The 120115-nt window shown below is 32.4% G+C and overlaps 19 protein-coding genes and 1 long non-coding RNA gene across 25 annotated transcripts; 10 read left to right on the top strand and 10 right to left on the bottom strand.

The window, feature by feature from the left end:
• The first annotated feature begins 7846 nt into the window (after window positions 1–7846).
• On the top strand, window positions 7847–14830 carry LOC101261107 (proline-rich receptor-like protein kinase PERK15). 2 transcript variants are annotated; one of them, XM_004235615.5, is made up of 8 exons: window positions 7847–8679; window positions 9796–10332; window positions 11486–11572; window positions 11683–11753; window positions 12655–12731; window positions 12903–13050; window positions 13190–13351; window positions 14240–14830. In XM_004235615.5, exons 1-8 carry the CDS (start codon window positions 8313–8315, stop codon window positions 14534–14536), a joined length of 1746 nt encoding a protein of 581 aa, XP_004235663.1. In that variant the 5' UTR covers window positions 7847–8312; the 3' UTR covers window positions 14537–14830. The 2 variants fall into 2 exon arrangements, with proteins under 2 accessions (XP_004235663.1, XP_004235662.1); XM_004235614.5 differs by having other exon boundaries at window positions 11471–11572.
• A 1036-nt stretch (window positions 14831–15866) lies between these two features.
• On the top strand, window positions 15867–19987 carry LOC101261599 (ras-related protein Rab7). Its single transcript, XM_004235616.4, has 7 exons — window positions 15867–16084; window positions 16699–16725; window positions 16825–16924; window positions 18661–18807; window positions 18893–18973; window positions 19095–19237; window positions 19734–19987. Exons 1-7 carry the CDS (start codon window positions 16032–16034, stop codon window positions 19798–19800), a joined length of 618 nt encoding a protein of 205 aa, XP_004235664.1. The 5' UTR covers window positions 15867–16031; the 3' UTR covers window positions 19801–19987.
• Window positions 19988–20327: 340 nt separating this feature from the next.
• LOC101261900 (uncharacterized) lies at window positions 20328–21596 on the top strand. The gene has a single exon (XM_004235617.5). It carries the CDS (start codon window positions 20937–20939, stop codon window positions 21435–21437), a length of 501 nt encoding a protein of 166 aa, XP_004235665.1. The 5' UTR covers window positions 20328–20936; the 3' UTR covers window positions 21438–21596.
• A 1655-nt stretch (window positions 21597–23251) lies between these two features.
• On the top strand, window positions 23252–27266 carry LOC101262796 (sulfite exporter TauE/SafE family protein 3). The gene is made up of 13 exons (XM_010320239.4): window positions 23252–23485; window positions 23611–23904; window positions 24467–24626; window positions 24880–25080; window positions 25153–25217; window positions 25312–25339; window positions 25420–25508; window positions 25665–25751; window positions 25847–25897; window positions 26171–26392; window positions 26519–26612; window positions 26763–26903; window positions 27006–27266. The coding sequence occupies exons 2-13, from the start codon at window positions 23680–23682 to the stop codon at window positions 27089–27091; spliced, it is 1449 nt and encodes a 482-aa protein (XP_010318541.1). The 5' UTR covers window positions 23252–23485; window positions 23611–23679; the 3' UTR covers window positions 27092–27266.
• A 198-nt stretch (window positions 27267–27464) lies between these two features.
• LOC101262499 (protein disulfide isomerase-like 1-6) lies at window positions 27465–33715 on the bottom strand. Its single transcript, XM_004235619.5, has 12 exons — window positions 32932–33715; window positions 32565–32694; window positions 31454–31619; window positions 31046–31164; window positions 30358–30438; window positions 30186–30275; window positions 30023–30094; window positions 29869–29937; window positions 29221–29301; window positions 28878–29012; window positions 27972–28025; window positions 27465–27883 (listed from the first exon to the last, which is right to left on the bottom strand). Exons 1-12 carry the CDS (start codon window positions 33453–33455, stop codon window positions 27788–27790), a joined length of 1617 nt encoding a protein of 538 aa, XP_004235667.1. The 5' UTR covers window positions 33456–33715; the 3' UTR covers window positions 27465–27787.
• A 1231-nt stretch (window positions 33716–34946) lies between these two features.
• LOC101263095 (uncharacterized) lies at window positions 34947–37997 on the bottom strand. Its single transcript, XM_004235621.5, has 3 exons — window positions 37201–37997; window positions 36101–36286; window positions 34947–35425 (listed from the first exon to the last, which is right to left on the bottom strand). Exons 1-3 carry the CDS (start codon window positions 37663–37665, stop codon window positions 35144–35146), a joined length of 933 nt encoding a protein of 310 aa, XP_004235669.1. The 5' UTR covers window positions 37666–37997; the 3' UTR covers window positions 34947–35143.
• A 2481-nt stretch (window positions 37998–40478) lies between these two features.
• Window positions 40479–51395, bottom strand: LOC101262195 (conserved oligomeric Golgi complex subunit 1). Its single transcript, XM_004235618.5, has 6 exons — window positions 48507–51395; window positions 46260–46454; window positions 43787–44067; window positions 42579–42758; window positions 42152–42329; window positions 40479–40935 (listed from the first exon to the last, which is right to left on the bottom strand). The coding sequence occupies exons 1-6, from the start codon at window positions 50754–50756 to the stop codon at window positions 40798–40800; spliced, it is 3222 nt and encodes a 1073-aa protein (XP_004235666.1). The 5' UTR covers window positions 50757–51395; the 3' UTR covers window positions 40479–40797.
• A 3373-nt stretch (window positions 51396–54768) lies between these two features.
• Window positions 54769–55844, top strand: LOC109119892 (dynein light chain 1, cytoplasmic). The gene is made up of 2 exons (XM_019213177.3): window positions 54769–55055; window positions 55522–55844. The coding sequence occupies exons 1-2, from the start codon at window positions 54918–54920 to the stop codon at window positions 55666–55668; spliced, it is 285 nt and encodes a 94-aa protein (XP_019068722.1). The 5' UTR covers window positions 54769–54917; the 3' UTR covers window positions 55669–55844.
• A 273-nt stretch (window positions 55845–56117) lies between these two features.
• Window positions 56118–58926, bottom strand: LOC138347376 (glyoxylate/hydroxypyruvate/pyruvate reductase 2KGR-like). The gene is made up of 2 exons (XM_069295649.1): window positions 58129–58926; window positions 56118–56959 (listed from the first exon to the last, which is right to left on the bottom strand). Exons 1-2 carry the CDS (start codon window positions 58543–58545, stop codon window positions 56441–56443), a joined length of 936 nt encoding a protein of 311 aa, XP_069151750.1. The 5' UTR covers window positions 58546–58926; the 3' UTR covers window positions 56118–56440.
• Window positions 58927–59078: 152 nt separating this feature from the next.
• On the bottom strand, window positions 59079–64533 carry LOC101263391 (hydroxyphenylpyruvate reductase). 2 transcript variants are annotated; one of them, XM_069295648.1, is made up of 3 exons: window positions 62751–64533; window positions 61096–61656; window positions 59079–59733 (listed from the first exon to the last, which is right to left on the bottom strand). In XM_069295648.1, the coding sequence occupies exons 2-3, from the start codon at window positions 61516–61518 to the stop codon at window positions 59215–59217; spliced, it is 942 nt and encodes a 313-aa protein (XP_069151749.1). In that variant the 5' UTR covers window positions 61519–61656; window positions 62751–64533; the 3' UTR covers window positions 59079–59214. The 2 variants fall into 2 exon arrangements, with proteins under 2 accessions (XP_069151749.1, XP_010318542.3); XM_010320240.4 differs by lacking the exon at window positions 61096–61656 and having other exon boundaries at window positions 62751–63303.
• Window positions 64534–64987: 454 nt separating this feature from the next.
• Window positions 64988–67663, top strand: KPP (pollen-specific kinase partner protein). Its single transcript, NM_001247230.1, has 7 exons — window positions 64988–65150; window positions 65704–65820; window positions 65906–66060; window positions 66163–66237; window positions 66372–66632; window positions 66714–67034; window positions 67247–67663. Exons 1-7 carry the CDS (start codon window positions 64988–64990, stop codon window positions 67661–67663), a joined length of 1509 nt encoding a protein of 502 aa, NP_001234159.1.
• A 545-nt stretch (window positions 67664–68208) lies between these two features.
• LOC101264609 (photosystem I reaction center subunit VI-1, chloroplastic) lies at window positions 68209–69956 on the bottom strand. Its single transcript, XM_004235626.5, has 3 exons — window positions 69616–69956; window positions 68822–68948; window positions 68209–68522 (listed from the first exon to the last, which is right to left on the bottom strand). The coding sequence occupies exons 1-3, from the start codon at window positions 69744–69746 to the stop codon at window positions 68343–68345; spliced, it is 438 nt and encodes a 145-aa protein (XP_004235674.1). The 5' UTR covers window positions 69747–69956; the 3' UTR covers window positions 68209–68342.
• Window positions 69957–71019: 1063 nt separating this feature from the next.
• Window positions 71020–72473, top strand: LOC101264910 (small ribosomal subunit protein uS17c). The gene is made up of 2 exons (XM_004235627.5): window positions 71020–71534; window positions 72023–72473. The coding sequence occupies exon 1, from the start codon at window positions 71072–71074 to the stop codon at window positions 71531–71533; it is 462 nt and encodes a 153-aa protein (XP_004235675.1). The 5' UTR covers window positions 71020–71071; the 3' UTR covers window position 71534; window positions 72023–72473.
• Window positions 72474–73551: 1078 nt separating this feature from the next.
• LOC101265216 (homeobox-leucine zipper protein GLABRA 2) lies at window positions 73552–79980 on the bottom strand. Its single transcript, XM_004235628.5, has 11 exons — window positions 79526–79980; window positions 79038–79336; window positions 78523–78640; window positions 77944–78141; window positions 76841–77230; window positions 76080–76187; window positions 75641–75850; window positions 74773–74947; window positions 74411–74685; window positions 74228–74314; window positions 73552–74142 (listed from the first exon to the last, which is right to left on the bottom strand). The coding sequence occupies exons 1-11, from the start codon at window positions 79607–79609 to the stop codon at window positions 73759–73761; spliced, it is 2328 nt and encodes a 775-aa protein (XP_004235676.1). The 5' UTR covers window positions 79610–79980; the 3' UTR covers window positions 73552–73758.
• A 6769-nt stretch (window positions 79981–86749) lies between these two features.
• Window positions 86750–89384, top strand: LOC101265523 (cytochrome c-type biogenesis CcmH-like mitochondrial protein). 2 transcript variants are annotated; one of them, XM_004235629.5, is made up of 4 exons: window positions 86750–86818; window positions 87201–87393; window positions 88695–88826; window positions 88913–89384. In XM_004235629.5, exons 2-4 carry the CDS (start codon window positions 87250–87252, stop codon window positions 89111–89113), a joined length of 477 nt encoding a protein of 158 aa, XP_004235677.1. In that variant the 5' UTR covers window positions 86750–86818; window positions 87201–87249; the 3' UTR covers window positions 89114–89384. The 2 variants fall into 2 exon arrangements, with proteins under 2 accessions (XP_004235677.1, XP_004235678.1); XM_004235630.5 differs by having other exon boundaries at window positions 86812–86859.
• Window positions 89385–89696: 312 nt separating this feature from the next.
• On the top strand, window positions 89697–90963 carry LOC101260330 (protein PLANT CADMIUM RESISTANCE 8-like). The gene is made up of 4 exons (XM_004236354.5): window positions 89697–90014; window positions 90203–90274; window positions 90361–90573; window positions 90717–90963. Exons 1-4 carry the CDS (start codon window positions 89864–89866, stop codon window positions 90797–90799), a joined length of 519 nt encoding a protein of 172 aa, XP_004236402.1. The 5' UTR covers window positions 89697–89863; the 3' UTR covers window positions 90800–90963.
• A 1931-nt stretch (window positions 90964–92894) lies between these two features.
• On the top strand, window positions 92895–100655 carry LOC104646541 (uncharacterized). Of its 3 annotated transcripts, XR_011220252.1 has the most exons (8): window positions 92895–93038; window positions 93761–93826; window positions 94138–94284; window positions 94372–95816; window positions 97147–97327; window positions 98689–98901; window positions 99002–99177; window positions 100464–100655. It is a non-coding gene; the product is annotated as an uncharacterized lncRNA (long non-coding RNA). The 3 variants fall into 3 exon arrangements; XR_011220253.1 differs by lacking the exon at window positions 100464–100655 and having other exon boundaries at window positions 94138–94241; window positions 94372–95812; window positions 99002–99365; XR_011220251.1 differs by lacking the exon at window positions 100464–100655 and having other exon boundaries at window positions 99002–99365.
• LOC101266205 (protein NRT1/ PTR FAMILY 1.2) lies at window positions 94239–96760 on the bottom strand. The gene is given in 4 exon segments (XM_004235632.5): window positions 94239–95539; window positions 95541–95782; window positions 96110–96327; window positions 96402–96760. Coding segments are annotated over 4 exon segments (1782 nt in total). The 5' UTR covers window positions 96547–96760; the 3' UTR covers window positions 94239–94362.
• Window positions 97474–102845, bottom strand: LOC112940035 (protein NRT1/ PTR FAMILY 1.2). Its single transcript, XM_026030210.2, has 3 exons — window positions 101688–102845; window positions 101392–101609; window positions 97474–99143 (listed from the first exon to the last, which is right to left on the bottom strand). The coding sequence occupies exons 1-3, from the start codon at window positions 101791–101793 to the stop codon at window positions 97722–97724; spliced, it is 1746 nt and encodes a 581-aa protein (XP_025885995.1). The 5' UTR covers window positions 101794–102845; the 3' UTR covers window positions 97474–97721.
• A 12166-nt stretch (window positions 102846–115011) lies between these two features.
• Window positions 115012–117771, bottom strand: LOC101267100 (protein NRT1/ PTR FAMILY 1.2). The gene is made up of 3 exons (XM_004235635.5): window positions 117414–117771; window positions 117120–117337; window positions 115012–116592 (listed from the first exon to the last, which is right to left on the bottom strand). The coding sequence occupies exons 1-3, from the start codon at window positions 117529–117531 to the stop codon at window positions 115117–115119; spliced, it is 1812 nt and encodes a 603-aa protein (XP_004235683.1). The 5' UTR covers window positions 117532–117771; the 3' UTR covers window positions 115012–115116.
• Window positions 117772–120115: the final 2344 nt, after the last annotated feature.

Genomic DNA, 120115 nt, shown 5'->3' with positions numbered 1-120115 from the left:
GTCGGTCAAAAAAGATAGGAAATTACTTATAAAATAAGCTTAGGGATAATAGGACCTTAGTATAGCATAAACGTGTCTCTAAAATTTTGGACATAAATTGAAAGGTACTTGTGTATTTTCATTAATATTAATACTAATACTGCTAATTGATAAGTAGTTATGATCTTAATTTATATGATAGTTTTCAAAATTGATGATCACTTTTCTTTAGGAGGAAATTGCTCCAGTTAGAGCCTATTTGATCATGCGATATAAAATTATGAGATAAAGTTAAAATTTTGTTTGGAAATATAATTTAGAGTTTTTGTGTTGTATATTTTTCTAATGAACATAAGAATCTCATAAGTGGTAAAATTATTAAAGTATTTTTGGTAATTTATTCAATTTTTATCAAATAAATAAAAAATTATACAATTACATAGTAAATATTACAAAGCTATCACGGTCAGTCTTGTTCACTAAATATAGATGAAAATTTATTATTCTTTACTAAACATTAAAGTAATAGCAATAAATTTGATGAACATAAATGATAAAGTAGAAATTGATTTGAAGTAATAATAAATTTTTATATTGGTGAGAATAATTTTTTTTTAAAAGTAATGATATAATTATAAATTTTATTTACATATGCAACAAATGACTAGTAGATTTAAATGTGGACTTGTTTTAAACAAAATATAAATTTGTGGATGAAATTTTTGTATTTTTAAAAAATCTCGAATTATGACCTTTTTGGAAAATATAGAATTTTATCTCATGATATAAAATCAGAATGAAACCGCATGTTCAAATGTTAATTTCATCTCACGATTTCATATCATAATATGATATCGCATGACCAAACGCCTACTTAATTTTAATTTCAAGTTCTCAAAAGTCATACTTTAAAGAGAACGCAACTAGCTTTAAGATCATTAAAATCAGTTTAAAAAGCACTTTCCTAGACATGCACTTATTTAATTTTCTTCTCCTTAATTTATACGATACGATTCAAAATTTAAGAGTCAAATTTCATTCTTCTTAATTATGCATTTTGACATACAATATATTTCTAAAAAATAATTTAGACAATTAGAAAGTAACTTGCAAGTAATATATATATATCATAAGAATTGATAATTTAAAATGTATAAAAGACGAACAAATAATTAATTGTTTGCCCCCAAAAATGTACAATTCAATTTGTACGTAAGGTATAAAAGACGTGGGGATTCAACTGATCAAGATAACGAAATGAACAAGTAAAGTTGTAAACAAAAATAAGGTGAAGACTAAGGGTGTGTTTGGTACGAAAAATGTTTTCCTGCAAAATATTTTTATGAAAAAAATAAATGAATTTTTTGACTTATTTTTTATTATTTGTTGGTGAGTAGATTTTTTTTAAAAATATAGTTTTTAGTGTTTAATTTATGGATGAAAAGTAATTTTAAGAAAATATCTTTTGATTTTAGTAGAGAGGAGAAAATAATTATTGAATTGAAATTGAATTCTTTTTGAAAAAAAAACTTCTTCTTTTTTTCGGGTTGTAACGATTCAAAAAAAAAAGAGAATTATGTAAATAAGAATAAATAGGTATTTAAGGGCATAATTGTCCTTTCACGTTTTAAATGAATAAATAAATAAATAAATAAAACAGATTTGTATTTATTTATTTTAATGTTATTTGACTAATTCTTGAATTAGTCTCCTAATCCAATTAGCCCCCTCTCTCTCACGCTTCTTAACTCCCTCTCTCACGTTCTCCATCTTCCTCACATTATTTCTGCCAGAATATCAACAATTTTCATGCTTGAAGAACTCACAAAAAAATTTTAAGCAAAAGAAAAAGTAATCAAAACGTCAAGGCTAAGAGAGGTTTGTTGAGTGAGGTGTACGTTGAAGTGAATTGGGAGTGGTTTGGAGGAGTTTTCCGGGCAGCAACATTTAAAGTTTGAACATCGATTAAGGTATGGGTTTCCTTCTCTCTTGGATCCTTTCCCAAGAGTTTCCTTACGATTCAAACTATTCATCTCGAAACTAAGGTTGTTCCCCCGTTGCATGTCCCTGTCACTAGCTCCCTATGATCTTAGGTTGGGTATTCTTGTTGATAGAATTTAGGTATACTTGTTTGTGGTGATAATCTCGTTTCGAATATGTGTTCATGATGATGTGATTATATTTTATGTTTTTCGAAAAATATGAATGTAAATATGTATGTATTTGTGCAAGATTTTGATCATGACTTTGAGTTTTTCTTTAGCATGTCAATAGATTTGAGATTACTCGTGTTTTATGTGCAATTAGAGGCTCTTAAAATCGTAATATTCGTAATATTCACATGGTTGAAAGGCTATAAATTCTAGTCACAATAAATGATCAAATCATCCCCCTAAATTTGTCTTAAGAACATTAATGAATGTATAAGAAAAAAATGCTAAATTAACCCGTAAAAAGGATGTGAAAAATTATGGAGTAGTGCCCCAGAATCTGGAAATAAGTTTTAGACACATTCTGGAAAATTTGAGCAAAAAACGAATTAAAAAAAAATAGGTGAGGTCTTCAGGGATCGAACCCGAGACCTCACCAACACATGCCTTGATAAAATAATTAAAAAGGAGTGTTGAAGACGGGGCTCGAAATGGGGGCTGGGACTGGCGAAATTCGCATGGAAAAAGAATGGAGCAGGGGGGATTCGAAATCGGGTACTGGGAGAGGAAGAAAAAAAAAAAAAAAAAGATGCTGGGGGCGGGAATCGAACCCCCGACCCCCAGTTCGCGAAAAAGGGAAAAGAAATGGGACTGAAGGGAATCGAACACGCGACCTGGGGAAAAGAGGGGAAGGGAATTAATTCAGTAAATTAAATGGGAGGCGTGGGATTCGAACCCACGACCTCCAAGTGCGCGCGAGAGAGGGAAAAATGGGAAGAAATAAAACGTGAGGCGTGGGAATCGAACCCACGACCTCAAGGACTGTAGCAGTGTATAAAAAAAAAATATGAGGGACTGTGGGGGTTCGAACCCACCACCTCACAGTCTCCTCTTCAGCGAAAATGAGAGGAAAAATAAGGGGGCTGTGGGGGTTCGAACCCACAACCTCCCTATTCAAGTGAATTTAATTAAAAATAATAATAATAGTAAATTAAAATTCTAATTAAAGTTGGAAAATTAATTCTCTTATGTAAACATTGAGATTTAATTTAGAATTTTAATTAAAAATAGAATATTAATTCTTTTATGTAAATATTGAGATTTAAATTGGAATTCTAATTAAATTAGAAAATTATTCTTTCATGTAAATGATTGAAATCTAATTTAGAATTCTAATTAAAATAGAAAATTTATTATTTCACGAAAATGTTGAGACTTAACTTAGAGTTCTAAATTTATGAATATTAGAACAAAAATCAATGAAAAATATAAATGATATCCAAATAATTCAAAATTTGGGTTCTCGTGTCCAAACCTCCGTATTGATACATAAGTCATACGTGAGTGAAATATTCAAGAATAATGTCATCTACTTAGATAAAAAATCAAAGATCCTGACATATATACAAGATACATAAGTCTTGTAATACATAATCTCAGAAAAACAAGAATTCACTTAACGAACTATAAATGAAGCCTCATGGCTTGTATGTATAGATGTATAAGTTTAACATACGTTCAAGAATAAGTGAACCTAAGATATACGTAATGAAATAAAGAATGTGGTGACAATCATGATGTGAGGTTAATGCATATGATGAGAGCAATCTTAAATGAGCTTAAGAAAATGTTACCGATACATACTCACCAATGAGAGTGTAAGATAATGAAGAGACCAGTCTCTATGAATACTCTAATAAAAATATTGAGTTTAAAACACTTAATACTAATGATGAGATGAGAAATCATCTATTGAGCTATGATGTCTTCATACTAGAAGCAAACTTCTATGATGTATGAGTTGCATGTAATGGAACTTTATACCGAGCACCGATAGACTAGCTATGAGTGGTGATGCCTTCTTTCGGGAAGGGCGGAGGTTCACGTAATTCTCATGAGATGAGACTGTCCGGCTTGCCGGGTATGGGTCTCCACACATCTCCTAGTCTTTGAACCTATATTGCCACTATAGGGATCTGGCGGGGTTAAATTCCCATATACGCTAGCATGTTATTTGAATCGCTTTGGCCGGTGATTCCACCTCTTTTCGGTGTGGGGAAGACACTGGATTTCATGATGCTCACATGATCTATGTCGGTTAAAGTTAAAGTTCCCAATGAATGAATGAGGCCAGCCTCAAATGAATCATATAAAGAAATGAATGATACCGAAGGTGTTAGGATAGGATAATCAAGAGGTGAGCTAGATTAGGTAATGACATTAGGTCATTCCTGATCATTGCACAACAAACCCGATGAAAGTCTTAAACTACATCCTAGGTATAGCTGGTGTTCGCACTGGCCTATGAATGAATTGAAATGAAATACGAATGAATGAGTGAAGCAGACTCTGTGTTTGCTAAAGAAGGCTCCCTAGTTGAGGTCCCATATGTTGAGCCCTCATTTTGGAAAGTCTTAAAGTTAAGTCTATGATAATAAGGTCTCATGGTATACGAATGAATAATATGAGAGAAAGTATGTGTTATATGTTATGTGCTATATGAATATGTTATGTTTTGTGTGCCATACGATAATTATAATGATGCATGTCACTCTCATGGCATAACTTTCCCAATCTCAATTTGGCAAGTCCACTGACTTGACTTCCAAAAATCATGTTGTTAGGAAAGAGCTATTCTTTCTCATGTATGTCCCTGGTGTGTACTTGCATATACCCATACTTAGTACAAGTGTGTACTAATTCCATACGAACATTTACTTTTAGGTGCAGGCACAGGTGGACGCTAGAGCTACAGGTTCGTTGTTGCAGCTATCCGGACGTCAGTATTCATCCGGAGTTTGGTAGGTCCTCATGCTTTCGAGGATGCTACTGTTTTACAATCTAGCGTAGTTTTAGAGTTGAGCTAGTGGAGCATGTTCCACTAGCGTTTCTTTCCTGTTTTGGTTCAAACTTTGTATTGGTGCTATTGTGGCCGACATACAATTAATACTTAATGAATTATTACTTTCAGTTGCTTCTCTCTTAAATGTTAGATGGTTGATGATGAACGATTACGAAAAGTTAAGAATGTTCAGCAATTATGATTAAAGAATCAAAAATTTCAAATTTTCCGCTAAAATTAATCTATGTAAAGTAAGAATGACGTAAGCAGGCTTGTCTGCGACCTCTGAGAGGTCAACGATGCCGGTCTCGTCTGGGGTCTAGATTCCGGTCGTGACACGGGTAGGCATGGCGTGGAATGAAAAAATAAAATTTTATAGGTGAAAATATGTTTTAAAAGCAAACTTCATTTTTTTGGGAGGAGGGAAAGGGGTGATAGGAGTGCTGGCGGGTTTGAGGGTAAAAAATAAAAATTAAAAATTGAAAGTATTTGTTTAAAAACAAACTTCAATTTTATTTGGAGGGGAGGATGTACGGATGAAGGTGAGATAAATAAATAAAAATTGAAGTTGAAAATAATTTTTTAAAAATAAATTTAAATTGTTTTTTTCGTGGGGGTGGGGTGGGACTGGGGCTGGTAAGGGGATTATGAAAACAAATTATAATTCATATTTTTTTTTGGGGGGGAATGGGGTAAAAGATAAAAATAAAATGAAGATGAAAATATCTTTAAAGTGTAAACTTTAAATTTATTATCTTGACAAAAAAATTGTAAATATGAAATTTGAAGAGAATTTTGGATAATATTTTTCTTGTTTTTACAAAATAAAGTATTTTTTAAAAAATTTGAGAAAAATGAATTGATTTGAAAAATATTTTATCAAATCAAATATAAGAAAATTGAAAAATATTTTCCTCATATCAAACACATACTAAATAATAAATTTTTAAAAATCCATCAATTATAACTATGTATTGGCTTAATTTCAATGATATATATTTGATGAAGCCATTCATGAACAAGCGTAATGAATATCAAAATTGACAAATATATAAAGACATTGATAAATGACCCCGTCTTCTTCTCATAAATATATCAAACGGCACACATTAAATCTTTTGATCCTATCACAAAATATAAGCACAATGCCCAAAAGCCTTTAACAATGTTTTTTAAATCCATAATTACTTTTGAATTAACAAACATATTAAGAAAATAATAATTGATATGGTGAGTTTATCATTTTACTCTTATTAATTACGAAGTAGATAAATTTAATATTTTAGATTTTCAAGAAGTTTTACATATTTCAAAATAATCAATTGAGAGTATAATAACTAATTTTTTTTTTATCCTTTTTTAATTTATCAAAATGGACAATTAAGAAAAGAACATGTGGACAAGTAATTAGGAACAAAAAAAGTATTAAATAAACATCTCAATGGTATTAAATAGTTTTTATTACATGCTTCATTTGTCCCTAATTACTTGTTCACATTTTTTTAATTGTTCCTAATTATTTGTACATTTTACAAATCAAAAAAGGATATTTTTTTTACTTACTATACTCTCAATTAATTACTTTGAAAAAAATTGAAGTTTTTGCTTTAAAAATATTAAATTTTTAATTCATCAACTTCATAATTAATAAGATTAAATTGATAAACCCACTATATCAATTATTGATTTCTCAATATATATATATCAATTTGAAAGTAGACAAGTAATTAGGGACACATGAAATATTAACTATTTAGACTCAATATAAATTGTTGTAGCGATGCTTGATAATTAAAATTTGTATTATAAATATTAAGATATTAAACAACACCTGAATAATTAGACTTAAAATATTTATAAAATGAAACATGTGCCTGGGAAAATGAAAAAAAAAGAAGTTGCACCCTGCAAAATTACAAGAGAATAAAAGGCTACAGATATCTTCTTGGTGAAGGTTCATGGTCGTTCACCAACTCGACAGAAACCAAGAAGCCTTCTAAAGGCAACTGTAATCTACTACTATCAATAAAAACTCAATTTGTTAGGAAAAGAACCATTTCGTATATACAATGGTAAATAATTTTCATATTGTTAATTTTTTTTAACTTGTTATGTAACCAAGATTATGTTTTATAATAACTATAAATTATAACATGTTTAGTGCGTATTAAGGGTTTAGAGAAGTAGTATGTACACAATCTTATTTTTATATATTCAAAACAAATGGTGTGAATATAATCTTATCTTTACTTTTGGAATAAAAACAGATCATTTTAACTTTAGCTGAAATTGCTGCTATTATATAAAACCCTTACAATATTTAATAGTGTATTTTAAAGGTATGTATATATTCACGTGGATATATTACTATTTATAATTATGCAGTATCTTTTATATCTACGTGAACACATATAAACCTTTAAAATATATGATTACAGTGTAAGGGATAAAAACTTATTTTCAAAATTTAATATTATTATTAATATTTAAATATATTTCAAACATAATTTACCTAGTCCGATTCTTATTCGCGTTTGTGAGTATTGTGCGAGAACAAATACATATTCAGAGGATAACACCAATGAATTTCATATAAAAAAAAAAGTACACAAAGGACAAGGACGAATAAAACAGTATCAATAAAGTGACAACATGTAACACTAAAATTAAAAGAATAAAACTGTATAATAATAATAATTATTATAAAAAAAATAGATAAACATGTAATGTGTTTATGGTAAAATTTTGAAACTTACAATTATTTCACAGGAGTATGTAAAAGCCGTATAAAACTTATGTGAAAGCTAAACAAAAGCTCTAATCACATGCCGTAATCACGCGCGGGGATCTATTTTCCTATTTGAATATATTTTTTTCTTGATTCTACCTTTTTTATTTTCTTTTTCAGCGATAATTCTTGCATCGTCATTTATCTAAAGACCCCAAACAACATGCTTCAAAGTATTTGTTATCAAAGACAAGTCATATGTGGCATCAGAAAATTTCTAAACAAAATATACGCACAACTTTAAAATATAATCGATTTAAGGCTAAAAACGATGATAATTTGTCCACGTATTTTAATAAAGGCAGGTGCTCTATATTGTGCAAGTTGGCTAAAGGTCACCACTACGACGTCGTTTCATTCAACATTTTCCTTTTCTGCATCTTCTTCACTGTTTCACGTTTCTCCGTTGTGTCTTAAACCTGTTTGTCTTGGTGCTCTTTCAACTGTCCACTCTGATTCTTCACGCCACTCAAAAAAAACCTAGAGAATTTCAAGATCTTGGTTTTAAACTGCTGAAAAACACTAGTCTTAAAGAAAAAAGTGAACTCCGGTAATGTCTACTGGGCTCCCCGGAGTGCCGTTGGTTCCGCCGTTGCCGTTTCCTCCGGCGGATAATGCAACTACTCCAACATCTCCGGTGAACCCAAGTACTACTCCTCCGTCTCCAGATGTTGCTAGTCAGCCTTCTCCGGCGACCTTGTTAAATCCGCCGCCCTCATCGATTAATGGAAGCTCTCCCACGAGTGCTCCGTCGAATGGGTCATCGAATAGTACAACTTTAGTAGCACTTGGAGTTGGAATTGGGATTGGAGGAGCACTTGTGCTTATATGTGTGTGCATTTTTGCACTTTGGTATAAGAGGAGAAAAAGGCGTCTTGGGCTAAATGGTTTTGGTCATGATCCATCACAAGCTCCCAAAGGTGAAATCTTTGTGATTATTTCTTCTTATATTGGATTTTGATGACCATTTGGGCTTAGTTTATTTTTTTTCCTTTTATTGCAATTTTAAATAGTTGAGTTGGTGTTCAATACAGATTTAATAAAGTGTTCTTGCATCCTCACTGTTCCTTAATTTTCCTTATCATTTATTGGGGTCATTTGGGTCTGAAGTCATGTTGAATAATTTAATTCTAGTCTGATCGTAAGCAAGTAGTATTTTTTTAATGATTTGTTTGCTGAATTGAATATAAATTTGGATTTTAGTTGTTGGCACCTTTGAGTATTTGTTCCCTAGCGTCTATTTTAAAACAGAGATTCTGTTTCATATGATTTTAAAATTTTGAATTTGTAGTCATACTTGTAACACGTTATGTTGCTATGCACCTTACAGACCTTACTGATATGATATTGTCATGTTCTTCGGTGTATCAGTGACCCCAAATGGAGCTCCTTGTTTTATTACTTATTACAGTTGGTATTTTAATTTTTCAGCCATGTCCTTGGTTGGTTAGTGATAATGAGATCTTTTGAATTTTGTCCTTCTTATCCAAGGAACTATCAATTAAGTGAACTGGTTTTGTGTTATTTTATTGAGTTGATGATTATTAAGAACAGAACGAAGATTCAAGCGTCAGTCCATCAAATTTCTGATTCTCTTGGGGAAATTAGTAGTAGTGGCGGTGAGGGGGATATTTTGTGTTCCAATGGCCTCAGAAGAAGCACTTCAGATTTAAAATTATTGCATTTCAGCTTTACCACATTATTTTGCTGTTAAATAGTACTCTTTAACGAATTAGTATATCCAGAAGTAACAGCGTGGAAGTAAGTAATTGAAGCTAAAAAACTAAAAGTGCTAAATTGCTTGGCGGCGTTGTTCTCTTATATACAGTATCAATTGCAGTTGAAACTTGGCTTTCTTCCTTTGGGGATTGTTTGTGTGTAGTTGCCTTTTCCTTTGGGGAGGAGGGGCCACAATTATTTTTGTTTAAAAATTTATGATATACACACACACACACATGATGACCTTCTACTGTTATTATTACTATTAGATCATCATTATAAGCATCATCATTTACATAATATGGTTTCATGCTCAGATAATTTGTTTGGTGGTCAACATCATCACTGGCAACAAAATGCTCCTCCCTCAACAGAAAACATGGTGAGGATTCCAATAAATCCCTCCCCTCCACCATCCATTACATCAGTTCCACAAGTAACTGCAGCAGATGGATGTACTCCTTCACTGCCACCTTCCACTGGCAGTAACTTGAGTACTGACAAACCTTTTCTACAAACAACCCCTGATTCCAGCTCGAGTTTCTCGAGAACTACATTCACCTATCAAGAATTAGCATTTGCTACTGATTATTTCTCTGTTTCCAACCTCCTTGGTCAAGGTGGTTTTGGATATGTATACAAGGGAGTATTCCGTGATGGGAAGGAGGTTGCCATTAAGCAACTTAAAGCTGGAAGTGGGCAGGGGGAGCGTGAATTTCAAGCAGAGGTGGAGATTATTAGCCACGTTCATCACAAGCATCTTGTTTCATTGGTTGGACACTGCATTTCAGGGGTGCAGCGGCTGTTAGTTTATGAATTTGTCCCAAACAAAACTTTGGAGTTCCACTTGCATGGTAAGTTCTCAGAGTATTTAGATAGTTTGTCTTCTGCAATTTGGCATAGACTGCTTTCAGCTGTCATGCTTGCTTTTATTAGAGCCGAGAGCTTCCTCGCAATCATTTAATGGTGCAGAAGTTGTCCTCACCATATGATCTAAATTTAAGCTTAATTAGAAGGGGATTTAAAGGGTAAGGGGCTTGGGTGTTCATATTCATTGATTTTCCTGTCTTATTCAGTATTCAAAGATTTTCTTGCTTTTATTTAGTATTTTAAACTTTTTTCCTGAAGCAGAAGAGTTACGTACCACATGATTTAAAATTGAATTCACAAAAAGGACAAAACTTTCTTGCTGATGTTCAGGTGTTACAAATGACCAAATTATGATGTGTGTAAAAGAGCACTAATCATTTAGTTTGTTCAAAGGAAGGGAGTTGAAGGGTAAGGGGTACACACTCTTTCTCCATTCCCAATGAGGTTGTGTGCCCCCTTTTTTTAGATTACCAAGGATATACATTGATTTCCTTGCCTTGTGGGAAATTTTGTGCGGTGCACTTCTTTGTGCCCCTTTACCCAAACTATGTTTTCTAAAGGAGAAAGAGAAGAATGGAAAAAAGGTTGCTTCCTAATGTTCTTCAAATTGACATGTGAGTTGAAGAAGAAATTGGCATATTCACACTAACAGTCCAGTTCCAAAGCTACAACAAACAAGTCTAACTTTGTCATACCAATTCCTTCGAGTTTTAGCCTTTTGTTAAATTTATTTTGTTATTTTTTGAATGAGACTTGTGAAGTATATATTCCAAATCAGTCTGTTTCTTTCCTTCCCAATTCCTTGTTTTCCTCTATTATGTTTTAGACACAGTTCCTGGTTAGGTATCTCTTATTGTTGAGCTTAATCGTCATTTGATCTTTTTAGAAATCCCTAGAGAAGTCAGAGAGAAACTGCAATTTTCTTGTTCTTTCCAAGTGTGAGTTCTAAGTAACTAGTAATCTTGATGCATTATTATACCCTTGGTTGTCTATCTGGCCATGGCTGTTGCCCGATAGTTGAATGTTTTCTTTATCATGAATTGTTGACTATGTTAATTTTTACCTTTTTAATATTCAGACATTGATACTTCTTTTACCTGACATTATAATACAAATAAAAAGGAGACATAACTGCAGGCAAGGAGCATCCCCCACTAAGCTGGGAAACTAGGATGAGAGTTACTTTATGTTCTGCAAGAGGATTGGCATATCTGCATGAAGAATGTATGTTCATGAGTGGCAGAATTCTACTAATTAATATTACCTTTCTTGTTTAAGTCGGCAGAATTCATGATTTTGCATTTGAATATGTTGAAATTCGTCTGTCTTGGCAGGTCATCCCAAGATCATACATCGCGATATCAAGGCCTCCAATATTCTTCTTGATGACAATTTTGATGCAAAGGTAAAATGGACAATTCTGCATCTCTGTGTGTATAGTGTGTGCATCAATCTGCAGTTGTTTTCTTAATGTTTCTGGTAAAGCATGCCCTTTTCATTTTCCACTATCATCTACTTTAGAAAGCAAGAGCTTTATATATGTGGAGAATGACCGGGCTACTTATAATAGACACCCCTACAATAATAGAAGATACAGTTTGGGGGTTTGGTGACGATTATTCCTTTTCTAACTGCATGAATGCCTAAGGCAACTGTGTCCTTAAATCCTTAATGCAATTTTATCCTGCCAGGGGGCAATCAAGGCTGAGCTTTTTCTTTCCTTCGTTTACCTTGGAACTTCGATTGACAACAGTGAAATAAGTCAATAACTGCCAAAGTTACCAAGGTCAAAAAAGATAAACAGTGAAATAACTGCCGTCAAGCTTTGTTTATTATAATTACAGTAAGATGAATTATTAATGATAGACTGATAGACATCATATTCATATATGAGTTGACAGCTTCAAAAACCTGGCATATGGTTCTCTTTTTGAAACCTCAACGTTTTAATTGGGTACATTATTAAGCAAGAATTACGGCATTTGACACCAAACGTTGGTGGGACCTGATATGAAGTGGAAAGTATCTGACTATCTTCTATGGATTTGTTTTCTCAACCTAAAGTAAGAAACAGAAACAAGCGTGCTTGCTCTTTTTTCCTTCAAATTCTTTGGACTTGTATTTTCTGAATTTATTTTTAGTAAGTTGTAATGATTTTCGAAAACCCAGGCCATCAAATATGATCTGAATTTCTGTAATCTTGTGTGGCTGCTGCTGCGGTTTAGTGCTGGCTGAATGAACACCTCTTTTTTTTCTTCTTTTACATATAAGTTGATTGCTAGATGCATTTGTTATTTGTGATCCAGGTTGCTGATTTTGGGCTTGCAAGGTTGAATTATGACTCTGATACTCACGTCTCCACACGAGTAATGGGAACTTTTGGGTAATACTCTTTTATCATGTATTGAAGACGTTTCTTTTTCCATCCTCATGCAGTATTATTCTGCAGTTGCTATAGCACATTGAATCAATATTTAATCCCAATACATTTACGTTTTATGTTTATCTTTGAGCTCTCCATATTTTTTCTTTCACTAACTTCTACCTTTTGCAGGTACTTAGCTCCTGAGTATGCTCTTACGGGGAAGCTTACTGAAAAGTCTGACGTCTTCTCTTTTGGAGTCATGCTTTTGGAGATTATAACTGGAAGACGGCCGATTGATAAAGCTCAACCCTACCTTGACGATAACATTGTTGATTGGGTAAGTTGTTTTTGTAAGTGATGCAATAATCTAGGACAACTGGATGTGGTTGAGATTTTCATGTGCATGTGCATATCATTCTTTGTATGTAAACCCCCCCCCCCCCCCGAAAAAACTAACACTTCTCTCATTGAATTAGGCGAGGCCTTTGCTTACCCAGGCTCTGGATGATGGCAACTTTGATACTCTGGCTGATCCAAGATTGGACAAGAATTATGACTTGACTGAAATGACCAGAATGGTCACTTGTGCTGCTGTGTGTGTGCGCCATCTAGCACGTCGCAGGCCTCGTATGAGTCAGGTACCTTCTAATTGTAAAACCTCTATTTTATACATACACTGTAGCTGCATGACTACCTTTAGATTTGCATGTGGAAAGGAACTGTCTGAACTTAGAAGTAAGGTTAAATTCCTCTTGTGACAAAAGGTTGTAATGATTTATATTCGAGTCTTTTTGCTTCTTTTCTGCCCGAAATAGTTTTTAGTTGTACCCCTCTGACACCTAAACTGGTGTCTGATACTTGTCGCCTAAAGAACATTTTTTGTTCTATTAAACACACACTCTACCAATTGCTACTACGTGTGACACAGTGCCAGGTGCCTCTATTTGTTTCCTTGCACAATTAGCATCTCAAAATGTAGATTACTTATTACAAGGAGGTTATAGCGCATATTTGTAAATTTACTTTTTTTCCTAGTCTAGGTCCTTTAGGAATATTCCTCAAATACTCCAAACCTTGTTCTTTATAAATTCTCGGACAACACTATGTCACATTGTGTTCTTTATGGGTACTAATAATTACAGCAAGTCTACAAGAGATTCCTTGAGAATGTCTCCTTGAGTTTCAGATGTTAAAACAAGAAAGCAATTTATCATTTCTCTTGACACTACTTGGAAAGAAAGCAAAATACCCCCTTTTAGTAACATACTCACCTTTTAACTGTCCATACAAATGGAATTTACAACTTGTTGAGTGCTGCTTCATCTTGCGTTAGCTCAACGGAAACTGGACTATACAATTGAAAATTTGAAATAACTTGGATATATAATCACCTCTCTCAATCCCAAGGTGGTTACTCTATATTTGAGGATTGAGGAAGCATCTGAAATATTATACCAATTCTATATTTACTGTCAAAGAATACTTGTCTTGGCTTAATATTAAGTGTTGGAACTTTTCTTATGCAGATTGTCAGAGCTTTAGAAGGAAATTTGCCGTTGGATGAGTTAAATGGACTTAGACCTGGACATAGTGGTATACATGAATCTTACGGAAGCTCGGATTTTGATGCTGTTCAGTACAAAGAAGACCTTAAGAAATTTAGAAAGATGGCTCTGGAAAGCCAGGCACATAATTCTAGTGAATGCAGCGGGCCTACCAGTGAATTTGGCCCCCATCCTTCCGGTTCAAGTAGTGAAGGCCTAAGAACAACTCAAGGCACACGTTCTAGTGTTGAAGGTCATCGAGAAATTAGAATAGACTAGAAGAAGACAACTAGGAAGCAGAAAACAGTGATTTTTTTTTTCGAACGAAAGGGTGCAAATGTAATGAACTCTTCTCAGAAATTGTTGGATTTGGTAGTGTGTTTAGAGAATTGTGTGAATTTGGCATACCTTTCATATGCCACTCATCTTTGTAATTATCAATTGATCTAGGTGCTGTTGCAGATTTTGTATTGTTCCCATATCCAGTTCCTCTAAAGTTACATGTAAAGAAAGGATTATCAAAAGCATTATATGAAGCCATGAAGTTGGCTATATTTTTTTTTATCCTTGAAACTGGTTATTACTTGCCACACCGCGTTGACATGTCATGTTTAATATGTGTGTGAAAATACATGTCTTACATCTATTGATTTGATGTAAATACAGTTGCTCGGGGCTGTGAGTCCATTAAAACACAGCGAGCTCAACTTTTACAATATTTCATGGTGAAATATAAAATGAAATAGTTAGCTTGGTTTCATGTTGTTTTGACCAAATCTTTGTTGTAGCATGTAATGTTTGGACTTCAAATTGATGCCTAGAGTGACAGTGGAATACAGGTAATCAAATTTCAAATAACGTGATTGTCATTATATTTGTTGACACAATGATGTCACCCAATTCCTTTTTGGAATTAATAATATATATCATTGGGTCATCTAATTTATTAAAAATAGCTGAAGGTGCACTCTACATATACACTCCATATCAGAAGTGAGCCATCAGAGGATCAAAAAGACACTGGAAGGAAATTCGATGGGTCTGATTAAGAAAAAAGAGAAGTTTTGGGGTCTAATTAGCCTTAGGTGGAAGTTCTGTGTAAGCACAAAATACGAACAAAGAGGAATATCCTATTTACAAGCACAATCCTCGCTGCAATAAAAATGTGACGGTTGAGTATATACAAATTATAATTCCTCCATCCATTTTTTCCTATCTACGATTCTCTTACTTCTCCAATTTTATAACTCAAAAAGTAATTTATTAGTTAGATATCATTATATACTATCTACTTATAATTATGAATGTTCATTAATTCCAAAATTATTTATGCTATCATCTATATAAATAAATTATCAATAGGATAGCTCCATTAGGTATATAGCGTTATATCAGTCTACTTATTAATTATGAATATTAATTAATTTCAAAATTATTTATTCATCATTTATATAATATAAATCATCGATAAGATAACTAATCTCAATCCATAAAATAATTTTTGTGCATCTCATATCCATATCAAACAATTCTCTAGTTTCTTAAATATACTTATAATTAATTATTATTATTATTATAATATAAAAATAATTATTAAGGTGGGCATTTTAGCCACTGGTAAAATTTGCATTTTTTTCTTAACTAATTACGCAAGCAAAAGAATTTGTGTCCACCCAACCCCTCCCTCGAAAGTTGATCGTACCAAAACGAAATTCAATTCAATATCACTGCTCTTTATTGGACTTTTAAGCTTTTCTGGTTTCAAAAAAAAATTATGGCTTCTCGAAGGCGGATGCTGCTCAAGGTCATAATCCTTGGCGATAGTGGGTTAGTATTTCCTAATTTCTCATCTAATTATTCCGATCTCATCGGTTTCTTTGCCAATGTAATGGTTGTTTCATGCAATTTTGTTGTTTTGGTTGCCGCAATCTAAGTTGCATAGTTTGATTTGGTTTCATTCTATTTCGTCTCAAATCGGAGAGCTTCAGATTGATGGTGACGTTTTATAGCAGCTGAATTTGCCTTTTTAGTCTTTCTATTCCCTATTGATTCTATAACCGATGAGAAATTGAAACGAATTGACTGTAGTATGAGCGTTAAGGTGAATCTAAGGAAAATATATTGTGAAATAGTGATTCATTTTGGTTTCATATATAGATAGGGTGTAGGTTGAAAATTGTTTGTTGAAAATTGTAATTTTATATTAAAAAAGAACAATTTTGATATAATGGCTTGCACTTGTTAGTTTTTTCCTTTAATTTTTATTCCTGTTTGAACTTTCTTAGTATACCTCTTGATGAAGCCTTAAATTATTTGTGTTCTGTAAATTCATGAGTTGATTCTGATGGGTCATGTGTCTTCATTTTAAATGTCTACGTGTTGTTGTACACAGCTTTATCGCGTAATGTGTGTTACTAACTCACCTTTTGATCCATTTGTAGGGTGGGAAAGACATCTCTGATGAACCAGTACTTTCAGATTCCTCTCTGTTAAATTTAAAGTAAATAATTTTCTTCTCCATTTTGGGTTTCTTCTTACTGCGTACTCTTCTTCCATACTTACTTTAGGTATGTGAATCGCAAGTTTAGCAACCAATACAAGGCCACAATTGGAGCTGATTTCTTGACAAAAGAAGTTCAGTTTGAGGATAGGTTGTACACATTACAGGTTAGTTTCAAGACTCAGAAGCATATGACGAAAGTTATTCTCAGTCCTCTTTTGTTCCATGAAATTGCTCTGTCCATTGTTACTTGCCCCTTAACACTTGTTTCAGATAGCAAATGTAATTAATACAACTTTGATTTCTAATATCAATCACGTGTCAAGATGTAATGACATTGCAGTAGAGTATGCCTATGAGAAGTTTCTGTAGGGTTTATTGCAGAAAGCTTTCCCCAAGACATGGTTTTGACATGCTCAGTCACATACTTTCTCTTGCCCCCTTCTAGACTGACCATTTTTTCTGCAATTTAATATTTTTACTATCAAGCAACAATGTGGAGGTTCTTCTTAGTAAGCTTTTTACTTCTAAGAAGTAGTTTGCTACAGAGTATCTTTTTGCTTGCCAGTTAAATATCCGTTTTGTGTAAGAAAAAGAAAACAAGTATGCTTAAATCCCAAGAAAGTTGTGGTTATATGAATCCTCATTGACCATGTTGCTCCATTTAAACCCACCTTAGACTTTTCTGTAATAATCGATTATATGATCTATTGCTCATAGGATACTGTTATTGTGGATGAAATGAGAGAAAGTTGTTTGAGATGGTTTGATCATGCCATGCATTGACCTACAGGTGCAACAGTCTGTAGATGTCCAACTTGTTTGAGATTTGGGGGTAGTTATAATTTTTATAGGATATTGTTGTTTGCATATACGATGTCCACTAATTTTATTTGACGAGTTTGATTTGATATCCTTAGATGTTCTTGCCACATTTTCTGTAGTTTCTTACTTCTAAACGGGGTGTAGTTATTATTGTTATTGGATATTGTTGTTTGCATACACAATGTTTGATAATTTTATTTTACGGGTTTGATTCAAATATCCTTGGATCTCCTTGCCACATTTTCCATAACTTCTTAAGTCCAAATTCTACAATTTGCCTTTCTTAGTTTCGTATTTCAGGACTTGTAAACTGTTTCCAGGAGATGGTAAAAGCTCTTCTACTTTATCCTCAACCTGAATTGGGGAGTTATAGACTTAGAATGAAATGCCTCAAAAATTGAGTAGAACTTTTAATCTCATAAGTCATAACAGGATTTTGGAGGCTGTTGGCTAGCTAATGTGCTAATAAACTGGCATATGAATAGGTGGGGTTCTTATAACATCTTTTCTATGACACTACCATCATATACAGTGTAGACTACTCTTGATTTCTTTTATTTATTTTATCCCACATTTCTCTTCACATACATATTACACCAGTAGCAGAGGCTTTGCTATAAAATCATTGAGTTGAGATAGATGCATTAGTTCAAAAATAAAACCAACCTACTGTTCTTGGTGCACCTATTTGTCTTTTTACCGCATCTAATATCATAGGTGAGTCTGAAATCTAGCTGTGTATTTGATCTGCAAGCTGCAACCGTAGACAAGTTTAATGCACATATTCGTCAAAGCCGATATAATTTTCTTGCAGTCCTATACTCCTTTTAGCTTTCTCAAAAAATGTTTCTCTTTCTCTTGTAGTCTAGTGGAAATTATAGCTGTCTCCAATTAATGATTTCTTCAAATATAATGGAAGCTAGCATTCTAACTTCATGTTATTAGGTTAATTTGAATTTATTGCCTGTAACATGTTGGAATATTGTGCTTTAGGATATGGCTAGAAATCCTGGATACTTTTCCAGAGTTGCTTGACCTAATTACTTATAATCTACTGGACTTATTGTGTTTGCCTTAGATATGGGATACAGCTGGGCAGGAAAGGTTCCAAAGCCTTGGCGTGGCTTTCTACCGTGGAGCAGATTGTTGTGTTCTAGTGTATGATGTGAATGTCATGAAGTCATTTGAGAACCTTAACAACTGGAGAGAAGAATTTCTGATCCAGGTAGTATAGAGTTATAAATTTGTAATTTGCTTGCAAGCTTTGATGTGTAGAAGTGATTTCTGAAGTTTTTTTCCTTAATGTTCAGGCCAGCCCATCTGATCCTGAGAACTTCCCATTTGTTGTATTGGGGAATAAGATAGATGTTGATGGTGGCAATAGTCGAGTGGTAAATTAATCTCTCTGGATTATTCTTCCTCACATCAGTAATTCTTTTACTGAATTTGGTTTCTTTGGATGGATGAAAATGAGATCATTGGTTTCATAAGATTGGTTTCTGTGGATTGCAGGTGTCTGAGAAGAAAGCCAAGGCATGGTGTGCCTCCAAGGGGATACCCTACTTTGAGACCTCTGCAAAAGAGGGATTCAATGTGGATGCTGCATTCCAGTGTATAGCTAAAAATGCTCTGAAAAATGAACCTGAAGAAGAAATGTGAGTACCTCTTCCAAACAGGATAGTATCTTTATTTTGAACCTTAGTTGGTTCCTAAAGGCCTGTGCTTATGGCTGGGAAAAAGAGAAATAGCTTGTTGTCTTAGAAGTAGAAGTGTGTGAAGAACTATTTTGAAGGAGTCAGTCAATGTCTTACTCATGAAAAAACCATCTTCTAGGCGAGGGATGATTTCAGAAAACTAATTAGCCTTGATCTTGATAGGTAGATTTTGATGAAGATAAGTTAAATCAACGACCTTGAAAATTATTTCTGCTGTTCCGATTTGATTGTTCTATTTCACATTCAGAGGGTAATTTGACGAAATTAGTTGTGAAGTTTGAAATACCTTACCATGCCTTTATAATTTAAAACTAAAAAGTTCAAAAATCATTTGAGAGGCACAATGAAATTGCCAATCTTTTTTTATGTCAACATTTAGGATCCCCTTAAAGATTTTTGTTGATGTTAATTGCTCCTCTTCATCTTAACCTTGTAGATATCTTCCCGATACTATTGATGTTGCTGGAGGAAATCAACCAAGATCAACAGGATGTGAATGTTGAAGATGATCTAATGATTTATTTACTACAAGACAGTTAAACTCTCTGTATTTGATTTTAGATTCCGGATTCTTCTCTTGGGAAGTGTAATTATGATGTTGCACCTTAATTTTTTTTTCCTCCATGGATACTTATTGATGTTTCAGACTCTATAATGATTCATGATAATGTACTATTCATGATCCATACACTTGACCTGTTTTCACTCGACTCATTTTTTACTCGCTCATATTAGACTGTATGCTGTATGAATGGGCTGTAAATTAGCTTTTGAACTCTGACGTTTTGTCCTTTTGTCTTTCTGGCTACCCAAACGAACACTAGTAGTTTCCAAAGTCATGAAGCTTACCCAACTTCAACAATTTTTGCTTATATTGAGAAATGATAAGCCTTTTGTTCTTTCTGGAGTAATGCGTTGTTCTGTAAAAGTCTTAAATAATTTACCTTGTCTAAAAAAGTCTGTTCAGGAAAGTATTGATGATAAACGCATAGAAAATTAATTTGTTAGGAGAAGTGATGTGATGTGTTGTTTTATAAGAGTCTTACATGATTTATCTGATCTATAAAAGTTTGTTCAGCAAAGTGTTGATGATAAACACATAGAAAACTAATTTGTTACGAGAAGTACAAAAAGTAGCATTCATAATTGTTAATCACTAATCCTGTCTTTGAGACGTTATTCCAATCAATAATTTTGTAAACGTTATCCATGAACTTTCTAGACACAAACTATTCTTAACTAAAAGTAAAAAAGTGGAGTTGCCAAAGGCCTAAAACTAATCATTTTAGACAAATGTTAGACCCCCAAAGGTATTTCTTAGCTAATCACAAATAAGCAAACTTTATTGTAATTGAAATAATCCCATATTATGCGAAAGCTAATAATTATACTCTTAAGGGTGACAAGTCGAACTGTGTCCTCAATATCTTTTCATCGAAATATTACTTCTATTCAGGCTGCGGGTTTCACGAGATATTCGGGTCTTTCTCGGACTCTAAACCGACATAATAATGTCGGTTTGAAATTCGCTAAATACAAATGTCCACGTTTCGTTTACCTCACAAATCACAACCGATTCTATTTAGGGTTTCCAAATCAAGGCTTTTTCCTCTAGTGAATTATTATTATTAGCTGAACAATGGAGTTAACAAAGGAATCGGAAAGTTTGCTCGACAAAATCCGACCACCGCTTCTCGAAGATGCAGGTCTCGAAGATTGTGCTCTACCACCGGAATTAATCAAAGAGGCATTTTTCAAAGCTGCCACCGCCGTACGATCTATGATTCCGCTAACGGATGACGAATTCGAAGGCCAGTGTGTGAAAACTCCTTCGCCAATCGAGGATTCTACTAAGGATGCTCTTGTAGGAATGACGGAGGGTATTGACAACATTCCCGGAAAATGTGTTACGGAGAAGGGCGGCGGCGGTGAAGTGCCGGAAGTAACGAGCGACGTGGTGGCTGACAATAAGGATCCGGAAGAGGGCGGTGACTTGGTGGGTGGATCGTCTCTTCCGGAAGGAGGTCAATCTTGTGTGGATGGGCTGCAGGGTTTGGAGATTGGAGACAAAGGGGGAAAAATTAAGAAAAAGGAAGAGGAAGAAAGTGAGAAGCCAACTCTGGTTGAAGGTTTTGTATGAGCAATTCTAGTTTTGCTGCATATCTTGTAAATTTCTTTGAATTATTATTGTACGAGTACTAAAACATTGTCTATTTGAAGTTTAACTGATGTGATTGGTGTAGTCAGATTTTTAGTTCTATGTTCTTTTTTCAAAGATATTTTGATTTTTACACCTTAAGATATTCAGAAATATCATTTTTTTTTCTTTTCAATTTACAAATCATCGAATTTATTTCCACTATAGATAGATGTGGCAGCTGAGACATTAAAGTTTGGCATTAAATAAAAGAAGTCGTTTCTATAAACTGAATTTGGAGTAAAGGTCAGATGCCATGATTCAGTTTGTTGGGTTTGTAACATGTGACTCTTTAATGTTCACTAGTAGGCAAAACTATCACACCACATCAAATTGGTCAATTAAAGGAGATCTTATTGATGAATTTAACAGTACTATCATTATATTTAAACGAATATACCCATTTGTACTATAAATATTTAGCCCATTTTAATAAAAAATGTGGTATTATCTATGTTTAAATTGGTCTCGACTGGTAGACCAAATTTTATCACATTAAAGAGATTTTTAGTAAACTAGTTAAAAAGATTTAGATAAGAAAAAGTTCATGTAGAAAAAAGAGATCGAACTTGTTATTGTGTAGCGTCTACGAGCCTCCTGCATTGATATCATCTCTTTTTTACCGATCGAACTGGCTTGTCAACCGTCCTGGAACTCACACAACACAATGTAAACATCATCATAAATGAAAACTAAGACAGATATCATAAATGAGAAGTAAACATAATCTTGACCCCCTAGCACGAATTTATGTATACTGTGGCAATTGTAACATACATATGCATCTTTTCAATAACAAAAGAATTAAGCTAAGGTTACTCTGATTATCAATCTACGATAGTCAGTGTCAATTCTTGTTTGTCCAATGAAGTAGGAAAATGATGGAACACGTTATTTTATTAAATTAATTATAGCGACTCATTCATATGTGTTGCAACCACACAAGTAAGATATCAAGTCACACATGGAAATTAAATAGTGAAGATGGGCCATATGAATCTTGTCGAGTTGGATTTAACTGATGCAAATTGTTGACTTTATATCACAACGTAAACGTATAACAGTGACCTATGCCCCGATTCCCAACTTTATAAACTCTAATCTAATAATTCAAAATTCTTTACTATCTAATGTACTGTTGAATTTTTTAACTTTTTTTCCCCCTCCAAATGTGTATTACTACAACTGAGCAACATTACAGATACAAAGAGTTAATGGGAGTAGTAATTAGTGATGACATTACATAAATGTACAAGGAATGACTTTTTATTGCTACACTATGTCACATCTTCTTATCTAACATATACCTAAATCATTGCTAACCCAACCCTACATCTACGTTCAAAATTATTAGAGTACTATTACTATGTCAGGTTCTAAATGATAACAATAAACTCAATTATGTGAGTGTATGATGAATTTCTACATATAAGTTTATGTCTGTATCAATCAAAAGATAATTAATAGTAAAAAGAACTTTTGAGGAAAACGCCGAGAGAAAAAGAGGGAGATAAAGGTAGGATACAAAAAGTATATTCAAATTTCTTTTACTTTTCGTATAAGACTAAAACTAATAATTTTATAATATTTGTAAGTAGATATTAAATTTAACTAGCTTTTTATTTATTCGAGAGTTTTCTTAAGTGTCATTTAATACATGGAATAAAGATTTAATTAGTTTAAAGCTTATTTATTTCATTATTTATAGTATCATAATGAATAATTAAATTTGTATAGCTAACCTTATTCCTTCGTATTAAATTATCGTTCATAAAATTTCTTTCTGACTCGCGAGATAAAAGAAAGGAGTCAATTTCAACTTCTAGCATTTAACTTGGCGTGACAGTCATCAGCTGTTAACAATGAAAGACAACTATGGTCAAGTCAAGTGCGAGAAAAATAATGAAAGGCAGAGTCAAAAATGCCATTAAAGAGCTGAAGCAAGCTGATTTCAAACGTTTTCAAATAGCAAAAGTGTACCTTCAGTTGTTGTGCGACTTGCGAATACCTATCTCCTCTATATTAATCTTTTCAACTCTCAACTCATAAAGTTGCTTTTTTTTTTTTTTGTATTTACTTTTGTAATTCTTGTTTCCAATTTGAGCTTATTTTCCAGGTTTCTGTCTTGATCAATATTTATTATTGTCTATCTTAGAAGAGTGAAAAGGTGGGGACTCAGAAATTGATGGCTAAAACTGGATTTAAATTGGAGGGTTTGAGAAAATTTACAGTTGCTGTGAGTGGTTTGGTTTTTCTAGCTTTAGCTATTGTTGTGTCTGGGAAGCAAGTTCCATATGAGACCACTTTGAGCAACAATGGAACAACTCATAGCTATGAGTCAAGTTACTTATTTGATCTGTTCAATATTCTTTGGAGAAAGAGTGAGATTAATTACCACCATGTTTGGCCTGTAAGTTCAAATTCTTACCTATACAACAGTTTTTTACTATTTATGGCATATTTATGATATCAAATGATAGCTGATTTGATGATTCATAGATGGATCCAAAGTTTAAACATGAAAAGTTCGAATTTTAAAGTTTTTTAGCACCTTACTTATTGTAGTTCTCAAATTATGGCTTCAATTTCTTTTTTTACCTTTGACTAATTCGACGAGCTAACTGCCAACTCCCACAAGCATCATGTTCAGGTATCTCTATCCACCAAGGCTAGTTTGAACCAGGTACCTCATTGTTCTCGACGCACCTCATTGACCACTAGACCACACCATTGGGTGCAATTCAAAACTAAAAGGAGTACTTATTAAACTCTTACGAGATTTTTTGCATATACATCCATGTTTTGTGTCGGAAATGGGTTTAGTTGAACCAATAATGCATAAGTGGCACCACCTCTGTGATGATTGACTGGCTTAAAAGTTGTTATTTTTTTTTTTTTGGCTGTTTGAGTTTTGGGCAAGATGTTGATGTAATGAAGTGGATGTTGTCAATGAAGAGTTTTACGCAATGCAGGAACCGGAATTTGGGTGGAGGCTGATTGTTGGTTCAGTAATTGGATTCTTTGGTGCTGCTTTTGGGAGTGTAGGAGGTGTCGGGGGAGGGGGTATCTTTGTCCCCGTGCTTACTTTGATTATTGGATTTGATCCAAAAACATCAACTGCAATATCAAAATGTAAGAGTTCATTTATAATCTTATTAGTTTCACACACATTTGTATTTGAAACTTGATTTTAAGTGGTCAAACTTCTCGTTTGATATACTCCTAAGTGCTTGCAAATATTGTGTCTTTAAGTAGCTCGAGTCTTTGTTGTGGCCTTCTGAGAGGACTCCCAAAATTTCCTTTATCCTTATGTATTTCCTAGAATAAACACATTTTGCAACATCATTATCTCCATGCTTTACGCCATTCTTTGCTTTTCTCGAAGGTATGATCACTGGTGCAGCGTGTGCAACTGTCTACTACTGTCTTAAGCTGAGGCATCCATCACTTGACCTGCCCATCATTGATTATGATCTAGCTCTTCTTTTCCAACCAATGTTGTTATTGGGGATCAGTGTTGGTGTTGTACTAAACGTACTTTTTGCTGAGTGGATGGTTACAATCTTATTGATCATTCTTTTCTTAGGTAACTGCTATTTTCAGCTACAATTTTGTCTGTTTTGTCAGTATGTATTCTGATTGGTTGTGGGACTCTTAGCTGCATCAACCAAGGCATTCTTCAAGGGCGTCGAGACATGGAGGAAAGAAACTATTATTAAAAAGGTTGTCTCTTGGTCCTTTCTGTGATTGTAGAGAACAAGACAAGAATGTCTTTTAGTATATACTCGTAATACATCTATATTTCTTTCGTGTCCAGGAAGCAGCTAGGTGCTTGACATCTAATGGTGAGTGCCGATATTCTCTATCTTCTACACCTCAACAGGGATATTTGAAAATCTGTGTAATATTCTAAAACTGAAATCAGATGCTGGTGTTGAAGAAGTTGCGTACAAGCTTATACCTGGAGGTCCAAAAAATGATTCTACTTTTTCAAATGAGGTTTATAAAAAGGAGGTACTTAATACTCTCCGTGTCACAAATTATTTCACACACTAAACTTTTCTGTCCATCGCAATCTACTCTACTCCTTATAAACAATATCCTAGTTTATATTTTTTCCTGAATTTGGATGAGACATTTCTTCAATGCTGATTTCTTGAGCTACTCCAGGTCTCAATATTTGACAATATGTACTGGAAGGATACTGCCAGACTTATTGCTGTCTGGATCATAATCCTATTTCTACATGTCTCCAAGGTTCATGGTTTTGTTACTTTTACATGTTGATGATTACATTCTGTGCTTTCATGCAATATTACCTTACTGATTTGGAGAGCCTTTCTTATATACAGAATTATGCCCCAACTTGCTCCACGGCATATTGGACCTTAAGCCTCTTGCAGGTAGTTAATTGTTATTTAGATGTAAACGGAACTGTTTCTCAGAGTAAGTAATTCGCCCCTCCTTCTCATTCACATGCAAATCCCATCATCTTATCAATGTCACTCGACAGAGAAGAATTAAATTATAAGTTATGTGATCTAAGCTTATGTGGTTATAAATTGATAATTTGTAACTGACCCCTGCTTTCTGGTCGTGTCGAATGAGCCAAATCTTCACTTAAAAAGAGAATTTTGACTAACAAAGTTAAAATTTCTGTTTATCCTACATTTCAGCTCCCCATCGCTGTTGGAGCTTCTGCATATGAAGCTGTTTGTTTGTACAAGGGATCAAGGATGATTCTTTCGAGTGGAGAAGCATTAATCTCATGGAAAGTGCATCAGTTGATTCTTTACTGTTGCTGCGGCATTTTGGCTGGTATAGTTGGTGGCCTACTAGGTCTTGGCGGTGGATTCATTTTGGGTCCATTGTTTCTGGAGCTAGGGATTCCTCCTCAGGTGCATTTCATCTTTTTTAATTCCTTTAGTTCCCTCTGATTGAAGAGAAAGTAGTATCTTTGACTTCCTAAATCAAAGAGTTGGTAATTTCTCAAAGAGGGACTCACACAGCTAGTATAAATGCAGGTATCAAGTGCTACTGCTGCTTTTGTGATGATATTTTCCTCCTCCATGTCCGTCATACAATATTACTTGCTAGGACGTTTTCCAGTTCCATATGGTAAGAACGAATGCTTTGAAGTTACCTTCATAGATAGGTGGTATTCGAGCAATTACATTCTAAGCTCGTAGTAATGATCGATAATGAAGAAACCTGGGAATCCGTTTACTTGCTTGCTAACCTGCTTTATTTTCTCTGGATATGTTTCAGCACTGTATTTTATTGCCGTGGCCAGTATTGCAGCTTTAGTAGGACAGCATGTTGTACGAAGAATAATTAGCATAGTTGGTAGAGCATCTGTGATTATCTTCATTTTGGCCCTCACAATCTTTGTGAGCGCAATATCATTAGGCAAGTTTCTTTATATTTTCACTCAGTTTTTTTTTTTTGTGTAAGTGGAAGAAGCATTCACTACTTTTGATCATTTGCTCATTCATCTGCTAATATCTGCAGGTGGATTTGGCATAGCAGACACGATTAAAAAGATCGAGGAAGGACAACAGATGGGGTTTGATAATATATGTGCATATAATCCTTAGGAAAAAAATTTGAATTCATTTCATGTATTCTGTCATTATGATTGTCAGCTTCAGGAAATCAACTTAGGCATTATAAATGTAAATTGTATTTGATGCGTACACAACTTAAAATCGATTGTTCACATTGACGGAGCCAATTTGCAGTAATGCAGTATTTGTAAATGCTTGTCTATGATTGATGAAGGCTCTCAACTGCTAACCAAAGATATCGATTTCTTGACACACAGCTTCCCTATTTATTTCTCTGCGATGTGAATTTGGATTTGTTAGGTAAGTGGGTTACAAAGGAAACAAACAAGTGAAACTACCCCAAACATGTGCGATGCATTGATGGGATTGATATCTTTAATTCCAAAACACATGCAAACTTAACTTGTTATTCAACTCAAAGTTGATTGAGCACTAGATATAAGCATCAACATGTGATGTAATCCCAACTTTTTAAATTATACAATATGCTCCAAATACTTGTAGTAGTAGTATACTATGTATTCAAATTCAGGTTATGGCTGGGGTTACAGAAATGTTCGTGTCAATACAGTTAATTTTGTAGATGATACTACTAGTTTACTCAACTGTGGACCTCTATCTCAACTCTCTGAAATATCTACTCATATAACCGGCAGGTATCATATATATGATGTATAATTCTCCTCGTCTTCAAACAATTAGCTTCCCCCTGCATGAAACTGTTTCCTATAGTTCATCTCTAATTTCACGACTGTGTTCTTTCAAATTCTTGTTGATGAGAGCAGCCAATTCCTTTGTGCTTGATTTTGTAGGAAGTGGTATCTACATAAGAAAATTCAACATGGAAACCCATTAAAAAGGGAGCAAGGAAAATAGAAAGTATCAAATTGTATTAATCATTATAACTTACTGGATTAGTCTTGTCATCTGCTAAGTAGAAGAGAAGAGTTGGATAATCATCAACCTGGATGTTGGTAAGAGCAAATTCAATATTAATAACTATCAGAATCTTAAGATACTACTATACATCTCCCATCATAAGCATAAAAATGGGATACTCTCTTTGCGGTTTATGCTAGACAAGATATAGCACAAATAAATAATGATAGAACTGGTGCGAGACTATTTCAAGGTACAAATAATGTAACAGAGTTCAATTAGGCACATCTGTTGTTGGCTACGAGGAGAATCCATGCAGTGGACACAAAAAGAGTCTAGAAGCTTCTGAACTTATGTTAAGGAACTTCTAACAGAGGAGACTGGTTCCTGCCCCTTATCTGGATCTCTTAGGTGAATTTCTAAAGATGATGTTGTGTGTCAAAAACATAATCCAGAGTCAAATAATCTGAAGATATTGATCTCAGGTGTTTGATAAAAGCACATATCTGGCGAAAAACACCTCATTACCAGAATTGTGTATCACAGAACATCCGTCGAGTTTTTTGTTAGTGGTGGATGAAAAGGTTTGTAATTTGACATCCCTTTCTGGGAATTGTCTATTGATTCCTTCCTCTGAACTCAATCCACTTCTCCAAGGAGGAAAACTCGACCTTATGTCATATATCTATAAGGATGCTAAACAGAGTCGTTACTTAATGCATATTCTGCATAATGTTGGTTTGAGATGAATTTAAATGGAGAATCATGAATAGTGAAGATTCATTTAGATGACCCTAACTTGTTCGGGACCGAGGCCTAATTGTTGGTAACTTACTTTCTGGTCAAATATTCCGACAGGAAGTTATTCATCAAAGCATTAAGGATCTGAGCACTATATCAAGTTAAATCAAAAGAGTAAAGTTTTTTGTATCTTCACCTGTAATTTCGGATGTTCATTTAGGGAAGCATCTATCCTTGCAAAGATCAAGTTATCCAAACCTTTGAAATGCTTGGCCAACTTCTCCATTTGCTTGCTTGTGGTTTCACAAGTTATGCACCATGGTGTGTATATCTTCAGAACATGAGTAAAGATACATTATTATGAAACTGTAAGCCTTACGCAGAACATATATTGTGAGTTCCTCAACAAAGGAAAAAATATGTAATTTTTCTTCCTCCGCATTTAATTCATATACCAAATGCTCAAGTACACTAACAAAAACTTGAGAAAATGAGATTGAAGTTTCAAAAGTGTCTGATCTGTGTAAAACAAGACAAACCTCTAGAAGAATGTTTTCGGGACTGTTCAGGATCAATTCATCAAAGGTCTTACCAACAACTGTCAGAATGCTCATGTTCTTCTGCAATTACAGAGCAAAGGTACTTAAGATTTAATACAACTTCCTTGTATAAGCATAATTATATCAAATTTACAACTTTCTTGTATAACATAACTATATAAAATTTTCCTCGGCTAATGTCAAGCAAAAAGGATCAGATCAAAAAACATAAGCTGCATCTGTAGTAGAAATTATGAGACAAGCACAGAACTTGATCAATCAACATATCAAAATCTTCTGGGGCAGAGATGACACAGACCACAATGTATGTTATGGCACTAAAGGAAGTTCCAGAGCATGTAGATAAATTGATGCTACAGCAGAAATTCTGATCAGAACTAGTAAAGCTTGTGCTCAGACAACATATATACTGTAACACAAGAAGCTTGTTGAGATACTATTACGAGTATGATGTGATACGCTCTCTGTAAACCCAGAGAATCTTTCTGTCAGTTATTAGGGAAATTACCAGATCGTTATGCCAGATACAAGTAACTTAAATTAGGCAAGCTAAAGACCTGCAAATAATGTTTTCCTAATTGCCAAAACATAAACTGACATCATGAGAATTATTGTTAAAAGAATTACGTTATCAGGAATTGGCTGTGATTTGTAGTATGGTGACACAGTTCCACTCAGAAGACCTGAACAAAATTCCTGCAGAAATCAATCCGCACTGTGAATTTCAAATCATAATTTGAAGAAACTTAGAAAGATAATGCAATTAGAGAAATATTGATACTTCTATGCTTGTTGGCGTGGTATCTGACTCCAACAAGTACTTCAAGCTGCTACTGTAGTTGAAAGATACTACCTGTGCATCCACATAAAGGAAGGGTTATCTGAGCAAAACTTAATAAATATCTAATATCGAGAAGTTGAAAAATACTTCATGAAAAACTAACCACAGAGTCTTTTGATTCTTCTAGACCAACCATACTTAGGAAGGGCTTTGCAAGATTTTCCTCTCTAATATCTACAAATATGAACATTATCTGCAATTGAAAGGCAGATGTCAACTACACGAATCGGAAAGGAAGAAAAATCTGCTTCACTAGATCCAGACAAGAGAGAAACCTTTGATTTGAACTTTCTTGCAACGTCTTGCAAAGGTTCAACAAGTTTCTTGAAGTCATCAGTCTCAGCAATTATCAACACCTTTATGACATTGAAACATAGGGTAAAAATCCAACAATTATCACACATTAGTAGTGATTGCAGTCTGCTTAAAAAATGCAAGAACTAGATATACATTGCAGTGTGTTGGCTGGAGAGATGAGAATTTCTCGTAAAAGTGTTTGTTACAAACTCTATATCCAACAGCAAAAACTTATTAAACAACTATAGATGCTCAGAATTGTAACGAACTTCGTTAATAGTCTCCTCTTCTTATTGTAGGTGTTTTAACATATATTTGTGAAAGTAAAATGTCCACGCAAGAAAAAATAACGAAGAAATTATCGGTGTTATAGCTGACCTTCTGCTTCTCATGGATAAAATTGCTAACTCTATACCAGCCCAAAGATGACAGTGATAAAATCAACACTTGGATATAAAAGTGTTTCCACAAATATCAAAGACTAACATTGTTTCAATAATACATGAGAACAACCTTTGTTTTCTTCACCTTTCTTTCTTAGAGAAATGCAAGTCTTTGTATTATGAAATACTAAGAAGTGCATGAGCATATGAATTACAATTGAATGAAGATGTGAAATATTTTGGGAGAAGATATAAAGTACAATGAGTCAGGCACAAAAGTTACCTGAAGTTTGTTTATGTTGGAGTAAACTTTAGCAGCGTTAAGTTCAGTCAGTACTGTAGTTAAGGGGAACTTGTTATCATCCAAAAACTGCAAGATACCATCTGTACTGAAGATTCCTTCTGCAAACCACATCAATGATGAGAATAGTGACATGCTATTGAGCAATGCAATGCTACTGACAAAATCAAGTCTAGATTAAAGATAACAGCAATGTTCCTAGAGATCAGGGAATAAAATAGCCATTTAATCTTTCAAAACTTTTAGCCATCCAATGAATAAGCAGTTGTACATTTAACTGCTCAGCTGCACGCATAGTCAGGAACAACCATCTATCATGATAGAATAGTAATGCTTGAGCAAGGAAGTGGTGTAAAATGTAACTCTGGAATCAAAAAATAGGAAACCTACCATATTCAGTGTATTTCTCTGGCTCACTTTTAACTAGACCAAGGAAAAGACTGGTTGGCTTAAAATCAGGGTAAAGGTGCTTGGCGGTTTCTGCATTGTTAGTTTCCACAAACTGAATTTCGTTGTCCATTTCGGCTGCTTTTGTAAAAGCATCATAATCGGGTCCCTGTATGATTATAAATGCATGTTAGAAGCAAATTCCACAAACTATTTTGTTCGGTAGCCTAATTATATTTTGGTGAGCTGAGGAAAATCCGACTAAAACAGGAAGTAAACACCAAAAATCTCCTTATTATAGTGTATGCATTATATAAGCAGAAAATTAAATGTACGGGATGATTCCATCATTAACCAAACCATGTGTGGATAAACTTGAGTTGAACAAACAAATAACACTGAACTTCACTAGATGTTGTCCCCTGGTGCATCACAGGCAGTTACAAGAAAAGAAATAAAATGTGTAAAGGTGAAAACTAAAGCAATACCATTTACTAACTTCAATCAGAAGAAATGAAGTAGCAACTTGACTCTTATGAGATGAAAGATGCATAAACAGAATCAACTTTTAGGTGAAAAATAAAAAAATAAACAGCATATAGCAATAGCTACAAGGAAAAAGCAGCTAGAAATATCTTTCCTAGTATTAAACCTTTATTTTTGTTTCAGATCAAAGAGAACTTAGTTGGTACCAGTTCAGAAACTTTTTTTTTGAGACAGAGTAATTTAGAAACTTATATGTCAAAAGTAAAGAGTAACTGTAACATTTTGATGGTATGCAGTCTTTGAGAACCCCTAATTTGCTTTAATTAAAATTTATTTGATTTTGGAATAAATTTTGATCCCGTGTATAGAGGAACGAAAAAGATGTTTCATATGGCTGAACCCAACTAACCTGGCATTGAGAATTGATTGATCAAACCTAGTGCTCACTTTATTAAGATTAGAAGTCCCTAGTGTGTTAACATACTTCTTTTAAAAATTAGAAGATATTATATGTTCTTGATTTCAATTTTATATGAATAAACGAATTGCACAAGTTCTCTAATTCCTATACTGATAAAAAAAATGATATGTATCAACTGAATGCCAAATGAGACGAAAGGTAAAATACCTCAAATTTCTCAAACAGACCAACCACAAAGATGGAATGCTTCTTGAGAAAGTGTCTTGCCTCAGCATCTGAGCTAATTCTAACAATAGGTACACCTGTCTTCTTCCTTGCCCAGATAACAAGTTCTTCCCTGATTGATATGCGGACCACAGATGTAAATTAAAAAATTCGATGTACATATGAAAGCACAACATAAAGAGCTACACAAGGCTGTGCCCCTAATTTTATTTATGTTCTAGCTTAGTTTACTACTCCCCAATTCCCAATTTATGTGACATTTTTAGTTTAACAAGAGTCAATTTGACTAATCTTTGAAACGAAATTGGATTAGATCAAATCAAAATTTAGATATTTAAAAATTGCTTACGCGGAGAATCCACCAGTGTAAGGTTGAGAAGTGCCATTGACAAACAGAAGCAAAGTCGGGAACCCTCTGATCTCGAGAGTAGAAGCAACTTTAGGGTATCTTTCAGCATCAATCTTCGCCATCAAGAGCGGACTCCCCAATTCTTTGAGAGCAGTTGCAGCCTCAGCAAATTTCGGCATTAACTCCGCACTCCTGGCGCACCACGGGGTGTAACCCAGAACCAAAACATACTCATTTCCATCAATTGCCCTCTTAGTATTGTCATTGTTAAGCTCAAGTACTATTCTTTGAGCCTTACTTACAAACTCAGCTTCAGATGGTTTCTCATGATGCCCCCCTTGCGGTTTTTGCTGCAAATCATCTTCTTCATCCAATGCCATGAGTTCTTCCAAACCTTCCATGTCATCACCCTCTTCATCATCTAAGTCAAGCTCAGAAGAAATTGACGGAGCCAAAAAGCTGAACAAGAGAAGAAGGATTAAGGTAAAAAGGATGAATCTTGAAGTGGGTTTTGGAGTAAACATGATAAAGCTCGAGTGTAAAGATCAATTCTTGTTGGGATTTCTAGTTTTTATACTGAAAAATGGGTGAAAATTTGATTGGGATCTATGAAGATGTAAAGTGAAGTGAAAAGGGTGAGAGGCACATCGCTGAAGAAGATTGACAAGAGTCTATATATTAAGTTGAACGTCAATTGCGCCACATTTTAATGCTATCATTTTAATTTTTTTTAGCCTAATGTCGGTTCTTGCATTAGGAGGATTAATTTAGATTTTTATTGCCTAAGATTTATTTAAAGGATATTTATTTATATAATAACGTTAATTGACTTTGATTCCGGAATAGTTTACCTTTTCTTGTTTTTGCTACATAGTCAAATACACTATATTCACTTCATTTCTTTTTAATTATCATAATTTTTTAAAATTAATCGATAGAAATCAATTAATATTTTAAGATAAATTATATTGATAAAAAAAACTTGTAATTTTTGATAACTATGAAAAAAGTTTACAGTAAAGTACTTTCTATATAATTTTCAAATATTTAAAATTTTATTTTTAAACATATAACGAACGCAATCTAATTTAACTTAAAAAATTATTAAATTGATTTTTGAAAATCGAAAAAAAACAACTTCAAAGAATGGAGGGAGTACTTTCTTTTGTAGTTCCATATATTTTTTATTTTTTCTTCCTAAATTATTACTAAATATTTTATCGAAACAAAACTTTAACTATTATTATTTTTCTTATCTAGAATATCATTATTGTTTAGATGGAAACTCTAAACAATGAATAATTAAAGTGTGTTTTAACCAAAAAAAATTTAGTGATTTAGGTGGGGATCCTATTAGACACGTTTTCGATTGAAACCTTGTGTATATTTAAGCCTCAAAATCGATGCTTTTTAGTTAAAGCTCAATAAATTCAATCTATTCAACCATACTTTAATAGTAGTTTAATGTTATCATTTGACCAACGGTATCAATCGGCAACGTAACAGTTGAAGAAATGTAAATATTGGAAAATTTAAGCTTTACATTATGGTTAATATCGGCATTAGGAATTAGGAAATATTGTAACTAAGTAAATTATGACGATATATAATTGCTCATAAAAGAAGGTTCTTTTTGTAGTTGCACAAAAAGTTGAACCTATAAAACGCTAATTGCATTTTCAATTCCTTAATTAGTACAGTTTCCATTAGTTAGTACATCTTCTGATTTAAGCCAATAAAATGTCTTAAAATCCCGTTCCCGTTTAATAGAAACTTGGGAATTGTAGATTAATAATGATGAAAATCCTACCGATAAAGGAGAGGCATGATCATTGTCTCTCGATTCCCGATCCATCTTCCCTGGCCTCCCGAACACACTCTTAATACGAAGGAGGATGCTCCCTTCCTCCCAAACTCTTATATAGACGATAGGTAAATAGATTCTTCGTAATACAATTATCATTCATAAACCCAAACTTACATATGTACACCAATTCAACTTGCAGCCAACAATGTTCTTTTGAGGGAAATGCTATTTTATTCGAATGATATATAGTGTTCTCAAAATTGTACTTACTTTGCTAATAAAAAGAGAGAAATTTTACACAAGCTTGTCACACCCAAAGTGAAAAATGAACATTGCTAAGAAGAGAATTTTACAGAAAGTTGTCTGCACACAAACTGAAAATTGAAGCGAACGATCATATCTTCTTCAGGTATAAACACAAGAATTCTTCTTGAACTTGATGGGTTTTGTGCTAGTAGAGTCGATGACTAAATTACATGAGATTTCCTTTTTGTGCTTTGTTCTGACTAATTTCCCCACCACATCTCCGCGCGACTTGATTTCAAACTCCAACTTTAATGGAACTTTAAAACCACCGTTGGTTGCTGCATCAAGACTTGATCCAGCTCCATACAAGGGAACCTTTGTCGCTTCTATGCTCACTAACTCAGTACGCCTACTCTTCCTTGGTTGAAAATATTTTCTTAGCTGCAAAACCAAAGAAAATTTAGAATATGAAGGTATGAAGACCTGCAATAGGTCAAGTTTTACTTATCGATGTTGTTTCACCGTTTTCTCAACATTGGTGACACTTCCCACCATGAATTTGGCAACTCGTACATCATACAGAGAGGTCATTTGGCAACTCGCAGATCATACAGAGAGGGTGTCGCGTTGAGCCCTCTAAAAACATAAGATGTCAAACCCCCCAGACTTGGCAAGTTAGACTTGGCATATATACATTGACAGGTCATTTTGAGCATAATTGACTCAATTTGGACTGCAGAAGGTAGCCCTAATTGACTTGTAAAATAACTTATCAAAACATTAAGAATTAAGTTTGTGCTTGTTTATGATTAAAAAAACTTCTATATATTTGGTAATTACACAAAATTATAAAAAGAACAAATACCCAAATGAAAATGATTTTTGAGTTGGTTACAATCCTTTATTTAGCCCAATCTGACTCATCCATCTTTATCCAGCCAATATTGGGGAAGTCTATTAGCCAACCTATTATTCACTCAGTCTGTTTTAACTTGCCTAAATTAGTCCAAACCGTCCATCTAACACTCTGTTAGAACAATTCTTGCTAATTGAAAAGGCAGAGCAACAAGAGAGATATCCTAACCGATAAATGAAAGAAATATGTAATGAGATTACCTGACCGCTAGCAACAACGATGTCTGAATAGATGAGATTGATGGGGGTGGAGGTAACATGAATGCCATAGAACGTAGCAGGATTGTACACGCTTATTCTTAACGATGCATTCACTGTCATCATCTTCGTTACAACTCCAGTGAAGTCCGAACCTTCACCGACGTAGAAGTTATTCACGACCATACTCTGTAAAGAACCACAAAGAAAAAGTTGGTCAACTAGCTAGAACTATGAACCAAAGGCTTTCTGGCTTTTAACCCTTCTTTCGCAGTCCCCACTCGCAGCTCTTGACCAAAAATTAACATCACGAGGAGAAAGAGTGCTTATCGGTGACTTGCTATTGAAATATAACCATGTCAATTTTGGATTTCGCTGCTACTAATTTATGATGAGGTAGAACCCACTAGACCCATTCTCGATACTATCAATAGGATCAAAATTATAACAAGTCATGCACACATACCAAGTTCAATAAAGAAGTGTCATGATAGATGGAATTGGATGTTGTATCAGGATAACTTAGTTCCATTAGAAGCATGAAATCACACAGGAATTTCACACAATAGATTCAATCCTTATTTCAATATTGTAACTCCACCCTGTATGAACTACCTTTGCCGTAACTTATGTGACACATTTGAAATTTCAAGATTCAAACTTCTAAACTATGATCAAACAAAACTCTGACCATGATCAAACAGGATCTTCAGTTTTTTGTAATAAAATTTATATATTTGAAAACTACGTATCAGAGAAAAACACTGCCTCTGGAGTTCGAAATTCCAACAGAGCCACCTGATTGAAACGGAAGGGGCAGTTGTTTATTTCAATAAAGTTAGTAATATTTTGTTTAGTGCTGAAAAAAGTCATATCTATTACCAATGCGCAATAAAAGCCAAAACACCATCATAACTGCAGACAGAATTAGCCTCTTGCCCAGAAGCTAACATATTCTACCTATGTCTCATAATTTGGAGTACTAACACAAAATTCAGAATTTTCATTCTACTAGAGTATAAGTTTTTGCCAAAAATCCTATTACCAATTTTTTAGAATCAATAAACTCAAAATTCTGAATTCGCAAAAAGAAAAAAACATACCCTGACAGTAATCTCAGCTTTGAAAGGACGTCCAGCGCCCCAAATGATGAGGCAAAAGATGGAAAACAAAACAACAAACCCCAAAAGAGCAAGCAAAGCCTGACACCGCCGAGTTAATCCCTTTTCCTCATCAAATTCATCATACTTGCCTTCTTCCAAAATTACATTACATTCCGGCCACCCTTTATCGTTCCTTTTCCGGCCATTTTTCCTGCCGGAAGACGACCTAAATATCCCGGAAAATCGACTAGCCGACGAATTCCTCGAGTGCCGCCCAAATGAAGGATGCGAAGGAGATTCCATTGGACTATTGAAACTCGGCGTCGGCTGCATGGATGCTGATTTATCCCCATCCTGTGAGTCCCTTGAAGGACTCTGTACATAGTAAACTGGCCGTTTTGGTGACCTCGACGGCGACGACGGTGCTAAACTTGTTATATCTGACTCTGATTTTGTGTGCAACATTTTTTCAAAATTCTACAACTGAATTACAGTAGAATTCTGAACAGTCTGACACAAAACTACCCAGAAAAATTCTTCGAATATTTTATGGAATTGTTCGTAAATTCAAAAATCCCATGAACTGTGTGTTTTGTATGAATTGCATGGGATTTTTATTTTATTAATTTGCAGAAATCTTTTGTAGAGAAACAGAGCAGTAGTATGAGGAAGAAGAGTGAATGAAGCATATAAGAGACAAGTAGAAGGAGGAGGTTCGGAAGTTGCCCGAAGCTGAACCTGATTCCGAGCCTAATCAACAAGGTTGGTTCGGAAATGAGTGTCGGCAGCTACTTGTCACTGTCGAACAAAATGGAACTAATTTTGGTAATAATAAACTCATAAAAATTCTTTATAAAATAAAATAAAAATTATTGCGTTGATTAATTAGAGTATAATTTAAATAGTTAAAATAATGGCTTTTATGAAGTTTTTATATTGTGTATTTCTTGATTTTTGGATAAACAAGTCGTATAATTAGATAAAAGTAATAATTTAGAAAGGAAAAAGAGTATGATAACCCCCTCAACTTTGTCATTTGGAGCTAATATACTCCTAGTTATAAAAGTAGTTCATACATGCCCTTACCGTTATACAAACGACTCACATAAAATGGCTCACATATACCATTCATTTAACGAATTTTAAAAAATTAGTATTAAATTTATATTTATTTCTTCTAAATTTTTTTAAAAAAATTATTTAGGGGTATATATGATTCTTCTATCAAAGTTCAAGGTATATTCTAATTTTTTTCATACATAAAATATTTTTTGACTTCTTTTATTATGATTATTTGAATTTCTTATTCTTAATTTGTTTTTTCTTTCATTCCTTAGTTTAAAGAATAAAAAATTGAACTATTTTTTTGTGTGTATTGTAATTTAATTTGGTATTCGAAGAAAAAAATTGATCATCTACAATAAGTTTTACAAGAATATTAGTGAAACATAAATAAATTTAATTATCAAAATAATAATTATAAAATAGTCATTGAAACAAAAAAAGTTTAAAAAAAATATGTTTGACTAGGATTAGATTATATTTTTTAGAAAAAAATAATAAAAATTTAGATTAAAATTATTATTATTTTCATTTCCGTTTGAGAAAAAGGGTATATGTGAGCCATTTGTTTACAAGCAGGGTATATATGAGCCACTTTCATAACAAGGGGTATATCAGCTCTAAATGACAAAGTCGAGGGGTATATTAGACCGTTTTCCTATTTAGAAAATTCTATAAGTTAAGTATGAGGAAAGTAAACTATCGCACTTATCATTATAAAAAAATCTCCAGTTCAAATATAACAAATTTTGATATAAGAAAAAATAAAATTAAAAAAATCGTATAACTAAAAGAACATTTATAGAATAATTAAATTTTCCTAACTTTACCCACCTTAATTATTTCCTCAAATCCCAACTACCTCACACTAAATATTAGACAGATACTAAAACAAAACATTAATTGATTAATTGTGTAGCATGTTTCTCTCTTCTAAAGAATCAGTTTTTAGTATCTAATGTAATTGTTATCTCATTTCATTAATACCATCTTTTGGTGCAACTAATTCATTAAAAAGATGGGGTTTTGATTAATACTTTTGGATTTTAGACAAGCTACCTAATTTAGATTCTTTAATTTATCAGACTTTCTTCACTAACTACTGCCCTACTCTGATAGTTCTCTAACTAATTTTTTAAAGAAAATTCAAATCAGAAAAGCAAGAAAATGCCAGCTATTTAATGACTGTTATTTGATATATTTGCATTCCCGTAAAAGATAATGTCGTGTGTTTAATTTCTTCTTGTATAGAATAAGCACAATACTACTCAAACAGTATCTTTTTTGTTCAGTTAGTGGTAGGGTCTGACTGAATAAGAAATATTAATGTAATAGAACAACTTTATTTTGTACTTTATTGTAATAGAATGATATTTGCGTTGAGCTCTTAATTTAAATTAATATTGTGCAAGGCCTATTATTAGATAAAGAAAAAAATATGTTCTTTTTTATTCTTTAAAGTTTGAACCCTAGACTTCTATTACGGACATAGACGAATTATATTCATCCCAAATCAATCATGGCAGTGCCTCTTTTGATTGTAGTTACACCGTAACTTGTAGCATAACAAAAAAATGAAATTCTTTCGATTGCAATGTCAAGTGGCATGGAGAATATTTATAAAGGCACTAACTTTTCTTATTATTACTATTATTATAGTAGAATTAGAACCCAAAGAATAAAACTAGACACTAATGAAGAATCATCAGTTCAGTTCACTGTCAACGTATGAGTAATGTATACATATCGTTTTCAAATTATTATTACATGTGAATTCATATATTTGAGCCTATTCAGCTACATACGAAATAAATTGACTCCTCAACCATTGCTTTAACTTAAACAGTGAAATGATTAGGGATTAACTCCACAATGAAAATCACACCAAAAATTTCAAGGATAAAGACTGTCATATTTATTTATTTTGATGATGAGTGACAGAGAATTGGACAATAACAGGGAGAAAGCAGTTGGTTTATGGAAAATGTGGGTCATTAATTTATTATATTGAACTGCTCTGTGTGGGGGATACAATCGAAATATGACATTTCCATGGGCCAAGTCACTGAATCACATTTGACCGACACAATTATACATTACAACACTTGGGAAAAAAACAATATTACTGACCTGCGTCACATACATTCATATACTTGTTGTGCCTTGTACTTTCACCTACTTCAACACAGCTAATTTGCATAAGTGGATGGGAAATGTAACTAAAAGAGTAACATCATTTTACACATTACTGAAACATCTTTTCGTTTATCCTCTTTTGTACAAGTAGATTAAGCTCATCGACAGCTGGTTCCAATCAATATCATAAATTACAGAGTAAAATTCCCTTATACGTGACTGCAAAAAATAAGATAAGTAACGATACTTTCCTCTCAAAAATGAATATCCATCTCCTAATGTTCAACATCCCTACATTCTTGATCTTTACTAAATTATCTTTCTGTATCCGGCAAAAGCAACTATTGTCAACTTCAACGTTGTTGTTTTGAATAAAGCTCGTTAAAAGTTTCTCAACAGTTACTCTGATCTGGCAGTTGTGAAGAAGGAATGGAAGCCAGAAGCTTGAACGGGTAATATGTCACCAAACCTGCCAACTTGCCCATCAGTTAGTATTGATCCCAGTTTCAGCGTGCTCTCGCCAAATTTGCTGCCAACCTGGATATTGTAGGTAATAAAAATCAGGCTTACATGAGGAAAACAACTTATTTAGTCAAATCAATAATTCAGTCCATGATTCACAATTTAAAATAACAGCTCCAGTAACTGAAAGTGCACGCTCTGAATGACAAAGACCTGAACTTTGTTTGTGATAAGGAGCTACAATATTAGACTCACCTTATTTGAAGTAGCCTTTACATTCTCATCATAAACTAGAAGATGCTTTGGTAGCAAAGAGTGTTGAAAATGAGGAAAAGCAAACAAGACATGTAGGCTCTAGCCTTTAAGAATCATGGAGAAATTGTTTTAAAAAAACCAAAAAAAAGCAAAACAACTCTCAAATCAATTTCTCCCTATTTTATGTATTTACTTTTAGTAAGAAAGTGGACAGTTCAAAACAAGAGACTGGTTGATCATTCTATAATGCATCTTTTTAAGAAGCTTTGTCCTCTCCTTCGAATCGATTAATAAGAAAAATACCTTTATGAGAACAGGATTTAAGTTGGAAGATGTAAGAGAGAGAGAGAGGGAAAAAAAGGTTGGGGGGGGGAGGGGGGCCACTGGTAATTTAATCTTGTTGATTGTATTTACAAAATGAATATTCTGTTGATATAGAATTCAAAGTAAAAAGGTAACATCCTTTTATATTTATGGGTGGTAGTTCCTCTTTTTAGTTTTGTTGGGAGTTATTCAGGACCCCAACTTGAAGGACAAACAGAACGCAATCTATTTTACATGTTATTTTTTACCACATGAAAGTAGACATTCTTCCAGTACAAAAAATTACATCATCAATTTAATGAAAGTTTCTATTCACCTAATTTGCCAACGTTACAAAGTAAATTAATAAGAAAACATAAAACACATATTACAAAATTCCAAAAACTGAGGTGTGAGACAAGCTTCAGGTCTATTCACAAGATTATCACAAGGAACAGGTCAATATGCAATTTTGAGCGGTAACATATCGTACATAAAACTAAAGGACAGTTAACAAATCAAGATCCACAAAATAAGACGAAAAAAATATTTTTCTTTTTCTGCACGGTTTTGTTTATCCCTATGTATCTTTAGCTCTCAAAAATATTATGGAAAAGTCACCTCTTTTGGTTAATAGAGAGAAAAAAAAAAGAGTGCATGGAACTGCATGCATAAAATAGGATTAAAAAGAAGGAAGGCTCTACAGAAACTAAGCAAAGAGGAAATGATTTACCTGCATAAATGATTTCAAAAACGGCGATGTTATCCCGGAACTAGAATTTTCATCAATATCAACCTTTCGAGACAGTTCATCATTTGTGTAACTTTTCCAGGGACCTCTAGATGAAACATCATTGATAGATGCTGAGATTGATGCCTTGGTTGTCCCCCTTGAAGACAATGCTGGGGCACTAAATTACAAATATAAAAATTACACATTGCATCAAAGGATACATGACAAATGGTAGTAACTTATTACACATAGGGAACATTAAAGAAGATGACTTTCAGAGAACAAAATGTAATATCCAACATAAAATATCATCCCTTTATCTCGATAATCAAGGAGGGAAAATCCTGGTAGAGGGGAATGAGTACCACAAACTGAACAGAAAATGAATTGAACAGTGTAGTTTAGAGAATTTAAATAAAATATCAACCTGATTGGGAGATATTTGAAGCGAGGTACTGCAGAGCAGCGCATGATGTTGGACTCTGAATTGGTTGGCAGTTTCTGTGCAGTATCTGTATACATCCGATTAAGCTGTACAAAGAACCCAAGGAGGACAGCATGCCTCAGGTATGACTGCCTCTCATTCTCCCAAAGATATGGCTCATAACTGGAAAGAAATCAGCCAAAGTGTCAACCAACTAGATTAAGAAGACACAATACGTCAATTTACTATTCACCTAATGGCACTCTGCCTCCACCAAAAGAGGCAACAGAATCTGAGTAAAACCAATAGAATGTAATTTCAGATATCCTTAGCAACAAAGTGTGCAGTTAAAGATGCAAAGGCAGATGAAGCAGTTGATAAATGACATTCTAATAATATGCTCCTTCAGCCATTTTGCTGCCCAACTTGATGAATAAAAATTAGAAAAGTATTCACATCAGTCCATGAGTTTTGCAACAATTACTACTCAAGGGTATGGACCTACAGTATGAAGTAGACAGTTCTCAGACAACAAACCATCTTTACATAGCATTAACCAAAGAAGTTCCATTATAACAGTACAAGCTCTTTTAAAATCCTGTTGCATCAGAAACGTACCAGCTATAACTGAATGCAAGCAATGCATGTGAAATTTTTGTTGAGTGATCATATTTGGTAGAACTTTTAATTTGGGATTAGCAGTCCGGAATTATTAACACCACAATTCTAGTATTATTTTTGTACCATTCGCTATGTGGATAACAATCCCGAGATTACAAACCCAGAATACAACAACAAAATGACATTTGCCTTTCTCCAAAGTCTTTTAGAAAAATCAAGGTTAATATTAGAAATAAAAGTTTGTCCAAGTTTATCTTCCTTTTTTTTTAGAAGGAAGTGATTTTATCAAGTTTATCTACTTTAAGCCACACACATGTTTCCTATTATACCCGGTATAACATCCCATTTTTTATCCAATAATCTTATACCCACTAAATAACCCCGTCATTATTTGATGTACTTGTATTCTACTTTGATCTTTTTAAAAATACTTCATCATTTCCTTTTGTGTAGGGTGAATTAACTAACTAATAATCATGCCTAATCAAAAAACTCTCATTAAATGGAAAACAGGAAGGTAAAGTACAAAATTAAATTTCTATAGCGGCATGAATATTTTCATCAAGTTTATCTGGTTTGGAAAAGCTTACGTGAGCCAATCAATAGGATCCAGTCCTTGTGCAAAGCTACTTATCAACCCATTGACACGCTCTTCGGAGACTGACTTGTTTAGTTGTACATCCTGCTTTCTTCTAAAAGGATGCTTTACCTTAGGCATTTTCAATGACTCTTCATTTGCACTACAATCACCACCAGAGAGGATATCTGAAGCGAATCTTAGATCCAATAGAACTTGCAACACCCCTTTCTCTGAAACTCGAGATCCCTGGGATTCTTGACTGGTAAGGAAGTCTCCATATATATGAATCATCTATCAATATTTGACAGTCATCAGCATACAGAAGCATCAATTGTTATAAAGAGTAAGAACAATAAATTAGCTCTCTCAAAGCAAAACAAATACAAGGACCTTCTAAAATAGAAAGACAAATAAAATAAAATTGTAGCTGAGAATGAGAACATTTTTGACGAATTGTACAAAGAACTTCACAGACTTGTCTAGCAAACAGTAGGCAACACAGTTATCAGCTAACAAGGATTTATGTCATTTGAATGATTTTGACAATTGCGAAATAACCAAGTGGTAAGATCCCCCAACTGTAATCATAATATTGGGTATCTGACTCACCAGGGGATTAAAGTTGGAAAACCACTGTTATGCTCCAGGATAGCAGTTTTTTGGTGGATTCTACCATATTAGAGAAATGTCTTTGGTCTCTATGACAGAATCACTGGAGTGGTCAGTGAAGCAGTTTGAGGTTCTTATCGCAAAAGGTAGACACTACACATAATGAGGTAAAACAACAGCAAAGTTGACACAATCTATGTGCAAACATAGAAGAAACTTCTCATTCTCTTTAGTTTACAATGTACAAGATGATTCTTGGGCTAATTATAATATGAAAAGCAATCAATCCTATTCTTATAAGGTAAGTAAATATTCTATAATTAAATACAAACTACCCTAGAGTATCTAAAGAATAATCTATAAGATTTTCTTTGTTCAATTAAAATGAATTAAATGTAAGATGTATATGAATCTGGACACATATACACTTTACATTCTAACATAGCCTCTCAAACTCAAAGTAGGGAAACCAACTTGTATTCACTAATTTTAAAAACATAGACCACAAAATATTGTTGGTATAATGCAGAATCACCAAAAAAGATGATGTTTCTTCCTCCAGGAAGTCACTAATAACTACTTCCTTTTTCATTTATATGCATATCTCCCCCCCCCCCCCCCAACCCCCACTTTTTTTTAACACATTTGTGGTGTCCGGGCCAGCTTGCGCGCACCTTGATTGATTCTATGTGATACCTCCCACCTTCAACAGCAACATATGTGAGGTAACTCTTCTACCAAGGCAAGAACATATGGAAAGAAATCATCAAGTGTTTTTGTCTCTGTATATTTCTTTTTATCATATATTTATTTATTAATTTTTCAGCAGACCTCATATTCTTCAAAACTAGTGATTGATTCCTAACTACGGAATTGTGTAAAGCCTTTTAGCTGATCTACAAAAAAGTCTTACAGACCAATAACTGTTCAACCAGATTTCAAAGAGACAACCAAAAGACTGAGTTGTTAGGTGTGCCCAACCATTTTTTTGATAAGGTGATGTGCCCAACTTTAAATGATGTATCTTTAAATAAGAAATCATGTTCCTGACTGTTTGATAGGGTAATATGGCTATAACAATAAAACTTTATAACTAGTTCAAGCTTTGAAGACCAAATATTCAGTAAATTCGTCAGGAAAAGAAAATCAGATATGCAAGAAAAACTTGAGTAAACATATTGGTTTCTTCCTTTTTCTCTAAAAAGGCTCTAGAGAGCAACGTCAAAACAGGCAACACATTATGAGGTCAGCAATTAAAATCTTAGTTGCACGGACTCTTCACTTTTGATGCCGCACCCGTCTGAGATTCTTCAAAAATACACTACCATTGGCATTTTTGAAGAGTCCGAGCAATATAGACTAAAATAATTTAGTAGAAATTCAAAAAAGCTGATGATTAAATAAATAGCACACATCATTTCCAAAAATATAGAGAAGTAAACAAAATCTTTACGAATTGAATAAGATCACCAATGCTGGTGATTCATACTTCCAGGTTATTAATAAAAAGAGAGAAATGTATCATGAGCCAAATTCAAATATTAACAATAACAATCTCTAAAAAGATTTAGCAAAGCACTGAGAAATCAGCAACAGGAAATGAAAGAATGGTTAGTAAGAAATTAGCCTTGCATAAGACAAGCAAGAAATCAAATTCACAGGAAGTTTCAGACAAACAGTGGGGACATTTCGACGAGGGACCTTTTGGGGTCCATTAGATTACAGCAGAAACTAAATCTGGAAAATGGCATAGCATACTTTCTTGCTTTTCATACCTTCGCACAACTATGGAAGATGATCCATGATAAGATAACAAGTAATATTTCTCATAAACATTGAAAATTGAAGAAAAGAAAGGTATACTCTTTCAATACCTTATCTAACAGTCTTGAGGCAAAGTTTTTCAGAATAGGCTTATCAAGCACATGTCCACCTACTCGCTGAATTTCTTCGCAGGCTTGAAACAGAAAAGAGGTTATGTACAAAGAAGGCATAGAAGGAAGCAATATCTTCATCTCTGACTCGCCTTCATTTGACTGATCTTGCTTAACAACAGTCTCCTCCCAGCCCTGACGACAAGTTAAGATGAAGAAGCTTGATTAACCAACTTATAGCAATCAATTATCAATTAAGATGAGATACAAACTTGATAAACTAATTTAGAGTAACTAAAGAAGAAGGGGATGAAGCTTGTATTGCATATTATCTGAACATGAATGACTTGTAACGGTTCACTTTCCAATAAGCAGTATAATTTTTAATCATGGCGTAAAAGACTGCAGAAAGAGGACTGTGTAAACCAGAAAAAAAGACATGTATACAGACAACTTTACATTCACATCAAGGATAAGCAAGAAAAAGACCTGGTGTCTTACATCCCCCCTGCATGACAAAGCACCCGCTCTACCCAAAACCTGTAGAAAAATCAAAGCCTTGTTTTTGTTTTTTTGGATTAAGCGTGCTTTCTTTTCTTTTTTCCTTTTCCTACAAGAATAGTGCCTGTGACAACTTGCCTGCACCCTTGACCAATCCATCGGCTTCCTCTCAGCCAACACAAATATCACATTCTTCTACCCACCAAGACTTGCAGATGGAAAGAAACCAACTAATCTATTTTTGTTTTTGTGTAGGCAAGTTCAGAGTAACGAATCTTCTAATGTTACTTTATAGACAAAGTACTAGACAACAACAAGCAAAAAAACTGTCATTCTCTCTTGGAGATAAATTTAATGTCAAATCAATCCAAAAATTAAACTGAATTTACAAACAGCATTACACCTGACAGAAGGATTGGGTGTCTTTATAGAGAATCATGTTTTGATGTCGATTCTCTACTTTTTGGTACTCCTATTGTATACGGGAGTTTTCATTCCCATTATTAATAACCATTTACCTTATCACAAAAATAAGGTAGTGAACACTCCCTGACTTTGTGATAGTTGATGGGTTTTTTTCTTTCCCTGATGAATTTGTGAGACATAATTTATATGCAGCATAAGAAGTCATACAAAATTAATTGAGAATCGCCTATTGTTTTTAAAGGAAATCAAGAATTGCATCAGTAGATGTATAAGGCATGCTAGTTTATATAACTTTAGTGATATCCTGACTAGATTGAAAAAAATAACTATTTTACCAAACTATAAACTAAGTAACCTCTTAGGAAGAAAACACCAAACAAGTGTTCCTATACCATAACTAGAAGAAACCTAAGGCTTGTCTTTTTCCAGTTTCGTAGAGAGGAGGATGGTGAGCTCTCAGCAGAAGAAGTGCACAAACCAAAACCTGATAAGAGAGTATCCATTCTTAGAAATAACAAGTTATTCCATATTATCGGCAACGAGATTGGAGGATGATTTTGTTCTGTTTCATTTTGTGCAACTTACTACTTCTTTTTGGATGATCCTCTTTTGAGAAAAACTGATCAAGTTACTGTTTCTGGAAAAAAAAAAGGCTGGTCTTTTTCTAGCATTGCCCTCAAAAATAGAGAGGGTCCTTGCAAAAATTTAAGAGGATTCTAAACTATGGGGCTGCTCTATTTTTTATTAAAAAAAATTATGACAAGGGAAACCCACAGCCGCAAGGTAAAATCTCCACTCCTATGCAATAGCTCGCAAACCACATAGAGAGGTAACCCACAAAGTCCACTGCAACGAACTCGACCCAGAAGGCAAATCCCTTACTTTCCCTGGCAAGGGGTTTCAAACTTGAGATCTCCAGCATGGAAGTCTCAAGCCCAAACGACTGCGCCACCCCGAAGGATAGGGCTGCTCTCTATTTAACATTTCCTAATCTAAAATTTAATTAATTAACTACCCCTGGTATTAAACTATGGGATCTCAGCTAAACTAATCCTCTATATCCATTCCAGTCTATTTGGGCCCATTGATTCATAATAAAACTTATCAGCAGAAAATTATATAAAATCCACGATTAGAAGAAGTGATTTTCAAGTTACTTGGATAACAAGTGCTGCAAAGTAATTACCAGGGCCACTGAAAGAAGTGACTTATATAATACAGGTATTATTAACAAACAACTAAAGGAAGCATAAGAATAAACATGACATGTGAAGTCCTTCAGGAAAACCCAACCAGAACAGTTTTAAGAATAGCACTTACTCTCAAGGTTATTGTTGCCAACAATGCATCATCCTGTTTGAGATTTTGGGATAAGATTACTGAAAGTTCATCAGAAACCCAAGATATCCACATATTATAAGCTCTGATGCAAAGATCTTGCGTCATTTTACTTAGCTCTTCAAGCTGTGGGCTTGAACTGTCATCCACTCCGAACAAAGCAGCAGAAGCCAATGAACTTTGTCTTCTGGGTGAATCAAACATTGTATTTCCAGGACCATCAGAGGTTGGGGAGTCAACAGATGGCATAGAGTACCTTACAAGAGTTGGGGCCTTAAGTGAGCCAGCCCCTCTAGTTTCACTCAACCATGACCTTGGTGACCCAAGTATGACAGGAATGTGTCTGGAATGCTTCTGGAATGCAAACAAAAGCCGCCCTATAAATATTGACCGCTCAACAAGTATAGCTGGCGATGGCACTGACTCGTCCATTGAGTTTTTGTTTTGAAGGTTATCAGATAAAGCATCCAACTCACTCTTCAGTTCCATTAGTATAGCTGACATACTTTGGTAACATTTATTTTGTAAATATGGGGCCAGATCTTTCAGTCTCAAGGATGCCTTGGGAGACTCCAGGAAGCTTAGCAGGTCTTTTAGAACACTCTCACAGCAGCTGTCCACAGCATCTCTAATCCTGCTGACTTCATCCCCGAAGTATGCATTGAGACAACTCCGAAAATCGTTCTCCTCGGGCTGCTGTGACTTGGCACCAGGAATGGTGGTAACTTTTTTACCATTTGGTTCCATGAACCAAACACCTCCACCATTCAAAGATCTATTCAAGTATGCCTGAAAACTGACCTGCTCACCAGGAGTTCCTGAGATGGCCCGTGCTGACGCTACAACATCAACCAATCCACTCAACTCATCAAATCCTTTATCAATAATTGCTTTCATCCTTCTAATAAAAGCATCTTCGAACATCTCATCCCACAGGTCCGAATCACCACCCAAGACAAGCTCACGTGTTCTCTTCCATGGCAACTCAATTTCAGACCCAAAAACACTCTTAAGCCACTCCAAACTCCCTTCTAATACCTTCTTATTTTCCATAGTTTCCCGCACCAATGTCTCAGCAGATGCAAGCTCTTTTCCACAGTTGATAACATCGATCAAGTATTTGCCATTGATCTTGTTCATTATTTCCTTGCCACAATTCCTCAACCAATCAGAACATGCCTTCGAAACAAAATCCCTATCCAACATTACCATAAGTGATTCCAGATCATCTCTAAATGAGTTCCACAACCTCACTTCCTCATCCGGATTAGGTATTCCACCAAACAATTGAGAGGCAGGAGGTGAACCCAATACAGTCTTATAAAACAAAGGCATATCATTTAGCACTTGTAAGAATAATTCTCCTACTTGACCCACAGTAACTTGAATAATCTTTAATGCCTCACAATAAACTAAAATCACATCGGAGCTAGTAGCATTAACACTGGAACATGCATTTAGTTTCTGAGAAATACATAATTTACGCGAATCAAGGAACAATGTCAGAACCTGTTTGGGATCAAGCTCATCAATGACAGCAACTGCAGCTAAAGCATCCGCATAAGCTTTTATCCCGAGGCCAAGTGCTTGATCCAACAATCTCTCTCTGCTTCTCTGCGAGATCTGAAATTTAAAACTCTCCACAATTTGCCATTGATGCTGAAGCAACGGAAATTTGGACAGTACACTTTTGTAATCCTTATTTCTATGCAAACTATGGTGAACGTGTTTAGCACGGGCGTAGCGGGCAGAAGATTCTAAAAACATTGATTCATCGAGACAACCCCAGATATTCTCCGGCGTATCAACAAGATACTTAACCCTACATGCAATTCCGTAAATCCGAGCTTTTGCAGGGTCAGAAGAAACAACGGACTTAGGGGATTCAGCAACGGTGGAAGAGAGAGAATGAATAATGCCGTAGTGTATCGCGGCTATATTGGCAGAAATTGACTCACATGATGATTTCATTAGAACAATGGAATCAGCGGAATCGATGAGATCTCGATAACGATTTCCGACGAGTTGCCGAAGCTCTTCGCTCTTGTCCTGGATCTGTTTCCTGGTGGCCGCTTCCACATTTCGAATTTCAGCAATTGGCTTTGTACGGAAGAGTAATTCAGCATCTTGGTTTCTTACGCCGCCGGCGGATACTGCGACGGGGGTAGAGGTAAGGCGGTTTTGATCGGCGGGTAGTGTCGGTGATGGGGATTTGGGTGTCACTACCCTCATTTTGTCGCCGGCAACAGAGAGGAGATTTCACAGTTGAGGTGACAGTAGAGATACTAGAGATGAAAGGATGTTTTCATGGAAGAAATTGTAAAGCACTGAATAACTTCCATTTTTCGTCAAGGATGGTGTAGTATGACTTGAGTAGCGGGTACATACCAGCTATACGGAGTTCAGCGAAAACACGGGGCGGGTCAATCCAATTTCACAAAGCGGGGCGGGTTAGTTTTTTAGTGGGTTGCATTGTATAGGTTGATTAAGTAGGCATTTTGGATGCAATAACATATTATGATATGGAATTGTGAGATTGAATCAATTAATTCATAAGTTTCTATTTTGTCTTGCATTATATTTGATTTGGATATTGAACTTGAAATCTCCCCAAAATTCTGAGTTCGATCCAAGGAAAATGATGGATGTTCAACATTCAATGTATATCTCTTGTGAATCTCTTCGATAGACATTGGACATCCATTGTTTAAACCAAATATGTATATGAATTATGAACTGCTGTGAAAAAGTAGTTTGAAAAAAATTATCAAAAATGGATAGAATGAGAAGAGTGTTTGACTATAGCTTCAAACACGACGAGGACGTGCTGGAAATATTTGAAATTTGAAATCAAATTTGGAGAGAAGATTTGAGAGAAATTGAAGAAAATATGACAAGAAATTATATAAAAGGAAGAGAAAAGAACAAAACGTCTATTTTATTTAATTTTTAAAAAAAATTATACAAATTAGTGGGGCCTGAAATAGCAAAGTGACCGAGATATTGCTTATTAAAGGAAATAACTGAAACGATAGTTACTTCATTTAATTTAAATTATTAGTTTGTCATTCTCTACAATTATCCCTATTGTATCTACTAACCATTTGTTTCATATGCAAATAAAATTTATAGTAACATTAATATTTTTTAAAATTTATTATTCTTACTAACATAAAATTTATTAATCCCTTCATTTCAAATTAATTGAATTGTCGAAGCATTTTTTATTTTTTAAATTAACTTAATTGTTCAATTTTCGCGACTATCTTTAGAATGTTCTTTCAATTTTACCCCTTCATTAGTTATTATTGGAATTTTATTAATTAATTTTTTAGTTATTTTGATCATAAATTTGATAATAATTAATAAGGGTGGAAATGAAAAGTTATGCTTAATTTGTGTCTTAATCTTCTTTTCTTAAAGGGTATATATGATACACATCAACAATTCAATTAATTTGAAATGGAGGGAGTATTACTTTAAAGTTAGTGAATATAAATGATAGAGTAGAAATTGATTTGGTGAATATAAATAAGAACAAGGGGAGTATTACTATTTTAATTTCGGAAAGGATCTAAAATATCATGTAAGTATTGAAAATGGTACAAAATTACCCTTCATCCACTGATTGACTCCAAAATACCATTTTCACCCACCTATTGACTCCAAAATACCTCTATCATCCACCTTTGTGTTCAAAATTGACCATTTATTTAATGGTTCCAGATTTAAACTATTTAAATATTTTTAAAAATACTTGCCCTTCAATTATTGAATATAATGTAATTTATTAATATCATTTATAAACCAACTCAGTACCCACCCATTATGAAGCCCCACCAATTAATAAACCATTTTTAATATCAAAATCGCCTAAACATACTAAACACGATGAAATTACCGATTCCTGAAAATGACATTCAAAATTATTTGAGTCCAAATTGAAACCCCAATTAAATTTAGGTTGAGCCACTTATTTAGTAGGACACTCTCAATATGATTATGTTTCAAGCTTGAATTAGAAATTTATGATTAAAGATAAAGAAGTAACACCTCTCGAATTAATTCATTCACTTTTTTAATATAGTTTTGTAAATATTTATTATTTGTTTTAAATATTAAAACTTTAATGTATATTTTTTTTTAAAAAAAAGTTGATTGAGGACTTGAACGTATGATAATGTACTTCTACAGACATTTTCACCTCAAATTTTTAAAAATACTCATTGCTAGTAACTTTTCTGTTGTGCATTAGTAATGGTGCGGGTTTATTAATAGGGTGTGATTTAATTAGTAAAGGGTGGATAGTAGATTGGTTAATAAATTATATTAATAAGTGAAATTATAACAAGTAGTTGAGCTTCGTGTATTAAAAATATATTTAAATAATTTAAATTTAAATTTGTTAAATAAGTGGTTAATTTTGGACTCAAATATGAATGACAAGGGTATTTTGAAGGCAATAGGTGGATAGAAGGTAATTTTGTACCATTTTTAATACTTCAATGGTATTTTAGGCACTTCTCCGTTTTAATTTTTCACAATAGAAAAAACGTCTCTTTCGGCTATATATGAAAATGCTTAAAGCAATTTAATATGAAAACATACAAAATTGGTGATTTTTATTTGATAATCACTACTTTCAGCATGTTTAATTTTAACACGAAATTAATATACTAAAAACATATAATTATACACAAGTGAAGCAAGACATGAATCATCATAATATTGACAAACAAGTGAAAATTGTCATAATTTGTACAATATAATATAATTATTTACAAAAATATCAAAAAATGATAAAAATATTTATAATTTATGAACATTAAATATTTGTTTGTCATGATTTGATTTCTCATCCCGTAATCTTATTTTCTATTTGATCTTCCCTTACTCTAAATTTTGGAAAAATAATATAAAAAAACAATAAACAGTAAGAGAAAAAAAAGTTTCGTCTTGGCATAAAATAAGATACAATGCACTAGGCATTTGACAGATTGGGTTCTCTTAACTTTCTTCTTTTATGGGTAAATAAAGATTAGCATTGAAACAAATTAAATTTAATACTTCTTGCAATATTTGCCTAATTTAAAATAGAGTTGACAAACGCAGGACAAATTGAATAGTTCTCTTTAACAGAAGAAGGTGACTTAAATTAGCCCAAAAAAATAAAAAATTATTTGGTGTGGGAATATTGTAAGTTTGAAAGGATAAGTTTTACTTTTACCAAAGCTGAAACGTAAAACTAAAGAATTACAGTGATTGATTTAAATTGCTACTATAAAATAAGTATTATCAAGTTGAATAACTATCTCAAGTGTGTTAAAAATAAAATTAATATAACGCTTATAAATCATAACGTGGTATAATTTAATTTTTTCTAAAGAGATACTTCTATTGTTTAAATTAAAGCTCCAACTTTTTATTTTATTTTATTACAATCATATTTTAAAATCTTGTAACCGCATAATATAGGATTTTTTTTTTTAAAAAAAAGTGATGATCCGATCAGCAAATAACGAAAAAGATATGTAAATCTCGATTAAGTTAGAAGTTAGTAATATATTTTGGTTCAAATAGTTGATCATGAAATTTTTTAATTTGATATTCAATTATTTTTTTATATTTTTTAAAAGCTGACTTTCCACGTATGAAATTTCAAAAAATTTCTAAAGAAAAATATATCCAAATACAATTACAAATTTTAAAATTTTAAACTTCTAACTCTAAAACATCAAAGACGGAATAAGAGATAAAGTATTGTCCTTATTACCAACATGATTGTGGTGCAATGACAATTCTATTTTGAATAAACTCTGAGTTAAGTATTGTCCTTATTACTAACATGATTGTGGTGCAGTGATAAGTCTATTTTAAATAAATTCTGAGTTAAGCATTACCCTTATTAGCAACATAATTGTGGTGCAGTGACAAATCTATTTTGAATAAACTCTGAGTGTAAAAAAATAGTTATTGATAGCACCACATGTAATACTATAATATTTAATCTAAATTTAATCGAGACTTGGATAAAAATTTTCGAAAAATGTTTGTCCTTATCAGCTTTTATCATTATCCAAGTAGGGCATGACAAAGAGAGAAAATTCAAAAAATAGAACAAGGTTAAAATGTGCTTTAGGTGAGCAAGGAAGAAGACACGATGGTATGTGTCAGCACCAAGATGCTTATAAAATATAGTCACCATTACAAACATTTGCTGAAAAAAGGGGATTTGGAAAATCATTTCTAGTGTACCTGTCGTTCGACTTTTCTTATTCTTGCTTAGAGAAAGAGAAACGGGAAGATTCATTCTTTTCATATCTTAATTTTGAACTTTTGAACAACAAAAATTGAGTATAAATTAGGATCTTCTACTTCAGATCAATAGACAAAATGTTAGAAGGAAAAGGTGTAATTGAAGATACAGATATGCCTGTGAAGATGCAGATCCAGGCTATGCGTTGGGCTTCTCAAGCTTTGGATGTTTATGATGTTTTGGACTACAGATCCATTGCTGCTCATATTAAGAAGGTAAATCTGTGCGTCTTTGAATTGAATTATTTGTTTAAATTATATCATACACCTTCCAGTCCAGGCAGGGTGTTGATTGTTCTACATTCATTGAGAGAATGAGTTGTTCTCCTCGATAGCGATAAGATTTGCATACTCTCTGCCTTGTCCAGACCACGGGTATTTCACCGGATTTGTTGTTGTTGTTACTATTTTATCACATCATGAGTTAGTTTTTAGAATTGAATTAGGTCAAAATGTACATTTTCTTAGTATGCAAATGTTATGACTGCAATTCATTAATACATTTGGTATCAAAAAGAATTTTTACGTGCATACGATACAACTAAGTGGGACAATCACACAGATTGAGACGTGAATGTAAAGCAATGTGTGGAAAATGGTTGAAAGATATTATGAGTAGTAATAAAATTTTCGAGTTTTCATTCATTTTTTTTTATGTAAGTTTATGGTTGTATATATGCAGGAGTTTGACAAGAAATATGGGGGTGGCTGGCAGTGTGTGGTGGGATCAAAATTTGGATGTTTCTTCACTCATACTAAAGGAACATTTATCTATTTCACCTTGGAGACTCTTAACTTCCTCATCTTCAAAGGAGCCACTTCTACTTGATGAGCTTTTGATTGTGAAAACAGGACTTGTAATTACTCTTTAGCTTAAAGTTTTCATTGTTATGACTTGTGGAAATATGTAAATTTTTTGGCCAATTTCCGCATAGCAAACTAGTAGTTTATATTGCACAAGTTAAATGAGAGACGAATATGGGCATATCTTGCTTCCCTATCAAAGAGCTTTCTCAATACATAAAAAGGAGAAATTTTTGAATCCTTAAAGAAAACAGACAGAATCTGTCAATTCTTGGAGTGAAAAGTTAGATTTCTGAAATATGAACTACTCTGGTTATATTCTTTCATGATGGTGTCTAGATCAACTCGTACGTACACACAGCGGCCAATTGGCATGATTAAGGTTCATTTATATTTTCCTCTTGAGGTGTTAGCAAGGACATCCATCTGCGGTGGATCCAAACCTGCTCTTTCTGAGAATCTGAAAGCAACAGGTACAAGGGCTCAAGTTTCACATTACCTTAAACCAGTGTGAGTACAAAACAATATATACGTATCAACCTTTAGCTAGCTGACTCGAGTGGTCCAAGCAACATAGATTCACCACATACTTAGCATGTTACAAAAGGATGAGTATGAAAGTAGAAGAAACAACGATGACAAAGTCTGAGATCATTTTTCTTTATAACCAAAATTATCCAAGTCTTTGCAGTAGGATCAAAGCTCAAAAGGAGGGAGGCAACACGACTACATGAGGATTTCCCGAGGAGTCACCCATCCTAGTACTCCCACGATCATCAGACATTTACCAGAAGATCTCAAAGAACGGGTGTTAGTAATGGTTTGTTCGAAAAGTATGCCTCCAAGTTTGCAATGACGAGGTCAGCCATTTCCCTCCGAGTCTCCACAGTGCCTGCTGCAGTATGAGGTGATAGTACAACATTATCAAGACTAGCTAGTTGCGTAGGCACTTCTGGTTCATGTTCAAGACCATCAAGCCCTGCTCCTCCCAGCCTGCCTTCTGCAAGAGCAGATACCAGCTCAGGTTCATCAATATGAGAACCCCTTGCAATGTTGATAACAATTCCATTTGGACCCAATGCATCTATCACTTCACGGTTGATAATGTGATGAGTTTCATCAGTCAAGGCACAAGCAACGACAAGGATCTGGCAATTGGAGGCCAAGTCGATAACGTGTGAATAATAAGTGTACGTTGACTCAGGTTTTTGTGTACGCGAATGGTAACTGATTGGACATCCAAAAGCTTCAGCTCTCTTGGCAATTGCTGAACCAATCCTCCCTAAGCCTACAATGCCTACTGATTTGCCGCTAAACTGAAATAAAAATGAAGAGCAAACCAAAATAAGATAGGTTCAAAATACACAAGTGTTAGAACGAGAAAGATTTTGCTAATTGACATATAGAGGAACAGATAAAAGAAACAAGTTGCATGACGTGTTCCTTACGACCGAATCCGACTTGAATAAGAGAATGTTAATCAGGCGAATCAGAAGTTATAAAACTGTGGAAGTATTGCTTTTTCGACAAGCAACAAGTACAGAAAATTTCCTTTTATAAAGAAGTTCACAAGCAAGGTAGTTTTCTTAATCAAATAGAAGTCCTATATGAGATAGGAAATCTACACGAAGAACGATTTAGCGACCAATAAAGTTTTTTTTTATTAACTTAAGGAAAACAGCTTCGTTATTTAATTAAGGAAAATTGCGTGGAAGGTTTTCTCTATCCTCCTACGTGAAAACTTCGAGTTGGACAAAACTTTGAGGGATTTAATCTATAAATAGGATGATAGTTTCGCTGGAGAAAATTACGAACTTGCATAGAGAGAATATCAAAACACGATCAAGAGTATTGAGAGAGTTTTAAGAGTTACTTGGGAGTGTTGCTAGTTTGTGAGGAAAAAGTTGTAAGATTGTAATTAAGAGTTTTTATTACAATCGAGTGTGTAGGATTCTTCTAACAAATTTGAGAAATTTGACGGATGGTAGACACTTAAACTTGGGATTTTTGTCTTGGGTAGCTAGGAATTAGAGTTCATAATTTCTTAGCTAGGAATTAAAGTTTATAATTCTTTAAGTTATATAGGGTTGTAATCTTTTGTTGAGGTTCAAATCCTACAGAGGTGTAGATCATGGTTTTTATCGCGATAAAATATTGTATCGTTATTTTATTTGCTTTACAAAACGTAATTGCTGTAATCTGCAAAGAAACAGATAGAACATACTTGTTTCTTAAGCAAAATTTGAGGGTCAAAATTCCAACAACAAGACCATCATGACAAGCAGGTACTGTTCCTTGGGCTCAATATATAGCAAAAGGCCAGCTTTAAGTAAGGGGAGGTCAAAAACACGTTTTGTTATACGAAACATCCAAATTTTAACTGTCTATAACACCTCAAGAGTCATTCAGACCAGCAATGTGAAGTATAATTTTGAGTTACCATCAAAATTAGAGAGATAAGTTGGACCTAAGGCTAAAAATGTACCTTAGCGGTCAAATTGAAATCCTTTTCCTGCCAAATCCCATTCCTGACGAAGCGATCAGCTACACAAATCCTCCTCAAAGTTGCGATTGCGAGTAAAATAGCCATGTCTGCAACATCGTCGGTGGGACCATTGGGAGTGGAGGTGACCCTAATCCCTCTCTCTTTGCACTTCACCAAATCAATCTTGTCAAGCCCAGAACTGTGACTCGATACAATTTCCAATCTGGGGAGCGAGTCGATCAAAGCAGAGTTGGCTCCCTGGACTCCATTCCCCACCACAGCTCGAATGATGTCGGAGTGCAGTTTGAGAGATTCAGATGGAATTTCCCAGTATTTGAAGAGGGTGAAACGTTTCGCTAGCTCTTGTTGGATGTAATTGGACAATGGACGCATCAGTAATACCCCTATCTCATCCATTTCTGCTTACCACCACAAAAGAGATCTCGCAAATTTGTAAATGTACTCCGACCAGAAGAACTCTCTTTGAAAAAGTTCGGTTTTTTTGGAATATAATAGATTTTTTTTCCTAACGCAAGTATAGAATAAGGGTGGTGTTGTCTAAAATCTTTGTTCTCCCCTCATTGAATTTTTCAGTAAAGATCTTAGGGCTAACAGAAAGGATTTACTTATAAAGTTTAGCTACAAATATAAGAAAGGGAGGTCGTGCTCCTAACACAACATATAGTGCAAATGGCACGAAAGTTGGGGGAGTTCACAACCAAGTTCTAGTCTATTATTTCCATTTCCTAACAATTTGATGACTTCCAGAAAGTTTGAATGAAAAAATTGAAATATTCAAAGCAAGCGTCAAATCTTCAATACTGCCAGTTTGATCATGAATTCTCTACTGAGATCTCCCATTAAACAGTCACTGTTGTTATTGTTAAAGTATTAATTACGTTAAGGAGATATAAGATGGAAAATAGTCGGATACAAACAGTGACAGCAAGTTGAAATACTCAAACAATCATGAAATATTTGGTCGAAAGTTCAGGAGACAATGTACTCCTACATGAAGTGAGAACCTAGTTGCTGCAGAAAATTTAAGGTCTAAACAATCATAATTATTTGCAGCCATTCATATACTTAAACCACTGGAGTTAACAGCGGTTTGTTCAGAAAGTGAGCTTCTAAGTTCCCAAGGACGAGGTCGGCCATGGCCTTGCGTGTTTCCTCTGTGCCACTGCCTACATGAGGCAATAAGACCACATTCTCAAGGCCAAAAAGCTGCTCTGGTACTTCAGGCTCATTCTCAAACACATCAAGGCCAGCACCCCCTAATCGGCCTTCAAGAAGAGCAGATACAAGCTCTTTTTCATCAACATGAGGACCACGGCCAATGTTAATCAGAATTCCCTTTGATCCCAAAGCTTCCATGACCTCACGGTTGACAATATGACGAGTCTCAGGAGTCAGTGCACATGCCACAACCAGAATCTGGCAATTGGAAGCCAACTCAACTACACTTGGATAATACTTATAATTTGTATTTGGCTTTTCTGATCTCGTGTAGTAACTAATTGGACAGCCAAAAGCCTCCGCTCTCTTAGCAATTGCCAATCCAATCCTTCCCAATCCTATAATACCCACTGATTTGCCACTAAACTGCAAAAGAGATGCAAAGCAATCAGGTAAAGATTAAAATACATCCCAGTGGTAAAAAGTTCATACAATTTAGCCAAATACAACAACATAACCAATGTAACCCACAATGAGGTGTCCGGGGCAAAATAATAAATTAGAAATTTATGGGTTCAGCCTTAAGAATATGATTGAATCTCTCATAAATGCATCATCCGATGAACAATACGGTCGCATTTCTCTCAGTTCATTTACCAGCTATAACCAGAGTGTTACTGCAGAAAAAGGCTCCAAAAAGTTCTATTAAGATCAACTAGCAATTTCTAGTATGGTGGCCATAGCTTCTCACAACTAATGTGGAACCACCTCCAAGATAATTACTTACAACCAAGATGGTGATATAAGATGATTTACAGTTTCATCCTAAGGATACTGAAGTTCTCCGCTAGCCAAAGACTTACTGGTATTAATATCAATTTTCCAAATGAAAAATTGCTTTAATTTGCTGCATGTAAACACAGCAATACAATAATTAGAAGTACATCAAGCTGAAAAACAATATGCAACAATAATAGGCTATTATGGAATAGCTCTTCTAAAATGACCACAAGTTATGGACAACTGTTGAGCTCATCTAAAACATCGAGCAACTCAAGGATATACATATTGCCACAGATGTGTTATTGAAGCAAAGAAGCTTTTTAGACATAGCAGTGAATGATCAAATAGTTACAAAGGATAAAGGTCAATATTAAACGACAGGTTCTGAGATATAACAGGAAAGACCAGATCACAGATAATGAGAGAATTTACAGCAAAAACTCAACAACCTATCTTTTACTCAGCATTCATAAGCATTCTTCGAAATTTTCATGTCAAGAACAAAGTGACAACTGACAATATAAAAGCTATGAGATCCAGGTAATCACTAAATACTTTACTGGCCTCAAAGCTATGAAATCCAGGTAATCACTAAATACTTCACTGGCCTCAAGCACATTAATATTTCATTAATAAAAAAAATAAGATGCCTTGAAAATTGACATAGGTCAGAGTCTATAACCTTACTTGGCACAACTCAATTCTACATAGGAACCAATACTGTTGAATTTACCATAAATGCTGTTGAATTTACTTCTACAGTAAAGATTACATCATCTCCTTTATATAAGGAGAGTAGGAAAAGTAACAAGACTTGATTTCCGGGCCACAAGCATATATTTTGGTCTCTTTATGGCTAAACTTTCCATTTTTTTGCTTCAGGCAGCAAATCATCGAAATTTCAATTACCTGTGCCTTTCTCATAGGCATCAGAGTATAAGATTTGGATGGACAAGTGATAGCGGCAAAAAATGAACAAAAAAAAAGGATTGAAAATTGGCGAACCTTAGAAGTCAACTTGAAATCACCGCTCTTCCACAGCCCTTTCCTAACATGTCGATCGCATTCGCAAATCCTCCTGAGGACGGCCAACATCAACCCTATAGCCAAATCAGCCACGTCCTCAGTCAAAACATCGGGAGTATTAGTAACCCTAATCCCCTTCTCTTTACACTTGTTCAAATCAATCTTATCTAAACCAACACTGAAACTCGAAACAATCTCGAGCTTAGGGAGGGAATTGATGAGCTCAGCGTCAGCGCCGGCGAATGCGTTGCCGACGACAGCACGGATGGAATCAGCGTGCTGACTGAGGAATTCATTCTTCTGCGGAACATTCCAGAATCGGAAGAGCTTGAATCGCTTATCTAGCTCTTGTTCTAGGTAAGATGACATAGGACAGGCCATCAATACTCCGATGCTTTCCATTTTTCTTCTTATTTTTGTGTGTTAAGAGTGACACTAGTGGACTCTCTATATTTTGCTATGAGGAGTAGATCACTTGCGCAAGATGTGTGGTAGCAATGCATGGTATTGTTGGTGCAGGCCAATGGATCCGCCCGTAACCTGGGTTCGGGCCGGGCAAAATTAAAATTGCTACGTAAGGAATTAGAACTTATCATTCATCAGAATATATTAATATTATATTTGAAATCTTTAAATTTCGAATGATATTTTTAATAATTTTATCGTAGCAAATAGATTTTTTTTTTCTACATCTAAGAATGTAGTCCAATGGCACTTGGTATTGTTGCCAATGCATCTGCCCTCACAACCTTCGTTTGGGCTTAACCAAAATTAAAATGAAATTAATTGCTAGATAAGAGATTCAAAGTCATGATTATTCGGTAGAATATCATCATGGTGTACCTCGAGTCTTTAAATCTTGAGTAATATTTCTATTTTTTTTTTACTATAGCTGATAAAAAAAAATTTATCTAAAGAATGTAGTACAATGATCAATAAAATAGAATTCAAATCTGGAAGAGCTCTCAAATTTTATTTCTTTGTTCAATCTTTTCTAGCATCAAGGAATAGAATTATTCAATATGTATGTTAATGATTGTGGTAAATTAAATTTTTTTATCAAGTATATCTAAAGTTTAATACACGTCTTAATATCACACGCTAAATGTACTTTATTATTGATTAAATTAAATATTCCTCTATTCCAATTTATGAATACATATCAGTTTTTGAGATTTAAATAAATCTATTTTTGACCATAAATTTTTTATACATATCTTAACATCACAACCTAAATGTACTTTATTACTGATTAAATTAAATATTCCTCTATTCCAAAATTTATGAACACATTTTCAGATTTAAACACATTTATTTTTTATCATAAATTTTTTATATTTTTTAAAAATATTTTATTATTGTGAATTATAATATTCCTTAAATAGTTACAAATAAATAAATTTTATTTTTAAAAATTTAAAAAAATTATCAATTAAACTTAAATTATTTGACGCTTAAAAAATAAAATATATTAAGTAAATGTCAGTATAAATGTAAGGTAGGCAGTCTGGTACACATTTAGGTCCATATTATAGGGTCTAAAAATAGTCCAACACATATAATACGTACGTCAAGGCTGGACCAGATAGAAATTTGGCCCGAAAATCTTAAAGAAAAAGGCAGAAGAGATTGACCTTGGACGTCAACATGAAATCACCGTTCTTCCAAAGGCCATTCTTAACATAGCTATCACATTGGCAAATCCTCCTCAAAACTGCCAAAATCAAAGCAACTCCAGTATCTGCAGCGTCATCTGTGATCAAATCTGGGCAATAAGCGACTTTGATTCCCTTTTCCTTGCAAAGCCCCAAATCGATCTTGTCCAGTCCTACACTGTAACTTGATACGATTTCAAGCTTCGGTAATGCTCCGATTAACTCTGCATTAGCTCCGATTGTTGCGTTTCCGACGACTCCTCTGATGGAATCTGAATGCAACTTCAAAAAGTGGCTTTTTTGGTTTTCGGGGAATTTCCAGAGCCGGAGAAAGTTAAAGCGCTTGTCTAGCTCTTGTTCAAGGTATGGTGACATTGGGCATGTCATTAACACTCCTATAGATTCCATTTCTCGTGCTTGTGTTTGGAACTTGGCGATTTTCAGAGAGTGTATCCCTCACTTCTCTTAAATCTCACTACTAGTGTTGGTAGGTGAGAGTTCATAAAGAATACTTTCAAAAACAAATTGAAATATTAAATTAAAAATACGTAAAATATATTAAAATATCTTAAATATGTCATAGAAAAATCCAAAGTCCTATCTAAGATTTCGAAGTCGTGGCTGCAATATTATAAAAAAAAAGGTTGATCTATTATATTACATTTACGTTTTTACCATTGAAAACGTAAAAATATTTAAATTATAGGTCTAAAATTAATTTTGATATATATATATATTGAATTAATTAAAATGTCAAAAGTGCTATTAATTGCCACTAAGAAAAGTAAAACAAGATTATAAAATTCAAATTTCTAAGCCTGCGGAGAGAGGTGCACCCAATTATAATTACATTGTGTAACATTCTGAGTGTGGGTTCAATAGTTTTTAAAAGATATAACATTACTATATATGATTTCGAGATGGGACCATGAGTTTAGGTGAACCCATTTAGTTTTTTAGATGTCTCTAGAAAAACCTATTGACCAGTGGCGTAGCCACATAGTGGTTAAGGTGTCCAATTGGACACCCTTCGTTGAAAAAAAAAAGTATATGTACAAGTAAAATGATATTCAAAATGGTTAAATAACATATTTTAAATATTCTTAACATAACAAGTGACTATTTCTGAACACCCTTTATGAAATACTTGATTCCGTCATTACTACTGACTATCAAAATATTCGGAATTTAGAGAAAATTATCAAAATTCATTAATATATTTTAAACGAATTAAAAAAGAAAAAAGTAATACACAACTAGAATGTTGCTTGCAAATTACATAATATTGCTTAATGTAAGAAGTTTTATGTAGATCTTAAATAATCTAACCTTTAACATTATTTAGTTTAGTGAATAGAAGTTAAAACACTTTAATCATCCTTCATAAGATTGAGCTATTGTTTTCCCAGAAGCAAGTCGTGCGAAGCAATTATGTTGGTTAAAGTAAAAGGCCATTCACCAACTTAGAGAGAATAAAACTTTTTTTATCAACTTCCTATTTGAATTGAAGAAGAAAAAGAAGTCATTTTTAAATTTAAAATAAAAAAATACAGATAATGTACAAGTACACATTTTTTTTCTTTAATTTTGCAGCAGATTTGCCAAAATATTTGACCTTATCGTGATTCTTATTTCTGGCAAGGGAAGGCCTCCCACTAATATTCACCCCTCCTGTGGTTGTACCTTAACTATTATTAAATTTTAACTTTAGTCACTATAATATCCGATTAAGTATATTCATTAAAATATTTAATTTTTATCCTTTTACTTATAAATATTTAAAATTATTAACCGTCTCAAAATTTAATACCATGCACATTTGAGGTAATATACTTGTAAAAAATTAGTGTCGATACCAAAATTACACATTCTAAAAATAGTGTAGAGCCGAAAGTTTACAATTCTATTTAATTGAAATTTTAAAAATTTAGAAGAGAAATGACCTGTCTTCATCCTTCATTGTAGAAAAAAACATGCACCCCACGTTCTCTCAACCATTCACAAAAACAGAGAGCCTAACATCAAAGACTCCTCCTCATTCTCCATCAACAAAAACAACAAACAAAACTTGCCTCTTTTTTTCTCTTCCCATCTGCGCCTGCTGAACCCCTCTGTCCATTTTGTTCATCATCTCCATATCATATTTTCTGTTTTATGGTCTCGAAGTTCGTCATTATATTATTTGTTATTTATTTATTTTGCTTGAATCAGCCATTATGGTTCGAGCAGTAGAGGAAGAGAAATTAGAGATTCCTGCTGTTGAACCTCAAAATAGTAATGGGTGGAAACTTACCCGTAAAGAGACCATCAAGGCACGTAATATTAATAAAGCAGACGATTCAGCCTCTGCTATCGTCAAAGAGAACAGCCCACCTTCAGGCAAGTCATTATCTTCATCTCTTTGAAACATTTTATCTTTAAATGTGAAAAAACTTAAAAGCTAAGTTTTCAAAGGAATTTGGATAACATCGTTTCGTTCCGGTTTCAACTTGATAAAAAAAAAAGTTATAATTTTGAAAATTAGCAAAAACATTCAATTTTATCTTCCCATGACAAAAAGAAATTGTTGTGCTTTTATTTTTGCCATTAATGACAAAGTTCGCATTTTCACTAAGGTGATATAAAGTACAAAGAAACAAACACAAGAGGAAGCCAAGGAAATTCAATATATGTTATATGAAAAGAAAAAGAATTGCTTGTATATATGATGTAATTTTTTTAGCAAAAGAGGTTCAGACAGACCCCTTGCTTCCTTTAGGTTCACCTTGCTTGCAAGGCTATATAGACATGACAGAATATATTGCCAGATTTGGGGTTTATTGGAGTTCTTTTTTTTTAGCTGAAATGATTTTGAATGGATTTCTATTATCATGTATTGTTGTTTTTAGTCTTCTTTTTTGTTGACGAACGAGCTCTTGTAATTGATACTCAGATATGGAGCTGATGAAGGAAAAATTTGCCAAGTTGCTCCTTGGTGAGGATATGTCTGGCGGAGGAAAGGGTGTTTCATCAGCATTGGCGCTATCAAATGCAATTACAAACCTTGCAGGTATCTGAATTTTTTTCTACAGAGATCATTTGAAGGTTTCATTGTTTTGACTTGTGATTGTTTTGTTTCTTTTCACAAAACACAGCTTCAGCGTTTGGGGAACAGAAGAGATTAGAACCCATGCAACCAGAGACTAAAGCCAAGTGGAGAAAAGAAATTGATTGGCTTTTATCTGTTACAGATTATATTGTTGAATTTGTTGCTTCTAAACAAAAATCAAAAGACGGAACAATTATGGAGGTATACATACATCTGTCTCTAACTCGAAATTCCTCTTCACATCTGTCATTTATATTAATATAAAACAAACTAACAAAAGCATCAAATGCTTAATTTTTTCAGATTATGGTGACAAAGCAGAGAACTGATCTTCAAATGAACATTCCCGCATTGCGTAAGCTAGATACAATGCTTCTGGTAGGGAGAAAACTTCTTTTCTTTCTTTGCATTGCTTTTCATTTCTCTGTGTTTTTTTTTTTGGTTAGCTTATGTCATTTTAAATAATGCAGTTTACTCTTAATTATGCTTATGTTTGGTTTTACAACAAACAGGATTGTTTAGATAGTTTTAAAGACCAAACAGAAATCTGTTATACATCCAAAGATGATGAAGGTAAAACTGCCAGGAAAGATGATAAATGGTGGATACCTACCCCTAAGGTTCCTCCTAATGGTTTGTCCGATACTACTAGGAAATGGCTGCAATTTCAGAAAGATTCGGTGAACCAAGTTCATAAAGCAGCCCTCGCCATAAATGCTCAAGTTCTTACAGAGATGGAGGTTCCTGAAAATTATATAGAATCCTTACCCAAGGTACAAGAAAGTTTTGAAATCTAGAATTTCATCAGTTTAGCTAACCGGAAGCTTATGATACTCTTTTGTGTGTGTGTTCAGAATGGGAGAGCGAGCCTTGGAGACTCGATATACAGGAGCATCACGGATGAATACTTTGATCCGGATTACTTCCTTTCAACTATGGACTTGTCCTCTGAACATAAAATTCTAGACCTCAAGAACAGAATTGAAGCTTCCGTAGTTATTTGGAGAAGAAAGATGACAGCAAAAGATGGGAAGTCAACCTGGAGTTCAGCCGTTAGTATGGAGAAAAGAGAATTATTTGAAGACAGAGCAGAAACTATCCTTCTTATTCTTAAGCATCGGTTCCCTGGAATTCCTCAATCATCACTAGACATAAGCAAAATTCAGTACAACAGAGTAAGAAGGCCCCGTGTTGATTATCTTTCCATTTTACTGATGTAAATTTACAAAATGCTTCAGAACATCCATATGTTTTTTCTTGCTTCGCAACTTTGTTTCATTGCTTCTTCTATGATTACGTAATGACTTCACAGAAGGATTCAACCTGATAGAAAAACCAGTTCTTGGACTTCAGAAGATCATAATCTATTATCTTTTTCATCTTACAGGATATCGGGCAAGCCATTTTAGAAAGCTATTCAAGAATAATTGAAAGTAGGGCATTCACAGTCATGTCGCGAATTGAAGATGTAATGCAGGCAGATGATCTGGCCCACGATCCTTCAAATGCAGAAGTAAAGAGGTTTCCAATGGGAGATTCATTGGGAGTATCAGATGGAATGTTTAATGATAAGGAAGAAGTAGAGAAGCTTAGTTCTGCAGAAACACCTAATTCAATGACACTGCTGGATTTCATGGGTTGGGGAGAAGGAGATGAAGACACGGAGAAAGATACGAAGGAAGAAATCCGATCAAAAGAAAGTGATGCAAAGCTTCTAAGCAAACCTCCAAATATAGTTACTAACAAGAGAGTTTCTTACCTAGAGAATTTAACTGGTTCCAGAAGTCCAACAGCACGCCACTAAATGACTTCACAGCAGAATATAATGATTGAATTATCAGAGGCAAGGACTGAGTGGACAGAGTTTCATCAGATTAAGAAAGCTCAGCGTCAAGTGTACATATCGAGATGAATCAAACCAATGTAGGATTTCACTAAAGTCATTCCTTTTGTAAGTAGGGATAAGTTAGTAGACCTAATGGGTCTGTGGCAGTTCTTTAAACGGTTTACTCAGTACACGTTGTCGCTTTGTTGTTGAACAACACTGAGAATTGCTGACCTTATAACTTTTATAACCTCTGGTTTTTCAGATCTATTAATAAATATGATCTGTAGTTTATATGTGGTCTATCCGATTTGCAGTTTAGAAGCGAACTTTCCACCTTGTTGGTAAGGTTCAATTCCCTATCTAGTAATCCCCTCCCACATTTCCCCTTCAAACTAAATTACTATCATCTTAATTCCCTTTAATTCAACTGAAGAAAGTATAGGTGAGAATATATAAACAAATACTAATAGTTATCTCAATTATCTGAGTAGAGTGTAGACTATCAGAAGGCATCAACCAAGTAAGAAAGCAAATGCTACAAATTCACCATAAGATATAAAATTGTAGTAATGGGAAGTCTTCAATTATACTTACACAAACTGGGGGCACATACATCAATTACAAATTGAAAGTTGAGAATTGAGTCGAAAAGCAATTAGATCTTGCCACGTGGCCCGAGCTTAGGTGGAAGTTGTGGACCTTTCTTGATTGGTAGGATATCCCCTGATGCTGTGGAACTGAAGTAGGCGAGGGTAGAGCCACCTCCCAATATCAAGAATTTGAGCAACAGACCTCTCTTGGTGAATGGAGCAGCAAATGTCTCAAAAAACTTGCTCTACAAAACACAAAACAACAGGCAACACGTTTACTAATCAGTATGTGCAGCCTCATTAGAACAGTACACTTGATTGTTTCACATTCATTAGATCATAATTTTGAAGTGCACTGTTCCCAAAGGTTATGGAAATCATCGATATTAGTACGTTATCTTATGGCACTCCAACTGTTTTCCCAAACAGGTTATGAAAAATGTCAACTGAAGTACCAAACACTGATACATCGAACTTACAAAACGGATCAAAAGCTGTGTATTACATGAGTTATTCATCAACTATGCAGACAAAAATAAAGTACCTGAAGAGAGTTGTATGGTGAAGGTGCATCTGATCCATACAAGTCCCACTGGCCAGTTGTGTTGCCCAAATCCTCCAAATCAAAGTATACACTCTTGTCACCATATTTGGCAACTACAGAACAAGCCCTATTATACAAACATGTAATTAGTCTCATCACAGCTTATGCATATAAGCAATAAATACATCCAGCATCATTCAACCCCCTTTTCAGTGCCTATATGAACAGAGTAACTTAAATCTTTTTACCTTCTTCTTTTGTTAGATCAACTAAATTAAACTCCAAACCAACATAACTAACAAAGACATTCACTCTGAACTTCTTACTTTATCTAGATTCTACTATGATTGTGTTTTACTTTGAAAAAGTTTTCTTGATGAGAAAGATTTTTTCTTTTTTTTTGTAATGACGATAACATAAATGAGCCAAACTTTTAATAGATGACATAGATGAGTCATTTCTAATAGTTTTATAGCATATTTGAGCCTTTTTCCTTTCATAAAAACTTACGTTTTCACTAATGGCTTAAGCTTTTAGACGATGTGAGAATGGAACCAGCTCTAAAGCTGCGAATAAGCTATAAAGATTGTGGTTTTGAAACTCATAAACTAATAATCGTGACTCCGCCTCTAGTTAAGTCACGCCATCATCCACTATCAAATGCTACTATGTTCGGCTCAGAAAAAAGAGATAGACCACACACGAGTAGACGTATTAGAGATATAATTAAGTAAATTGAAGTGTAATTATCGATTGGAAATCACAATTAAGTAAAGAAGGCATGACTTTATTACCTGAATTTAGTGCGGTTAAAATTGAGACGAGATGATTTGAGATGAAGCTTAGTTCCAGTGATTGAACTTCCAGCTAGGCCCTTGATGTTGGTAGTTGGCTGCACTGCAGCAAGGGTTGCCAAAGATGCCATGGCTTTTCACTTCAACAAACTAAACAGAAACTACTACTTTCAGACTTCAAATTTTGGGCTGGCAATTGGCACAAATGTCGATACGTTTCGGTTTTTGATCTTTTTGGGTGGATCCAAACAGGACATATGGCAAATTGGGTATCTTTCTAGATATTAAAATTCCACTAGTATGGGGACACGTGTCGTAGACTGGATAAGCCTATCCTTTGTGGTTTTTTAAAAAAACGTTCAGTAGGTTATTATACCATTAAATAGATATTAATATGATAGTATTTGATTGAATATGAAATTTAAATTAAAAAAATACGGAATTTAAAACAATTTAAGCATTAGAAAGTTATATATATTCGTGTTTTCCTATTGTTGAAATATGTCTCGGATAAAAGCATGCTACAATTGAATACTTAAAAAAATTACTATCAATAAAATTTCACTCGATATCTTAAGACGTGGACAATGATTTCAGATTGTTAAGACTTGATTATTCCCCAATAGAGATAAGATTTGTTTTTACCTTTTACAAATCCTACTTATAAAATTTATTTATTTATTATTATTTATATAAAATAATTTTAAAATTTAAATGTCCTTTCTTCGCTTTAGTATAATTTTTCTTATACGAAAGAAATTCAACAAGTTGGGTAGAGACTACTGGCTGGAGTCTTGTTGAATACTCAGTAAGATCACCTAGAGGATCGACTCACATGCTCTCTACATCAATATGCTTATAAACATCTTAAACCATGAAAATTCAGTAGTTCAAATATAACAAAAAAAAGAAAAGGAAATCTTATACTATGAAAATTCAATAGTTCAAATGTAATAAAATAAAAGAATATCTTATAAGAAGGGAATTCAACTGCATCTCTGGATTGGTCTTTTTAATAATTGTACTCATCATCTCAATTTACGTGATACTATTTAATCAGAAATAAAAATTTAAGAAATTAAATTTTTTTTATTATATTTATTAAATTGTATTCCTTAAAGTTATGTACTAAGTTTCAGTTGACTTTCCTTCAAAATAATATGTTAAGTGAAACCCAACAAAAATAAAATGGAAATGATGTCATTAAATAGTTGTTAAAATAAGAAAAGAAAATATATCTCATAGAGGGGGTAAGCATGAGATATTCATAATATGTGAGGATGCAAGTGTTTGATCTTATAATATAGAGGATGTATTTGAAATTGAATCATACTGTAGGGGTATCAAATGTAATTAACCTAACATTTTAAAGGCAATTAAAAAAAAAAATCAAGAAAAAGGGTATATATCTATATCCTTCCTCTTTCCCTCATCTCTTTTGTGTTATCCTCACACAATGTCTGTAACTTCTCCTCTTCTCTCTCAATTCAAATCCCTCACCATTTCCACCCCTTTTCTCCATGGCTCCTCTTCTCTTTCTCGTCTCTCCACACCCTCATCCTCTATCACTTCCCAAAAACCTTCTCCACCTGCTTTCCTGCCTCCAATTCGAGCCATGAGATCAATGCAAGGCAGAGTCGTCTGCTCCACAAACGACAAAACCGTTTCTGTGGAAGTTACTCGTCTTGCTCCTCACCCAAAGTACAAACGTAGGGTTAGGAAGAAGAAGAAGTACCAAGCTCATGACCCATTGAACCAATTTCAAGTTGGGGATTATGTTCAGCTTGAAAAGAGTAGGCCCATTAGTAAGACCAAGACCTTCGTTGCTATACCTGTACCACCGAGGAACCAGACCAAGGTTAAGGAGGAAGAGAATCAGGAACTTGGGCTTCCGCTTGAATCTCTGCAGACGAGTTAGAGTGAGAGCTTTCTTTTGTACTGTTCAGTTTCTTTTTGTTTGTCTGTTGGTTTCTGTTATGTTTTCATGATAATCATGTATTTTTAATTGACTGATTTTTAGATGATAATGAGTTTATTACTAGATTTCAATGGTGATTGTTGCTTTTGTAGTTGTTGCTAATTTTATCCTCTTTTATCTGTGAACCTCGAATTCTACTTTATTAGACCTGACCCGGAATTAAACTATATTATTTATACATGGTTAAAATAAGTTTATATGTATATATATATATGGTAGATGTCGAACCCCTTCGACTACCTATTTCTACGGATTTTGAACCTCCTCAATGAAATCATGGCTCTGTCTCTGATTATTGAACCATATCGTAGTGAGTTATTAATGTAGCTGAAGTGTTCTTTGTGGATTTCAAATTTCAGAGATTCAAAGACAAAAACTTTGAATTAGCTTCCCTTGGGAAACTTAGAATTTTGCTTCTTCATTTTACAGGCAGTGTATTGGAGTTCTAACTAAATAGTTGAATGTGTGCATAATTCTTGCGATTCATGTGGATTAGTGAACAAGATCAATTGAGGAAATTAGTGACTTTTTGATGGTGCAAGAATATCAGAACTTGATGGTCATGTACTGGTCCAGTTTTAGGTATAACAGAAGTTCAACTTCGATTAGTCAGCTTGCAATGTCATTTTCTGCTTCTGTATTGATTGGGATTTGGGACTATAAAAATGTACAAATGAATTGCTTGACCAACGTTGTTAACACATATCATGCCACTAAGAGATAATATTAGTGATAATTATCTGAAAATGTGTCTTCTGAAGGTTGCTTTGTCCTTTTGATTTTTCCCTGGCTGCAAGAATGAACCATATGAAACCTAAGATGTATAATCCATGATAACATTTTCATATTTTCTTCTTGTAATTGGAAAATATTATTCATAGATTGGGTGGTTGCCTTTATCTTGGCGGAGAGACTGGCATTGAGACAGTGTCTTTGTTTTGCCAAGAAATTTGTATTAATGGTATGCTATGTGTTTTACTTGAGTATAATTATCTTCGGAACATTAATTTTCCAGCTCTTGGATAGAAGGTTAGTCTATGATCATAAGAGACAATATGCTCTAGGCAACAATTTATCATAATGATTGATTTATGTAGATTAGGATATTTTGATCAAGTTTTTGCTCTAGCGCAGTCAAGAAGCTTTGCTACTTTAGCTAGATCTTTTATCAGATTCATATGCGTAAATGCTGTTCATCTTTGCACCCGTGAGAGATAATTTTTTTCCTCTTTTCACCGTCAATGCCTTAGCAACAAGCAAAGAGGAAGCTGCATCAATGGGCATATCATCATTTGACTCTCATATTTTGAACCTGGATAAGGGGATGCATCATACACACTATCTGCATATATCATTTAAGAGGCAACAAACATTCGATGAAGCTTAAGTTACTCCTGTGTACTTAACATCTTTTTTCTAAAAGAACTTGACATGCCTGAGATTTGTTTGAAAGCCCTGAACTCTAGTGATGAAAAAAAAAAACCATTCCTTAAGAATGCACCTCAAAAATCCCCTTTTCGGTCCAGATTTAAAGCGCAAACCTGGTATTCCATATTTTGAATTACAGAAAAATGGGTAAATCTGTCCTTTTTGTCCACCTTGTAGCTTCACTGCCTGATTTAAGCATAAAAGTTGTTTGTTTATAATTTGTTGACGTTTTAGTACTTTCTCGATATGCTTTATTTGGCAAAATGTTGTAGGTGCTCTTCATTTCTTATATCCAGTTTGATATAACTTGGTTGATTCTAAGTGCAGCCTCTCTACCCCAAAAAGGTAGGGGTAAGGTCTGCATATATCCTACCCTTCCTAGACCCGACTAGTGGTATTGCATTGGGTACGTGATTGTTGGTTGATTCTAAGCCATTACGAGAAAAGGAGGGAGTGGGGGATGTGAACACGTTAATCTTTAAATTCACTGCACATAGAACATAAAGCATGAAGAAGAGAAGGAAAGAAAATTAACATGAGAGTAGGAAAATTCTTATAGTATGTAAACTTTTGTGTTTGAACGAGTTTCCTTTACTATCTGGATGGGAGGGGAATTACAATAACGGGGTAAGAACGCGTTGTTCCTGAATCCTTTTCATCAGTCTATTCAGATGAAAAGGATGGAGGAAAACTATATAATCTGTATAATGAAATTAGCATCTCTCTACCTAGAAGAACTAATATCCATTGTCACATTGGAATCTTGTCTTGATTTTGTGCAACGTACACGACAAAAGGTTGTTGATGGATTCTACCGACTCCTTAGAAAGTTTTGCTGTTGTAGAATTGCTAGTTAGAATCTGAAAAGCAACTGTTAGCAAGGATCCTCCTTCTGAACTTCTGTCCTCTGGTCTAGAAGTGATAACAAAAGGCCTCGACTCTAGACCATCAGGGAGGATCGAGAATCCCGAAGGTAACGCAGCAATATTACTAGAGTCACAACCTGTTATAACAGATTGCATGCCTGCAATGTCCACTGGGGCATAAACCACTGCGGATTCATAAGCATTGGTGCTTGTATCTTGAAGGATCCACATGTTGTTTTCTCTTAATTTCACTGCCTGAATAGAATTCACAGTTCCAAACATTCAATCACAAAGAAGGATTGAGAGGTAAACCAAAACGTTTTCTCTGAGAGGTACTTACTTGGATTGAGACTGCATTTCCTTTGTCTTGACCTTTTGCTAAATTTGCAACGGATTGCACTGGACCTCCATTAGACATGACATCCCACTTCGATAAGAAAACATTAAGAATGTCAAAATCTCAAAGGTATCTCAGATGGTAGAAACTACAAATGTAATTGAAGAGCTGATTGAACTTACTAACCTCATGGCGATGGTTTTCATCTTTCAAGAAATCAAAGAGGACGTTGCGAGAGACAGGCAACCAAATGGAAGAAGCAGCACAGAGAATAAGGCCTTGGGGTTCACCAGGATCAGTTAAGTTCCTCCTAGAGATCACCCTAATATCCTCTTGGCCAGTTTTGCTAGGGATCTTGTTCCATGTATTATAACTAGAAGCTCCAAGTACGCGGTAGAAACCCCTAGTCATTCTTTGTGCCAATGTTAGTATACTTTTTCTACCAGCAAGCGTGGCAACACCTGATTCGTTTACACAGTTTCCAAAGTTCGTCATGAAAATCGAGCTAATATTCAACGTGGAAAAGAAGAAGTGTGTTGATAAATTACCAGTAGTGTCCTTGGTAGGAATGTTGGTTGCCATGAAGAAGAGGAGGCGCTCACATTGCTGCTGAAGAGTAGCCATCCAGCGCCTTGCGCCAAAAGCTTGGCCGCTGTTGACAGTTACACGGTACAGAGAGTCCACTATGTTTTTTTGGCACTCCAAGTGTTCCACCCACGTCACCTGAACATGACAACGTTCAACTTCTATGCATGGATAGTGTGAAAAATAATAACTAGAGGTAATATTAGCATCTACATTCTACACTGTCCTTATTTTATATTTATGCATAGCACAACCCAACTATTTTCTCATTTTTTTGGGCTATTTGTTTTATGTTCATCCAATCTGCCAAAATGGTTATATTAAAGTTTCTCACAGTGAGTAACTTTAGAGCATTGTGTATAGAAAATATAGAATATACTGCAACCACCAAGTATAATACATCCGTTATTATAATTTTATGCGTCTTTTTTTCATTTTCACATTTTATATTTAATTTCATTATCTTGGGTGACTTGTTTAAAAATTAAGACTACAAGATTTAAAGATGATATTTTATACTAACATTAAGTTTAGAATTACAAACTCAAAAAGAATTTCTTTATTTTTGTACGCTTCATGCTTAATCAAACTATAAACACAAAAAATAAAACTAAAAAAAAATTCATCTCGGTATAACATGACATATATAAGTTGTAAAAATCACCAACTTAAGATCCAAAGACCATAGAAAAAAAAAGTCTTTTTTAATATAAGAATATAGTCGAAAATAAGTAGAAGTGAATTTCTAAAGTTATACTTATTTCAGGGCAAATATTATTTTTGGACAAAAGGAGAATATAACTAATAATTAGGGTTTAGAAAGAAAGAGACCTTGCAATGTGCATTGGATTGTTCTTGTAGAATGCATCCTGAGGGTAATTTTCTGCATTTAAGGAGAGAAGCGTCAATGCTGGCTTCAACTTTGTCGACAGAAACATCCACAATCCCCCACTGTGCTGCACTCATTTGTTTGCAATATCTCACAAAATACACTTCTCTCGTCCCCACTACTGGCGTTAACATCTGCACCTCTGCAAACATCTTTACCCCAAAAAATATGTCACATTTAAGAACAAACTGACAAAATCATTTATTATCGTCCTTCCACAAAACTCTTTTTTTTTTCTTTAATAGAAGCGGATTCAAAATTTTAAATTTCAATTAAGGTTCTGAGTGATACTTAACCCCAAAATATTTTTAAGAAGATGTTTTTTTATTTGATACATATAGTCATAATTAAAAAAAAACGAAATAATATAAGGTAACTTACTAGCTGAATTGCGCCATCCCAGCTGTTAGCACCTTCAGTACCATTGCAGATCACGTCTACTGTTGCTGCCTTTGAAATCATCGATGGGAACATTTCTCTCCATTGATTCTGAAGCAATTACAAAATAAATTTAACGTTTACCCAATTTAATACCTTTTTATTAATCTATATTTTCTATGTAAGTGCTAACCCTAGAATTAGAAAAAGATAATATTAATGATCACAATTTAAAAAATATATTGTTCATACATAATTTTTAATTGGGGGTGGATGTGCAGGTTTGTTTAAATTTATAACTCTCAATTCAATAAAAATATATATGTGTATATATATGTAGAAACTTACTATTACAAATTTAACAAATATTAAAATTAAATCAATAATTTTAATGTTATAGTGACTCAATCCTAAATATCTTAAAAATTGAACCCTGTAAATCCATCTTTGTTGATAATATGTATTATTGTGAACATTACATATAATGCTTTTTTTTTTATGGGGAGTTACTCGTAGACATTTTTCAGGTGACTTGGATAGTTTAAATTTTATTTACATTGTTGGTTTCTATATTTACAAAAAAAAAAAAAAGAATTGTTTCGGTCAGAATGATCAAATTATATTTAATCTTGTTAATTTCCACTTTTATGAGTCTTTTACTTTTGTTCCGATGTAAGCCCTCAACCCTAAAATTATGTCGATACACGATGAGTATATAAAAATTAAATTCACGATCATTCAATAAGGATAATTGGATAACTTACTACGTCCATGAAAGTCTGAACAAGTCGAGGGAGCTCCATGAATACAATTCCTGTGTCTCTGGAAGCTTCAATACCCATTATTTTAGATTTTACGTCCCCAGATTTGTCTATAGGAGGAAACTCCTTGGTGTATTCGTCATAATTAAGTATTTCTCTTCCAGTTTCAAAGCTTTTAATCCACAGTGGTTCACCACTAGTAGCCATCTTTTGAAGTTGTTCCATTGCTTGATTAACGATGTGCATAATTCTTGGTTTTTCAAGCCCAAAAATGCCTGTGTAAAAATCTAAAGCGCTTTTATTTTCTTCATCATTTCCTCCTGAACATGAAGATGAACTATTTGGTGATGTCCCTATTTGGTATTTTCCCAATGCTGCCCTAAGCTTTTCAACCTGCATTGATAAAATTAGAACCATCATGTTTAATCGGTTCAATTTGTTTGTTTAGATATTGACTTTAAGCAAAGCATAAGAAAATAATTAAAACTTTTAATTTAAAGAGTTGTAATTTGCCTTGTATTTGCTTAATCAGAAAATTAACCTTGAATTTTATGATTTTAAACATATGTCACGTAAAAATTCAAAATTAAAGAATTTTCAAATAATAAAATAAACATTCTCGTTGAAACGAATTAGAAAGAATAGCAACTCAAAGAAAATTAAAAGGATGGAAATACATATTGAAAAGTGTAACTAGCTCATGCAAGTTGTTATGATATCAAAAAAATATTTAAATTCAAATCTTATTGTCACTTAAAAAGTTAAAAAGATTTTTTTTTTAAAAAAAATTGTTTGTGTTTAGCATTCAAATAAAAACTTGGCCCAATGCCATGTACCTCGAAGTTACTTTTTTTGAAATATATATAGGTTTGTTAATAATTTTTAGCACACACTTTTTAAATAAATAAATAATAGATTTAACCCTTTTTATAGTTAAAAAAAATAAGCTAGATGTCTTGAAACGCGTTAAACTTGTTGATGAAATGGAAATTGATTGACACAATTTGACATAAACATCAATTTTGTATATATATAATGTGATATAATTAAAATTTTAAAAATTAAATAATTTAATTATGATCGTAAATTCTGAATGTTAAAATTACCTCAGCCCTAAGTCTGGCGTTTTCGATTCGCAATTGTTGTTCTTCAGCAGGAAGAGTAGGAGCATTATTGGTAGAGCTAGCAAATCCACAATTAGGACAAGAAGGATTCTTTGAATTTCCCCTTAATCCCTTATTTTCTTCACGAAGCTTTTCAATTTCAGCTTTTAATAATGAATTTTCATGGCGTTCCTGTATTGCCTGCAAAAATTAATTTAATATTTTGAATAATTAAAATAACAAAACCTGACAAGACTTGACTCAGGACAAAAATTACATTGTCCCTGGGGTGTACGTACGGTCTGTGAGCATTTATAATCATATCCTATAAAGATTCACTACTTCGATCCTCACTATTTCACTATTTATTTTTATAAAGTTGTATTATGCACTCTCTCGTTACACATTATTTGACATGTGTTAATCTAGCACACCCTAAAAAAGTTCAAATAGAATGATTGTAGATTTTATTGTATTTTTAATAAAATAATTTTTCATGATTAATAAATCAAAATAAATTTAAAAAATTCCTATCAAAGTCAAAAACTATTAACTAAATCAAAATAAAAATGACTGCGGTACCTTTATTTGGGTTCGCCGATTTTGAAACCAGAATTTGACTTGCCTTGGATGAAGACCTAATTGCTTGCTGAGCTGCTGCCTTTGCTTCTCATCTGGATGTGGTGACTCTTTGAATAAACTGTCAAATAAAATATTTTAAATTATCTCATAATTGTTCTCCTATGAAAATAAATTCAGAACTCAATCATTAATTTATACCATGCATGTTTTAATTCATTAATTCATCGCATAATCCTCTATGCATGCATCTATTTTGATCTGATAACTTATTCCTCATAAAAGATATCATTTTCTTGTGTTTTATTCTACTTTCATATATTCAGACATAACTTCTCAAAAAATAATTAAAAAAACACAACTGATTCCAGCTAACAGCTCATTATTCATTTGTATATGAATGTTAATCTAATTATTTTGAGTAAATTAATATGATAGAAGAATTGTAATGAAGCGTTTAATTTCTAGCGGTGAATTAAGACAAAAAAAATAGTTAGAGGAGTTGTATGGAAATTTACGCTTCCATTTCTCTGATTTGTTGAACAGTGTGTCTGTGATATTTCTTCTGTTTCTTCTTCTTACTGTTGTTGTTTGGATCTTCTTCGTCTTCGTTGCAAGTATCATCATGCTCCAAATCATCATCTGAACCACGTGATCTCATTGGTTCTGAATTCTCACTACTAATCTCAACCGTCGACGTTTCTTCTCTCGGCCGAACTCCTCTGCTCCCCGCCGCACTTCCTTCCTCAACTTCCTCCGTCGTTTCCATATTTCCGGCACTACTCCCTGCTCCGACGCCATCTCGGAAAATTCCGGCCTTCAAAAATTCAAATCAATCGAAAACACATGTTCTCAGAACCGAAAATTGAAATCGATCAATTTTTCTTTTGCATATATAACAAATGATGAATCTCTTCGTATAAAATTCTAGTCTACTGCAACACATATTATTTTGATTAAAACTTTGAAGAGCGATTTCATGAACAAAACGGAAATTAAAACTTACGAGACTCAAAGAGAGTGCTGGAGAGGGGAAAAAATCCTTGGTCTCATGAGGAGGAGGATTATTTGACATGTCAACAACGCCCATGACAGTAGTGATTATCCTGTTAAAGGAATTTGGATTATGGTTAAAAGAGATTCATCAGAGACATAAATATAAGATGAATGTTGATTTTTAATTTTTTTTCTCTGAGTTTATTGAGTGTAGGACTGTGTGTATTGGAGAAGAAAGAGAGATAAAGTGTGGGGTGTAGATGAATTAAAGGATATAAAACAAACTAAGAGGGGAGGGGGAGGGGGGAGAGCTGGTAGGAGTTGACTGTTAGATACGTGATTTTGCTCTTCAACTACTAGTAACTTTTTATTATTAGACTACATTTAAATTTTATTAATTTAAATTCATATTTAAGAAGAAAAAAAATTCATATACTTAGCTTGATTAAGAATAAAATATTATTTATTTGTCACGAATTAAAATTGGTTATTGGTTTAAGCATAATTAATGTTTCCCCAACAATTAGTGTGAACTGCTACACAAAAATTCAACAGTAATATCTGCTAGTTTAATTGAATTGTCTTTACGCAGAAAATGGGTAACTTAACATCAATGAACAAGATTGTTGGGTAACATAAATTATAATGAGGGAAATGAACGGTTACTTAAATATTTTCTAATTTAATTTTCTTTTTCTTTATCATTTTTAACAAATTTAGGAATTTTTTTAATTATATTCCTAATTTATTAATATTGAATTAATTATAAAAATATATAATGAATAAATATGTTTAAGACTCAATTAATCAATACGATGAAATATAAAAATTTATTATATTAATTATTATTTCTTTAAGATAAAATTTGACAAATAAAAAAAAACTATTTACTACAAAGTTTGTTTTCATGTGCACTAAAACCATAATCTTGTTCATGATTGTCCACTTGTAATTAATTCAAATGTAAATGCGGTGCTAGCTAGGTGGGAGTAGGGGTGTTCAGAAAATGTAATTAATTGTGATTTGTGAATCTCCCATTAATTTAACATTAACGCCAAGTTGGAGACCATTAATTTTTTTAATTGTTTTGGTTCCAAAATTATGTGTTCAAATAATTTATTGCAATTCTTTTTTAAATGTCTTTTTAAAAAAAAATATTCATTTTTTGATAATTTAAATTATCATAAATAGCATTACTCTATAAATTGACCAAACGTCACATACCGAGTATATAACTAATTTCTAAAATAATTTTGCAAGTCATACAAGGGGAGTGGGGGTGGGGTTGAAATTACTTATTTATAAGAATAATTACTCCAATGAAGGCAATTTTTATTAATTAAGTTATAATTTATATGTAGCCTCATAAGGCAGAAGAAAACCATAGTCATTAGGAGTTGCTTGGGATGAGTTAATTGAACTCATAATATTTAGGTGAATATACAGGGTTTTAAAAAGGGGGTTTATTAATATAGGGTGTTAAAACGGGGGTTAAAAATCAAACTAAAAATTGTCGAATTATAAATCGGGTCAAATTAGGAAAAAGAAATCAACTAATGGTTCTATTAGAGAGAAAAATTAATTATACTTTGCTTGGTTTGATTTTAATTAAAAAAGGTTAATATTTAATTTTTAAATATTTCTTATATTTTTTTTATAACTTTCAGTATCTTTTAACATACCATTTTAAGTTTTTGGAACTTAGAATATTTCATAGTCCAATTAAATTTATTGTCCATAGACATTAGTAACTTTCATAAGGCTCAAATCAAAATCAAATCAATACCGATACTAACAAAGAAAGAGATTTTCATTGTCAGTCTCCTATTCATTTATTTATTGAATTTTAGATTTTCTAAAAGGAAAAATTCAAATACCAATCTAATCGATTCTATAGATATTTGGGCTAGAGTTGACAAATAAACAAAACCAACAATATACTTTATTAGTACTTAGATGGAGAAATAAGTAAGCAAGACTTTCTAAAAATTAATGCAACACTAAGAAATGACAATAACATTGAATATTTATTCTTTATTTTACATTGTTTTAGACATTTAAAATTCATGACCTAATTTAATTTTTCTACAATGTTTAATCATGTAAAAAATACACCATAGACTTATATAAAAATGATTTAGTACTCTTAAATTATGATCATTTTCATTATGACTAATTAATTGCAATATTTATGTAATGTGATTTTATTATTATTATTTGTTGAATATTTATTTTACACCCATGAATTTTCATATGCATATCTTTTTGAACCTATGAAGAGTTATTGAGTTGGTGGCTACGCAAATTTTAACCTGAAAATATGAACAAGAAGTGGCTAATAGCTCAAGAAGTAAAGTATGTACGTATGAAAGTTCCAATCAATGGGTCCTCACTCATAAATCACATTAATGGACACGTGACCTAGCTAGGAGATCACTTGTTTGTTGTCTTTCATAATTTCTCACCAAAAGTCATATCAATATATATTATTACTAAGTTTTACTGTTCTAAGTCGTGATAAGATAAATAAATTTTTTTAATTTTTAACTTAAAAATTTAAGTTCGTATCTTAAAATAGAGAAGTCTTAATAGTGGATCCTTCTCTCATTGTATTTTGCAAATTTAAATCAATTAGGACTTCATCACAATATCAAACATGATATAAGACATTTAAAAAGTAGGTTAATGATTTATTTTTTTATTGTCATTGCTATTTGGAATTTATTTACACAATAATATAGATTTGAATCTGAATGTATTCAACGTATATAAAAGAGGAATTGTATTCATATCACTATCGAACGATGGATATTTATATGGTTGATAAATTATTATCTGTATCCTAATTATTTGTACAATCAAACCGACATTAGTATTTAGTGGTACTCTTTTGTCACCTTTTAATAACCTATATAAATACTAGGGTACAAAATCAATTTTTTAAATTTCTAAGTCAATAGCTAAAATTATTGTAGTACAGTTTCTAAAATTCGTTTCAACTTGCTTTGATTAATTAGTCCTATTTGTACTGTACGAAATGTATTTAAATCCCAAATCATTTGAATGTACATCTTAAGTTTATTTGATTGAAATAGTGGACACTTAAATTCTTAAAGCAAAAAAGCCTATTATTTAAACTTAGAATATGAAAAATAACAATATATTCAAGAGTCCGGAGCCTAAAGGGTACAAAATATTAAAAAAAAAATTAAAACGGTATAAAAAATTTTATATTAACCAAAATGGTAAAATCGCTGCAGAGGCAGCGATTTTGCTTTTTCCGGTGGGGTAAGTCGCTGTTGGTGCAACGATTTTACCGTTTTGGTTGATATAAAATTTTATATACCGTTTTATAATTTTTGTTAATATTTTGTACCCTTTAGGTTCCGAACTCATATATTCAAAGTAATATTATAAATGAGTCAGGAAAGGGTGTAAGATATTCCAACCTTATGTAAAAGTTTGTGGTTCAACGAGGGGTAGAGCTCGCTCTAGCAACGTTTTTTCAGCAGCAAGCTACGATCTAACAATTTTCTTACCTAGGTTAGGGCGAAAACTTTAAAATCCAAATGTTTGCTAGGGTTCCTTTCCTTTTAGACGGGTTGTTTCATTGTAAACATTTCTCTAATAATAAAATAAACTCAATAAGAATAATATATTCAAAGTAAATTCATAAGCAGGATCCAAACATAGACGGAGTCAGAATTTTCGACAAGAGGTTCAAAATAAGAAGAAATAGACTTACGAAATAACTGAAGGGGGTTCGACATCTACTATATATACCTAAAAAAGTTATTTAAACCATATAAAAATAATATAATTTTTCGCCAAAGGAGGTTCGGATGAACCCCCTAAACATAGTGTGGCTCCGCCACTGGATCCAAACCTTATGTTTACCTTTGTGGTATAAAGAGACTTACGATAGGGCTCGTGTCCAAAGTGTAGTCAGAACAACATTAAAAATAAAAATAACGACAACAAAATAATAAAATAAACAAAATAAATAAACCAATATATATAATAGTAAAACTTAAAAAGAATAATATCAAGTCAAATTGACATCGAAAAAACACACTCAAGATTCTCTTTGATATGTCGGCACAACCACCTTTGCATGTTAGTAACCGATTAATGTGCATGATTTTATTTTAACTCATGACGTTGCTGGTGGTACGTTATTGCCAAATTTGTCATTGTCCAAAGGTTCAATTCAATGTCGTATCCAAAAAATTTCTAATAATCTTTCAAGATTCCTTAATTTTTCAAGATTTTCTTAAAACTTTATTCCAATTTTGACCGTGTGATATATGAAAGTAATAAATAATTGTATTTAGGGGTCGGAGCGAAAATGTTGTATTGAATTCAACTAGAATTGATTATATGATTTTTTAAATTCATAAATTCATAATTACAATTTCACATTTAGTAATGATTTTCAGGCTAGCTATAATATAACTTAATTAATTTTACGAAATATTTATTACCTCTAATTTATGACCCACGGTATTTAAAGAGTTAGGTAAAAAAATTTCCTATGTATAAAGTTGATTTTTCACCGACATGAAAATGATTGCAATGAAGAATGAAAATAAAAATTATTAAACCTTGTAATTAGGTGCTTAAATTAACTTTATGTTTTTGTTCCTTTGTGTTTTATGGGACTAGGTCGGTTTATGTACATTTGATTGTTGGTTTGCTTTAGTTTCAAGTGTCAATCCAAGTATCATGGTTTTTTACTTTCTTGTGAATCAAGGTTTTGGAGTCTTTTGGAGCCTTTTCTAAGAATAAATGATCAATAAAGGGTATTCTTTTTTGTCTTTTCATATTGAAGTCTGACTAAAAATTTGAATTTATATTGAAAAATTTTATATTGAGAATAAAACATTTCCTAACAAAGGCACTCCAGACTAAAGAGACTCGAGCCTGAAATTTTTAATTAAAGATAAAATAGTACTTACCACTTAACCACAATAATAGTTAGTAGCGTTATTATTATTTTTCGGTTAATGCAAGAAACATCATAAAGTTGTAAATTAATGATGATACTAAGAAATTGGAATGGAAAATCTTTCTACATACCTTATCATGGATTGCAAATCATTATTCTCTTTGCTTTGAGTAAGGATTAAATGCTACCAATTTGCATCAAACTAACATCTCCTGTCCCAGACACATAAGATATATACATTTCTTTTCATAATGATAAATGGAATACAAATATTAATTATTATCTTTTTACAAAAAAGTACTTTAATGAAAATGTCCATTTAATTTGGTAATACCTAAAGGATTATTAGAAGCGTTGCTCTTTTTAATTTGCGAATGCAAATTACTTAGGATCTCAAGATGTATATTATGCATCACACAGTCTTTAACCTACGTCATGTGAGCCTGTTAGGAGAATTATTCTTTTAACTACGAGCCTTTTTGTATTTTATGCAATGCAATTATTATTTATCGAATTATTCATTTCAAAAACATAAATTCAAAGATTTAATTGAGAATAGAGAAATTTCAATTATCATATCGCACATTTAAGTGGTATGTATGACTCATTCATACAATATATATGGTACTTTCTTTGGAGGATGGAGATCTAATATTTATCATCCATTTGTGTTCTATAGATTTTTAACCTATGAGTTCTAAATCATAATTCTATTGGTTTTTAAATAAATTATGTGCATATGTTAAATGAAATGAATATAAAATTTAAGTTAAAATTACTGAAAACTCGTAGCTACTGCACTATAACTCCACATGTTTGTTTACCACACACAGGTGGAAAGTATAAGTAAAGAGAAAAGAGGTGCATTTATGAAGAATATATATATATATACATGCAATATATATTGATTATTGACTTAGGGAGGAAGGTTGGTTGAGGAAAAAAAGTAGATGGGGGAAAAAGAGTGGGGAATGTTAGTTTTGGAAGACAGGTGAAAAGTAACTATCAAAAAATAATAATGTTGAAGAGAAATAAAGGCACTAAAGCTGATAATAATGAAACAAAAATAAAGTGTAAGAAAACAAAAGGTCTCATGATATTGTTGGTTTGTGGAGTCTAAGACAAGAGAGATATTAAAGATAATAGCTAGGGCCCCAAAGGGCAAAACACACACACACACTATATATATATATATAAAGAGACTTTATTTTAATGTGGCCATTGCTTGTAAAATCACCTTATTGTGTTTTGACAAATTCAATGCCTATTTTAATTTTTAGATTTTCCCACCTCTATTTGTCTCTTCTCCCTTATTGAACTGTCCCCGATTATTATTATTATTATTTTTTTACGTATATTTCATGTTTGGTATTTATACCATAAAATTTAATTAAATTTGATTCACATAAAAAGTAATACACTTTATTTTATACTTTAAAGCTTGAACACAAAGCTTTAATGAAAAATGTAAAAATACTTATAATTTTAGTACGACTTTTATCGCTTACTTGTACACATATAGAATATTTTCTTTCTCTTCTTGATACATAGGACTAGTTTATTTCAGGATGAAAACATGTCTCGAAATCTTGACTTGAATTATTGAATTTATTATGAATGGTCATATTCCACGCACCAAAATTGGATAAGCTATTGAAAAAGGAATTAAGAAGAGAAGGATAACTTTCATTTGTATAAATACTAGTTTTGTTACATGGAATAAATCTAGCTATTGATATTTGGCCTAGTCTATATAAGCTTTGAAATTGACGAATCAGTCTAGATTGATTCAATTTTTGTGGGTTAGTAAACATATCTCGCTTAACTAATCAATACGTGGGCTTCAAACTGTATCGGGTTATGTCACTTTTAGAAAGAATAGTGTTACTTTACAAAATTAAATTACAATTTAAAAATATTAACATAAACATCAACATGATATCTTCATTTTCATCTACATTTTATATGCAATATCAATTAGCTGAATATTAAAAAACAACATCTAAGAACTACATGTAGTATTTAAATGTCCACAGAAAAATGTTATCAATGTGAGAAAAATCATGCAACTGATTCCAAGTAGCTACAAGTATTTGAATATTTTCATGATGGATGCAACTTCAATACTTGATGAGAACATGTCCATCAATATAGAATGAGGATTTGTAGTAATAGAAATATTGATTACATCACGTTAGGCCCATATACTATCATTATAGGCCCATATACTACCATTATAGGCCCATATACTACCATTATAGGCCCATAATCACAACACATATTTGGCCCAACTATTAATGGCCCGTCCAACCCGCCCCGTTATTTCCAGTTTCGCCATTGCTCCTCCCATCACAGGTATCTACTGTTTTTTTTCTTGAAGAAAAGCTTCAAACTTGGTGTGTTTTTCGATTTATTTCTATAATTGTTGTGAAGTTTATGTTGCTGTTTTGCTTAATATATATATTTTTTGCTATGCTAAGTTACATAATCCATATATAGAGGTCAGAAAATGGTCTTGACTGGAATATAGTGAAATCCGATGGTAGTTAAAGTCCGATCGCTACTTTTTCTATTGCATATGCTTTCTTGCTACGCTAGAAATACCATTTGTGAATGATTGTGTTGTTTTGGTATAGTTGGGTACTGTGCATGCGAGGTGTTTGATAAAATGCGTAGCTGAAAATTTGGATTTTCTTGATTAAGTTCTTTTTTGGTTATTCTTATAACTTTTTTACAGATTTTTTGGGAACTTTGTTATTGAGTAGAAAGCTTGATTATATATTTCTATGGAGGGGGAAGAGGATCAGGTGACGAAACAGAGGTTAGTAGAGGCGAGAGCAAGAAATATCAGCCACAATGTTAGGTGTACAGAATGTGGCAGTCAGTCCATTGAAGATTCTCAAGCTGACATTGCCATTCTCCTCAGGAAGGTATGTCTTATTATTACATTTCTCGCATTTGCATCCCTAGTTTCTCTTGATGGAGAGGACATTTGATGCAAAGAGAACGAAAGCATATGCAAGCTGGTAATGTTGTGTTTTGACCATTGATACGCCATGTCATCCTTTTATGGTAATATGAGACCCATAAAATAAAGAGTTATGGGAGAAGAACTTTTGGCAGATTTCCATGTAAAGCCTAGGATGTGTCTCTAAGCATAGTTTGGGCTCATTGAAATTAATGGAGTTTGGAAGAGGGATAAGGTCAGTACATGGACGAGGCCTTCCAGGCTCTTCGTCCCACGAAATTGGAATTGAAGCTGAAGTGTGAAGAGGGGTTAAAATCCCTAAATCCTCAGCTGAATTTACTGAAGACTGAGGAAGTTTTAATGTTGAACTTGTTTCTGTCTCCATGGCTCTTTTGTTTTTTTCCTTTTGTTGCTTTGGTGGTTTGGTTTGTAGGTAAAGAGGAGAGTAACATCAGTTATGGCCAATATTTTTGTACAAAGGAGAAGGCCAATGGCTATAAAGTATTCATTTTCCCCGCGTAGCATTCAAACTTTTCAACATGTGTTTTATAAATTGCTTTGGCACAATATAAGAATCGATCTCACGACCACATAAATGGTTGTGAGTTTACATTGTTATGCAAGCTTAAATAGGCTGAGGTAAAGTGAGTAAACAAACAAGTTGCCCATGAAATTACCTTTTTGAAGGTATCGATTTTACATTTAAGACAATAATCATCGTCCCCATATCGCTGACATTTATTTTCCCCGCTTCAACTAGTTCTTTCCGCTGTGTTCTTAAAATGAGTAAACTGAACTCTTTCAGTCGGTTCTTTCCTGTTCTATGTCTGGTTTTTCTTGAACTGATTGAATATGCTATTTCTGGATTGTCCATTATTTTGAATAAAAACTACTAAGGAACTATTTTTTGTGTGTGCTCAGGAAAAGGCTTAATCTTCTTTGTTTGTGTGACTTGCTTTTGATTGATGAAGAGTTAATCCCAGCTCAAAAACCAAGACTTCCTGAATTGGTGGTTGATATTTCGTTTTTTATTAGGTTTGCTCCTATGAGAGTGTAATGTCATAATTCTACGTTTTTTGGACCAACTTACTGATTAAATCATCATACTTGAGTGGAATGGTTACACACAGAAGTGTATTTTTCATTTAGGACAAGTGTTCTTTGCTTTGCATCATTTGGCTTTAGCATATAAGTCCTTGTATCCCATGCCTAAGTTATTCCTACTCTTGGGAGTTCTTTTTTTGACTTGGGTAATCTTATTAGCTAATTCGAGATGAAATTAAAGCTGGGAAGTCTGACAAGGAGATCTATACAAAGCTTGAAGATGATTTTGGTGAAACTGTACTTTATGCCCCAAAATTTGATATGCAGACGGCTGCTATATGGCTCTCTCCGGTCAGTTGAAGATTTTATCCACCTCTGCCTTGATATTTCATTAATAGACAGAAACACTGAAGTTGTTTGAAATTTTCTTGATGCAGCTACTAGTTGCTGGTGCTGCTGGAGGTTTGTGGGCTTACAAGAAGCACAGACAGAAGACCAATGTGCACATTATGGCTTTGAATCTCGTTCGAGGAATTCCCTTAACCCCAAAGGAGAAAGAAACCATGCTCGATGTCCTCACGCCACCTCCTGGAGGAACGTCTTCCTTGAGTTGGTGGAAAAGATTGCTTCAGCAATGAAAACTCTTTAACCTGTTAATTGTCATCACTTCCCTTGTATTCTATATATATATATTTTTTTGGCTGGAATATCTCAAATTGCCAGCTAGTCAAGAAACCACCCTATCCATGTCATTTTGCATTGGCGTTTTTGAATTGGTCATCCATCATCCTGATTATACATTTTTCTAAGGGTATTCCCTGATATAAGTTGTATTGTACAAAAGGGTACAATTTGGTTATGAGTTGACTTCAATGTAATAATAATGCTTACATAGTTTTCTGATAGAGCATCTTAGTATATATTATACAGTTAATTTTTCATTCCTCTACTCTATGAAGAGTTGACTTTTGCATAACTAGCTTTTAGTCAATCTCTTTTATAGAGGTGAGACTTTCAACTATCACATTCACACTACAGAGTGTTACAAAGAAGTTGAAAAAAGAAGAAGCTGCTTCAAACTACAGGCTGGGAACATTCTACCGATGACTTTCCAGTGTGCAATTTGCCACAATTATCGGCTACTGACATGTGAACACCTTAGCCAACTTGGCTTGGAATCAAACTTATAATACTAAAGTTTTGATTTGAAATCCCCCTTTTCTGTGATTAATTAAACGTCTAAAACCAAAACGAACAATTGACTGCAGCATATTTGAAGTGTCTTAATTGATTAGTTATTCAAAGTAAACACATAATCCTTTCTTATATAGCATAAGAAAGGACCTCATTCATCTTCTTCCTACTGAGACACCAAAGCTTTAGATACAATGGGAAGAGTTGATTCCTCTAATGAAACTGAAAATGCTCAGCCAGTCGGCGGTGTGCCAAATCCCTCATACCAAGGAGCATATGCACCAACACTAACAGGAACTCCATGGAGCACTGGCTTATTTGATTGTCATTTGGACCAAACTAATGGTATGTATACATTTTTGTCCTATACAATTGTAATCTTAGTGTCAGTTATGTCTGATCATGAGGCGTAGGAGTGATCATAAATTAACTAGTTTTACGCTGGTTGTCAGCCTACTACAACTCTCCTCCTGTAAGATAGTGTAGGCATTATGTAGCAATGATATTGATATTAAACATTGTTGTTTGTACAGCTGCCATGACAGCGTTGTTCCCTTGTTTGACGTTTGGACAGATAGCTGAAGTTCAAGATGCAGGAGAAATGAGTAAGTTGTTCTCTAAAATCTATCCAATAAGTCTTGTAAAAGAAGTGTGTTAGTAATTCTTTGTGATATTTGGATGGTGGCTGCAGCTTGTCCATTGGGGTCTTTTATGTATCTCTTGATGATGCCTGCTGTTTGCTCTCAATGGATCATGGGCTCCAAGTACAGAACAAAGTTGAGGCAGAGGTACAATCTGGTGGAAGCTCCCTATTCAGATGTAGTTTCTCACATCTTTTGTCCATTTTGTTCACTTTGTCAAGAGTTCAGAGAGCTTCGTATTAGGGGACTGGATCCAGCTCTTGGTATGAAATCATCTTTCCTATTAATATTCTGCTTTGTCATAGGCAAATCTAGAAACTAGAGTCAGTGAGTTTAGAATGAACGTAATCTTTTTTGTATGTATACATTCTCAAATGTTAATGTGGGTCTGTAAAACTTAATGCAGGTTGGAATGGCATTGTTGCTCAGCAGCAATATGGAAACCAGCAAATGAATCAAGCTCCCTCAGTACAATCCATGTACAAGTAAATTGAAGAGTATCTGATTTTTGTTATTGTTTAAATTAAGGTTGTAATTTTTAATTTTTTACCAAATTCTATTCATGTTTGAAGTTTATATCCTTTAATTCAAGCACCTGTTTGTATTATTGTTCCATTTCCGTTACAATGAAATTTTCTTTTTATTGAAAGAAATGCTCTAGGCCCTATTACCTTTTTTTTTTAAAAAATGAAAGAGTACTATTAAATAAAGTCCTTTTACGATTTCAATACTGAATTTTATTATAAGAAAAATAATCAAAAGTCTCAAAAATCACGCACAATTTAATTAGAGAGGTCTAGCTTGATGTGAAATGTGGTAACTCCTTTCGAATAAGAATGTTATTGCTCCGAAAATCAATAAAAAAATAAGTGCTAGTTTCAAACGAGTGAACAAAAATGGGAATTGCATAAATTGTTCACTCTCTTTTTCCTACTCATTCTTTTTTTTTGATCAACAACTCATAAAAGCGCTCTATACAATTTAAATGCGATTCAGACTCATTCAATTTGTTGTTTATCACTGTTGAGCCCTATTTAAATGGAAAAATAACTTAAATACACGATGATAAGTTTAGTATTCTCTAATTTTCCCTTCTTTTTTTAAATATTACATAATTCTCTTTTTTTAATTTTAGTAGAAGTTTAGACATACATAGAGTCTTCTCTCTCCTATAACACACACTTTCCCAATATCATGCCTATTTTTTCTCCACTAAAACACTCAGTCTTCTGAATCACTTTTTGATTTTGAATTATTAATTTTAACTAAAAACGTTTCACAACATTTAATATGAAATTTTGAATTTCAAAATTCAAAAAATTTGAAATTTCTGAAAATTGGACCATTGTTCTCTAGTTCTTCTTCTTCTTCTTACTCCATCATCCGTCTATAGTCTTTTTCTTCTTCTTCTTAATCCATTATCTGCTCTTATTTTCTTCTATTTTTTTCTTCTTGTTCATTGCTATATTACATCAGCCGTCTCTAGGTGTTCTTTTTCTTCTTACTCCATCATCCCTTCTTCTTTTCTTTTCTTTTTTTGTTTTTGTTCATTGTTCTATTACATCATATTAATGGATCTTTTTACTAATAAAAGGATTTATGATTCGGACGATGAAAATTGGAAAGAAAATAGAAAAAAGTCTTTGCATGATCCTATGAATGTTCGGAAGAATTCAAACAAAGATCTTGACGAATCATCTAAATCAATGGTTGACAAAATACACCAAAAAAGGAAAAAAAGAAGCAGCAACCATTGTTGTTGAAATTAGTAAAAATTTTAGTAAAGGAATCCCATATGTATCATGAATTTTTGAAAATTGTTATCATGTATCAAACAATAAATTTAATACATAAGTATTCAGTGTGTTATAGTGTGTTAGTCGATGCATTGATACATGAATTAGATGTGTATCATATGATTTCCTATGTATCAAGAGTTTTTGAAAATTGTTATCATGTATCAGTCAATAAGTTTAATAACTACGCCATCAAGTGTGCTTGCTGATACATATCGACTCAGTGTGTTATAGTGTTTAGACGATGCATTGATACATGAATTAGATGTGTATCATATGATTTTCTATATATCACGAGTTTTTGAAAATTGTTATCATGTATCAGTCAATAAGTTTAATAACTAGATGTTCATAAAAATGTCTTCAAACTAAATGATATAATCTTGAATTTTCAAAATTTGAAATTGTTATCCAATTACGTGCTGAATTAATGCTTATTAATGAACGGTTACCGTAATTTAAGTTGATTTAGATAACAAATTTAAATGTTCCGTTTTTTCCCTTTTTTAATCTTAACAGTTTTAAGTTACGGTGTATCATTTACCATGTATCACAACATACTAATGTATCATGCCACAACAATTTTAAGGAATTATTAGTAAATACTAAATTTATCGGGACAGAATGCAATTATTGTATTACACTGAGATTCCTTAAATTTATACTATTTAAATATATATTTAAAAAAATTACGCTTCAGTCTAGATTTTGAACTTGTGTTAGGCCCGGTATCATATCTTTACCATTACTTTAACAATCGGTGGCTTGTGCAAAATTTTCCCAATCACATGACGGGCGGCGGTATTGAATTTGGAGAGGTGAAGGGCAAACAGAAGATTTACTCAACCACTTTCGCTTCAATCGCTCTCCCTTTTCCCATGCATATTATTTTTCTTCTTCTATAAACCCTACCTTTCGGCTTTTCTATTCCGGTAAGTGAATATTGATTTGTTCTTCATCGAACATTGTCAATTTCAATAATGCTCATTCTCTGTGCTTTTATATGCGATCGCCCAATCAAACTGGAGTTATTAAATTTTTCATGTACGTGATTCGTCTTTGTTGAGATTGAGAAATGGTTGCAATCTGATTTTTGTTAACTCGCTGTGTGGAATTCAAGCGATCTCGTATTACATTTAGCTTTTTAACGAAGATTTTGCTCTTGGCGATTGAATTTTGTCTTTATAATATTGTATTTTCTTATTATTCTATTCAGGTGGGGCTAGGAGAAGGGAATATCGCCTTTTTGTTTCTATTTTTATTTTGTATGATATTGCTCTAACATGAGCTTTAAATGGAACACCATAGTCTAAGGATTCATATAGCCGACATTGACTTTGTAGCATTTAAGCTTAGTTGTTGATGTAGGCTGGGGGTGGGGGCGTTAAAGACTTGTAATTCTTTATGGAATAACTAATTCTGACTGTTGAATGAATCAGAAACAATGAGGAAAATACAATGCATTTTTAAATTCTATTGTGTAATTTATTAGGCTCTTTGTATTAGATTAAACAATTTCCATTTGTGTTCTTATTCTCATTAATCTCTTAATGGAGGTTGATGGATATTTGCATCTACACAAATATTCTGTATTCTTGGAGTACCATCTGTATTGTTTGCTGACATTCTCACACAGCATACTCTGTTGGCCCAGGATTCCCTTGGATGCTACACACTCTCCTATTTCGTTGTCCTTATAAGAGTTAGGGCTACCTGCTAGGTATGTTCATTGATATTTCTTTCAGTACCAATCAATATTCTGACTATCATTTGCGATACAATATCATTGTTTACAAGAGATTATGGAAACATTTGAGTCTTCCTTAATGAGAATAATTTTTTTCCATGACTTCTTTCTGCTTCCATTCCAAGGATAAGGAATTTATGAGCTTATTCTGTTGATATTGATTAACTATAACTTGGGACAGAAAGTATTGTTTTGTGATTTGGTTCTTATGCAAGATAAATGTAATACTCGAGTACCAAGATGTCTGCCAAACTAATGTTTGCCGTTGAACTTATATGTTACAGATACCTACTTGCCTGTTTGTGTGGGACTCGCGGCCTTGGAATGCTATGCGAAGGGGAGTTGTTCCAAACCTTGCTCACATTCAAACCATGCATCAAATCAATAAGTGAAGACCACACATCTTTTTCATAAGCTTTATCGCTTCATAAGTATATATTAGTATCTCAATTTATAATTTAACTAGCATTATTTTGGTGCATTTCACCAAGTTTGCCTGAGTCATTCCGCTATGGCAGATGATCATCATCATCACTAAGCCCCATCATTCTCTTAGTGATGTCAACGTCAGCAGAAGGTCCATATTGCCGGCAACAAGCCACAAAATAAAGCAGATTAAAAGCTGTCAATACAGCAAGAAGCCAGTAGTAATACTCATAGTGTCCCTTGTTGATATTGCTTGAAACCCAACTTTCTGTTCCTTCTCCTTTGGTGTACTTATCCACAGCACTCAAAATCACACTTGCTAAAAGACTTGCCACTGCCATTCCCAGTCCTAAAAGAGCAGATGCAATACTTGACATACTCTTTGGGAGCTCTGAATAATAGAACTCTGTGGAACCGATCGCACTGAATGCCTCTGCTATCCCGTTTAAACTGTTTGGTATTATGAGCCACAATGCCGACATCTCCACCAAACCCTGTGAATTGTTCAAGAGCCCTTGATTGATTGCTTTTCTTCGTCGAACATGTTCAACAATTCCAGAGACTACCATTGACATGCAAGAGATGAATATGCCAATTCCCATTCTGACTATTGGTTTTAGACGAACTGGTCTTCCTCTGATCTTCGATGCCAATGGAAGCATCATGCGGTCATAGAAAAAAACCCAAATTGTTAAAGCAATCATCATAAACATCCCAAATGACCCAGCTGGAATTTGGAATCCTTTATTTAGATGCCTATTCATGGATTGAGCTTGTAGTAGAGGGAATGAACTTTGGCTCAAGTTTATTGATATCATGATCCCCGTCGACCACAATGGCATGACTCTAACGAGGGATTTTAGCTCCTCAACTTGCTCCACTGTGCAAAGGTTCCATGGATTGGCTGCACCTCCATTTAGCTTAACATCTTCAGGGCTTTTAATGATGCAAGCTTTGTTTAAGAATCTCAATTTATCCGATGGCGCTTGAGGTCCTGAACCACTCTTGTGATGGTAATCAGAGTTCTGATTGGGGTAACGGAGTTTCCTATTCTTGCAGGCAACGACAAGTACTTGTATAAAGCTGGCAAAGACGTTCGAGCGAACCTTTGGCTTGATATAAAACGGAGAAGCAAGGAAGAAAAACAGCACGGATAAGAACATGAGGATTGCAGGAACTCCAAAACCTATTTTCCACCCGAATCTGTCTTGAAGGTAAACAATACCTGTCAGGGCAATCAGAACAGAGACTATGGATGAAGGCAAAGAAGCTCTCCAACACCGTACGCTTGTTGGAATTATTATCTCCCTTGTCAAACTGGTTAGCACCAAAAGCTAAAGAACACGGTCTTATACCTCCTGCACCAATTGACATGAGCAGAAACGAGAAAACCAAGAGCATGTATTGTGATGTCGTTGTAGATTTACAAGCCTGTCCTGATTGATTGCAAGGCGGAGGCCTTGCTCTCGGAATCATAGCTGTTAACCACAACACTGCTGTTCCCTGCAACAAGAGGACATTGACGTGTTAAAAGTCAGTAAGTTAACTACAATCCTCTTGTCTTATGGGCATAGAAAAATATACTGTATAACTAACAGGTCCAACTGAACATATCAGGTGCGCACTCGCAAAAAAACACTAACATTACAACAAACCTATAGCATCGCGCAAGCATTAGTGGTTGATTCTACAATGACCTATAGATCATACAGATTACGCTGACAAAGACTTAATAATTGGTGACCTCGACCTGAACGAGAAGAAAGATGAAATCGGAAACTATAAAACACTAATTAGCAACAGATTAGTTTTAAGTGAAAAGTAAGTTACCATGAAACTGAAGATGGAACCAAGGCCAATAGTGAGGAACCGACCTAAATAGGAATCAGCAACAACAGCTCCAACAATAGGCAAAAAATTGGTAGCAGCTGACCAGAAAAATAGAAGATTTTGAGTTGCAGTAATGTCCATCCTGTATTCTCTCATCAGATAAAATGTCATATTTGGTAAAAGCCCATAGCTAGCCACATTCTCCAGTGCCTCATTTGCTGAAATGATTCAAAATAAAACTTAATTATAAAACAAACAAAAAATCCCCAAAATATTTGAAATACTCCATTACCTATGATAAAAGGCATAGTCATAAGTCCACCCTTGTTTCTACTTTTAATTGGAATCAGAGAAGAATGTGAATAAGTTTGCCTCTCTGAATCCTCCATTTTAGATCCTTGATTTAAAGGAAGAAACTCCTCCATTTCTTGCTCCATCTCCTCACTTACTGGAGGTTATTAATCAGAGGAATTGGGGATGAAGGAAGTTAAAACAATGAAAAACGCTAAGTCAAAATGGAAAAAAAGATGATAAAACAGACAACCGCTGAATCTACAGAAACAAAATAATGATGGGGAAGTGAATGCAGCTGCCGGTTAGCAAATGCAAGAAAAAGGCACGACTCATCATCACATATTTCTATGTCTTCCCACTTTTTATATAATATTTTATCTCTCTCTATATAAAATTCTAATTAATACCATTGACCACATCATCACATATTTCCATATTTCCATGTCTTCTTATTTTTCTTTTTTGATTTTTTGTCATATAGTATATATTGTATCGAAGTCTGACTTTCTAACTTTAAATACTATTCGCACAAAATTTAAACTTAAAATTTCTAATTAAAAAATCAACATTTCCGTAATACTGTGTGAAAGGTTGCATTTCTTTTCCTCTTTGCTTGTCCCACTATTAATCTCTTAATAGAGTTTGTTAGATATTTGCATCTATGACAACTATTCTGCATTCTTTGTGTACAATACAATCTGTTCTGTTTGCTGAATATCTCAAACTGCACTCTGTTGGACCAGGATTCCCTTGGATGCTACACACTCTCCACAATATCCAGCTATATCAGAACGTTGTGTGTTAGGATTACCTGAGAAAGACTATGGTGAAGTGGTGTGTGCAATTGTTTTTCCTGACTCTAGCTGAGTTCAGAAGAAAACAAGCTGAGGAATTGAAGCCTGCACTAAGCTTGTCCCTTATAAGGTATTTCTCCTTGTTTTGTGAATTAATTTGACACAAAATATTTATGCAAGAACTAACTAACTTCATGCAAAATAGTTAATTTTATGAAATAAACACTTTATACATATATATATATGTCTGTAAGGCAGCATCAAGTTTGCGACATATTTTAGCTTCAACTTAAAAGTTGTTACTTTCTCTTATATATGTTTTGATTTAATCTTTATAGTACAAAGAAAGTCGAATAATATATGTACATTCTAATTTATTATTTACAATACAAACATTTTATCAAGTTTTTTGAGGTGAATGATAACGCACATTTCCAGAAACTAATTAAATAAATGTAATAAGCATACTTGTCAAATCATCCTGAATTTTTTGGGGCCCAAAAGAATGAATTTGGCAAAACTAATCAGTCATCATCATCACTAAGCTCCATCATTTTGATAGTGATGTCAACTTCAACAGAGGTTCCATATTGCCAGCAACAAGCCACAAAATAAATCAGATTGAAAGCTGTCAATAGAGCAAGAAACCAGTAGTAATACTCATAGTGTCCCTTGTTGATATTGCTTGAAACCCAACTTTCTTTCCCTTCTCCTTTGGTGTACTTATCCACAGCACTCAAAATCACACTTGCTAAAAGACTTGCCACTGCCATTCCCAATCCTAAAAGAGCTGATGCAATACTTGACATACTCCTTGGTAACTCCGAATAATAGAACTCTGTGGAGCCGATCGAGCTGAATGCCTCTGCTATCCCATTTAAACAGCTTGGTATTATGAGCCACAATGCTGACATCTCCACCAAACCCTGCGAGTTGCTCAACAGCCCTTGATAGATTGCTTTTCTTCGTCGAACATGTTCAATAATACCAGAGACTACCATGGACATGCAAGAGACAAATATGCCAATTCCCATTCTGACTATAGGTTTTAGACGAACTGGTCTTCCTTTGATCTTTGATGCCAATGGAAGCATCACTCGGTCATAGAGAAAAACCCAAATTGTTAACGCAATCATCATAAACATCCCAAATGATCCTGCTGGAATTTCGAACCCTTTAGTTAGATGTCTATCCATGGATTGAGCTTGTAATAAAGGGAATGAACTTTGGCTCATGTTTATTGATATCATGATCCCCGTTGACCACAATGGCAAGACTCTAATGAGGGCTTTTAGCTCCTCAACTTGCTCCACTGTGCAAAGGTTCCATGGATTGGCTGCAACTCCATTTGGCTTAACATCTTCAGGTCTTTTAATGATGCAAGCTTTGTTTAAGAATCTCAATTTCTCCGTTGGCACTTGAGGTCCTGAACCATTCTTGTGATGATAATCAGAGTTCTGATTGGGGTAATGTAGTTTCCTATTCTTGCAGGCAACGACAATTACTTGTATAAAGCTGGCAAACACATTTGAGCGAACCTTTGGCTTGATATAAAATGGAGATGCAAGGTAGAAAGACAGAGCGGATAAGAACATGAGGATGGCAGGAACTCCAAAACCTACTTTCCACCCCAGTCTGTCTTGTAGGTAAACGATGCCCGTCAGGGCAATCAAAACAGAAGCTACGCATAAAGTATAATACCAGGTAAAGAAGCTCTCCATCATCTTATACTTGTTGGGATTATTATCTCCCTTGTCTAACTGGTTAGCACCAAATGCTAAAGAAGACGATCTTATACCTCCAGCACCAATTGACATGAGCAGAAATGAGAAAACCAAGAGCATGTATTGTGATGTCGTTGTAGATTTACAAGCCTGTCCTGATTGATTGCAAGGCGGAGGTCTTGCTTTCGGAATCATTGCTGTTAACCACAACACTACAGTTCCCTGTAACAACAGGGCATTCAAGTGTTAAAATTAGGTAAGTTCCTCTCGTCTTATGGGAATAGTCACATATACTGTATAGTTAACACGTCCAACTGAACCTATTTTCCTAGTGAACACTTGCAAAAACACACTGGAATTACTAACAAATATTTACCACCATCGGCCAAGCTTCCGTGGTTGATTTTACACTGACCTATAAATCATACAGATCACTCAGACAAAGCTAACTTTATCATTGCTCAAATGTTCCCTTTACTAATTTAAAAAGTGGTGGTTTAATTAGTTATCTTAGAAATAAATATTTGTAGCAGCAATTAGGGTAATAAGGACAGTACTATTTTTCATAACTTAACCACCATTGGATCCTCTGACAGTAATAACGCATGCTGATGATTATAATATTTGTCACAAATCACGATTACGAAATTCTAAATTAGTATACGCTCTGTTTATTTGCTTGTTCAATTTTAACTTGACACATCTATTAAAAAAAAAAATTGACATAATAAATTTATCATTTTACCCTTATTAATTGATCGAATTTCAAAGTTAATTTACTCATTGAAAAGGTTTTAATCTTTCTAAAAATATTAACTCTCTAAATAAATTGTGAATATAATAGAAAAAAGAATATTTTTTTTTTGACTTATCAAAAATAAAAAGTAAAAAATTAAAATTGAACAAGTTAAAACAGGTGGATTATAAAATGAAATTAGCATTTTCTTCAGAAATATATTATAATTCAATTAGAAAAGTTCTTAAAAAGAACACTTCTAATGAAGTAAAAAAAAGATCAATAAAGATTGTCATCATAAAGGACAAAACTAACGCATATTTAAAGTAGACAAGCGGTTCCATAATATTAAATCCCATAAAAATACTTATAAAACTGTTAATGAAAATTTGTAGCTCATTTGGATGGAGTGTTAAAGTTACATAAGCTTTTTCGATAAATTTTATTTATGTAAGTATGAGAATAGATCGTTTCTAATAAAATTTGAGTTTATTTTTAAAAACTTAATAATATCGGAAGAGTATAAAAAGCACACCTTTATTATGCGTAATATTTCTACAACTGATAAACTATCTTAATTAATATTAAAATCAGTGGGAGATTGTTGATTTTTCATTTTAATATTAGTATTTTATATATTAATTTGCTTATAATGGAGTACAAAGATGCCGTATTTCCATTCTTCTTGGTTGCTATTCTTTTTAACCGTTAGTGGGCTATTGATCGTGAGTTAGCCCTCATTTATTGTTGTAAGTAGGGTTGTCAAAAATGAATTCAAATATAAGTAACCTGTTTAATTTATTCAGAATTTAAAGGGTGGATTCAAGATAATTTGATTGGGTTCAATCTCAACACATTCAAGCTTAATCAATTTGAAGAGAATTGTCAATTGAGCCAATTCAATTTTCAATTTCAATTTGTTTAAAACTTGTTATGAAGATATGTATCTATATTAAAGATATGAATTATTATTTATTAAACATCTTTTAGGATTTATCTATCAATTTGTTACTTTTCATCAAAAAATTCTTGAGCGACAATATGTTAAGTTATTGAAATTAATCGGGTCAAATTGGGTGGGTCAATACCCAATCTATTTTTTAGCCCATTTGAGTCCAACCCATTTGAATCAAAAGTAAACTTGGGTTGGTCAAGACCCAACCCGATTTCTATTCAACTCATTTTAATATTTCTAATTTCAAATCAATCCGCCCATTTGACACCCCTAGTTGTAACTTGTAACGTAGGGCGGTAGTTTCTTATTCCCATTGGTGACCATTACTTCTCCTTCATTCGTTCTTTATTCTGATTCTTCATTTATTTATTATACCTTGTAATTTTGTGCCTTAGCTAGAAAGATTTTTATTTCTTTATTTTAGTTTCAATTGTAATTTGTAATTTAGTAATTTTCACGAACATTTTATTTCTGTATTTTGTGTATGAAAAATATCCGACAAAATTTTGTAAGTTTTGTTTTAAAGAATCGTTGACATCCCCACAAAGTTAGTCGAGTTTTAACATTTTTTTTAGTGATGTTACGAGTCTCTTTTTCGAATTGAGTTACATTAAAAGTTAAAAGTGAGTATTACGTCATTCAGATAGCTTAGATGATAGGAAGAAAAAATCAAAAAACTTTCATCAATTTATTTTTATGCAAAAATATAGAGATAATCTCAAAAAATAAATGTTAATTTTTAATTTATAAGATGAAATAAGAAGGTATAAGTGAATTACCATGAAACTGAAGATGGAACCAAGGCCAATAGTAAGGAATCGACCTAAATAGGAATCAGCAACAACAGCTCCAACAATAGGCAAAAAATTAGTAGCAGCTGACCAGAAAAACAGAAGATTTTGAGTTGTAGTAATGTCCATCCTGTAATCTCTCATCAGATAAAATGTCATATTTGGTAAAAGCCCATAGCTCGCCACACTCTCCAGTGCTTCATTTGCTGTAACAATTCAAAAATAAAACTTAAAACTTAATTACAACACAAAACAAGAAATATTTGAAATAGTTCAGTATATACCTATAATAAAAGGAATGGTAATTAATCCACCCTTTTTTCTACTTTTAATTGAAGAATTTTGCTTCTCTGAATCCTCCATTTGAGATAAAGGAACATACTCTGCCATCTCTTCCTTCACTTACTGGAGATTAGGAATTGAGGATCAAAATGATTAAAATTTTTGTTTGGTTCTACAGACACAAAATAATTATGGGGTAGAAGCACCTGCATTTTATCAAATGCAAAGAAAAAAGGCATGTATCAATATATGTAACTCCTATCAGGGGTCATGAGGTGACACCAAATAGTCCTATGATTAAATAATATTTCCTCGGTTTCTACATTTGACATAATTTTAATTTAGAATCGCAAGATTAAAAATTCTTTTTTTTTCTTAACGTTCCAAGTCAAACTAGGCTATCTTTTTTGAAACGGAGGGAATATTGTTAATTTGAGATAACTTATTTCGAGATTAATAATTAATATCAAAATAAGTTATTCTTTTACTTGGATGGTGTAGTGACCTCGAGATGACTTTGTATGCAATAAATTTTAAAGTGATAGAAATAAATTAAAATCACCAAAAAAAATAGGAAGAAACATAATTTTATTCATCAAGATTGCAGGTGAAATTTCGTTTATCCCTTAATTCTTTTCTCATATGATGTTTCTCCATAAATCGTAGGTTGTTTGTAACGTATTTCTCGACCTAGGATGATTTTGACTTGATCTACATAATTTGCGGATGATTTGGACTTGATCTACATAATTTGCAGGTCGTTACTGGTGTATTTCTCAAACTAGAATGATTTGGACTTCATCTACATACTTCGAGGGCCATTAGTTGCATATTTCTCAAATTAGTATGATTTGGACTTGATATTCATAAATCAATGGGCGTTAGTGACCTATTTAATATGATTTGCATTTGATATCTTTATGAATATTCGATGAATTTGTAAAATATGAGATATTCACAATTTATTTATGAAATTTTTGAGATTTTGATTTCTTTATGAAATTTTTGAGATGTCTTTTTAAAGAAATGTACCATTTATATAGAGGTAATGAATTAAGGTTTAGAGTTGAGTAGCCTCCGAGAATTCTAATTGAAATTGAACACACCTTGTAAAGTCTCAACTCAAATTGAACACGTTTTGTAGGGTATTATAAAATTTCAAAATCTACAAACTTATCTTGGAATACAATAAATAGACAAAAGTATCTCATTAAACTCTTTTCATACATGACTATTTTCACATTCGTGATGGATTTTTTAAACATATAAATCGTTTTTAAAATTTATGTAATACATATTATTTTAAATAAAACAAATCAAACACTTTGTAAAAAAAAATCTCGCAAACTAATTAATCTCATCATAATCTATCTCATTATAATTAATCTCATCTATATCTCTTTTTGTCTAGTATTATGGCTTAAGTCATATGTTACCCTTTAAAATTATTCGCATATTTCAGTTATACACCTTAACTTGGCTTGTATCGATTGAATACTTTAATTTTAACAAATTTATATTTATTAAACACAAAATAAAAATATATTCAAATACAAATGTGCGCGTCTCAAAGACAAATACTTAACAAGATAGACTAATAAAATAATAACACGTGACAATTAAAAAAGAATTTAAAAGAAAAAAATTATTTTCAATCAACAACCCCCCTGCCCCTTCTTCTTCGTCAAAATCTGCTACCCTTTCAAAGATTTTCACCCATTATGCCTTTATTTTCTATCCGCTAATAATCATTTATCATCATAATTATATATAAAAACGACACTTTTTGCCTAAGAAAATAACCAAGTTATATTATTTTTATCAGAAAAAAATGAAATTTTGCTAGAATATTTGAGATTTAGATCTATATAATAGCAATTTTGAAAAAAAAAAAAAAAAAAAGCAAAAGAAGAATCATAAAGGATGAGAGAAAGAGAGAGACCTTCAGTGAAGAAAATTTATTTCTTATTTTTTATTCTTCTGTTTTTTAATATTGTTTGAAGTGTATAAGCTGGAAAATAAAAAAAATAAAGAACTTAATTTTAATTGCTATACGTACTCAAAGAGTACGGAATACTCTTTTATTAATTATACTAACATTTTGTGTCTAAGAAGAATGATTCATAAACAAATAAAGTGTTCTATAGGTTCGAACAGGGGTGTCAAATGGGCAGGTTAAGTTGAAATTAGAGATATTAAAATGAATAAATCGATCGCCCAAGTTTATTTTGTGCTCAAATGGGCTTAAAACGGATTGGGTCTTGATCCACCTATTTGATCCGATTGATTTTAATAATTTTAACATATTGATATCTTATAATCACAATTCAAATTTTCGCTCAAGATTTTTTTTTTGAAAAATAACGAATGGATAGATAAATCCTAAAATGTTAATTAGATAATAATTCATACATTTAATATATGAACATATCTTAGCAAAAAGTTTTAAAATTGGTTAAAATTGGAGATTATATTGAGCTCAATCGAGGACTCTCTTAAAATGATTTAGGCTTTAGGCTTGAATGAGTTGAGATTGTAGCAAATTCAAATTATTTTGAGTCCAACCATTAAAATTCTCGACGGATTACCTATGTTTGGATTCATTCTTAACACCCTAAGTACAAGATTCAGTTGATATGTCCAAATAAAATATGTCTTCAACTTTAAGTAGTCGTCGATAACTTAAACCTAGTATTATATTAGATTAGACACTATAGCATGACATCTATAAAATTAAGAGGGTTAACCAAATCTCTTTCTGATTTTAAAATATTTTAAATTATTGAGTATTGTAATTTATAATATTTTTGACGTAATATGTCCGTCTTTATTTATGTGATACATATAAAAATTTGAGACTCAAATAAAGTTTTAACATTTTAAATTGTAAATTTTATCATTTATAATGCATTTTACTTTTATTCCAAATAATTAATATTAACTATCTTTCTTGATTTTAATTGGCATAAGTAATATTCCAAAAGTTAACTAATTTTTCAATCAAATATTTGAAGTTATTAATAATGTATTGTACTCATTATTATAATTGATGAAAATTAATTTATTAGGACTTTTTCTCAACCCCACATGGCCATTAATGAAAAGAAAAAACAATAGGCAACTACCATTCAAAGACATCACGAAATTCAATTTGCCTACAAATTTAACAAATTCCAAAACAATCTCTTTGAATTTAAGATTCTCTCATTTTTTTCTTTAAGATAAGATATATATAAAAATATACCTATACTTATAAGAATTAAGAAAATGAAATCCCCTCTTAACCCCTACTAATAATATACAAGTGGGATAATTAGACCGGTCATGCTCGACATGTTTTGCTGACACTTTTCTATATTCAATTTTTTTTTTCTTTCGTCTTAATTCATTTGTTTTATATTTAAATTTTTTATATATTTAAAAGATTATGTAAAAAATGTTATAAATTATGATGATTGATAATTTAAAATATTTTTTTAAAAAAAATACATTAAAATGATTGTTTATAAAAAAAAATTAATTGATTCTTAAAGATCCATCTGTATCACATAAAATAAGATAAAATAAGTAAATATATATTATTTGATTTTAAAAATTAAATATTTGATTGACTCTTAAAATTCTTTACCTATACATTCACGTGAGAAAAGAGAAGCGACAAATTCTACAATAAGAATTCAAATGATTCATTGCAAGGCTTCACTCCAGAATAAAGGAAAACAAAATAACAGAATTGGATTGTATAAAATAGAACCTTCAAACGAAGCTTCTTTTTTGTAAAAAAAGAATAACGTAAACTATAGGATAATACTTCCTTCATCCAATGGAAGCATCACTTGGTCATATAGAAAAACCCAAACTAGAGGTGTTGTTAATCGCTGACACTAGTCAGGAGTGGTTCAAATATATTAGAGGTCTAAAGTAAAAATCAAACGGGGTCGTAAATTTGAATCGTTAAAAACTTTTATATAATTAATTTTCTTCTAGTTTGCAATTGATAATATAATTATTCTTATTTAAAATTATTTTTCATGAGATATAATACTCTAAATATGTCAAATTTCTTCTAATAATTCCTTTATTTTCATATAAAATTTACTTATTCTACAAATAGTATTCACTATTTATTAAAAAATAATAACTTATAACCTATTATTATTAAAAACGAGACACTAGTGTTCCGTGCAACAACAGAGCATTCAAGTGTTTCTATATTAATTAATGAAATAATGTTTAATTAGCTGCTATTTAGAAATTAATATTTGTAGCAGCAATTAGGATGATAAGGACATTACTATTTTTCAAAACTGAATACTGGATCCTCTGACTGTAATAACCCAAGCTGAAAGTTATAATATTTGTTACGAATCACGATTAGAAAGTTCTAAACTAGTACATGCCTTAAAATTTTGACTTAGTATAACTATTAAGAAGATAATAAGTTATATTATTATTTTACCATGATTAATTGATTAAATTTCAAAACTAATTTACTCATTAAAGAGATTTTATCTTTTTCAAGAATCAGTAAATCATACACTTGAAATTGTAAATGAATCTATTTTAAGTTTTACTACTTAGAAGAGGAAATACGGAGGAGCTAAAGGTGAAGTTTCCTGATTTATAAAGAGAGGAACTAAGAGCCGAGATAGATTTACAAAAAGTAATTTTTAAAAAGTATTTTTGAAAGTGTTGGAATTTATTTAAAAAAAATAGATATGTATTTAGATAAAAGTGCTAAAGTTAAAAAAGAGTCGCTGATGTGTTTGACAAATAAGTGTTGGTAAATACTTTTTTTAATCAAAATGTCTGAAATACCTTTAAAGTTGTTAACATAATAAAGTTGATTAATTTAATAATAATAATAATATATAATAATAATAAAATAATATGAAAAAAATATTAATAATAATAAAATAATATGAAAATATATAATAATAATAATAATATATAATAATAATAAAGAATAATAAAATAAAAAAATATTAATAATAATAATATATAATAATAAAATAAATAATAATAATAATTAAATATAAATAACAATAATAAATAATAATAATAACAATGATAATATAACAATATGAAAATAATAATAATAAAAATTATGATAATAATAACAATAATAATAAATAAATAATATATAATAATAATAAAAATAATAATAAAATAATATGAAAATAATAATAATAATAATATAATGATATATAATATATAATAATAATAATAAAGAATGATAAAATAAATAATAAAAAAATAACAATAATAATAGATGATAATAATAATAAAGAATAATAAAATAAATAATAATAATAATAATAATATAATAATAATAATAATAATAATAATAAAATAAAATAAAATAAAAATAATAATAATAATAAAAGAATTAAAGATAAAAAAATAATATACACCATCAACATAAGATGACTTTTAAGTTGAAAAAGAAATATTCCCACTTAGCTTTTAGATTAAAATAACTTATTTTTTATTTAAATAAGTTAATTTGATATTTGTTAAACACTCTAATAAATAAGAAATTAATTTTTAAATCAATTTGATAACTTTTAAGTCCATTTAAAAAGGCTCTAAGTTTCCTTCTACGAGCATCATCGCCTATCACAAAGTTGGGTCCACCTACTTTCGTGCACTCTTCTTCAATTAAAATTGATCGGTTTGTCCTTTGATATTTTATTTGTTTAAATTGTTTTTATTTTTAAGATTTTTCTTTTAAAAAAGTATTAAAATAAATTTTAAAATTTAAATTTTTATTAGAATTAAGCAACATATATTATTGAAAAATTATGTAAATATATGCTAAAATATAGTACTAAAAATTTGATCAACTCTCATAATTTTATGTATACTATATAATTGTAATTGAGTGAGAAATATATATTATTTAAAAGTTACATGAAATTATGTATTAAATTATGAATAAATTCTGAAATTTTATAATTACTGAAATAAAGTGACTAAATGAGCAATATATATTATTTAAAAATTATATTAACAATATTATGAATCACTCACATAAATAAAGACATATACAATGACAAATATTGAATTCGTACTTGTACGAATTCATTGATTCTAGTCCATGTATAAAAGAAAAGAAAGAATGTGAGGTTTTCGACAAGTTATTTATAATTTTCCTTTTGACTTTTTATAAAAATTGTCAATTTGATTGATAGCCTTGAAAATGGTTTGCAATTCAACTTACATAAATTTGAATACATAATTATTGATACATTATGTACCAATATGCTTTACTTATTGAGGGGGGAATGCTGAAAAATCAATAGATTAATTTATATTCATTGATAGTGGACAGAAATAATAGCACCATCAATTTATTTTTAGAAATATTTATTTTTTTTAATTTAATTATTATATTTTCATATTTAGAGATTAATTATTCTTTAAGCTTTTTTTTTTTTCAAAAACGCTTTATAAATTTAAAATTATTTTGAAACAATGTTCAAATATTTTTTATACTATCGATTTTGAGTATTACTTAAATAAAATTGGAATACACATGAAGACATATGAATCAAAATTTGTTTTCAATTAATTTTTGTACTGTCGATAAAATGAACGAAGAGGAAAAATGTTGAAGCAATGGAAGCATCTATCCAAAAACTTTTTCATGTTAGAAAGAAAACTTAATAAGTTATAAATATTTTTTTTTTATGAAATCAATTAGTCTAGATTTTAAAAAGAAAAAAAATAAAAAGTTACCATCAATAATTCATTTAATGCATAATTAAGGGAAAAAATGAAAATCAAACTAAGATCACATAAATTACGCTATTCCATTTCAAATTATTGTCAAGAATTCAATTATAAGTGTAACAAATCAAATAATTCTAAAATTAGATTTCTTCTTCTTGTTCACGTTTTCTCTGTATTATAAAAAGAATTGTAATTTTCTTGGAGAAGAATATATAGTTGAGTAACCATAAAAAATACTAACTCATAATAGATAACAAAAAAAATCTTTTAAAGTTAAATTCTTACTCTGTGATCCCCTTTATCGAAAAATTATATTGTATATATAAATAAAATATTATATAAAATGGTTAAATAATGTATTTTGAACATCCTTAACATAACAAGGTGTTGTAGCGTAGTTATTTTAGATACTTTGAAAGAGTCAAATTTTTATGAGTTTATGTGTTCAAATCTCGCTAACAGCAACTTTAAGCCTTTTTTTCTTCAAAATTTTTCATGTATATTACGTTTTTTTTCAAAAACTTTCATGTATATTACGTGGTTAAATTTTTAAAATTTCTAGGGCACCTATCATCTTTTTCCTCTGTTTTTCAATTTTTTTTCATGTATTAACAAACTTTTTTTCAAAAAAAAGTTCTTGTATATTATGTAGTTTAATTTTTAAAATTTCTAATTTAATATTTTTCATATATATGACGTATTTTTTTTAAAAAAAATTCTTGTATATTATGTAGTTAAATTTTTAAAATTTCTAGGATGTCTTTCATCTTTTTTCTTTTATTTTTTTCAAAAAAAAATTGTTGTATATTACGTAGTTTAATTTCAAAAAATTTTAATATACTCATTCAGCCAAAAAAAATGTATTCATATATAATTTCTAAACACTCTTTGTGAAATTTCTGATCCAATGATTGGTCTTTTAACCTGTAAAGTTCTCAAAATATAATGACTAGTATATAAAAACACATGAAACTTTTGTCATGTTATTTTGCAGTGTGACAAAATAAAGAAAAAAACATTTGTCATATTATTAAAATATAGATTGCCAGTTTATCAATTATTTGATTATAATCCGTTAGAATTTTAGTTTTTATATTTTGACTCTTTAATTAAATAAAATAAATAAGTATACTGCTCAAATCATGCTGAATATATTGAGGGCTGAAAAGAAGGAATTAGGGTAAGTGGACTACATGATATAAGGAAAATTGTATATAATGACGAATTAATAAATTAAATTAAATATTATAATCATCCTTCGATTTAATTGTGATCAGTAGAAAATTGTATGTCAGTCACCTCTTTTCTTCAAACTCTGCTCGACACTCTCCTCTCTCGTCCTATCTCTCGCTCGCTTCCTCTCACTTTTATACAAATACAAGTGTATGAAATCTGCTTTTATTTGTAAAAATTAAGAAAAATTGTTATATACATATATTTTCGTTTCCCACTCTTCACTCTCTCTGATCTCGCTCTCCACTCTCCCATAGCATACAAATATGAATTTTACTGCACAGTTAACAGGACTAACTGAACCCATTTTTTGGGTGCACATTTGCAAAAAAAATCAACCGATCAGAGAAACAGATAACTTTATCATTGTTCCAAGGATCCCTTTACTAATTAAAAAAATGGTGGCTTAATTAGTTTTTATTTAGAAATAATATTTATAGCAGAAATTAGGATAATTAGGACAGTACTATTTTTCAAAACTTAATACTACATTGGATCCTCTGGCCAAGCTGAAAATTAGGGATAATGCTCAAGTATTCCCTCAATCTATGTCCGAAATCTCAGAGACACACTTATACTATACTAAGGTCCTATTACCCTCCTGAACTTATTTTATTAATAATTTTTTACCCCTTTTTAGCCTACGTGGCACTATCTTGTGGGCCCAACGATGGTTGACTTTTTTTCCAAACTAGTGCCACGTAAGCTAAAAAGGGGTAGAAAATTACTTATAAAATAAGTTTAGGGGGGTAATAGGACCTTAGTATAGTATAAGTGTGTCTTTGAAATTTCGGGCATAGGTTGAGGGGGTACTTGTACATTTTCCCCTGAAAATTATAATATTTGTCACAATAGAAAGTCCTAAACTAGTATACACATTTGTTCTTATTGCTTGTTCAATTTTGACCTGGTACAACTATTATGAAAATAATAATTGAGATACTAAGTTTATCATTTGATTAAGATTAATTGATAAAAAATTTCATAATTAATTTACTCATTAAAGTTTTTATTCCTTTCAAAAATATTTAGTTATGCAGAAATTAATAGTGCTGAGATTAGTAATAAATACTTTTAAGAATCGGTAAATCACGAACAAGAAGAAGATGAAATGGGAACGTATAAGTTAAAAGTTATATTACTGAAGGTTAGTAATCAGAGGAATTGAGGATAATAAAATGATGAAAATTTTTAAAATCTGTTCGTTCTATATTATTATTATTATTATTAATAATAATAATAATAATAATTAATAATAATAATAATAATAGGGAAGTGGATGCACCTGCTTTTTTTTAAATGCAAGAAAAAGGCATGTGTGAATATATATTACTCCAATACTCCTATTAGGGGTCGCTTGCCGTTAAAGTTTAAATAATAATGTCACTCAATTTATTAGAGTATTTTGTTGGTAAGTACTTTAAAATTAATAATTAGTATCCAGATAAATTATTACTTTGTTAATTTAGACAATATAATAATTTTAAAATATAATAAGTAAATGATAAGAATATTTCAGTAAATCTTATTTATAATCATTACTTTTACATTATAATCATTACTTTTACATTCACGAAGAGTATTTTTATAAAATTCTTAAAATTTATGCAAGATATATTTTTTCAAATACAACAAATTAAATAAACAATAAAAATAAATTTCAACATAGCTTGTCCCATCATAACTAATCTCATCTATATATTCTCCCATTTAGTATTATATTATATTAGATAATTTGACATGGGGTGTGTTTAGTATGAAGGAAAATGTTTTCCTGGCAAACAAGTTGATTTTGGACTTATTTTCTCATGTTTGGTTGGTGAGTAGAAAACATTTTTTGAAAATGATTTTTAGTGTTTGATTTATGAATGATTTTTTTTTTGAGGAACATCTTTTATTTTTACTAGAATACAAAATAATTTATGAAATTGAAAATATTTTTTAAAAACAATTTTTTTGGGGTGGTGGTGATAGGGGGTGGGGATTAGTTGGGGGGGCAGAGGGAGGGGGTAGGAGTGAAAAAACAAAATTTTGAAGTTGATAGTATTTTTAAAAAACAAAATCAATTTTTTGAAAGGTTGGGGGTGAGGGTGAGGGTGAGGGTGAGGGGGCTGGTAGGGGTGGGTAGGGGGGCTGGCCGGAGGGGGGGGAGGTAGGAGTTTCAAAATAAAATTTTGGAGTTGAAAATATTTTTAAAAGCAAAATTAATTTTTTGGGGAGGGGGTGGTGTTGGGGGAGGGGGGAGGGTGCTCAGAGATCGGGTGAAAAATAAAATTTTGAAATTGAAAATATTTTTTTTTAAATTAATGTTTTTCCCCCAAAAAATGTAATTTGAAATTGGATAAGAGTTTTGGAAAATGTTTTCCTTAATTTTTGAAGGGAAGTCATTTTCCTTAATTTTGAGGAAAATGAGTTGATTTGGAAAACATTTTCCAAAACTTTTGTCCCAACCAAACATGAGAAAATTGGAAAACATTTTCCAGAAAATGTTTTCCTTCATACCAAACACACTCATGATTTTGAAATATTATAAGTGGTTAGGTATTATAATTTATAGTAATTCAAATAATGTATGTTATTGTGTCAATTTATGTAACATGTAAAAATTTGAAAGTCAATCGAAGTCTTAATGCATTTTTAAAAATATTTTAAATTGTTAATTATTATAATTTATGATGTATTTTATGTAATTTCAAATAATTAATGTTATTCATCTTTCCTTATTTAAATGACATACGTAATATTTCTAAAGTTAAAGTAAATTTTCAATCAATAATTAAAGTTATTAATAATGTATTGTACTAATTTAGTATAATTGAAAATTTAACTAGTTTGGACTTTTTCTTAACCTCATAAAAAATTCTATAGGCCCACAAATCTCATAAATTCCCAAAATAGTCTCTTGATTTTAGATAGGTCTGTTCATGGTTATGATTAACAATCAAATCAAATCATAATTCGAATTAAATTGATTTAAAAAAATTAATATTTGATGTATGGTTAGATTTAGTTTTAAAATTTTAGAAATCGATATTATTTGGTTTGATTTTGATTTTACTAAAATAACCAAATCGAATTGATAAATTAGAAATATAAATTTTATAATTATTTATATATTATTAATTATTAAATTAAAAATATTTTGTTAAATTTTAATTAACTTGAGTCTTTAATTTTTTACCATTTTTTCAAGATCAACACTTTAGCCAGAGTATAACAATTTTCAACCCAGGTCCATCAAAATCTATTATATTCATTATTTACTGTACTTCACATAAATAGTCACACATTCTCTTAAATGAATCACTTTGTTCGTGTAATGATAACTCTAATATTGTTTAATTACTTGACTGAACCGACATTAACTTTTCTGTAGATTATTCATTTATTTGGTGTTTGTGTCTATCGAGATACATATGCCCTCAGAAAATTAACTTTCAAACCGTATAAACCTGAAAATCGAACCAAACAGACAATACATAAATCGATGGTTATTTTTTTCATCTGGTTTGATTTGGTTTTAGAATTTAAAAATTCAACTAAATTGATTTGATTTTTATTTTAATTAATAACCAATTCAAATCGAACCACGAACACCTCTAATTCTACGCTTCTCTCGTTTCCTCTTCAAGATATATATTGTATACGTATAAGAAATAAGAAAATAAAATTCCTCTTATATATTATATATTATATATTATATATTATATATTATAATATAGAAGCAAGAAAAGCAAATAATATATAAGAAATAAGAAAGTAGAATTATTCTAATTTGTGCCATTGACCAAAATAAACAGATTGAGAAAAGAGGATTTTGTTGATAGATTCAGTATATATATATATATATATATATATATATATATATATATATATATATATATTAATTTAAATTTATATTGAGTAAATGTCTAATTTAAAAAGAAGTAATCTCATCCGATATTATAAGTTGCATTTCTTTTCCTGGCTGGTACCTACCATCCCACACGACACACGTTCTCAGGTTAAAACAATAAGATATTACTCCTTATTTTCCTTGCTAATAATACCCAATGTCTATTCTCAACTTGTAATAAAAGAAAAAAAAATAAGCCAATTTTTATTTATAATAAATATAAAATTTATATTTGTATATTATAATAATGTTTATATAATTGTGTTCTATAGTAAATCTATATATGTATAATTGGCTATGCATATCCAGTTAAAGTGAATTATATAAAATGAGAAAAAGAAAAATTGTATATAATTTAAATTTGTATTTAAAGAGAATGAGAGAAAGGCAAAAGAGACTTGGACAGAAAATATTTGTATTGTATATTATAAGTGTATAAGATGATTATATACAATTTGAATTTGTATAAAATGAGAAAGAGAGAAAGACAAAAGAGATTGGACAAGGAATATACAATTGAATCGAATTGTATAAAATGAGAAAGAGAGAAACGAAAAAGAGAGAAAGTCAAAAGAAACTGGGTTGAGGAGTATTTTTATTGTATAATTATAAGTGTTTAGGATGAAAATATATGTATTTGCATGTGTATATACAATTTTCTTTCGCTTTATACAAACAGAAACACAACGAGATTAGGGATCTATGAGAGAGGAAAGAGGAGAACGAAAATATATGTATTTATACAATTTTCCTTTGCTTTATACAAACACAAACACAATTTATACATTTGTATTTGCATAAAAAGCGAGAGAGGTGAGCAAGATTCCACCAAGGAGAGTGGCGAAAATAGAGTCCGGAGCCTAAAGGTGGAAAATATTAACAAAAATTTCAAAACGGTATATGCAATTTTTTTAAAAAATTAAACGATAAAATCGCTAGGGAAATAAATCACTGCAAAAACAGCGATTTTACGTTAATTTTTTTTTTAGCGATTTACCAATTTTTAAGAAATTAATTTTTTCCCTTTCTCTGCCTCATCCACTACGGTATAACCCAACTCCACCACCCACCCCAGCCCTCTACTACTTCTAATGATCTGTTTTTTTAACCTCTATTATCAAAAGATAATGATTAGTATATTAAAACTTACTAAACTTTTGTCATACTCTATTATTTTGTAGTGTGATAAAAATAAAGAAATAAACTTCTTGCCTACAAGTGCAATCTCTACAGGATTGAGAAAAAAAACGAATTGTTTATTTGAGATTAATCTCTTCACGAATAATGAGGTATTTTGGTTAAGGCGGATTTTTAACGATTCGACTTAAATAATTATCAATTATTTGATCATAATCAGTTTGAGTTAGTATTTTTTTTATTTTTTTTTATTCTTTTAGTTAAATAAATTAAACAAGCATACTGCTCAAATCATGCTACATATTTTTGGGGCTGAAAAGAAGGAATTAGGGAAAGAGGAGTATATAATATACTATACTATTAGTAGCTAAAAATGTAATACCAATTCCGTATAAATACTAGTACTACTATGTATCAACAAAAGAAGTATCCTAGCAGGAATTCAAGTCAGGTGTAGATTTTTTCTTCTGAGGCAAATCATCTTCGTCGTCATCGTCATTCTCATCGTCGCTAGGTTCCATCATTCTCATAGTGATGTCAACATCAACAGATGGTCCATATTGCCAGCAACAAGCCATAAAATAAATCAGATTGAAAGCTGTTAATAGAGCAAGAAGCCAGTAGTAATACTCATAGTGTCCCTTGTTGATATTACTTGAAACCCAACTTTCTTTTCCTTCCCCTTCGGTGTACTTATCCACAGCACTCAGAATCACACTTGCTAAAAGATATGCCACTGCCATTCCCAGTCCTAAAAGAGCTGATGCAATACTTGACATACTCCTTGGTAACTCCGAATAATAGAACTCTGTGGAGCCGATCGCACTGAATGCCTCTGCTATCCCGTTTAAACTGTTTGGTATAATGAGCCACAATGATGACATCTCCACCAAACCCTGCGAGTTGTTCAACAGCCCTTGATTGATTGCTTTTATTCGTCGAACATGTTCGATAATACCAGAGACTACCACGGACATGCAAGAGATAAATATGCCAAGTCCCATTCTGACTATAGGTTTTAGACGAACTGGTCTTCCTTTGATCTTCGATGCCAACGGAAGCATCATGCGGTCATACAGAAAAACCCAAAGTGTTAAAGCAATCAACGAAAACATCCCAAATGATCCTGCTGGAATTTCAAATCCTTTAGTTAGATGTCTATCCATGGATTGAGCTTGTAGTAGAGGGAATGAACTTTGGCTCATGTTTATTGATATAATGATCCCCGTTGACCACAATGGCAAGACTCTAATGAGGGCTTTTAGCTCCTCAACTTGCTCCACTGTGCAAAGGTTCCATTTATTGGCTGCAACTCCATTTGGCTTAACATCTTCAGGGTTTTTAATGATGCAAGCTTTGTTTAAGAATCTCAATTTCTCTGTAGGTCCAGAACCATTCTTGTGATGGTAATCAGAGATATGAATGGGGTACTGGAGTTTCCTATTCTTGCAGGCAACGAAAATTACTTGTATAAAGCTGGCAAACACGTTTGAGCGAACCTTTGGCTTGATATAGAATGGAGAGGCAATGTAAAAAAACAGTGTGGATAAGAACATGAGGATGGCAGAAACTCCAAAACCTATTTTCCACCCGAGTCTGTCTTGTAGGTAAACGATGCCCGTAAGGGCAATCAGGACAGAAGCTATGGATAAAGTATAATACCAGGTAAAGAAGCTTTCTAACATCGTATACTTGTTGGGATTACTATCTCCCTTGTCTAACTGGTTAGCACCAAAGGCTGAAGAAGACGATCTTATACCTCCAGCACCAATTGACATGAGCAGAAACGAGAAAATCAAAAGCATGTATTGTGATGTCGTTGTAGATTTACAAACCTGTCCTGATTGATTACAAGGCGGAGGTCTTGCTTTTGGAATCATTGCTGTTAACCACAACACTAGTGTTCCCTGCAACAACAGGGCATTCAAGTGTTAAAATTAGGTAATTAAGTTGGTGTTCTTATACGAAATATTGTCCAGAAAATTCCCATTAGAAGAGGGAGGAAGGCAAAACTAGTTAGTGCTTTGTGTAGTCTAGATTACTATCCATAGGTATTTAAATTGGTTGAATGGGTTGATCTGCAAGGCTGGGGCTGTCCACATTTGCATTTTCTTTGTACTTACATGGCTCTTTGGTAAAACTAATCTGTTATTACCCCAAAAAGATAATTGACAGAGCCATTTTACTATGATTAATTGATAAAATTCCAAAATCATTTACTAGGTTTCAGGTGCGCACTCGCAAAAATACACTAAAATTACAACAAACCTATAGCATCGCGCTGGTTGATTCTACAATGATCTGTCGATCATACAGATCACGCAGACAGAGACATAATAATTGGTGACCTCGACCTGAGCGAGAAGAAAGATGAAATCGGAAACTATAAAACACTAATTAGCAACAGATTAGTTTTAAGTTAACAGTAAGTTACCATGAAACTGAAGATGGAACCAAGGCCAATAGTGAGGAACCGACCTAAATAGGAATCAGCAACAACAGCTCCAACAATAGGCAAAAAATTGGTAGCAGCTGACCAGAAAAATAGAAGATTTTGAGTTGCAGTAATGTCCATCCTGTATTCTCTCATCAGATAAAATGTCATATTTGGTAAAAGCCCATAGCTCGCCACATTCTCCAGTGCCTCATTTGCTGAAATGATTCAAAATAAAACTTTACTTAATTACAAAACAAAACAAAAAAAAAATTGAAATAGTTCAGTATATACCTATGATAAAAGGCATGGTAATTAATCCACCCTTTTTTCTACTTTTAATTGAAGAATTTTGCTTCTCTGAATCCTCCATTTGAGATAAAGGAACATACTCTGCTATCTCTTCCTTCATCTTCTCACTTACTGGAGATGAGTAATCAACAGGAATTGAGTATCAAAGGAGAAATAAAATGGAGAAAAATGATGAAAAAGATAATATCTGTTGATGCGCCTGCTTTTTCTCAAGTGCAAGAAAAAGGCACGTGTCAGTATATATTACCTCTATTTTCACATAATATATTTAAAATTATAAGATTAAAAGATATTTTTATATATTTAATTTAAAAATAAATTGTTAAAAAATTTTCTTTCTTTTTTAAACTTCGTTCTAAATCACACAAAATTATTTAGGACCTTTACTCAACCCGCGTTGCCATTAATAAAAAGAATAAAAAAGTAATAAATAGTTGTCTAAACAGTTGACCTAAATTTAATTAATTCCTCAAATAGCTCCTTAACTTGAAGCTCCGACCATTTCCTATTACTCCACAAATTTAATTTTATTTCATCGCCTTTAAATATAATAAATTTAAGAAAAAATTAAATATAATAGTAAATTATCATTCTCTTTATTCGGAATTATTTGTCATGGTTTCTATTTTTAGAGTCAAACTATAAAAACTTTGACTAACATTTTAAGATGTATTTTTTCATCATATTAATATGAAAAAAATTGTAATTTATAATACTTTTCATGTAGTTTTAGAGTATCTAATTTTTTTGTTTAAAGTATCAAATTAATGTGATCTAATTTACCTTTAAAATTAGTCAAATTGACTTTCGATAAGCGCAACGTGACAAACAATTCCGCGCAGAGGGAGTAATTCAAATTCAATGCTATAAATATAGTGTGATTTTAGTTGTACCCCATATCAAATTGTTTTTATTTCGCCTCTCTCCTGGTGAATTTCGCTCGCGACTCTTGTTCTTTCTCGTCTCTCCCGCTTTTATACAAACACAAATGTATTTTGTTCGTCTCAGTCCCCATTTTGACGTGGATTGTAGTAGTTGGGCTGAAATTTTTAGTGGTGGGCTTTAGAAAATGTAAAGTTAAATACTTAAGGATAAGTTTTAGGAATCACATAATTTTAATATGAAATGTAATTACTTTTTTTTAGTTTGTAATTACATTATCCCTTAAAAAGTAACACAAATCAGATACATTAATATATAGCTCGGATACATTATAACATAAACTGAATACATAACATGTGGCTTGGATACATTAAAAATTAGCCCAAATACCTAATATGTAGCTTAGATCCATTAAAAACAAGCCCGGATACATTATAGAATAAAATGGATGCATAATATGTAGCTCGGATACATTAAATATTGTCTTGAATACATTAATAAATAACTCATATACATTAAAAAAAATAAGGATTTTAAAGGTTTTTAGAAATAGAAGAAGATATTGGAAATAATGGAAACATAAGATGTGTACTTTAGGAATCACATAGTTTTAATATTAAATCACAATCTATCCCTATTTAGTTTGTAATTACATTAAAAAGTAACACAAATCGGATATATTAATATGTAGCTCGAATACATTAAAGAGTATCTCGGATACATTATAACATAAATCGAATACATAATATGTAACATGGATACATTAAAAACTAGCTCGAATACATTATAAAATAAACCAGAAACATAATATGAAGGTCGGATACATTAAATACCGACTTAAACACATTAATATGTTACTCGGATGCATTAAAGAAATAAGAAATTTTAGAGGTTATAGAAAATGAAAGGGATATTAAAAACAAGAAAAACATAAGATGTATATTTCAGTAATTTTTTCAATACTTGATTTGATTAAAATTTAACCAAAAATTTATCTTTTATTATGAATAATATATAAATAATATAAATTTTATATATCTAATTTATCGATTTGGGATTCGTTATTTTTGCGACTGCTTTTAATAAAATCAAAACCAAATTAAATATTAATTTTTTAATCGATTTGATTCAGATTACAATTCGATTTGATTTTGGTGGGTTAAGCAAAATGTGAATGGGAAAAGAGAAGAAAAACATGAAAAAGTGAGAGAACCAATTTTGGAGGGAAAATGAAAAGTAATTTGCAAAGTGCAAATATACAGTCATTTCTCTCATATTGATAGAAGAAAGAAAATTGTTATTCTTATACTAGAAAACACTTCATTTACTTCTTAAAGGGTTAAGAAAAATTGTTGTTGCTTGGATTTGAATTTGCCAAATGATTTGATTGGAAATATTTTTGTCATAATTTATTCCATCAGTTCTGTTAATCGAATAAATCTTGTTAAGATCAATTTCTTTTCTCTTATAAATTACTCCAGAAAGTTAGTTAAATAACATAATTAATTTTTGGCGCAACAAACTTTATTTGAAATTCGCATGTTACAGTAATAACAATCTGATTTTCGAAAAATATTTATTTCTTCCCAAAAGACACATCTTTCCGAAAAGTCTTTATTTTTTCCAAAAGACACAACTTTCTGGGGAAAAAAATGGGTCTAAACAGATTTGTCTAGACAAACACGTTTTTCTTGCTGAAAATAGCTATAAAAAGGAAGTCTTTTTCGTTTTTCAAACACTGAAATTTTGTCCTCTCTGCATACATTTTCTCTCATAAACAAATTGTCAATCAACTGAGTCTG

The sequence above is a fragment of the Solanum lycopersicum genome, chromosome 3 (assembly GCF_036512215.1).
Source record: "Solanum lycopersicum chromosome 3, SLM_r2.1".
In the NCBI taxonomy this organism is placed as follows: Eukaryota; Viridiplantae; Streptophyta; class Magnoliopsida; order Solanales; family Solanaceae; genus Solanum; species Solanum lycopersicum.
The sequence above is the reverse complement of the archived record's forward strand: the minus strand, read 5'-3'. Positions and strand labels throughout refer to the sequence as shown.

Coding starts and splice junctions, on each gene's coding strand:
- LOC112940035 (XM_026030210.2), bottom strand. CDS start 101,793: ATGGCAGAGTATGTTCCTTTATCTCAAATGGAGGATTCAGAGAAGCAA. Junction 101,610..101,687: donor TACCATTCCTTTTATTATAG/GTATATACTGAA, acceptor GAATTGTTACAG/CAAATGAAGCACTGGAGAGT. Junction 99,144..101,391: donor GTTCCATCTTCAGTTTCATG/GTAATTCACTTA, acceptor CTGTTGTTACAG/GGAACTGTAGTGTTGTGGTT.
- KPP (NM_001247230.1), top strand. CDS start 64,988: ATGGTTCGAGCAGTAGAGGAAGAGAAATTAGAGATTCCTGCTGTTGAA. Junction 66,238..66,371: donor AGCTAGATACAATGCTTCTG/GTAGGGAGAAAA, acceptor TACAACAAACAG/GATTGTTTAGATAGTTTTAA. Junction 66,633..66,713: donor ATATAGAATCCTTACCCAAG/GTACAAGAAAGT, acceptor GTGTGTGTTCAG/AATGGGAGAGCGAGCCTTGG.
- LOC101263391 (XM_010320240.4), bottom strand. CDS start 63,179: ATGGAATCTATAGGAGTGTTAATGACATGCCCAATGTCACCATACCTT. Junction 59,734..62,750: donor ATTTCATGTTGACGTCCAAG/GTCAATCTCTTC, acceptor TCTCTTTTGCAG/TTTAGTGGCAAATCAGTGGG.
- LOC101265523 (XM_004235629.5), top strand. CDS start 87,250: ATGGAGGGGGAAGAGGATCAGGTGACGAAACAGAGGTTAGTAGAGGCG. Junction 87,394..88,694: donor TTGCCATTCTCCTCAGGAAG/GTATGTCTTATT, acceptor TAATCTTATTAG/CTAATTCGAGATGAAATTAA. Junction 88,827..88,912: donor CTGCTATATGGCTCTCTCCG/GTCAGTTGAAGA, acceptor TTCTTGATGCAG/CTACTAGTTGCTGGTGCTGC.
- LOC101264910 (XM_004235627.5), top strand. CDS start 71,072: ATGTCTGTAACTTCTCCTCTTCTCTCTCAATTCAAATCCCTCACCATT.
- LOC101263095 (XM_004235621.5), bottom strand. CDS start 37,665: ATGTTGCACACAAAATCAGAGTCAGATATAACAAGTTTAGCACCGTCG. Junction 36,287..37,200: donor AAGCTGAGATTACTGTCAGG/GTATGTTTTTTT, acceptor GGTTCTTTACAG/AGTATGGTCGTGAATAACTT. Junction 35,426..36,100: donor TCGTTGTTGCTAGCGGTCAG/GTAATCTCATTA, acceptor TTGGTTTTGCAG/CTAAGAAAATATTTTCAACC.
- LOC101262796 (XM_010320239.4), top strand. CDS start 23,680: ATGGCTAAAACTGGATTTAAATTGGAGGGTTTGAGAAAATTTACAGTT. Junction 25,898..26,170: donor GGACCTTAAGCCTCTTGCAG/GTAGTTAATTGT, acceptor CCTACATTTCAG/CTCCCCATCGCTGTTGGAGC. Junction 26,393..26,518: donor AGCTAGGGATTCCTCCTCAG/GTGCATTTCATC, acceptor GTATAAATGCAG/GTATCAAGTGCTACTGCTGC.
- LOC101261900 (XM_004235617.5), top strand. CDS start 20,937: ATGGAGTTAACAAAGGAATCGGAAAGTTTGCTCGACAAAATCCGACCA.
- LOC101261599 (XM_004235616.4), top strand. CDS start 16,032: ATGGCTTCTCGAAGGCGGATGCTGCTCAAGGTCATAATCCTTGGCGAT. Junction 16,925..18,660: donor ATAGGTTGTACACATTACAG/GTTAGTTTCAAG, acceptor TGTTTGCCTTAG/ATATGGGATACAGCTGGGCA. Junction 18,808..18,892: donor GAGAAGAATTTCTGATCCAG/GTAGTATAGAGT, acceptor CTTAATGTTCAG/GCCAGCCCATCTGATCCTGA.
- LOC101265216 (XM_004235628.5), bottom strand. CDS start 79,609: ATGGGCGTTGTTGACATGTCAAATAATCCTCCTCCTCATGAGACCAAG. Junction 76,188..76,840: donor TTCAGACTTTCATGGACGTA/GTAAGTTATCCA, acceptor TAATTGCTTCAG/AATCAATGGAGAGAAATGTT. Junction 75,851..76,079: donor GGGATGGCGCAATTCAGCTA/GTAAGTTACCTT, acceptor TTTGGGGTAAAG/ATGTTTGCAGAGGTGCAGAT.
- LOC101262499 (XM_004235619.5), bottom strand. CDS start 33,455: ATGTTTACTCCAAAACCCACTTCAAGATTCATCCTTTTTACCTTAATC. Junction 32,695..32,931: donor TACACTGGTGGATTCTCCGC/GTAAGCAATTTT, acceptor CATATCAATCAG/GGAAGAACTTGTTATCTGGG. Junction 30,276..30,357: donor CAAGAAAGTTCAAATCAAAG/GTTTCTCTCTTG, acceptor TTTCAATTGCAG/ATAATGTTCATATTTGTAGA.
- LOC101260330 (XM_004236354.5), top strand. CDS start 89,864: ATGGGAAGAGTTGATTCCTCTAATGAAACTGAAAATGCTCAGCCAGTC. Junction 90,275..90,360: donor TCAAGATGCAGGAGAAATGA/GTAAGTTGTTCT, acceptor TGGTGGCTGCAG/CTTGTCCATTGGGGTCTTTT. Junction 90,574..90,716: donor GGGACTGGATCCAGCTCTTG/GTATGAAATCAT, acceptor AACTTAATGCAG/GTTGGAATGGCATTGTTGCT.
- LOC101267100 (XM_004235635.5), bottom strand. CDS start 117,531: ATGAAGGAAGAGATAGCAGAGTATGTTCCTTTATCTCAAATGGAGGAT. Junction 117,338..117,413: donor TACCATGCCTTTTATCATAG/GTATATACTGAA, acceptor GAATCATTTCAG/CAAATGAGGCACTGGAGAAT. Junction 116,593..117,119: donor GTTCCATCTTCAGTTTCATG/GTAACTTACTGT, acceptor CTGTTGTTGCAG/GGAACACTAGTGTTGTGGTT.
- LOC101261107 (XM_004235614.5), top strand. CDS start 8,313: ATGTCTACTGGGCTCCCCGGAGTGCCGTTGGTTCCGCCGTTGCCGTTT. Junction 10,333..11,470: donor TTTGGAGTTCCACTTGCATG/GTAAGTTCTCAG, acceptor ACAAATAAAAAG/GAGACATAACTGCAGGCAAG. Junction 13,352..14,239: donor GCAGGCCTCGTATGAGTCAG/GTACCTTCTAAT, acceptor TTTCTTATGCAG/ATTGTCAGAGCTTTAGAAGG.
- LOC101262195 (XM_004235618.5), bottom strand. CDS start 50,756: ATGAGGGTAGTGACACCCAAATCCCCATCACCGACACTACCCGCCGAT. Junction 42,759..43,786: donor GATCCTATTGATTGGCTCAC/GTAAGCTTTTCC, acceptor ATTTCTTTCCAG/TTATGAGCCATATCTTTGGG. Junction 42,330..42,578: donor TTCAAATATCTCCCAATCAG/GTTGATATTTTA, acceptor TTTGTAATTTAG/TGCCCCAGCATTGTCTTCAA.
- LOC138347376 (XM_069295649.1), bottom strand. CDS start 58,545: ATGGATGAGATAGGGGTATTACTGATGCGTCCATTGTCCAATTACATC. Junction 56,960..58,128: donor ATTTCAATTTGACCGCTAAG/GTACATTTTTAG, acceptor TTTTTATTTCAG/TTTAGCGGCAAATCAGTAGG.
- LOC109119892 (XM_019213177.3), top strand. CDS start 54,918: ATGTTAGAAGGAAAAGGTGTAATTGAAGATACAGATATGCCTGTGAAG. Junction 55,056..55,521: donor TTGCTGCTCATATTAAGAAG/GTAAATCTGTGC, acceptor GTATATATGCAG/GAGTTTGACAAGAAATATGG.
- LOC101264609 (XM_004235626.5), bottom strand. CDS start 69,746: ATGGCATCTTTGGCAACCCTTGCTGCAGTGCAGCCAACTACCAACATC. Junction 68,949..69,615: donor TTTAACCGCACTAAATTCAG/GTAATAAAGTCA, acceptor TTTGTATAATAG/GGCTTGTTCTGTAGTTGCCA. Junction 68,523..68,821: donor CACCATACAACTCTCTTCAG/GTACTTTATTTT, acceptor TGTGTTTTGTAG/AGCAAGTTTTTTGAGACATT.